Source organism: Suncus etruscus, chromosome 11 (genome assembly GCF_024139225.1).
Source record: "Suncus etruscus isolate mSunEtr1 chromosome 11, mSunEtr1.pri.cur, whole genome shotgun sequence".
In the NCBI taxonomy this organism is placed as follows: Eukaryota; Metazoa; Chordata; class Mammalia; order Eulipotyphla; family Soricidae; genus Suncus; species Suncus etruscus.
Genome location: NC_064858.1, coordinates 105,172,417 through 105,316,595, shown reverse-complemented (window position 1 = coordinate 105,316,595; position 144,179 = coordinate 105,172,417). Strand labels below are relative to the sequence as shown.

At 41.8% G+C, this 144,179-nt stretch overlaps 1 protein-coding gene and 2 non-coding genes across 3 annotated transcripts; 2 read left to right on the top strand and 1 right to left on the bottom strand.

Annotated features, from left to right (window-relative positions):
• Nucleotides 1–24,020: 24,020 nt before the first annotated feature.
• KDM5A (lysine demethylase 5A) lies at nt 24,021–132,334 on the top strand. The gene is made up of 28 exons (XM_049783032.1): nt 24,021–24,203; nt 28,217–28,294; nt 30,161–30,283; nt 33,182–33,352; nt 35,608–35,742; nt 48,582–48,687; nt 49,320–49,411; nt 50,530–50,688; nt 52,357–52,476; nt 52,682–52,840; nt 54,630–54,811; nt 58,841–59,003; nt 59,842–59,961; nt 63,214–63,408; nt 67,692–67,873; nt 68,265–68,389; nt 70,244–70,394; nt 84,882–84,996; nt 89,422–89,777; nt 92,397–92,535; nt 96,150–96,329; nt 97,435–97,596; nt 101,497–102,048; nt 109,239–109,382; nt 114,212–114,371; nt 116,561–116,781; nt 121,434–121,844; nt 130,560–132,334. Exons 1-28 carry the CDS (start codon nt 24,021–24,023, stop codon nt 130,761–130,763), a joined length of 5,088 nt encoding a protein of 1,695 aa, XP_049638989.1. The 3' UTR covers nt 130,764–132,334.
• On the bottom strand, nt 59,198–59,304 carry LOC126023423 (U6 spliceosomal RNA). Its single transcript, XR_007500547.1, has one exon. It is a non-coding gene; the product is annotated as a U6 spliceosomal RNA (small nuclear RNA).
• On the top strand, nt 82,750–82,856 carry LOC126023489 (U6 spliceosomal RNA). The gene has a single exon (XR_007500607.1). It is a non-coding gene; the product is annotated as a U6 spliceosomal RNA (small nuclear RNA).
• Nucleotides 132,335–144,179: the final 11,845 nt, after the last annotated feature.

The following is a 144,179-nucleotide window of genomic DNA, read 5'->3' as shown; positions in this document are numbered from 1 at the left end:
CCCTGAGCACAGCCTGCTATGACCTAAACCCCACCCTAAATTTTTTTGTTTTGGTTTGGTTTTGGTTTCTGGGCCACACTCGGCGGTGCTCAAGGGTTACTCCTGGCTCTGAACTCAGAAATCACTCCTGGCAGGCTCAGGGGACCATATGGGATGCTGGGGCACAAACCTAGGTTGTCCATGTGCAAGGCAAATACAATACCTGCCGTGCTATTGCTCCGACCCCGTGAATTTCTTTTTTTATTCTTTTCTCTTTTCATAAAATTGATCCAAGGACTTCCCACCCATCCCCATTTATTTTTGGTTTGGGGGCCACCCCCAGCAGTGCTCAGGGGTTACTCCTGGCTCTGCAGTCAGAACTCCTGGAAGGCTCTAGGGACCACATGGAATGCCAGGAATCTAATCCGGGTCCATCCTGGGTCAGCCACGTGCAAGGCAAACGCCCTACTGCTGTGCTATCGCTCCGGCTCCTCCCCTACCCCCCTATTAACCTGTGTTATGGCGGTCAGTGTCACAAACACACAAGAACACATGCTTTAGTTGTGGTGCTTTAACTCTGGGATGCAGTGCTTCTCAGGGGTCTGACATCTGGTTAGGTGCACAAACTTTCACTGTGGTGTTCTCACACACCCACACACCTCGATGTGCATCAAGAGATGGCATTTACTGCTGCTGTATGGAGGAGTGAGGATCTCAGATAGTCAAGCTGCAGGAACCAGGAGTAGCACATGTGAACAGCAAGGGGTGCACAAGGACCTAGCAGTTGCAAGGCAGGTGGTTTTGCTGCTGACCCATTCCCAGGTCCCATCTTCACTTAGTTCTCGTACAAGTATAAGACACAGTACAGGGTAGGCATTCGATTTGTACGCAGTCAACCTGGGTTCAATCTCTAGCATCCCCTACGGTCCCTCGAGCACTGCAAGGAGTGATCCCTGAATGTAGAGCCAGGAGTAAGCCCTGAGCATCGCTGGATGAGGCCCCCAAACTAAAGAACAAAACCAACATCATCAACAACAACAAAAACACATCATTTAAATCAGAGAGAAAAACAGGGAGCACTCCCAGTGCTGCTCAGAGCTTTCTCCTGAATCTGCTTATGGGTTCATTACAGTACCGCACATGCTTGTAATCATGGTGCTTAAATAAAAATTATATATAAAAATAAAAACAGTATCCCAAGGATCATAAAAAGTGCTGAATGTGGGCCCGGAGAGATAGCACAGCGGCGTTTGCCTTGCAAGCAGCCGATCCAGGACCAAAGGTGGTTGGTTCGAATCCTGATGTCCCATATGGTCCCCCGTGCCTGCCAGGAGCTATTTCTGAGCAGACAGCCAGGAGTAACCCCTGAGCACCGCCGGGTGTGGACCAAAAACAAAAACAAAAACAAAAAGTGCTGAATGTGGCCCAAGTCCCCTCCTCCTAACAATTAAAAATAAAATGACTAGTCTCCTCCTTCCAATTCACTTTCTTCCACAAAATGCCTCCAAATTGGGCTAAGTTTCTTCTTGGAAAAATAATAATAATTAAAAAAAAAGGAAAAAATAATGGTAATTGGGTCAGTATGGTAGGATTAAGGGGTAGTTCTTAAAAAATTTCTTTGGGGGGCTGGAGCGTTGGAACAGAGCTGTAAGGTATCTGCCTTGCTGGCTCTAGCCTAGGACGGATTGCGGTTCGATCCCCCAGTGTCCCATATGATCTCCCAGCCAGGAGTGATTTCTGAGTGCATAGCCAAGTAACCCCTGAGCGTCACCAGGTGTGGCCCCCAAATTTTTTTTTTCCGGGCCAGAGAGATAGCACAGCGGCGTTTGCCTTGCAAGCAGCCGATCTAGGACCTATGGTGGTTGATTCAAATCCCGGCGTCCCATGTAGTCCCTCATGCCTGCCGGAATAGCTATTTCTGAGCAGATAGCCAGGAGTAGCCCCTGAGCGCCACCGGGTATGGCTCAAAAAAATTTTTTTTTTCTTTTGGTATAGGGGCCAGAATAATAGCACAGTGGTAGGGTGTTTCCCTTGCACAAAGCTGACCTGGGTTTGATACCCATCATCCCATTTGGTCTCCTGGCCTGCCAGGAGTCATTTCTTTGTTTTGTTTTTTTTGTTTGTTTGTTTGTTTGTTTGCTTGGGGGTCACCTGACAGTTCTCAGGGGTTACTCCTGGCTCTGCACTCAGAAGTCGCTCCTGGCAGGCACGAAGGACCATATAGTATCTCCCTGGCACTCTTATTTAGTCTTTATAATTTTTTTTTTTTTGGTCTTCGGGTCACACTCAGTGACGCTCAGAGGTTACTCCTGCTCTGTGCTCAGAAGTTGCGCCTGGCAGGCTTGGGATGCCGGAAATCGAACTGGGGTCCATCCTGGTTGGCAAACACCCACCTCTGTGCTATCTCTCCAATCTCTGAACTTCATAATTTCTAACAAGTAAAGTGCTGACCTCAAAAATGACTTTACTAATGACTGTATTCATCCAGGATCTCCATATCATTAACCCACATGACTACAACAGGGTCCAGAGAGAAAGCACAACAGGTTAGGCAAGCCTTGCATGGGGCCAGCCAGGTTCAATTCCTGACATTCCTTATGATTCCGCAAGTAGCACCACAGGTGAACCCTGAGTACAGAGACAGAAGTAAGCCCTGAGCACAGCCAGGTGAAGTCGCAGAATAAAAACAAACAATGAAAAAGCTTAACTGCCTTATCCACCCTTCTCTTCCCCCAAACTGCCTCTCCTTTTTTTGGTGCTAGAGATTGAACCCAGGGTTTCATACCTGCAAGGCAAATGTTCTACCTCTGGCTGCACTATCTTAAAAATCCTAAAATTAGAGCCCGGAGTGATAGCACAGCAGTAGGGCATTTGCCTTGCATGTGGCTGACCCAGGACGGGCCTGGTTTGATCCCCAGTGTCCCATACGGTACCCGAGCCAGGAGCGATTTCTGAGTGTCACTGGGTGTGGCCTACAAACGAAAAACAAAACAAAACAAAAAAATATAATGATATAACTTAGTGGTAGAGAACTTCCCTTGACTGAAGAGGCATTGGGTTTGATAGAAAAATAATCATAAAATTTGGCATAGGAGTGACAGCACAGTGGGTAGGATATTTGCCTAGCTTGTGGCCAACCTGGATTCAATCTCCAGCATTCTATATGTCCCCTTCCCAGTCTGCTAGGAGTAATTTCTGAGCGCAGAGCCAGAAATAACTCCTGGGGCCGGGCGGTGGCGCTGGAGGGGCCGGGCGGTGGCGCTGGAGGTAAGGTGCCTGCCTTACCTGCGCTAGCCTAGGAGACAGACCGCGGTTCGATCCCCCGGCGTCCCATATGGTCCCCCAAGCCAGGAGCGACTTCTGAGCGCATAGCCAGGAGTAACCCCTGAGCGTCACCGGGTGTGGCCCAAAAACCAAAAAAAAAAAAAAAAAGAAATAACTCCTGAGCACTGCTGGGTGTGACCCCAAAACAAAATATTAATTATAAAATTCAACAATGGCTTTTTTTTTGTTTTTGGGCCACACCCAGCGGCGCTCAGGGGTTATTCCCAACAATGGCTTCTGACTGTCCAATGTATTAAATCAAACACAGCCTAACAGTCATAATTTTCTGTATAAGGACCAAATTATATTTCTTGTCTCATTTTGTCCCACTCTGCTCAACATATATCCAGTTTCCAGATAGCTTTCTTTTAGTTTCTGGGACACACCCAGCTGTACTCGGGGTTTTACTCTAGGCTCTGGGCTCAGGGGTTCTTTTGGGGTACCAAGGACTGAAACAGTTGTCATATGCTTACCATTATACTATTTTTCTGGTTCCCCTCCAGCTAGTTTTCTTGCCCCTAAGATTACTTATCATGAGTTTCCATGGACTGGAACATAACTCCCTCCAAAACCATGATTTAATTTGATGTAATCAGTCTTACATGAAAGCGTAAATACTGCTTTCATTCTTTTTGTGTTTGGGCTACACACTTGACCCTGCCTAGGAACCACTCCTAGGAGGGCTGGGAGACAGACAGTACATGGGGCAGAGGACTGAAGCCAGGCCTACTGCATGCAAGGCCAACACCTCCCCTCTGTACTATCTCTCCAGTCCAGCCCTCTTCTACCTCTTTTCTGAATCTCTCCACCCAAATGATATTTCAGAGTCACCCAACTGCAGAAGAAAGTGCAATTCTAAAATGGAACCCACTCGAGTACTTGGTTCCCCTCACTTGGGTGTCGCTAGGAAAGACTGTAACTGTGCCTTCTCACCATTCTACCCCTGTACCCGTGTCCTTACTTACCAGGATCACTGACTGAGGATAAATTAATGAGTGTCTGTTATCTTGCATTCCTCCATCTGTCTTGCTGCCATTCTTTCCTTGTACCTACTTGGTAATGAACACCGTTTTGAATGTATGAATTTACTGATAACTCTGATATGCTTATGATCTATAAGATAATGATTTGATATAATAATAATGTATTATTTAATTTTACAACTGAGGAAATGCTGCCTTAAACTCATCTTCAGGAGGTCCAAATTTGATGTTTTTCCATTGCATCCCTTGCTCCAGATTCCTAGTCCTCAGCATCCCCAGAACTTCCTTTTTGCAATGAACTTTCCTCTCCTAACTACCCCCATTATTTCAGGTTCGAGTCCCTCTTGGGCCCTTTAGCACTTGCTCCTTATCCCAAGGGACTTGATACCTGCCCGAGACCCCAACCCAAAGGAAAACCCAATACTCACGCCACACTAAGTCGCAGTCAGGGAGCCCAACTGAAAAGCAAACTTAAATCCGGCAGCGCTGGCGAGCCACTGAGAGTCCTGGACTCTGTCCAATCGCTCGCAGCTTTACAAGGCTCCTTGGTTGCTTCGTCCAATAGGAAGGTTTATAACATAGCGGCCCTTCCCGCCCTCCCTCGCGCGCTCTTTGCTGCGCACAGGCCGCCGGGAAATGTAGTTTTTTTTTTACTTCTGCAAGGAAATGTAGTTTAGTTCTGGACTGAGGATGCAACCGGATTGCAACCCAGTCTGTGATGCTTGGACTCCTCTGAAGCCCAGAAGTTCAGCCACTTCTTTCGTATTTTTTATATGTGTATTTTTAATTTTTTTATTTAAACAACTTTATTACATACATGATTGTGTTTGGGTTTCAGTCATGTAAAGAACACCACCCATCACCAGTGCAACATTCCCATCACCAATGTCCCAAATCTCCCTCCTCTCCACCCAACCCCTTCTTGTTCTTTAGACAGGCTTTCTTTCTTTCTTTTTTTTTACTTTATTATTGTATTTATTTTTGCTTTTTGAGACACACCAGAAGTACATTCTGAATTACACCAAAAGGTGCACCCGTGACCATATGGGATGCCAGGGCTTGAACTCTGGTTGGTAACATGCAAGACAAGTGCCCTATATACTGTACTATCACTTGAACCCTAAATGCATTTTTAAATATATTTTTATTTAAGCAACATGATCATATTTGGGTTACAGTCATAACCAGAATACCCCCCTTCACCAGTGCAACATTACCCCCTGTACCCTTCCCATACTTCTTTCATTTTTTTAAAGAAAATTCTTCTATCTCAGTGTTTCTAGCTGAGACACAAAATAAGTCATTTTCTGGCAATAGCCACATTTTCTTTTAATTTTTTTTATTTCTTTTTTGTTTTGGAGGCCACAGCCGGTGATGCTCAGGGGTCCTCCTGGCTCTGCACTCAGAAATCACTCCTGGCAGTAGCCGGAGTGATAGCCAGCGGCAGGGCATTTACCTTGCAGGCGGCCAACACAGGATCAACACAGGTTCAAATCCTGGCATCCCATATGGTCCCCGGAACCTGCCAGGGGCAATTTCTGAGCACATAGCCAGGAGTAACCCCTGAATGCTGCCAGATGAGACCCCCCCCCAAAAAAAATCCCAATTGTCATCTCTTGTATCATTAAGAGCAAAGTGATGGGATCAATGTACAAGGAAAAGTGCTTACATCTTGGAGATGCAGTAGCTGCTACAGAAAATCTGGAACATCAAATCTCATTGTGTTCAAAATCAACTTGCCATCTTCTTCCAAATCTACTTCATTCTTTCATGATTTTCTTTCTTTCTTTTTTGTTTTGGGCCACACCTGTTTTTTTTTTTTTTTTTTTTTTTTTTTTTTTTTTTTTTTTTTTTTTTTTTTTGTGGTTTTTGGGTCACACCCGGCAGTGCTCAGAGGTTATTCCTGGCTCCAGGCTCAGAAATTGCTCCTGGCAGGCACGGGGGACCATATGGGGCGCCGGGATTCAAACCGATGACCTCCTGCATGAAAGGCAAACGCCTTACCTCCATGCTATCTCTCCGGCCCCGGGCCACACCTGTTTGCACTAGGGTTATTCCTGGCTTTGTGCTCAGAAATCACTCCTGGCAGCCTCGTGGGACCATATTGGATGTCAGGGATCCAACCCAGTTAGGCAAATGCCTAATTTTAGCTTTTGTAAATTTGTAAAGTAGTTAAATTAGGTCCAGAGTGATAGTAAAGTGTATGGGGCATTTGCCTTGCACAAAGCTGACCTATGCTCAACCCTCAGCACCACATATGGTCCCCAAGCCTATCAGGATATGATACCTAAACACCCTACTGGATTCAGACCAAAAACAAAAATTTTAATACAATTCAAATCAGCATGCCATTCTCATGTGGAGCTGCTACATGAAACATGGTGTCAGATTCAAGGTTGCTCTGGAGTTTATGGCCAACTTGGGGTTCACCTTTGAATTATTTCAGAATACTAACTGCTTCATAGAACAAGTATTGTTTTTTTATTTGAGGGGCTTTGGACAGCACCAGGTGGTATTTGAGGATTACTCCCAGTTCTACAATTAGGGATTACTTCCACAGGGAACTATGCAGTGCCAGTGCTTGAACCCGGATTAGCCTCAAGCAAGGCAAATACTTTATCCCCTCTACTATCTGTCCAGTCTTATTGTAATTCATTTGTTTGTTTGCTTTGTTTGGGGGACCCCTCCAGGAAGTCCTCAGGGCTACACCTACCTTCCACTCAAAGATCACTTCCAGTGGTGCTACAGAGGTAGTGCTTGTCAGGGATCAAACCTATGATTCCTATAGACAGAGCTTGTGCTCTAGCCCTGTAACTTCCCTGTAACTTTTACCCTCAACCAAGAGATTATTTTGGTGGGGAAGGAAGCACACTGAGAAGTGCTCAGGGTTTACTCCTGGCTCTGCATTCAGGGATCACTCCATGTAGGGTTTGGGACCCTATGTGGTGCCAGGGACCAAACCTGTAAGACTTTACCCATGGTACTATCTCTCTGGACCCACCATGAGTATTTTAATAATGGTTGACCTGATGCCAGCCTTCCAGGGAGAGGTGAGTCGCGAATAAATCTGATGAAGTGGGCTGGGGCATGGACTTCTGGGTCTGAGTGCCTGGATGTAAGGATTCAAGATGGAAAATTCCTTTGTCCTCACCTGTATACAGTGGGGAACCCAATATTACCTCCTCTTGTTCATCATGGTGGCCTATACTGAGTCCTTCCTGCAGTGTCATGCTACTATCAAAGCACCTGAGTTTGTCATGTTGAAATCAAGTGAACTTCAGGCCAGATAGTACCACCATTTTAATTATCCAAAAAACACAGCAAAGGGTGGTGGCGCAGCGGTAGGGCGTTTGCCTTGCACACGGCTGACCTAGGATGGATCTTGGTTTGATCCCCAGCGGACCATATGGTCCTCCAAGCCAGGAGATATTTCTGAGTGCTAACCAGGAGTAAACCCTGAGCGTCACCAGGTGTGGCTCAAAAACAAAGACAAAAACAAAAACAGCACAGAGAGGTGAGATCTAATAGTAGTTCCTTCCTATAATAGTTACTTTTGGCTCTTCAAGTCCATGTTTTCCCTTGAATATGTATCTTTCTGTTTCTTTGCTTATTTCTACTACTCTGAAGAAATCTGTGTCCTGGCAAACACACACTTCTCACTTCTTCTCCCCTCAGTTTTTTTTTTTTTTTTTTTTGGTTTTTGGGCCACACCCAGCCGTGCTCAGGGGTTACTCCTGGCTGTCTGCTCAGAAATAGCTCCTGGCAGGCACGGGGGACCCTATGGGACACCAGGTTTCGAACCAACCACCTTTGGTCCTGGATCGGCTGCTTGCAAGGCAAACGCCGCTGTGCTATCTCTCCGGGCCCTCCCCTCAGTTCTTACTAAATAAGTCCCAATAAAAACTACCTTGAAAAATAATGATTTGTATTATGCTGGGGGATGAGTTGCTCTGTGCTTTGTGCTCAGGCATTACTTTTGATGGTGCTCGGGGTACTATATTTGGTGCCAGGAATGGATAGGCAAGGGCATCTGTAAGGCAAGGGCCTTAATCCCTATGTACTATTTCTCAGGAATTTGGCAACGATTTTTTTCTAATTTGTGTCTTGGTTTTATTTAGAATAAGGTTGATTTTTTGTTGTTGTTGTTTGTTTTGTGCCATAGCTGATGATGCTCAGGGTTTATTTCTGGCTAATCAGAGATCACTTGAGGCAGGATTGAGGGACCCATATGAGGTACAATGTTGGCTGCATGCAAAACAAGTGTCCTACCCTATGTACTATTGCTCCAGCCCCAGAATGAAGTTGATTCTAAAAGTGCACAACAAACACAAGGAACGAGCCAGCAGCTTATGGCAGAGGACAAGCTGCCTTGAAGGCAAGCAAGACAGAAACAGTTCAGCAGGCGACTGGAGCACATGGAGCACAAAGCCCATTCACAGCACACGCATGGGGCCAGCACCTCAAATTCTGCTCCTTCACCATGAAGAGCAAGCATTGTACACAGCATCTTTTATTTTGGTAAGGGAGGAAGCTGGGTTGTATACCCAGTGCTGCTCAGGCCTACTCCTGTGTGCTCGGGGACCACAAATAGTACTCTGTGCCCTACCATGAGTGATCCCTGAGTGCAGAGTCAGGAATAAGCCCTGAGCAATGCAGTGTATGGTTGAAAAAACAACTCCCCTAGAAATATCCTCACGAAATACATAGTGATTTATATGACTTAAGATTGCAGATTTTTTTGAGGGGGTCACACCCGGCAGTGCTCAGGGGTTATTCCTGGCTCTATGCTCAGAAATCGCCCCTGGCAGGAACAGGGGACCATATGGGATGCCAGGATTCAAACCACTGTCTTTCTGCATGAAAGGCAATTGCCCTACCTCCATGCTATCTCTCCGGCCTCAGGTTACAGAAGTTTTAGTTTATTATTTTATTTAGTCACCATGAAACCAAAAAGCTATTTATGATTGTGTTTTTGGCATACACTGTTTCAACAACAAGCTCTCTATCAGCTGTTCACTATCTATCAATGTCCCCATCCCTATTTACCTTTCACTTACCAGCCTGTTATAGAATTTTTTTGCTAAAATGTTGCATACAATATAACTTGTAAGTCAATGACTATTTTATATTGAGTTATGTAACATCACCAGAAAATTTACAAGCAGGTGATTACAATAGATAGTAATGACTTGTTGATTACCCCATAAATGATGACAGTTTAGCCTGGTGTTAGTGTCTGTTCTCCCGTCCTATGCCAGGAATGCAGCTTTCCTAGAATGAAAATGTAGGTAGTGCAGCCTCAATGACTAGTCAGTCTCCAGCCAGTGATTACGAGGTTCCTCCTGAGCTGAACTGACTCCAGAGTCATCAGAAGTGCTGGGAGAGGGTGTCAGGCACATTCTGATAAAAATGCTCAGCCAGTGTCCAGCAGATGAAACAGCAGTAGGGATGGGAAGAAAAGCTGCAGGAATCCTGCTGAAAAGATGCCTCTCGGGCCCGGAGAGATAGCACAGCAGCGTTTGCCTTGCAAGCAGCCGATTCAGGACCAAAAGGTGGTTGGTTCGAATCCCGGTGTCCCATATGGTCCCCTGTGCCTGCCAGGAGCTATTTCTGAGCAGACAGCCAGGAGTAACCCCTGGGCACCGCCTGGTGTGGCCCAAAAACCAAAAAAAAAAAAAAAAAAAAAAAAAAAAGATGTCTCTCATTCTTTACCACTCTTGGAGTGGGGGTGTGCTTGGGGTTCTTGACGAGAACTTCATGTCGGGGAGGGGATATTCTCTGTCTGAATGGATGATCCCATATCCAGTCCTTTGTTCTCCACTTCTTTGCTTCTCTCTATATGGTCTTTGGCCTGGAAACTTATTCTCCACAAGGAGACTATGAGAGAGAGTATCTTGTGGGCCTTTGAGTGAGGTGGCTTGTTGCATTGGAGTTCTAGGAGCTGCTCGGGCTCAACTCATACTGGTGTCCAGTGATTTTCCCTGCATTGCCCCTACTTATTATTTGTACTTTTATTGTCAGATCTTGGCTGCTACATACTAGACAACTAGGCCCATTACCTGTACTTTATGAAGTCATCTGTGGTTTAGAAAATTATCAAAGTCTTTATGTATGGAGAGAGAGGGAGATTTTGTTTTTTTGTTTTTGGGCCATACCTGGAGGTCCTCAGGATTTAATCCTGACTGCACTCAGGCCTTGTTCCTGGAGGACTCAGAAAACCAAATGGGATGCTGGATATCAAACCTGGTCAGCCACATGCAAAGCAAAGACCCTACCCACTATGTTATCTTCGTGACCCTGTTGCTAAAGTCTTTGAAATAAATTCAGGTAGTAGAAACCAATTTTGAAAGAATTCTTTGCCTAGTTTTTAAATTTAGATATTTTGGGCAGTTATAACAACTTTACAAATTACACAAATATTTTGGTAAACACAGGTTTAGAGGTTTGCTTGTTTTTAAAATTTTTTTGTTTTTTGGGTCACACCCAGCAGCGCTCAGGCTCTATGCTCAGAAATCGCTACTGGCAGGATACAAGGCAAGCACTCTAACTCCATGCTATCTCTCTGGCCCCTGTTTTTAAATAATTTTTATTGTGACTAATATGAATTACAAATCTTTCACAAAAATATTTAAGGTACATAGCGACACTGAATTAGGAGTTTTCTCACTACCAGTATTGTCCTCCCTCTCACCCTGTTCCCAGCTTTCCTCTCCTTTGCTCCCCAGACTGCTAGTATTATTTTTATTGTGTGTATGTGATTTTATAACCTTATGATGTTATCAGTTATTTTAGTTCTCATCTGTATTGACTATAGATTTTTGAAAATGGTGATGGATATACATAGGTTACCATAATTTTTTTGTTGTTGTTGTTTTTGGGCCACACCCGGTAACACTCAGGGGTTACTGCTGGCTATGCGCCAGAAGTCGCTCCTGACTTGGGGGACTATAAGGGACACCGGGGGATCGAACCACAGTCCGTCCTAGGCTAGCGCTGGCAAGGCAGACACCTTACCTCTAGCGCCACCGTGCCGACCCCAGGTTACCATAATTTAAAGTGTGATGAATATTCATCTTCATTACATTTTCTGGATAAACATACATGAGTTTGGTATGGAAAATTCCTTATTTCGTTGGCCTAGACAGTTTTGTTGAACCTGGTGTCAATGCACACAGCTAGGGTGCCCATCTTCTTCATGGAGTCCTCTGGATCTCTTTAAGCATCCAAGGTGCATGCTTCTTTTTTTTTTTTTTTGGTTTTTGGGCCACACCCGGCATTACTCAGGGCTTACTCCTGGCTGTCTGCTCAGAAATAGCTCCTGGCAGGCACGGGGGACCATATGGGACACCGGGATTCGAACCAACCACCTTTGGTCCTGGATCGGCTGCTTGCAAGGCAAACGCCGCTGTGCTATCTCTCCGGGCCCAGGTGCATGCTTCTTAAAAACCAACTCTGTGGATGCACGTGTGGATATGAATGGGATATTCTCAGGTTCCAACCTTGTTGATGGTAGAGTGGCCCTTATCACTGCCCTTCTTTGCAGGAGCCATACTGCTTGGTCCAATAGAGGAAGGAAAATTTATAGATGTATTCTTCCTAGCTAAATTACTTTTTGGGGGGCCCACATCTGGCAGTGTTTGGGGACTATGCACAGTGCTTAGAGTTGCTCCTGAAGGTGCTCTGAGGATGCAAGGGATTAAACCCAGAACTCCTTGCCCTGTGAACCACCTCTGTAGTCCCTGGTTAAATTATTTTTTTACAGTACACTTTGAAAGGTTCATCCAATTTGCCTTTTACCCTCATTTGGATAAGAGGATGTCAAATCACAATCCAGAAGGAGGGGCCAGAGAAGATAGTAGTAGTTGGTGCTGGGGTTGGAATCTGGGACTTCTGTATGCAAATCATGGGACTCAGCCTTTTGAACTGTCTCTCCAGTCCAGTTATTGCTACTTGAAAGGACAGCAAAACTGAAGTAATTGCTGAGACCTCAACTTTATGTACAAATATTTTCAGTATCTTGAAGAAGAAATAAAATCATGTTTTACATATGAAGAAAATGTCAGGGTTAAATTTATTTTTGTAAGACGGGGCCAGGAAGGTGGCACTAGAGGTAAGGTGTCTGCCTTGCAAGCGCTAGCGTAGGACGGATAGCGGGTTCGATCCCCTGGCATCCCATATGGGCCCCCTAAGCCGGGGGTGATTTCTGAGTGCATAGCCAGGAGTAACCCCTGAGTGTCAAATGGGTGTGGCCCAAAAACCCCCCAAAAATTTATTTTGTAAGTCATAAAACTTTAAGGCAATGATGAAGCCAAGTTAAGTATAATTAGTATGGGACAAAATTCTAGGTGGGGAAAACAGATCAAATGGTTTGTGTTGAGAGGCTGTTGTGTTATAATTTTTGGTTTTTGGAGTGCCATACCTAATGGCCCTCAGGGATAATCCTGCCTCTGTGCTCCTCAGGGCTGTTATTAGTGGTGTTCAGGGATCATGTTGTGCTAAGGATCAAACTTGGGTCTGTCTCCTGAGTGCAAAGTATGTCATCCAGCCCATTAAGCTACCTCTCGTCTCTGGATTAAGACAATTTATTCTAGAATTTTGAACATTGTGGCTAACAGATCTTTCTTTTAAACATAAAATATAAGGGGCCCGGAGAGATAGCACAGCGGCGTTTGCCTTGCAAGCAGCCGATCCAGGACCAAAGGTGGTTGGTTCGAATCCCGGTGTCCCATAGGGTCCCCCGTGCCTGCCAGGAGCTATTTCTGAGCAGACAGCCAGGAGTAAGCCCTGAGTAATGCCGGGTGTGGCCCAAAAACCAAAAAAAAAAAAAAAAAAAAAAGAAAAGGTCTAATATGGAAAGGACATTCATAGCACCCCTTAAGTTGCAGTAGTACAAAGCCCAATGTCACAAAAGAAAAGACAGGGGAGATTGAGCAAGCAAGAGAGAAGAGAGAAAGAGTGAGAGAGAAGGAGAGCGAGACAAAGGAAATAGTGATTAAGATACAAAGGCCACATTATTGTAATAATTCCCAGAGACAATAGAGATGGGGGCTGGAAGGACCTGCCACGATTTGAAGCTTACTACAAAGAGTGGTGAGTTCAGTTAGAGAAATAAATTATACTAACAACTATCATGACAATGGCAGTGAGAGAAATAGAATGGCTGACTCAAAAACAGGCAGGGTTGGGGGAGGGGGAAGATGGGGGGCACTGGTGGTGGAAAGGTTGCACTGGTGAAGGGGGGGTGTTCTTTTTCTTTTATCACTGAAACCCAATTACAAACATGCTTGTAATCATGGTGCTTAAATAAAGATATTAGAGAGGGCCAGAGAGATAGGAGGCAGGCCGGAGAGGTAGGGCGTTTGCCTTGCATGCAGAAGGACGGTGGTTCGAATCCCCGCAACCCATATGGTCCCCCGAGCCTGCCAGGAGCGATTTCTGAGCTTAGAGCCAGGGGGAACCCCTGAGCACTGCTGGGTGTGACCTCAAAACAAAACAAAAAATAAGATATTAGAGAAAGAGAAAAAGAGGGGGCTGGAGAGATAGCATAGAGGTAAAGCGTTTGCCTTTCATGCAAGAGGTCATCGGTTCGAATCCCAGCGTCCCATATGGTCCCCTGTGCCTGCCAGGAGCAATTTCTGAGCATGGAGCCAGGAGTAACCCCTGAGCACTGCCGGGTGTGACCCAAAAACCACAAAAAAAAAAAAAAAAAAAAAAAGAGAAAGAGAAAAAGAAAGAGAAAGCGAGTAAAATGCCTGCCCAAGTGGCAGGTGGGAGAGGATGGGTGGAAGGGAACTGTTGATGTTAGTGGCAGGAAACGCACACTGGTGACCGTTGTTATGACTGTAACTCAATCATGAACAACTTTATCTGTGGAAAAAAAAACTATTATGAACAACCTTGTAACCATGGTGTTTAAATAAAAAAAATCATCAAGCTCTCTAGTAGGTGTTGGCATGAGCAGGATAACTAGGAATGAAAACAGTACCAGAGGGAGGGTGATGTTTTGGATTTTGGTGACTGGAGCACACCTGGCAATGCTTAGGGCTGTATACTCAGGAATCACGCCTGGCTGCGCTTGTGTGATCATAGGCTCAAACCCAGAACTGCTGCTTTAACTGGTGCCTTCACTGCTTTTCTGTCTCTATAGACCCCAGGAGAGAGTGTTTATTTATTTGGGGTGGGGTGGGTTTTTTTTAGGGGTCACACCCAACGGTACTCAGGGGTTACACCTGACTCTGTGCTCAAAAATCGCTCCTGGTAGGCTGGGGGTGGGGGTGGGAGGAGATGAGTATATGGGATGCCAGGACTCGAACCACCATCCTTCCTGGATTGGCTGCTTGCAAGGCGAACACCCTACTGCTGTGCTATCTCTCCAGTACCAGGAAAGAGTGTTTAGGGCTGACTGTAAAGCAGATGACTTTTGAGCTGGACTTGGAAGTACACATGGAACTGGACATATTTTTAGAGGAGATTTGGACTTTCAAAATCAAGATGCTTTGGAACTTCAGACAAGAATGGGAATGGCCTGAAGAAAAAAAAAGATTGATTTATTTATATTTAGGAGAAGGACATCTTCAGTGACTTGGAAAACTAATGACCGGAGTTGATTTTAAAATGAAAACAGAATTAACTTGGTTGCCGGTTTTTGCGCCCCAGCACACAAAGTGAATGGTGGCTTGTTCTTATCAGTTTTGTAATCTATAAAAAAACCTAACACAGGGGCTGGAGAGATAGCATGGAGGTAAAGCGTTTGCCTTGCATGCAGAAGGATGTTGGTTCGAATTCCGCTTCCCATATGGTCCCCTGAGCCTGCTATGAGCAATTTCTGAGCGTAGAGCCAGGAGTAACCCCTGAGCGCTGCCAGGTGCAATCCAAAAACCAAAACCAAAACAAAACAAAAAAACAACAAAAACAAACAAAAAGGAAACCTAACACAATATATATCAATGGGACTAATGGCTAAATTAGATCCACGGGGGGTAACCTTGGGGATTCATGTAAATGTACAAGATGCAATTTTGAAACACAACCATAAGCAATGAAAAGTTAAACTAATTTATAAATATAAAAATAAAAGAAATAGGTCCTGAGCACTTGTCAAGAATGGTCTGAAAACAAACAAACAAAACCAAAAAGAACCAAAAAATAAAACAAGTGAACCACTGTTTGGGACATAGTTTTGATTTTTTGTTACTGAACACAAAGAGCCCAGAGTGAGGATTTAGCTAACAAAGATTTCTAAATGACTTCAGATATGGAGGAAAATACATGATAATTTAGAAACTTTGGAGCAAATTAGCATGAGATGACATTTTATGTCTTGACCTAGTCTTGGACATAAAACTGTAATTACATCTTGTGATTTCTTGAGTTCACTGGAATTATGTCATACATGATTGTGCATATCTAAACTGTGTGTTGAAGATTAGGAAAAAGACAGTTCCTAAAGTTCCTAAAGAACTCTCTCCCACCCATGTTCTGTTCTGAAGTTTCTGCAACTTGGGTCAGAGTTTTATTAAAAGTCACATTTTATAACATTGGCATACATCAATATGAGTCATTTTAAGTTTGTTTGCACAGTTCTTTTTCCTCAGTATAAATGAGTTCTTTGCTTTGGCTTTTTGAAAATAGTGTTTACTATTGTTGAGACTGGCCCTATGTTTGAAAACCAGTTTATTGATAGCCTGCCAAAAGTTATCTATTTGCAGTTAGTAAAGCCAAAATTCAAAGTGATCTTCCAGTTTGCAAGTAAATCACAAACTATTTTTTCTTTTTCTTCTTATTTTTGTTGTTTTTTTTTTTTTTTTTTTTGGTTTTGTGCCACACCCGGCGGTGCTCAGGGGTTACTCCTGGCTGTCTGCTCAGAAATAGCTCCTGGCAGGCATGGGGGACCATATGGGACACCGGGATTCGAACCAACCACCTTTGGTCCTGGATCGGCTGCTTGCAAGGCAAACGCCGCTGTGCTATCTCTCCGGGCCCTTTTTTGTTTTTTGGGTCATACCCAGCAGCACTCAGGGGTTACTTCTGGCTCTATGCTCAGAAATTGCCCCTGGCAGGCACAGGGAACCATATGGGATGCCGGGATTCGAACCACTGTCCTTCTGCATGCAAGGCAAATACTGTGCCTCCATGCTATCTCTCAGGCTCCACAAACTACTTTTTCTTTTCTTTTTTTTTTTTTTTTTTTTTTGGTTTTTGGGCCACACCCAGTAACGCTCAGGGGTTACTCCTGGCTATGTGCTCAGAAGTTGCTCCTGGCTTGGGGGACCATATGGGACGCCGGGGGATCGAACCGCGGTTCGTCCAAGGCTAGCGCAGGCAAGGCAGGCACCTTACCTTTAGCGCCACCGCCCGGCCCCAAACTACTTTTTCTTTTCTTTTTTTTTTTTTTTTTTTTTGTGTGTGTGGTTTTTGGGTCACACCCAGCAGTGCTCAGGGGATACTCCTGGCTCCATGCTCAGAAATTGCTCCTGGCAGTCACGGGGGACCATATGGGACGCCAGGATTCAAACTGATGACCTTCTGCATGAAAGGCAAATGCCTTACCTCCATGCTATCTCTCCAGCCCCCAAACTATTTTTTCTAAAGTAAATTTTATTTTTATTTTTATTTTTGGTTCACACTTAGTGGCGCTCAGGAATTACTCCTGGCTCTGCGCCCAGAAGTCGATCCTGGCAGGCACTGAGGTCTGTTTGGGATGCCAGGATTTGAACCACCATCCATTCTGGATTGACTGCATGCAAGGCAAATGCCTTACTGCTGTGCTATCTCTCCAACCCTTCTAAGGTAATTTAATATACCTCATAAACCCTAGTTGTTAGGTTTAAAATATATAAAAAGACATAAAAGCTATTATTTAAATTGATTTATTCTTGGGTTTGGGCAACACTCAGTGGCTGTGTTAAACTATCAGGGATTACTCCTGGCAGGGCTTAGGGGAACAGGCTGGCAACAAGCAAGGCAAATGCCCTTACCTCTGTATTATTGCTCTGACCCCAAGCATTTGGATATAACTTTACAGGTCTACATACATGGGTTCTTGTAAGCAGTTAAAGATATTTATTTATTCATTCATTCATTCATTTATGTTTTTGGGCCATACACCTGGTAGTGCTCAGGGGTTATTCCTGGCTCTGTGCTCAGAAATCGCCCCTTGCAGGCTTGGGGGTACCATATGGGAAGCCAGGGATGGTTCCCGGATCTGACCCAGGTCAGCAGTGTGCAAGGCAAATGACCTACCATGTGCTATCATTCCAACCCTTAAATATTATTCAAAAGTGGGGAGCCATGTTTAGCCATATGTCTTCTTTCTGGTCCCTCATATAAAGACTTACATTTTTTGACTTTGGGGCAACAGCCAGCAGTGCTTTGGGTCTATCCAGGGGTCTCAAACTCAATTTACTTGCGGGCCGCAGGAGGCAAAGTCAGTAGTAAGCCTTGAACATTGGGGGGTGTGACCCAAAGAACTACAACAAAACAAAACAAAACAAAAAGATTCCTTTAGGGCAGGGGCACAAAATGTTGTAAGGAGGGCCGTTTGTGGTCCGCAGGACGCAAGTTTGAGACCCCTGGATCATACCATGATCAGAGCTTCTCAGAGGCTGCTGTTAGTGCTCAGGCAACAAGGAATTGCCAGAGGGAAAAAAACTCAGGTTTTCTGCATGCAAAGCATGCATTCTAGTCTGTTGAGTCATTACTCTAGCCCCGAGCTAAAAATTTTAAATGCATTATTTCACACGATTGTTTCCTTATTGTTACAATCCAGGAAAAAGGAATAGTTCAAATTGCAGTTTTTAACCTTTATTGTTCATAAAAATTCTCTTCCTTTTGGCCCCATATGGCGTTACTACTGGCTCTGCACTTATGAATTACTCTTAACATGTTTGTAATTGGGGACGGGAAGGTGGCGCTAGAGGTAAGGTGTCTGTCTTGCAAGCGCTAGTGTAGGAGGGACCTCAGTTCGATCCCCTGGCATCCCATATGGTTCCCCCCCAGCCAGGAGCAATTTCTGAGTGCATAGCCAGGAGTAACCCCTGAGCGTCAAACAGGTGTGGCCCAAAAACAAACAAACAAACAAAAAAAACCAAAAGGAAAAAAAAACAAAAGAAAACATGTTTGTAATCACGGTGCTTAAATATATTATTTTTTAAAATTTTTTTGGAAAAAAAATAAAAAAATAAAAATAAAAAAAATTTTTTGGGGGGTTTTGGGTCACACCCAGCAGCGCTCAGGGGTCACTCCTGGCTCTACACTCAGAAATTGCTTCTGGCAGGCTCAGGAGACCACATGGGATGCCAGAGGTTCAAACCACCAACCTTTTGCATGCAAGGCAAATGCCTTACCTCCATGCTATCTCTCCGGCCCAAATATATTATTTTTTAATATCTTTATTTAAACACCTTGATTACAAACATGATTGTGGTTGGGTTTCAGTCATGTAAAGAACATCCCCTTCACCAGTGCAACATTCTCATCACCGATGTCCCAAATTTCCCTCCTCCCCACCCCATCCCCACCTGTACTCTATTTTTTGTTTTTAATTTTTTTGTTTTGTTTTGTTTTGTTTTGTTTTTGGGTCACACCCAGCAGTGCTCAGGGGCTACTCCTGGCTCTATGCTCAGAAACTGTCCCAGAAGGCTCAGAGGACCATATGGGATGCCAGAATTCGAACCGCCGTCCTTCAGCATGCAAGACAAACACCCTACTGCTATGCTATCTCTCCAGCCCCACCACCTGTACTTTAGACAGGCTTTCTACTTCCCTGATTCATTTTCATTGTTATGATAGTTCTAAGTGAGTTATTTCTCTAACTAAATAAATATATTATTTTTTTAAAAAATAGAATTACTCCTGGCAATGCTCAGTGGACCATATGGGATATTGGGGATTGAATCAGGTTGGTCATATGGCAAGGCAAGCATCTTTTCTTTTTTTGGTTTTTCGGGCCACACCCATTTGATGCTCAGGAGTTACTCCTGGCTAAGCGCTCAGAAATTGCCCTGGCTTGGGTGGACCATATGGGATGCTGGGGGATCGAACCGCGGTCCTTCCTTGGCTAGCGCTTGCAAGGCAGACACCTTACCTCTAGCGCCACCTCGTTGGCCCCAAGGCAAACATCTTATGAGCTGTTCAATCTCTCTGGACCTTCCTTTTTATTCTTATTTGTCCCCTATGAACTACTCAGCATCTGTTTTCTCAACCCTCTAAAATTTTATCTCATGCAGGCTGAAGAGTCCTTGCCTTGCATGTGGCCAAACTCATTTGAGCCCTGGTATCCCTGACCGCCCTCACCCCCCAACACCAAGTGCAAAGCTAGGAGAATCCTGAGCATCCTTGGATGTGGCCTCAAAATTTTAAGAGTATTTTAAATATATCTTATCTGTATTCCTATTGAACTTTTTGACTTTTACTTAAGGATTGTAGTGCAAACAATTTTTGTTTTTTAAAATACTATGTTTTTTTCCCCCACCTCCTTAATACTATGCTTTTCTAACTCTGCATGTTCTTTCCCAACCCCTAATATAATACACATTAAGATTCACTGATTTGAGGGCAGGAGAGAGAGTACAGAGGTTAAAGCATTTGCCTTGCGCACAGCTGACACTGGTTAATTTCTCTGCACTGCATTTGGTCCCCCAAGCACTGTCAAGAGTAATTCCTGATCACTGTCTGGGTGTAGTGTGCCTTCCCTGCCACCCCCCACCAAAGGAAAAGAAAATAAAAAAGCAATGATTTAAAGTGATGCTTGAGGGTCATAGAGATAGCACAATCGGTAAGGTGTTTGCCTGGCAAACAGCTGCTCAGGGTTCAATCCCAGGCATCCTGTTTGGTTCCTAGATCCCTGCCAGGAGTGACCCCTGAACAGAAAGCCAAGATTAAGCCCTGAACATTGTTAGATACGGCTCACTTTCCCCCCTATTGCTAATACACAAAATAAAGTGATGTTCTGGTAGTATTGGATAAGCACCAAATGTTTACTGAAATCTACTTAAATGTAATGTTGTATAACCACTGGAAAACCCTCATTATTTTGGCCTATATAAATTTAAGGTTTTATTAGCTACATATGGTTTCTTATTTTTATTTTATATATATATATATATATATATATATATATATATATACACATATATTTGGTTTTGGGCTATATCTGGGCCACATCTGGTGGTGCTCAAGGCTTACTCCTGGCTTTGGACTCAAGGATCACTAAGAACCCCCCTAATGGGATGGAAGAGAGAACTCACTGTGTGCTTTGCATGCAGGAGGCGAGGTTCAAAACCTGGCACTGTGTAGTTCCAAGCATCACCAGGAGTGATTCCCAAGCACAGAGCTGGGAGTTGGCCCTGAATACTTCTGGGTGTGGTGCAAAAAACAAAAAGTCAAAACAAAAAGTCAATGCCAATGATGAAACAGAAAAACAGATTAGATTGGTTTGTGTTGTAGCTGGGGATACAATGGTTAGCAAGACAAGATACTGTGTCTGCTATCCTAGAGCTTAATGTTTGAAAAAGTGAATTAAAAAAGAAATCTCAGGAGGTTCTGAAAGGTTGCTGCAGACAAATATAGTTAAAGTGAGCACGAGTGTTCCATATGAAGTGATATTTAAGTTAATAGAGGACAAGAAGGGGATATCTCAGAGTGTGGGGGGTGGATTCAGGAGAGGACAGATTTGTTTTATAGAAAGGAAAAATCAAAAGTGAGAATACTAATGCTACTACAAAAATCTGTGATTTATATGCATATGCATAAGAAATGAAGCCAGGCAGTAAGGTCACAGAGACTCTAGTGTGGGGTTGTTAAACTGAAGATGAAATGTGACAAAACAAATTGATTCTGTGTTTTGTTGTTTTTGTGCCACATTTGATAGTGCTCAGGGCTTGTTCCAGACTTTGAGCTCAGGGAACACTTTTGCCAGTGTTTGGGAGAACCATATATGGTGCTAGGAATGGAACTCAGGTCGTCTGCATGCAAGGCAAGTGCCCTGCCTACTGTACTATTGTTCTGCCCCCAAATTCTGAATTCTAAACAAAACTACCTAAAACATGAGTGAAGAGGGACAGAAAGGGGGAAGGAACTGAGTCATCATGGTTCAGATGAGAAATATTAGGAGAGCAATGAGGATGAAAATATATAGATGAGGGTGGGGAGGAGGGAGATTTGGGACATTGGTGATGGGAATGTTGCACTGGTGATGGGTGGTGTTCTTTACATGACTGAAACCCAAACACAATCATGTAATCAAGGTGTTTAAATAAAAAAAATATATAGATGAATTTGAGATTATTAGGAATAGCAAGGTAGTAGGAGTGAAAGATTATTACTAGCTTTCTGGCTCTAACAACTGGATGAAGGTATTGAAAATGGATGGGGAACTCTGAAAAAAATACAGGAAGCCATGCATTTAAGATACTGTTTTTTTTTTGTTTGTTTGTTTTGTTTTTGTGCCACACCTGTTTGATGCTCAGGGGTTATTCCTGAGGGGCGTTCAGAAATTGCCCCTGGCTTGGGGGGACCATATGGAACGCCGGTGGATCGAACGGTCCTTCCTTGGCTAGCGCTTGCAAGGCAGACACCTTACCTCTAGCACCACCTTGCCGGCCCCTCGTTTAAGATACTCTTATGAAGAGAACTTGATAATTATAGGTACTGGGTTGAAACTCAGGGGTGAGTCTAGGCTGCAAATACCAATTAGAGTCACCATCTATGGTTGGCGTTTTAGTTCCTGGGGGTAGCTTGAGATTATACTGAGAGAACAGGCCCTGAGGGAGTCAGTCATCCAAGACATATTTAATGCTAAGAACTATCATCATTTCAATTTCTTTCTCGGACCTTTCTAATTATTCTCCAGGGGGGCTAGGGATAGAGCAGAGTGTAGGGCACCTATCTTGCACGAGGTGGACTCAGGTTTGATTTCAGCACCTGTTCCTAAGTATTGCAGGCTGTGATCCTCTCCAGCTTCCACCTTCCTAAGTCTATTCTCCACATAATTTATTTCTGTTTTCGGGCCACACCCAGCAGTGCTTAGGGGTCACTCCTGAATCTGCACTCAGAAATCACTTCTGGCAGGCCAGAGCGATAGCACAGCGGTAAGGCGTTTGCCTTGCACGCGACCAACCCAGGACAGACGCCGGTTCAAATCTCGACATCCCATATGGTTCCTTGAGCCTGCGGAGAGCGACTTCTGAGCTTAGAGCCAGGAGTAAATCCTCAGCCGCCACCCAGTGTGACCCCAAAACAAAACAAAATAAATCACTTCTGGTAAGCTTGGGGAACCATATGGGATGCCAGGGATTGAACCGGGGTTGATCATGTGCCAACAAATGTCCTCCTGCCTGTGCTATCACCCTGGCCTCTATTCTTTATAATTTTAAGTGGAATCCTTAAAAGTCATTTAGAATAGAATTTTGGTGTGTGTGTGTGTGTGTGTGTGTGTGTGTGTGTGCGTGCGCGCATCATACACAAGAACAATGGCCTAGAGCCAGTCCCAGGGGATCCTATAGTCCAGCTCATGGGGATCTCTCACCTCACAGCACACCTTTTCTTCCGTCTCTTTTGACAAGTGGGATAGTCATCAAGACTTTGCTAAAAAATAATAATAATAAAAAGGGGTTAGGTGGGTACTGAGAAAACTGGGGTAGGGTTGAGGGCATGCGGTAGGTTGCTCGGAAATTGCTCCTGGCAGGCTCAGGGGTACCCTATGGGATGCCCGGGATGGAACAGGGGTCCATCCCAAACTTTCTGTCAGGGAGATAAAAAGGAGTGTCTATGAAGGAGTCTCCAAGATTTTCTTTTTTGTTTTTCCCTCAGACACAAAAGACCAAAAGAAGAAAAAAAAAAACATAAAAAAAGGGTTACTAAACTTTCTGCTAGTGCTTTCATGAGTTCATTGGTGAGTCAATAATTTTCTTTCGTTTTTTGATTCAGTAATTTTAAAAACAGACTTGCGACTGCACTTTTTCTTTCCTTTCTCTCCCATCTTTTTAATCTTTCTTCCCATTTTTTATTTCTTTTTTTGTAATCCTGTTGCTTTGGATCTTCCTGAAACAACCGGATCATGATCAGGTCATGCCAACTATGGGATGCATTTTCATCCATAAATAAAAACATAAAAAAAACCACCAACCAAAGCCAAGAAAAATCAAGATGGAGATCAAGATGAAGCGAATCCCTCAGAGCAGAAGAGAAAACGCAGAACCGCAAAACCCAAAACCCAAACCCAAACCCAAAAACCAAAACCAAAAAGGAGGCTGTCCCCATGTACAACCACACAAAAGAGCCAGCCTGAGGCCCTCACCGGAAGCACAACCTCTGACCCCGCGCCGGGGGCCTCCTCCGGAAGCGCACGGTGCCCGGAAGCACCGGGGACTATTTTCTCTCCTCTCTCGCTCCCTACACTTCCGCTCTTCCGTGAGGAGAAAGCGTGCGGGCTCGTTGCTGGGAAGAGAAGCGCGGGAAGCTTCTCGGGTGCCGCGGAGACGCGAGAAGGAAGGACGGCGAGGGAAATACCTGGGTGAGAAAGGAAAAAAAAAAAGAAGCGGAAGAAAGCGTCGCGTCAGGCGGCGGAGGGACACACTTCCGGGAATGGCGTTATACACTTCCGGAGGGGGCGGCACTTCCGGCGGGCGGGGCGGAGGGTTTCGGCGGCCTCACTTCCGGCGAGTCCGGCCCTCCCGAGGAGAGGCGCAGCGCAGCCCGAGGGAAACAATAACAAACGCGCCTCGGAGCCCGGGCATGGCGGGCCCGGGTCCGGGTCCGGGTCCGAGCCCGGGCGTGTACGCGGCCGAGTTCGTGCCGCCGCCCGAGTGCCCCGTGTTCGAGCCGAGCGGGGAGGACTTCGCCGACCCGCTGGGCTTCATCGGCCGCATCCGGCCGCTGGCGGAGAAGACGGGCATCTGCAAGATCCGCCCGCCCAAGGTAGAGAGAGAGTGTGGGGTGGGTGTGTGGTTTTGGGGTTCCCCCCGTCCCCCGCTTCTCTCCCCTCCCAGGTCCTGGCCTCCTGGCCCCGCGGGAGTCGGCGCCGGCCTCGCCTCGAAGAGCAAGAGCAAGACCCCGAAGGAGCATCGAGGATCTGCACCCCGGCCCCCGAAGCACCCCCCTGCCAGTGGGGCGACGGCTCGGACACAGTGGAGGCGTTGCACGGCGGCCCCAGGGCGCTCCGAGAGGCCTCCTGGAACATCCGGGGTGCTCGTCTCCCCCAAACGCAGGGTCCGCACACCCCTCTCGGAAGCATCCTCCCCCTGCCTGTGGGGCTGTTGGCTTTGCACACCCCGGCCCCATGGGGCTCCTCCTCTCTCTCTCTCGGGGAGGACTGCCCCCAGCTGAGGGGCGCTTGTTTTCCGAAGCAGACGGCCTCCCGGTGCCCCCTTCAAGCGGGAGTCCCTTCAGAGCCAGGATGTGGAAGAAAGGCTCTGAGGATGTCGACGGAGCCCCCGAAGGAGAGAGATGTCAGTCGCTGAAGATTTGCACCGGCTCCTCTTGGGGCGCCCACCCCCCTGGTAGTGGGGGCGACGGCTCGGACGTGGAGGCGTCGCACACCGGCCCCAGGTCCCTTGGCGGAGTGCGGGGTGCTCGCCTTCCCCAAACAGAGGGTTCGCACACCCCTCTCGGAAACATCATCCCCCTGCTTCTGGGGCTGTTGGTCTTAAAATGGAGGCTTTGCACACCCCGGCCCCATGGGGCTCCTCCTCTCTCTCTCTCGGGGAGGACTGCCCCCAGCTGAGGGGCGCTTGTTTTCCGAAGCAGACGGCCTCCCGGTGCCCCCCCTCAAGCGTCCCTTCAGAGCCAGGATGCCGAAGAGCAGAGCGGCTGTGACGGACCCCCGAAGGACATGCCAGTCGCGGGAGATTTGCACGCCGGACTCCCGGGGCTTCTCTTTCTCTTTCTTTCTTGGATCGTCCCCGCCAGTCGCGGGTTGTTTTTGTTTCTGTTTTAAATCCAGCCCCCCTCGGGGCTTCCTTCCAAGCCCTTCCTCAGCGCTGGACTCCTCAAACACGGGCCCCTAACTTGGCACGGCGAGGATTTCGGGAACACGGGCCCCATGACCTCCGGCCGTCCCCTCCGAGGTGGCATTGCCCGGCTGGAACCCCACAGTGCTGCTGCTGCTGCTGCAGTGAACCCCGTCTTCCCAGGGGAGACAGAACAAGAAGGGGTTCCTTCCCTCCCTCTAAAACAATCAGAAAAAATTCAGTATCTGGAGGGCAAGGACTGACGGATGTGTTAAGATGAAGGCTCAAGTTTTGGACTCCAAGGGGCGCAGAAGTCTCAGAGCCGGCTTTTTCCCCCCCAATAATTGGGTCTCCCTCTAGATTAATTATCAACTCGACTCTTGAAGGAAAAGCAGATCGTGTCTGCCGCGGAATTGGGGCCCTAAAGCCCATCTGGGCCGCATGGTTTTAGCCCAAGGTCAAGAGAGTGCTCTCTTCGCCAGGAGGACAGTGCTGCCCCAAAGGATGTCCCTGGCCCACCTGCCAGGCACCGGGCTCACCCAGATGCTGGCTAAAATGCATATTCCTGGCCCCACTCCCGGGCTAGACTCTGAATCTGGATGTCGAAGTTCTAGAAGTGGCTTCTCTGGCAAGTATGAGCCGATGATTCTTAACACACGTCAAGGTTTGTGAGCAATGCGTTGCTTTTTGGTGCTCGCTTGCTTTGTAGTTTCCCTTTTAGTCTTGAAACAAGTGTTTTGAAACCGATATCACCCCTGTTGCATTTTAAAAGGCGCCTGTGTATGCCGCAGAATGCCATAGAGGCCGGCACCACCTTATAAAAGGAACTCAGATGTGTGGAAGGAGGAACTAATAGAGCACCTTCCAATGGCTCCACGGAATCTTTTTTTCTTTTTGAAGCCTGAATAAAAGCTGGCTTTTGTAGATGAGGTAAATTCGCTATATGTCATTTGAGGAACGCTGACTTTTGGGAAGTGATAAATGAACCAAGATCAAGCTGCTTGATTCTAAAACCCAGATTTACCTTTCCCACTATGCTGATTGAATTTGCTAAGATTATCTGTTGCAAACCAGGGGTTAACAGAGAATTCCCACGGTGATTCATATATGCGTTGCCACCCTCCAAAAGCTTCGTTTAAAACCTTGTTTTTTCTTAGCTGTATTCTCATGTACTTCATTGGTTTTATGAATTGTAGTCAGGTTGATGCTACTTTTGTTGAAAATATCTTTCATTATATACAAAAAGCTGAGCTAACTTCTTTGTGTGTCACATGCCAAAATAAAATTTTACTTGTAAACGAGATTTATATCAACATTGGTGAAATTTTTAGATTCCTTGGTGAGATAAATTGCTTTTACTACTCAGGTTTGTAGATAGATGTACTATTTAAACCAATCCAAATTTGTTCTCTGAACTCTCATTTGAAATTTGTGAGTTTTTAAAAAAGTTATATCTAAGTTTTAGTTGGAAGATTTTCTTTGTTTCAAGAGTTTGCTTAATTTTTATTTGTGAATATTTGCGTGCCTTAGAATCTGGGCTTGGAGTAAGATATACATACATATATATATATATATATATATATATACATACATACATACATACACATAAACTGTAAGGTGCAGCAGAATCATTGTGGATGGATAGAAAAACATAATGTATGTGTATGTTAAAAATGCTTTAATAGGGGCCGGAGAGATAGCACAGCGGTGTTTGCCTTGCAAACAGCCCATCCAGGACCTAAGGTGGTTGGTTCGAATCCCGCTGTCCCATATGATCCCCCGTGCTTGCCAGGAGCTATTTCTGAGCAGACAGCCAGGAGTAAACCTTGAGTGCCGCCAGGTGTGGCCCAAAAACCAAAAAAATGCTTTAATAAGGGCTGGAGAGATACCACTGGCTTAGGCTCTTACCTTGCATGCTACCAACATAAAAGAGCCAGTTTGAGAACACCAGTAACTTTGTGTGGTCCCCTGAACACTGAGCAAGGATAAGCCGCAAGCACTGGTGAGAGTAGCTCAAAAGAACCAGCCTGTCCCCCACTTCCCAAATGTTAGATTTGGAAAGTTAGTGAAGGGATTAAAGCAATTAATTGGTCATGCTCTGGTCTCCACAATCCAGTGTGACTTCAAAATACACACACATCACAAGCAAAAAAACACACAAAGCTCTTTAAATCTTTAATTTCACACACTTTGGTGCTTAGGTAATGATACTGTATTGGGAACGGAAGGGATCTTCTAGAATGCAAAACTTGTTCTCAGCCCCTTGACCTCTCTCTCCAGCCCCTTAGTTTCTTTCAAATAGTTTTCATTTTGATTTGTTAAAATTGAATTTTTGTTTTGTTTTTGGGCCACACCCAGTAGTTAGTGTTCAGGGGTCACTCCTGGCTATATGCTCAGACATCGCTCCTGGCAGGCTTGGGGGAACCATATGGGATGCCCAGGTCCGTCCTGGGCAGCCGCATGCAAGGCAAACACCCTACCTCTGTGCTATCGCTCCGGCCATTGAATTATTTTTTGCTAATTACTGTGATAACATGAGTTCATTGTATTCTATTTGAATTATTGAGAAAGCACATACGCATATATGTGTTTTGTGCTTTGATTTTTTGGGGGGGCCACAATAGAGGTTACTTGAGGCTGTGCACTCAGGAATCACTCTTAGCAGTGCTCCAGGGACCATACATTGTTAGCAGGGATTGGACCTGGGTCAGCCTCAAATAAAAGCATATTTTGGATGTTGACAGTGGCGTTTGGTGAGACTTGAAGAAAATTTATAGATAAAATAATTTTATCGTTGCTTAGGATATTAGACAAGTAATTAGAGATCGCAATAGTAAAAAAATTTATCTAGTTCTGTTTATAGTAAAGGTATCTGTTGATCTGTTCCGTATTGTGGCAACTCACCTCTGAAATTAAGAGAGTGGATAATATATTTCTTATATACCAATATATTAAACTTCTTTTGGTTTATTTTCTACTTAGGATTGGCAGCCTCCATTTGCCTGTGAAGTAAAAAGCTTTCGTTTCACTCCGAGGGTACAGCGCCTGAATGAACTTGAGGTGAGTGTTGCCATAGCACTATTTGCCCCAGTTCATAATTCGGGGGAGGCCAACACCCAATTGGGCTTTGGTGTTTCTCCTGGCTCACTGCACAGGCATCAATCCTGGTTGTGCTTTGAAGACCATTTAGTGCTGAGAATAGAACTTGGTTTCTCACATGCACTCAGGCCAGTGAGCTGCCTCTGTGGTCATCCTGATACCATATTTTTGTGTCAAGGAAGCTTATATACCAGGACTTAGACCTAGGATTAATTGGAATTAAATGGAAGTGACTGATTAAAAGAAAAATTGAGGGGGGGGGGGAGTGCTGAAGTGACATTTGGTAGAGCATTTGCCTTGCATGTGGCTCAGTTGGTTTGGGTCTCTGGTGTACCATATGGTTCCCTGGGCCCTGCCAGGAGATATTCCTGAATGTAGTGAAGAGTAACCCCTGTGCACTGCTGGGTGTGGCCTAAAAACAAAAGCAAAAAATTGGGACTGTGTGGGGAGAAAGTACAGGAGGTAAAGTGGTTGGTCACCTGAAAACTGTCAGTGGTCCCTGAGCACAGAATCAGGAGTAAGTTCTGAGCATTGTTGGTTGGGGCCCAAAGTCTGATTTTGATTTTTTGGGGGGGTTGTGGACCACACTTGGTGATGTTCAAGGTATTCCTGGCTCTGCACACAGGAATCATTCCTGATGGGTGGGTCTTAGGGGACCATATGGGATAGTGGGAATTGAATTTGGATCAGCTGCTGGCAAGGCAAGCTCCTTACATGCAGTAATACCTCTCCAGCCCCTAGTAACTTGATTTCTATGTTGATAGAGAGCTAAACTACCAGGAATGCCTAAACTACTAGGGAATGCCTATTTTTGTTTTGTTTTGGTTTTTGGGCCACACCTGGCGGTGTTCAGTAATTGCTCTTGGCAGGCTCGGAGGACCATCTGGGATGCTGGGAATCAAACCTGGGTCTGTCCCAGGTCAGCCTCGTGCAAGGCACATGAAATGCCTAATTTTTGTGGGGTGGGAGTATACTTGATTATAGGCTTGCTTCTGTATCTGCTCAAGATTGGCTGCCTACAAGGCAAGTATCTATCTTAACCTCTGCACTATTTCTCCCGCTTCCACAGTTTTTTTTTTCTTCCAGTGAAGCAAATAATGTTTTCATTGAAAGAAATTTAGAGAAAGTGGAGAAAAATACTTGTTCTGGAGAGAACACAGGCTTCTCCAGAGAGGAAAAAGCCCAAGGGCTAAATTTTCTAAATTGAAATGCTTAATATTGTTGTTCTTTGTCCCTTGTATTTTCAGATTATTATTTTGTAGGAGGTTTCAGGGTACAAAAAAACGAAACATGGGACCAGAGAGGTAGAGGGTAGTAGTAAGTGGGTACGGAGCTTGCTTTGCATGCAGATGACTCAGGTTCAAACTCCAGCACACATTAGTCTTCCAAGACTTGTGAGGAGAGAGTGCAGAGCCAGGAGCCCTGAACACACCTGGATGTGACCCCAAACCCAGAAATAAAAAAACAAATGTTATATAGCTTGGAATAGGATACACAGCTTCTGTAGAGAGAGTACTGCAGATAAGGGACTTCCCTTGAACTCACCACATTTGGCTTCTATACCTTGTACCACATGTGATCTCCTGAACTCCAAGGGGGATCCCTCACTCATCGGGGTGTTGGCCCAACACCTGTTACCTCTCCTCAGGAAAAGAAATATAAAACTTTTTTTCTTTTTTGGTTTTTGGGCCTTACCGGATGGCACATAGGGGTTACTCCTGGCTCTGTGCTCAGAAATCGCTCCTGCAGGCTCGGGGGCCATGAGAAACAAGTATTGTTACACAAAATTTATTTTTAACTTCTGATTTTTGTATTTAATAACTTAAGGCAATGACCAGAGTGAGATTGGACTTCTTGGATCAACTAGCAAAATTTTGGGAACTTCAGGGATCGACATTGAAGATTCCTGTGGTGGAGAGAAAGATTCTGGATTTGTATTCTTTGAGCAAGGTGAGGCTTTTCTGATTTTCGTTTTAGCTATTGGGTGTATAGAGAGTGATTTTATAAAATTAAGATCCAGTTAAGTGAGTGAAAGTATTACTTCCTATGGAGAATTTAAGCCTAAATGAATGGAAATGGTTATGTTGCTTTTGTTTGGGGGCTATTCCTGACAGTATTTTTACTCCTGGCTCTGCCATCAGGGATCACTTCTGGCAGTTCTCATAGGACCATATAGGGTATTGGAGATTGAATCCTGTCAGCTGTGTGCAGGACAGACAACCCTACCTACTGAGTGAGCTGTGAGCGCTGCTGGGTTTGGTCCAAAACAAACAACTAGAGATTTATGTTAATGCACTGTTCTCATGTGTGGTATATGTTACTTTTAGTAATACTACTAGGCAATGTTAGTGAATAATGGAGCCAACATTGTTCAGTGAAATTGATTATACTAAGGATTGGGGCCAGGGACGTAGCTTACAAAATGAAGAATTAGGGTGAGGGACATAGATTAGTGGTAGAGTACTTATATATGTGAGGATTTGATTTCAGGCACTGCCGAAAAACAAATTTTAAAATAATTACTTGGTTGATGAGGCATTGTAATTTACAATACTATTATGCATGGTAGTTAGGGCAGGCACATCATCTAGTCTTTCATGTCATCATTGTTTTGTTTATGGGCCACACCCATTGGTGCTTAGTTACTCCTGAGTCTGTGCTCAAAAATTTATAGAAACTCCTGGTAGGCTCGGGGATCAAACCTGGGTTGGCCATTTACAAGGCAAGCACTTTCCTGTATATGTACTATTGCTCTGGCCCTGACATACTGTTTTGTTTTTCGACAGTGCCAGGGATTGAACCTAGGATCTTCTTCATCCAAAGCAGCCATTCTACATCTGGGCTATATCCCTGGCCCTGACATTTTATCTTAAAGGAAACTTTTTTGTTTGTTTGTATTGGAGTTATAGCCAGTCTCAACTCCTGGCTCTACATTCTGGGATCATTACTTGTGGGGTAGAGTACTGGAGATTGAATCATGGTCTTCTGTATGCAAAGCTACCAACCACTTTACCTTTTGTACTGTCTCTGAAGCCCTAAAACTTTTGTTATTTTTGGCCACACCAGTGGTATTCAGGGCTTATTCTTGTGTCTGTGGCCAGACAAACTCCAGTTTATACTCAGGAACCATATTCAGTAGCAAGGATTGAGCCAGCATGCAAGACACTATCTCTCTGGCTCTGGCACAGTATTTTGTTACTCATTTACCTAATACTGAAAATTTTACCTGTTTTTTATTTATTTTATTTTACTTTTTTGTGGGCCACACTAGGAAGTTCTCAGGGCTTACTCTACATACATCTCTCTGCTCCAGGGACTACTTATCGTGCTAGGAATTGAATTGTGCAAGACAAATGCCTTTACTCTGTACTGTTTCATTTCTAGCGTAAACATTTTACTCTTGTTTTTGGTTCTGATTTTTGGGCCACACCTGGTGGCATTCGGGTGACTCCTGGCTCTGTGTTTAGAAATCACTCCTGGCATATTTGGAGGACCGTATGGGATGTCAGGGATCAAACCTGGCTCGGCAGCACATAGGGGCTGTGTTATTGCTCTGGCCCCATGAAAATTCCACTTTTATTTAAAAAATGAACTAGGGAGATGGGTCAGACTTTTGGAACAAAGGTTTTATTGCAAGAGCTCTGGATTTCATTTTGGCACCACTGGGTGTGGTCTAAAAGGACACACGCAAAAGAATAATCATGTTTAAGTTATTTTTCTGATAGAGATAAAAAGTACCAAATCTGGTTTTTGGGTCCTGGTATATAGTCTTATATACCTGTCTGCGCTCTTTTTTGTCACTTTGTAATGATGTCCATAATTCAGTACTGTGCAGATTATCTATTGGAATCGTACAAAAAGCTTATGTGATACCCAAGGGTAAATTATAATGAATTTGAGGTGTTTGTGTGTGTTTTCTAGGGGAATTAATAGGATGAAAATCTGTTTAAGGGCTGCAGAGACAGCTCAGAGGACGGGAAAGCATGCTTTGCATGTAGGATACCCAGATTCCACATGCTTTTCATGTATGAAGCCCTGAGTTTTATTTCTGGTGTTGCAGAAAATGTGAATGATGGTTGCTGTTGTGATTAATTCACTTTATCTTCTTTGTTGATAACAAAAAGGTTTTTTTGAAAAGTTGAGAAAAATAGAATATTGTTTAAAAAGTTTGGACTAGGGATAAAATAATTTGGGTAGGGTGCTTGCCCAGCATGTGGTTACCCACATCTGATCCTCTATTCCAGATATAGTCCCCTGATTGCTGTCAGAAGTGATCCTTGAACACTGAGCCCATTGTCCTGAGCACTGCTGGTTAAGACATGCTGGAGGGAGGGAGGGAGGGAGGGAGGGAGGGAGGGAGGAAGGAAGGGCGGAAGGGAGGGAGAGAGAGAAGGAGAGAGAGAGAGAGAGATAAGAGAGAGAGAGATATCAGAGTGCTTTTCATGTAGGAGGTCCCAGTTCTATCCCTGGCATGCTGGGTCCTCCCAGAGTACTGCTGGGAGTCACTTTGAGCATGAAGCTGGAAGTACCTACTGAGTACAACTAGGTGGAGTCCAGAGCCCCTCCAAAAAATAACAAAAGCTTCCAGAATTATCTCGGGGACAAGATGTAGCTCATAAGTACATAAGCTTGCGTGCCTGAGAGTTGGATTTAGTCCCCTTAACCACAAACCTAAAAAAGTAAAGTGATTGAATCTATTTTTAAGTGTTTTTGGGTTTCAGCTTTGTCTGTTATATGTTGAGGAAGTTTGAAATTTAAGTCCAGAAATAATTTTTTGTATTTAGTGGGCAAGATTGAGTCAGTATATCAGTCCTCCCTTTCATTCAATAAATTTTTCTTTCTTTTCAGATTGTTGCCAGCAAAGGAGGTTTTGAAATGGTCACCAAGGAGAAGAAATGGTCTAAAGTGGGGAACCGCTTAGGATATCTGCCAGGAAAAGGAACTGGATCTCTTTTGAAGTCACACTATGAAAAAATTCTCTACCCATATGAACTTTTCCAATCTGGTGTCAGTCTTATGGTGAGATGAATTATTTTTCTTCAGAATGACTTAACTCTGTCGTCTATAAATTTCAGATACTGATCACTGTTCAGATTGGCATTTGGTTATGTTTAACAGGGAGCAAGCCATAGAGTTAAAAAAAATCATGCCTGTTTTTGGTGACTTTCAAGATAAATATAAATGTAAATGAAAGATTTTTTTTTAGTGATGTAATAAGTACTTAAAGATTGAGCAGTGTTTGAAGCCTGTTTTGTACATATACGGCCTTGGGTTTGATCTCTGTTACCAAAAACAAAACCCCTTCAAAATTCATATGAAATAAATCTTCATTACCTAAAACTTTTTGAAAAATTAACCCTTCCAGGTTTCATGTATTTTATTTATGTTTTTGTGCCACACCTGGCGGCACTCAGTGGTTTGTTCTGTGCTGAGAAATTACTCCTGGTAAGCTTAGGGGGAATCCTGGGATGCCAGGGATTGAACCCAGGTAGGCCTCTTACAAGGCAAACATTCTGCCTGATGAACTGTTGTCCCTGTCTGGTTTCATGTATTTTACAAGCTACTTGGGGGGATTGTAATTTGGACCACATCCAGCAGTGCGCAGGGGCTGTTCCTCTCTGTGGGGGTTGCTTTTAGTAGTCCTTGGGACTATTTGTCATGCCAGTGATTAACTCCGGGTTGCCCACGTTCCAGGTAAGCAACTTAACCCCTGTATTACCCTCTAGTCCCTTAAAATAATTTGGGGATGTAACTATAATCATACTATAGAGGCAATCCATTTTAGGTACACAGTAAGTTTAATTGCACATTTAACTTATGCACTAATTTGAGTTTTGAAACTCTCCCATCAGCTCAGAAAAGTTCCTTTTTGTTCAGTTGTGATTTAGTTCTTATTCCTATCTTTAAATTAAACCTAGATAATGATCTGTGCTTTCTGGTTCTATATTTTTGTTTTTTTTTTTTCAAGATGTTTCAGTTAGATGGAACATATAAAATGTTGTGTCACTTTCTAATTAATGTTTTCAAGGCTCTTTTTTGTTTTAGTATTTTGTATCCTTTTTATGGTCGAATTATATTCCACTGTATGGATATACCACATTTGTTTATCCTTTTGCCAGTTGGTGGACTGTTGGATTGTTTCCAGTTTTTGGCTTTTATGAATAATGCTGTGAATATTCATGTACAAGTCTGTGTGGACATATGTTTTCATTTCTCTTGGGTAGATACCTAGGAGTGGAATTGCTGGGTTATATGGTAAGTTTATGTTTAACTTCTTAAGAAACTGCCAAATTGTTTTAAAAGTGGTTGAACCATTTTACATTCCCACCAGTAACGTAGAGGCTTACAGTTTTTCCACATCTTTACCAACACTTAGTATTGTCCGTTTTTTTGCTTGCAGTCATTTTAGTGGGTGTGTAGTGGTGGTATCTCATTGTGGTTTTAAGTATATATTTTCATGTACATATTTGCCATTTGTATATCTTTCTTGATGATGTGTCTGTTCAGTTTTTTTAACTGCCTGTCATACACTTCATCTTCTTAGATGCTATATTTTCTGGATGAAAATTCCTGTGTCAGATAACACGGTTTTACAGATTATCCTAGCTTGCGATTTATCCTTTCATTTTTCTAATGTCTATTTGAGAACTCATTGAATTGATTTGCCTCTCCTCCATCCCTTATAGATTGTGGTTCTGTTGTGATATCTAAGAAATCTTTATCTAACCCACAAATCACAAAGATTTTCTACTTTGTTTTAGCTTTCCTATTTAGGACTGTGATCCATTCTGATTTATTTTTATGTGTGTAGTATCAGGTGTAAGTTCATTTTGGGAGTGAGATATGGTATAGAATTCTCCAGTTGTACTAGCACCAACTTATCTTTCCATCTTCATTGAAAATCTGTTGGCTTTAAAAAGGGGTTATATTTTCTGGTCTGTTCTTCGATCTTTATATATACCCTGATTTTAGTGCTATGCTTTCTTGACTATTGAAGCTATAGTTGTATCCATTATCCAAAGTTGTTAGTCCTCCAGTTTTTCCCTTTTGGCAAGATTTTCCAAGGATTTGTATTTTTGCTTAAATTTAGATCAGCTTCTAAATTTCTACAGGAAAAGTCTGTTAAGATTTTGATAGGAATTCTTGATTAATTTAATGGAAGAATTATTTGATTTCATATAGTTTTAGGTCCTTACTGGACATTAATTATTTTTCCTAATTCTCAGTTCTGATTCTCAGTGAATCTGCTCTCTTTCTGTGCTCTGATTCTTTAGGGTGTACAAATGCCTAATTTAGGTCTTAAGGAAAAAGTGGAGCCTGAGGTTCTTGGCACTGATGTCCAAACATCCCCAGAGCCTGGTACAAGAATGAACATTCTGCCGAAGAGAACAAGACGTGTCAAGTCTCAGGTATCAATGTCCAACTCCATTTTTAACAGGAGTTTTAAGTGCATTGATCTAGCTATAGCAGACCATTCACATACTTCTGTCTTTAGAACTAGAAAGAATATTTACCTTTCCTCTAGCCTCTGAGAGAGTGGGGATTGTGAAATTTAATCTGATATGACTTAGGAAGCTATTTTTTTGCTTCATTTTGAGTACTTTTTGACAGAAAGATAAAGGATACTTACTATACAGCCTATTTCACAAATAAATACACTGATGAAATTTTTTGTTTTGGCCACACCTGTGATGCTCAGGGGTTACTCCTGGTTATGCATGCAGAAATCACTCCTGGCTTGGGGGACCATATGGGACGCCTGGGATCGAACTGCGGTCCGTCCTAGGTTAGCATGTGCAAGGCAGATGCCCTACTGTCTGCGCCACCACTCCAGTCCCTAAACTGATGAAATTTAATTGTATTTTATTTTATGCTTACAAGTGAGAGGGGTGGGAAAGTGGGCTACACACCCAACTGCACTCTGGTTATTCCTGTATCTCTGCTCTCAGAAATTATTCTTGGCAGGCTTGGGAGGACCATATGGGATGCCAGGGACCAAACCCAGGGCTGGCTGCATGCAAGGCAAAAACTACCTGTTGTGCTATTGCTCTGGCCTCATTCTGATTTTATTTTCTACTCATTCCTTTTTCTATTTTCGACTCATTCCTTATACTGTGAAACCACAGCATAATCTGAGTCAACCTCGTGAAACTTTTTTTTTTGTGTGTGTGTGTTTTTTTTGGGTCACACCCGGCAGTGCTCAGGGGTTACTTCTGGCTCCATGCTCAGAAATTGCTCCCGGCAGGCACGGGGGACCATATGGGACACCGGGATTCAAACCGATGACCTTCTGCAATGAAAGGCAAACGCCTTACCTCCATGCTATCTCTCCGGCCCCCAATCTCGTGAAACTTAAGTAGTGTCTTGCGACCTAAAATACTTCAAACACTAATGAAGAAAAATTCCCAACATTTTCTTTCTATATCTATCTTTTTTGTTTTGTTTTTTTTGTTTTTTTTTTGGGTCACACCTGGTGGTGTTCAGAGGTTACTCCTGGCTCTGTGCTTAGAAATTGCTCCTGGCTGGCTCAGGGGACCCTATATATTTGATGCCGGGATTCGAACCACCATCTGTCCTGGGTCAGCTGCATGCAAGGCAAACACCCTACGGTTGTGCTCTCTCTCTGGCGCTTTCATAATCTATCTATCTTCCTCAGAGTTGCTTTTTTTTTTTTTTTTTTTTGGTTTTTGGGCCACACCCAGTAACGCTCAGGGGTTACTCCTGGCTTTGTGCTCAGAAGTTGCTCCTGGCTTGGGGGACCATATGGGACACCGGGGGATCGAACCGTGGTCCGTCCAAGGTTAGCGCAGGCAAGGCAGGCACCTTACCTTTAGCGCCACCGCCCGGCCCCCCAGAGTTGCATTTTCAAGTTTTTTTTTTTGGTAAGATAAAGTTTGTAGGCTGGACACTGTATATCTTAGAATTCAGAGAAAAAAGGGTGAGTATCTTCCAGTTGCAATAAAATTCTGCTTCCAGCTTCCAAAATTAAAAATCTTTATATTTCTGTGGTGCTGAATCTGGTGTTCAACATTATTTAAAGATATTTGAAATGGAGAACATGGTTCTCTGCCCAGAAATTGCCCCGGTAGGTTCTGGGGACCATATGGGATGCCGGGATTCAAGCCACCATCATTCTGCATACAAGGCAAATGCCCTACTGCTGTGCTATTTCTTCAAGCCCACAACATGAATATATATATATATATATATATATATATATATATAATTATTGGTTTTTGGGTCGCACCCAGCAGTGCTCAAGGGTTCCTCCTGGCTCTACGCTCAGAAAGGCAGGCTCAGGGGACCATATGGGATGCTAGGATTCTAACCACCATCCTTCTGCATGTAAGGCAAACACCTTAACTCCATGCTATTTCTCCGGGCCCCACAACATGAATATTTTGATCAGACTATGTACCATTATAGTGAGCCCTTTTTATTGGTTGCATAATACATACTCCTCTAGCCACTATTATCTGAAAGTGACTGAGGTTTGTGAAACTCCTGGCTCTGTGCTCAGAAATTACTCCTGGTAGGTTCGGGGGCTATATTGGATGCCAGGTATCTAACCCGGATTGGCCCGGGTTGCCCCATGCAAGGCAAAAGCCCTATTGCTGTGCTATGACTCTGGCTCCCGTTAGTCCAATTTTCTTCCTCACAAACAGTGAAGTACCTGACTCAAGTAAAATTAAGAGCCAAATTTATAGAGGTCTACATGTTTATTATATTATTATTTGTTGGCACTCATGGATTCTTTGTTTTGGGTTTTGCAAAAACTAAGTATTTTTATCATTGCTTCATATGAAATAGAGACATGCAGGAAAAAGGATCATTCACCATTCTTTTTTTTTGGTTTTTGAGCCACATCCAGTGACACTCGGGGTTACTCCTGGCTATGTGTTCAAAAATTGCTTCTGGCTTGCGGGACCATATGGGACGCCGGGGGATCGAACCACGGTCCGTCCTAGGCTAGTGCAGGCAAGGCAGACAGATGCCTTACCACTTGTGCCATCGCTCAGGCCCCTACTCACCATTCTTTTTTTTTTTTTTTTGGCCACATCCTGTGGTGCTCAGGGGTTACTCCTGGCTATCTGCTCAGAAATAACTCCTGGCAGGCACAGGGGACCATATGGGATGCCGGGATTCGAACCAACCACCTTAGGTCCTGGATCGGCTGCTTACAAGGCAAACACTGCTGTGCTATTTCTCTAGCCCTTCACCATTCTTACTGTTGTGTAGAAGTTGCTTTTAAATGAACCAATCAGATGATAAGGTAGTTGGTGGAAATAGTTTTGCTATTTATTTGTTTCTTTATATTTTTCTGAGTATGTGTAAGTCCATGAGTTAGCCAGAAATAATTTTGAGCTGGTTGGTAAAGGCTTTTGAGAGATTACACTACTAACTTGTTGAATTTAGGCTATCCTACCTTCCTTAAGACACTTTTTTTTTTTTTTTTGCCACACTAGGGATTACTCCTAGCTCTGCACTTGCAAGTCTCTCCTGGCAGACTTAAAGGGTCTTATAGATGCCAGAGATCGAGGGGTGGTCTCATGCAAGGCAAGCAGTCTACCTGTTGTATTCTCTCTCTGGTCCCAATAGCACTATTTTAAACCTGTTTTCTTTTTCTTTCTTTTTTTTTTTTTTTGTTTGCTTTTTTGGGCCACACCCAGTGACGCTAGGGGACTACTCCTGCCTATGTGCTCAGAAATCACTCCTGGCTTTGGGGGACCATATGGAACGCTGGGGGATCGAACCTCAGTCCATTCTAGGCTAGCACGGGCAAGGCAGACACTTTACCCCTTGTGTCACCGCTCCGGTTCCAAACCTCTGTTTTCTTAAATAAATTTAACATATTTGTAACTATATTTGGGTTTTTTGTTTTGCTTTGTTTGTTTTGGGCCACACCCAGTAGTGCTCAGGGCTTATTCCTGGCTTTGTGTTCAGAAATTGCTTCTGCCAGGCTTGGGAGACCATATGGGATGCCGGGAATTGAACCCAGGTCTGTCCTGGGTCGGCTGTGTGCGAGGCAATTACCCTACTGCTGTACTATAACTCTGGCCCACATTTGTAACCATAAACAAAAGTAAAGAAATCAGAGATAATATATATGTCTGCCAGAAACTATCGGTACTGAATCACGATCATTAACATGAACAGATAAGAAGATGAGACGGTGTTATAAGAATGGAAAGGTTCATATTGTAAGGAGGAGTCAGAGAAGTAAGTTCAGTTGCAATTTCACTTGAAGGAGAGAATGGATCTGGTTCTGTTATTGAAGAAGCAAGCAAATGATACTTCGTCTCAGGAGCTCGCTCTCATTTCATGTCCGCTTTCCTTGTCCTGAGATTATCCTTACTGAATAGCCTCCTGATTAGTAATGGCCTCTTTGGAACTTTAATAGCTGAGAGGTAAATATTCTGAATGGGAAATGTGAACCTATTTATTTTTGGTTTTATCGCCACACCTGACTCCTCACAAGTCACTCCTGGAGGTGCTCACAGGACCATCTGGGATGCCGGAGGTTGAGTCTGAATCAGGCTCATACAGAGCAAATGTCTTATTCACTATACTGTCTCTCTGGCACAGGGAATGTGAATTTAATGAAATTCACTGAGAAAGTGATATCTTTATTATAAATCAGTAAATTCTTAGTCTGTTTTTTCCCCCTACAGTTTATTATTATTTTAAGATCTGAAACATTTGAAGAGTTGGATTGATATTTTTTTTGTTTGTTTTTGGGCCACACCCAGCGACACTTAGGGCTTACTCCTGGCTATGTGCTCAGAAATCGCTCCTGGCTTGGAGGACCATATGGGATGCTGGGGGATCGAACCCTGGTCTGTCCTAGGTTAGTGTAGGGCAAGCATGCGACTACTTTCGCCACCGCTCTGCCCCCTTGAATTTTTATTTTTATTTTTTGTTGGTTTTTGGGTTACATCCGGTAGCGGTTACTCCTGGCTCAACGCTCAGAAATCGCTCCTGACAGGCTTGGGGAACCAGGCTCAAGATGCTGGGATTTGGACCATTGTCCTTCTGCATGCAAGGCAAATGCCCTACCTCCACAGTATCTTTCCTTGTATTGATTTTTTTTTTTTTTTTGGTTTTTGGGCCACACCCGGCGGTGCTCAGGGGTTACTCCTGGCTGTCAGCTCAAAAATAGCTCCTGGGGCCGGGCGGTGGCGCTAAAGGTAAGGTGCCTGCCTTGCCTGCGCTAGCCTTGGACGGACCGCGGTTCGATCCCCCGGTGTCCCATATGGTCCCCCAAGCCAGGAGCAACTTCTGAGCACATAGCCAGGAGTAACCCCTGAGCGTTACCGGGTGTGGCCCCCCCCCCAAAAAAAAAAAAAAAAAAAGAAAAGAAATAGCTCCTAGCAGGCACAGGGGACCATATGGGACACCAGGATTTGAACCCAACCACCTTAGGTCCTGGGTCGGCTGCTTGCAAGGCAAACACCGCTGTGCTATCTCTCTGGCCCTGGATTGATTTTTTTTTGTTTTTGTTTTTGGGCCACACCCAGTGACGCTCAGGGGTTACTCCTGGCTATGCGCTCAGAAGTCGCTCCTGGCTTGGGGGACCATATGGGACGCCGGGGGATCGAACCGCGGTCCGTCCTAGGCTAGCGCAGGCAAGGCAGGCACCTTACCTCTAGCGCCACCGCCCGACCCCATGGATTGATTTTTTTTGAATGATTTTTTTTTTTGGTCTGCTTCTGCTTATCTTGATTTCAAGCTTGTGTAAAAATTTTTTTGGTAGTTTTGAAACCATGTAAAAGCTTGCCTGGGCAGATAGCTCAAGGGATTGCAGTGCATGCCTGCCATCCAAGAGGTTCTAATTTCAATCCCTAGTGTCACAGGCTCCTTAGTATTATTATAGGACACCGAAAATACAAGGCCCATTGGGCAGATTATTGCTGGAGGTAGCCCCAAGATAAATCCATTCTCCCCCCCTACTTTTTCAATTTTTATTGAGGGGCTGGAATGATAGCATAGCAGTAGGGCGTTTGCCTTGCAGTCGGCCACTCGGGTTTGATTCCCGGCAACCCACATCGTCTCCCGTGCCTGCCAGGAGCGATTTCTGAGCACAGAGCCTGGAGTAACCTCTGAGCCCTGCTGGGTGTAGTCCAAAACACTAAATAAATAAAAGTTTAAAAAAACAAAAAAACAAGCATTTTTATTGAGGTATTTATGTTTTTGGCTACACCTGATGGTGTTCAGGGGTTTATTCCTTGCTCTGTACTCGGGATTTATTCCTGACATTGCTCGGGAGATGTATGAGATGCCGGGGATTGAAACCAGGTCAGTTGCATGCAAGGCCAACACCCTACCCCTGTACTGTTAATCTGGCTTCAGTATTTTTTTTTTTTTTAATTTTTGGGCCACACCCAGTGAGGCTCAGCTCCTGGCTGTGTGCTTAGAAATCACTCCTGGCTTGGGGGACCGACCTTATGGGATGCCGGGGGATAGAACCGTGGTCCGTCCTGGGTCAGCCGTGTGCAAGGCAAATAAATGCCTTTCCACTGCACCATCACTTCGGACCCTGGCTTCAATATTTTGATTTTGAAAGTAGTGATATCTTAGCTTATAATGTGAATGTACCTACAAGCAGAGTGCCAGTACCTTTCCACCACTGTCTCTAAATCTCTTCTCTCCACATCTCTTGGCCTCAGGTCTCTTAGTATTATCTTGTGAGTTTTCTTTTTTGGGAGTGTACAGCTGGCTGGGCTCAAGGCTTACTCCTGGCTCTACACTCAGGGGTCACTACTGGAAGTCTAGGAGGAACTGGGAATTGAAACCTGGGTTGACTTCGAGCAAGGGAAGCACCCTACCCACTCTGCTGCAGTATTATTCTGGCTCCAGTATCTTAGTTCTTATGCTCTTTTGTTGCTTATTCCTTTGTTTGTTTATATTCCATATATGCGTGAGATCATCCAGTATTTCTCTTTTTCCTTCTGACTCATCTGGATTAGCATGACACTTTCTAGTTCCATCCATGCTATAATGAAATGCCAGATTTTGTTTTTTCTTACATCAGAGTAATGTATTCCTTTCTTTTTTTTTTCCCCTTGGTTTTTGAGTCACACACTGGCTCAGGGGTTCCTTCTGGCTCTACGCTTAGAAATCGCCCCTGGCTTGGGGGGACCATATGGGATGCCGGGGGATCGAACCGCGGTCCTTCCTTGACTAGTGCTTGCAAGGCAGACACCTTACCTCTAGCGCCATCTTGCCGGCCCCACCCATTAGTATTCTTAATTGCTACAGTCATGGTGTGCGAAGTGTGCTTTTCTCACTAAAGATTATTTCCATTTTGGCTTCTTTTTTTTTTTTTTTTCTTTTTTGGTTTTTGGGCCACACCCAGTGATGCTCAGGGGTTACTCCTGGCTATGTGCTCAGAAGTCGCTCCTGGCTTGGGGGACCATATGGGACACCGGGGGATCGAACTGTGGTCCGTCCTAAGCTAGCGCAGGCAAGGCAGGCACCTTACCTCTAGCGCCACCGCCCAGCCCCGGCTTCATTTTTTTTTAACACCTGGCAGTACTCATGTTACTGCTGGGTCTGCGCTCAGAAGATATTCCTGGCAACTCAGGGATGCTGGGGAGCTAACCCGGGTCAACCATGTGTAAAGCAAACACCCCACTTGGCTGTGCTATTGCTCTGGCCACCTTTTACTTATTTTTATGGTTATATTTGAGATACATTTGACAGTGCTTGACAGGGATTACTACTGGTTCTGTTCTTAAGGGCCACCTTCCGAGGTGTTTGAAGGGACCGTATGCAATGTCAGGATTATAACCTGAGTTGGCTACATGCAAGGAAATGCCTTAACCTCTGTATTTTTCTCTTCAGCCTTCTATCCTCTCTGTGCCTTAAAAACAAAAGCTCTCTTTATAAATAATGCTTTGTTTCATGACTTTTCAGTTCTTTTTGTTTTGTTTTTGGACCAAAACAGGCAGTGCTCAGGGGTTACTCTTGGCCCTGTGTTCAGAAATTGCTCCTAGCAGGCTCGTGGGACCATATGGGATGCTGGGAATCGAACCCAGGTCCATCCTGGGTCGACTGTGTGCAAGGCAAACACCTTGTTGCTGTGCTATCTCTCCGGCCCCTGTTTTCATTTTCTTGATGTTAGTTATAGTATCTTGGTTTCATTATTTATTTATTTATTTTGGTTATTGGGCCACACCCGGTAATGCTCGGGTTACTCCTGGCTATGTGCTCAGAAATTGCTCCTGGCTTGGGGAACCATATAGGACGCTGGGGTATCAAACTGCGATCCATCTGAGGCTAGTGTGGGCAAGGCTAGCCTCTGCACCACTGTTCCGGCCCCTCATTATTTAGTTTTTAATTTTGCCCTCAAAATCAGTGCCAAAATTTTAATTGAAGCAATCCTTTAATTTCCTCATGTCTGGTTGTGTAGATGCTTAATATAATAAATTTCTCTCCTTGAAATTTGATTAACTTGATTTTCTTTTGACTATGACTCATATTTCTGCCTTTCTTCACTCATTCTTGTTGTATATGTAAATATTTTATGGGATTATTATGTTACTGACCCTACCCTGATCGGTGATTGTGCCCTACCCTAGGGCCTTCCTGGCATTCTGCCCCCACCCTAGGGTGGTACCTGATTCTGCTCCCACCATTGGGTGGTATCTGATCCCACCATTGGGTGATACCTGATTCTGGGGGATAAAAACAAGGGTCTGTGGAAGGCGAGAGGCTTTTTGCTGGAACTAAGGCTGAGACTTTGGACTTTAGTCTTGTCCACCGAATAAAGCTAATATTTCCACAAGCCTGACTGTCTGCAAGCTGTTTACCCGCTGCTTCACCTCAGAACCATCGGCTGGACGGGTGGCAGACGCGTGCTCCGAGCTGGAGGGGAAATACCTCATCCTCCATCCCTCCATCAGTCAACCTCTTCAGGGGCTGACTTTCAACAATTCTTGCTTTAGCACCTTCCTTCACTCCCCTGTACTCCCATGTAAGGGATTGAACTCAGGATCTCATTCATGACAAATATAATAAATACTGTGATGACAGCTCTGTAACTTTTTTGTAATGAGAGAGGAAAGAGAGAGGAGAGAGGAAGAAGAGAGGGAAGGGGAGGAGAGGGGGGAAAGAAAGGGGAAGGGAGGAGAGGGAGAAGGGAGATGCGCAGAGAGAAAGATGGAGGAAGCAGAATGGGAGAGAAGAAAGAAGAAAAGAGATATCGGGTTACTACTAATGGCTCTGCTCTGCAGCAGGCTTAAGGACCGGACCATAAGGGATCCTGGGGATCAAACCCAGCAAGACAAATGCTCTACCCCCTGTGCTATTGCTCCGGCCCCCACACTGATTTTAATTGCACATTCTGTTTATTTTAATTTTGGTTTGTTGTTGTTGTTGACTTTAATTTTGGGATTAAACCCAGTGATTACTGATGGGTTATTCCTCACTGCACTCAAGTGCACTCCTTCAGGGGACTTATATGGGGTGTGGGGAAATGGAACCTGAGTTGGCCACATACAAGGCAAATACATTATTGGTTGTACTACATCTCTGGCCCTTAATTTTTTTTTTTTTTTTGGTTTTTGGGTCATACCTGGCAGTGCTCAGGGGTTACTCCTGGCTCTGTGCTGAGAAATTGCTTCTGTCAAGCATAGGGGACCATAAGGGATGCTGGGATTCGAACCAGCATCGGTCCTGGGTCGGCTGCTTGCAAGACAAACGGCCTACCACAGTGCTCTCTCTCCAGCCCCTAATTAATTTCTTTACATTCAAAACTCCTCTAAGTGTCAAGAACTACTAAAACCTCAATATATTTATACACTACAGTGAAGCCTGAAATGCCAGTATATCTCATTGTTCTTGACACTTGGGACTAGATTTCCTCATCAGAGAGCACTCAATCAAATTTTTTTTTTTTTGGGTCACACTCGGCAGTGCTCAGGGGTTACTCTCTGGCTCTACGCTCAGAAATTGCTCCTGGCAGGCTCTGGGGACCATATGGGTTGCTGGGGCTCGAACCACCGTCCTTCTGCATGCAAGGCAAATGCCTTACCTCCATGCTATCTCTCCGGCCCCGCTCTCGATTTTTAATGAATAATAAATAATCAGGGAGTTTGAGAAACTATTTTCCAGTTAAGTTTTAAATGAACCATAATCCTTTCCTGAGTTTGTTAATGGATACACGCTGAGAATTTTAAACAGACTGAGATTTCATTGCTTCTATGCTGACTAGTTAGTTTTATTTGCCTTTCTTCAGAACTTTTTGAGATGATTTCATTAGAAAAACACATTTTAAGTACAGTTTAATGAATTTTTATGAATGCCTGTAGATAAATGTCTGACCTCTTTTTAGTATCATAGAGCATTTTTTGTTTTTCGTGTTTTGAATCACAGCTGGCAGCGCTCAGGGGTTACTCTTGTCTCCATGCTCAGAAATTGCCCCTGGCAGGCTTGGGGGACCACATGGGTGTTGGGATTAGAACCACTGTCCTTCTGCATGCAAGGCAAACGCCTTAACTTCATGCTATCTCTCCGGCCACTATAGAGCATTTTTTAAAAATGCCTTTTTTCATCATTTTTTCCTAGATTTGACAAGTGTAACTACCTTTAAGCTTTTATGCATTTGTTGGAAATTTTTATCCGTGTCTGTGTACTTCATAACAGAGTTGTCGTTTTGCCCTGTCTTAGACCTGTAGTTGCCTATTTCTCTGGTGATTCCTATTAGTGGACAAATACATAAATGTTGTAAAGAATGTGTACTGTTTGGTTTTATTATTGGAATATAGAGGTAATAAAACCAGGCTACTAAGGTTTAAGAATATATTTTGAATTTTTAAATGCTATTTTGGCAGACTTAGCTTTTATATGGTCTTTTATTAATCTTTGCTATATACAGAAACTGTTACAAAGTTGTATTTTCTTACTGAATATATTTTTAATTAAATGTATTAAATTAAATTTAAATTAAATTAAGATTTTAATTAAATATTGCTAATTTTGTCAACATTAGAGCTTATAGTTCATTTCAATTTAGAATAAAATTGTGCCATTTATCAGGAGCTACTATCTTCAACTAATAGGATGCTAGATGACTAGCAGTTTTCACATAAAGATACACTCAGTATTGAAGATTTTCAGAGGTTAAGAGGCTAGAACAGTTGGTCGTGAGGGCCCATTCTTTTTAACTTTCTTCAGTTTAATGTTCTTTCTCTCTCTTTTGTGGGGGGGGGCTTTTGGGTCACACCTGGTGATGCTCAGGGGTTACTTCTGGCTATGCACTCAGAAATCGCTCCTGGCTTGGGGTCCATATGGGGGTATCGAACCGCAGTCTGTCTTGTCTTAGGTCAGCGCATACAAGGCAAACACCCTACCGATTGTACCACTACCCTGGCCCCCTAATGTTCTCTTAATTGACTTGTGGATTAGGTTTTGCTGTAGGGAAAGAAATTGGGACAAAAGAATTTTCTCAAAAAATGAAATTCTGTACTTAAAACACTGGGGGTACAGAAAAAAAGAACTTTATCATTAAGAAACTTTCTCTTGGAGCTGGATTGATAGCACAATGGATAGGGCAGCTGTCTTGGACACAGCTGACCTAGATTCAATTCCTGCCATCTCATAAACCTGCCTAAGCCTGCCAGGAGTAATTTCTGAGCATTGAACCAGGAGTAACCTTGGAGTACTGTCGGGTGTGGGCCAAAAACCAAAAGAAAGAAAGAAAGAAAGGAAGAAAGGGAGGGAGGGAGGGAGGGAAGGAAGGAAGGAAGGAAGGAAGGAAGGAAGGAAGGAAGGAGGGAAGGAGGGAGGGAGGGAGAGAGGAAGGAAGGAAGGAAGGAAGGAAGGAAGGAAGGAAGGAAGGAAGGAAGGAAGGAAAAAAGAAAAGAAAGAAAAGAAACTATCTTTTAGGAGCCAAAGAGAGAACCCTTTATCTTTATCTTTTAGAAGCCAAAGAGAGACTAGGTGTAAGACAACCTGGTTCTATCCAGGCCCCACTTGGTCCTCTGAGCACTGCCAGGAATCCCCAGAGCCCTCCCTTCCAGCACCAGTGGGTGTGGCCCTGCTGGCTTCTTGAGCTCTATGGCCTGGGCAAAGTTCAGGACAGTAGGACCTGCAGCATTAACTTCTCATCTTGTGTTGCATATGTTCCTGTGTCTATTCTTCTCACTCACCCTTCAGGGAAGCTTTCTATTTTATTAGAAGATGGAATTCTCTCTGTCTTTTAGTAGTCTTCCTTATGTTGGATAGTCTAGACCAGGATAACATTCCTATCTTTAGCTATGTCATGAAATGGGATTGTCATGACTGAACCATGACAGTGATTATTCATCTTCGAAGATGTCCTCTAATCAAAGATGGGTATTCATCAGGAAGTTAGAGGAAAGCATTTTCCTTGATTTATTACCAGTGTTATACCAGTTACTATCAGTAGTGTGCTTTTGTGAAAGATACAGAGAGATGTGTCTTGTTTAAGTCCTGTCTTGTAGGCCTGAGACTTGGTCGTTTCCCTGACACTTTCTTTTTTTTTTTTTTTGGATTTTTGGGCCACACCCGGTAACGCTCAGGGGTTACTTCTGGCTATGTGCTCAGAAGTTGCTCCTGGCTTTGGGGACCATATGGGACACCGGGGGATCGAACCGCGGTCTGTCCAAGGCTAGCGCAGGCAAGGCAGGCACCTTACCTTCAGCGCCACCGCCCGGCCCCACCCTGACACTTTCATGGTCTTAGTTAGGCCTTGGCAGAACTGTCATGATCTCTCAACACTAAAACAAAGGTGTGATTTCTGGTGCATTGTAGTTGTGTATATGTGAGCACAACAGCTGAAGTAAGCAATGACCAGGCATACAGCATCAATAACAAAGTAAAGGAAAGGGGTGAATCAAAATCAGATAGTTTTTTTTTTTTTGGAAAAGGAGTCAGGGTGACTCCTTGGGTGATGCAATGTGTGGATTTAGAGTAAAAAAAAAAATTTTTTTTTATTGGTTTTTGGGGCCACACCCGTTTGATGCTTAGGGGTTACTCTTGGCTAAGTGCTCAGAAATTGCCCCTGCCTTGGGGGGACCATATGGGATGCCCAGGGATTGAACCGCTGTCCTTCCTTGGCTAGTGCTTGCAAGGCAGACACCTCTAGTGCCACCTCGCCGGCCCCCCCCCCCCCCCAATTTGTTTTCTTCATTGCAAAGGGGATCTTGGAATTTTTTTGTGTCAAAAATATAAACATTATCAGAATAATTAGGCTAATGTGAATTGCATTTCTTTTGTTTTTTAGTCAGATACTGGAGAAATGACTCGAAATACAGAACTGAAGAAACTTCGAATTTTTGGGGCTGGCCCTAAAGTTGTGGGCCTGACAGTGGGAACAAAAGATAAAGAAGGTAAAATCCTTTAATTGGTCTTAAAAAAGAAAATAAGGTACAATGGTTTGGTTATAATTAGAGTTAACTGATCATTTTACTTTGCCTGGGATTTTCAAAATAGCTGTGTTTCCAAAATACATTTTTATAGTTGATCGGAAGTTTAAGATTAATTCTGTTTACTTTTTGGAATTTTAGAATAGCCTAATTTTTCTGATAATTTCTTTCCCTGAAATTGATTGAATAGAATACAGATCTGCCACTTACTTTGATTTTGAGCAAGTAATCTTAACTTTTACCTGGACTTCAGATTCTTTACTTAATGGAGTTAATTGTGTATTTTCTTCATAATGTTTGAGGCTTTTTTTTTTTTTTTTTGGTTTTTGGTTTTTGGTTTTTGGGCCACACCCGGCACTGCTCAGGGGTTACTCCTGGCTGTCTGCTCAGAAATAGCTCCTGGCAGGCACGGGGGATCATATGGGACACCGGGATTCGAACCAACCACCTTTGGTCCTGGATCGGCTTCTTGCAAGGCAAATGCCGCTGTGCTATCTCTCCGGGCCCAATGTTTGAGGCTTTTAATTAAACATGTAATATTTAGTCCAGTAGTAAGCGCTTAACATATTTTTTTTATTATAACTTTTTATTTCAAGATGAGGTCTCTCGGAGACGAAAAGTTACCAACAGGTCAGACGCATTTAACATGCAAATGAGACAACGGAAAGGAACGCTCTCTGTTAACTTTGTAAGTGTCCTAAGGTGTGTTAGGTGGGAAAGAACTTACTTCAGAATTATGCTTTTTAATCTTTCTATATCTTGGAATTATATACAATATATTTAGTTGAGAGACATGGTACAAGTGTCCTCTGTCTTGGAGGTGTGTACTCAAAGCTCTCTCCCCTTTGGAAACGCCCAAGTTCTTTGTTGAAAATGAGTGTCTTATTTTTCTTTCTCTTCTCTCTCTCCATGTTTCTCTTCCTATTTCTTCCTCTCCATATTTTTCTAGAGATGGTCTGTCTGTCTGTCTGTCTATATCTCTCCATCTATCATCCATACATCTATCTATCTTTAACCTATTTATCAATCATCTATCATCCATCCATCCATTTGTTTTTGGACCACACCTGGTAGCACTCAGGGGTACTTATGGCTCTGTGCTCAGAAATCAATCCTGGCAGGCTCGGGAGACCATCTGAGATGTTGGGAATCGAAACCAGGTCTGTCTTGGGTTGGCCCCGTGCAAGGCATATGCCCTACCGCTGTGCTATTGCTTCAGCCCAAGATTATTTTACTTAAAAAGCTGCAGTGATATTACAGCAGTTAGGGCATTTGCCTTGCACATGGTCGACCCAGGTTCAATCCCTGGCATTTCATATGGTCCCCCAAACCTGCTAAAAGTATTTTCTAGTGTTGTTTTGTGTGCCCCTGTCCCCAAATAAAAGACGAGCTGATGATGACTAAAAAGTTATGTTAGCTTTGTGCTGTCTATAAGTAGACTATTCTCCTAAGTCATGGACAACATAATAGAATATATAAGTTAACTTTTAAATACCTCCCCCCCCCCTTTTTAAAAAGCGTTCTCGACCTCTATTCTAGGGGATTAAAATGTTTCATTATCAGCTTGTGAGAAATTTAAGGAATATTTCGAAAACCTGTTTAAGTAGTTATTTCAAATAAATACTCAGGAACTGGGGGTGTAGTCAGCAGCGGAGCCCTTGCCTTGCATGTGAGAGACCCTGAGTGTTATTTCTGGCGCTGCATCCCTACACTTTCTTTAAGATTTAAAATGTTAATGTGCTTTATTTTTTCATTTCAATTCAGGAGTTTCTGGTAAAATTTTTACATTCTTTTGTTTTTCAACAGGTCGATCTCTATGTGTGTATGTTTTGTGGTCGGGGAAATAATGAAGATAAGTTGCTTTTGTGTGACGGATGTGATGACAGTTATCATACGTTTTGTTTAATTCCCCCTCTACCCGATGTTCCCAAAGGAGACTGGAGGTGTCCAAAATGTGTTGCTGAGGTATAGACCTAACCTTTGTGCATCCTTTTTAAGCCTAAATGCATTAATACATGTGTATAGCATACACACAGGCAGTTTTCTTACTGTCTTTTGTCAGGTTTTTTCAAGAACGATATAGATGGGAAAATGTAACGATTTTATTATGACAAATTCCTTGGTCAGTGGTCTTATTTATTTATTTTTTTTAATTTTTTTATTTTGAATTATGAGAACAAAAGATGCAAAGAAAGAGGACAAGGTAAAGTTACAGTGGAAGGACAATCACCCATAACATAATTCTCAGAAGAAGTCCCCTTGCTGATATCTTAACTTTGAACTTTCAGCCAAAGAACGTTAAGATAAAATAAAACAGAATCCATGTGCAATTATTTTGTCCCTCGAGTCCCCGGATTGTAGCACATTATAATATTTCTTAACAGCACACAAGGCAATGGTCTTATTTTGACTTGTTAGATAATTTTATTTATTGCTGTAACTAATTATGTATATTACTTGAAACAATTATACTAATCTATACAATATATACTAATTATTATGTATTGTAATAATTATTAGATTCTTCTAATTTTTTTTTTTTTTGTCACACCTGGCAGCGCTGAGGGGATACTCCTGGCTCCATGCTCAGAAATTGCCCCTGGCAGGCACAGGGGACCATATGGGATGCCAGGATTCAAACCACTGTCCTTCTCCATGAAAGGCAAACGCCTTATTTCCATGCTCTTTCTCTGGACCCATACTAATTATTCTTTTTTTTTTTTTTTTTTTTTGGTTTTTGGTTTTTGGGCTACACCCGGCGTTGCTCAGGGGTTACTCCTGGCTGTCTGCTCAGAAATAGCTCCTGGCAGGCACGGGGGACCATATGGGACACCGGGATTCGAACCAACCACCTTTGGTCCTGGATTGGCTGCTTGCAAGGCAAACACCGCTGTGCTATCTCTCCGGGCCCACTAATTATTCTTGACACAAAAGAAACTCTAGAAATCAGGGTATATTTCTAGTATTTATGCAAATTAATGGTATTAATGGTAATTGATGGTATTTTGTAGAAATTTTGATTATACTGAATTATTTTTGTTGAAAGACTTAAAGATGTTACTATTTTTAAATTCTGTGTTTATTTTTTAAACTGTAGTGATAGATATTGAAAGGAAGGAGTTAAGTAGGGTTATTTAAGTGTCTTTTATGGTCTTTAAATTAATATTGTTTATCTCCTACTTAGCTAATTTAGTAGCAGTTTTACTCTGTATTTAAGATTTTGGTCGTTTGATAGAATGGGGGAAAACGGTAATTTCTAGCTATAAATCTTAGCAACCCAGTGGTTCATCCATTGCCTATCTTTCCTCCATGAATATCTTATTTTTCTTTAGCTAAATTCACTGATGTAAGAATGACATGTATCTCTGGACTTGACTCCAAGTCAGTAGTCTTCCAAGTGTTCACGTTGGTGCCAGACCTTAATGCCAACGTCAGAGTCTAAAGCTCTCACTGCCACGCAGTTATTTTAAAGTTGTGAAAATGCATTTGAGGTTCTAGGCTGCAACACCATAAATCAAGTCGTTAATACTTGCTGTGCTGTCAAGGTTTGATAGAATTTACTTCGTTTTAAGGAAATGATTTAAGAAGGAAATGTTTGAGTACTAGTTAATTATCAATAATTTTTCTTTCCAGGAATGTAATAAGCCTCGAGAAGCCTTTGGATTTGAACAAGCTGTGCGGGAGTATACACTTCAGAGTTTTGGAGAGATGGCAGATAATTTTAAGTCTGATTATTTCAATATGCCAGTCCATGTGAGAGTCTACTTTTTCTTTTTTTGGCTTCCTTTGGATTTTGGGTCACACCTGGCTGTACTTAGGGATCACTCCTGGCAGGGCTGGGTATCATTTGAGTTCCGGGGATCAAAAATTGTATTGTTAATTAAAACATTGACTTTATTATAAACGGGTTATGCTTTTATGAGTTAGCAATTTATAATTTTTGTCACCCCTATTGTAGATGGTTCCCACCGAGTTAGTAGAAAAGGAATTCTGGCGGCTGGTGAGCAGCATTGAAGAAGACGTTATTGTGGAATATGGAGCTGATATCTCTTCAAAAGACTTTGGGAGTGGATTTCCTGTGAAGGATGGCCAGAGAAAGATGCTTCCAGAAGAAGAGGTACAGAACTGATAGAAGTGACCGGACTCAACTTATCCCATGCCTGTTAAAGTTTATACTGTAGATAACTACCTTTACTTTCACTTCAGTAATGACAGTGACTTGATTATCTTAAATGAGTATAGTTCATTCTTGACAATAAATTTGGCAGAATTGGAATATATAAATAATACAGCTAATCCAGCCTTTTTTTTTTTTTTTTGGTTTTGTTTTTGGGCCACACTTGACAGTGCCCAGGGGTTACTCCTGGCTCTGCGCTCTGGAATCACTTCTGGCAGTTGCTCAGGTGACCATACATATATGGATGCCAGGGATTGAACTTGGGTTGCGTGCATGCAAGGCAAGTGCCTTACCCACTGTGCTATTTCTCTGGCCCTATAATCTTTACCCTTAAAGACAATAAATTCAAGGTACCTTTAAAGGTTATTTAACTCCATAGTTAAAATTATCCAAATACGTCTACCTATCTCTTTCTTTATGAAAATGCTGTTTTTTTGATGGTGCAGTGTGGGAACCATTAAATGGAATCTGGTCACATGCCATACTTGGGATCAAACCCAGGCCTCTTCCATGCCTTGCACATAGCCCTCTAGTCCTTTACACCTCCTTTCTAGCCCTAAATTTCCCTTCCTCCTGCTTGTGAAGCTCACGGCTTACTCTAGGCTCTGCACTTAGTGATCACTCCGGTAGGGGCCAGAGGCATCAGGATTGAACCAAATGCAAGCAAATGCCCTACCCACTCTACTATTGCTCTGAGTCCCAATTTTTTTTTAAGTCTATCTTTATTTTTTGTTTGTTTTTGGGCCACACCTGGTGCTGCTCAGGGGTTACTCCTGGCTTTGTGCTCAGAAATTACTGCCTGCAAGCTTGGGGAACCATATGGGATGCTGGAGATCAAACTTAGGTTGGCTGTGTGCAAGGTAAAGCACTGTGCTAGTGCTCTGGCACTTTAAAATTCATCTTACTGGCCTCAAAATGCAGCTAAAGTAGTAGAAATGCTTTGGGTTTCATACCTAAATGCTTCTGGGTATAACATGTTGACCCCTTCCCCAGTACCATGATAGTACTCCCATCCATCCTGTTTGACTAATTGCATTACCCAGTATTATTTATCAAACATCTGGGCACATAGGCTTATTTTTCTTTTTTCTTTTTAAATTAATTGAGGTTCTGTGATTTTTTTTTTTTGTTTGTTTCGTTTTGTTTTGGGGCCACATTCAGCGACACTTGGGCTACTCCTGTCTCTGCTCTCAGACTCCTTTTTTTTGGATTTTGGGCCACACCTGGTGACACTCGGCTTACTCCTAGTTATGTGTTCAGAAATCGCTCCTGGCTTGGGGGACTGACCATCTGGGACGCCGGAGGATTGAACTGCTGTCTGTCCTAGGTCAGCCACGGGCAAGGCAAATGCCCTACCGCTGCATCAATGCTCCAGCCCCTCTCAGATACTCTTGGCTGCTTGGCGGGTCGTGGGATGCCGGGGATTGAACTTGGGTGCACACACACCCTCTCTCTCTCTCGAGTGTGCATACACACATCCACACTCCCCAACACGCACACCCCTCTCTCGCTATACTCAGGACATCTAACTCTGTGCTCAGAGATTACTCATGGTAATGCTTTTTGGGGGGGACCATTTGTGGTTCTGGTAATTAAAAACAGGTAAGCCAAGTGCAAGGTAATTGCCTTATCTGTTCTCTCTCTCTGGCCCTTTATTTTTCATAAAGTGTCCCTTGGTTTTTCTTTCTATTGCTATTTCTGGTTTCATTTACACTTTGTCCTTTTATAGGAATATGCACTTTCTGGTTGGAACTTGAATAACATGCCTGTCCTGGAACAGTCTGTTCTTGCACATATTAATGTGGATATCTCTGGTATGAAGGTTCCATGGCTCTATGTTGGGATGTGTTTCTCTTCCTTTTGCTGGCATATTGAAGATCACTGGAGTTATTCAATCAACTATTTGCACTGGTGTGTACAATCTTTCTTATAGTATATACACTTACTGTTTTCTTTCTTGAAGAGATTGATCCCTGAGTCTTTAGATAAGATAAGCAAGTGTTCTTTTTTTTTTTTTTTTTGGGTCACACCCGGCAGCGCTCAGGGATTACTCCTGGCTCTACCCTCAGAAATCACTCCTGGCAGGCTCAGGGGACCATATGGGATGCTGGGATTTGAACCACCATTCTTCTGCCTGCAAGGCAAACACACTACCTCCACGCTATCTCTCCGGCGTCAAGCATGTGTTCTTATAACCTAGCTGCACCCCCAGTGGTGACTTTTGTTTTTTGGTTTTTTTTTGGGCCACGCCCATTTAATGCTCAGAGGTTACTCCTGGCTAAGTGCTCAGAAATTGCCCCTGGCTTGGAGGGACCATATGGGACGCCAGGGGATCGAACCACAGTCCTTCCTTGGCTAGTGCTTGCAAGGCAGACACCTTACCTCTAGCGCCATCTCGCCGGCCCCAAGTGGTGACATTTTTAATGGTTTAATAACAGTGGGTATTGCATTAAGAAGGACAGACTAAAAGTATTTGCTGGACCAGAGCTGTTGTACAGAGATTAGGATACTTGCCTTGTGCAGCCAACTTATATTCAAGTTTTACTACCTTATATGGCTCCCCAAGACCAACAGCTATCGTTATTTGCTTTTTGGGCTACATCTGGTGTCACTCGGGTTGCTCCTGGCTTGAGGGACCATATGGGATATCCGGGAATCAAACTGCAGTCCATCCTAGGTTAGCATGTGAAAGGCAAAGGCCCTACCGCTGGCTCCACTGTTCTGGCCCCAGCTATTGTTTGTTTTTGCTTTTGTTTTTGAGCCATAACTGGGATTGAACGTAGGTCAGTTGTGCTAGGCAGATACTTCTGTTGCTCTGATCCCAAACTCCACAATTTTTTATTTTTTAAATTTTTTAGTTTTTAGGCCACACCCAATGGTTTTTAGGGGTTATTGTTGGCTCTATACTCAGGAATTACTCCTAATGGTACTTGGGGACCTTATACGGATGCTGAGGATCGATTGCTGCGTGCAGGGCGAGACAAATGCTGTGCTATTGCTTCCCCTTTGAAAGCTAAAATATGGGTCATAATTTAGGAAGAAGTATTAGAAGCTTTAAAGTACAATATTTTATATACCTTCCCTTTCAAAGTATTTCAAACAACAGAACTAGAGTTTAGATAAAATGCTACTTAGTGAAAATTACTTTGTCTCTTTTTAGATTTTTGAGCCACACATGCCAGTACTCTACTTCTAGCTCTGTGCTGAGGAGTGACTATTTTTCTACCTCCCAGTGATGCTCACCCAGATATGTGGTACCTGGAATTAGATTGGGGGTTGGTTATGCGCACCCCACATCATGTACTCTTTAGCTCCATTTTGTATGTCTTATTTGGGGGGGGGGGGTCATACGAAGCAGTACGTAGGTCTTCTTCCTGATTCTGATACCTTTATGTATCTTTTTAAAAGTTTTTGAAATTTGGGCCCGGAGAGATAGCACAGCGGTGTTTGCCTTGCAAGCAGCCAATCCAGGACCAAATGTGGTTGGTTCGAATCTCGGTATCCCATAAAGTCCCCTGTGCCTGCCAGGAACTATTTCTGAGCAGACAACCAGGAGTGACCCCTGAGCACTGCCGGGTTTGGCCCAAAAACCAAAAAAAGTTTTTGAAATTTTTGAGTTTTACTTGGTAATGTTAGCAACAACTCTTTTTTTTTTTTTTTTTTTGGTTTTTGGGCCACACCCGTTTGATGCTCAGGGGTTACTCCTGGCTATGCGCTCAGAAGTCGCTCCTGGCTTGGGGGGGCCATATGGGACGCCGGGGGATCGAACCGCGGTCCGTCCTACGCTAGCGCTTGCAAGGCAGACACCTTACCTCTAGCGCCACCTTCCCGGCCCCAGCAACAACTCTTGACTTAGTACTCTAGGATCACTTTTTGCAGTGACTTGTAAATTGAACTCAGGCCTCCTGCATGTAGAGCATATCTTGAAGCCCAATGAGCTATTTCTCTGACCCTGCATATCTTTTGTTTGTTTTGTTTTTGGGCTACACCTGGCAGGCCTCTGGGATTGTAACTTCCTGGCTCTGCACTCAGGAATCACTCTTGGCAGTCCTTGGGGGACCATATGAGATGCCTTTGATTGAACCTGAGTTGGCTAAGTGCAAGGCAAATCCTCTTACCACTGTGCTGTTTCTCCTGTGACCCTCTATATCTTTTGATTCACAAAATAGAATATTTAAGATGTATATAATTTAAAATCTTACCCTTCACTATTCAGAAGCTTCATACTATTTTTCTTTCAAATAACATTTCCCCTAAAGTTTCCCAATGCACGTATGATTTTTTTTGTTTGTTTGTTTTTGTTTTTGGGCCACACCCGGCAGTGCTCAGGGGTCACTCCTGGCTGTCTGCTCAGAAATAGCTCCTGGCAGGCACAGGGGACCATATGGGACACCAGGATTCGAAGCAACCACCTTAGGTCCTGGATCGGCTGCTTGCAAGGCAAACACCGCTGTGCTCTCTCTCCGGGCCCGCATGTATGATTATTAAAATTTTAATTTTGGGGGGGCCAGGGAGATAGCACAGCCAGTAGGGTGTTTGCCTTGCATGCAGTTGACCCAGGACATGTGGTAGTTCAAATCCTGGCATCCTATATGGTCCCCTGAGCCTGCCAGGAGTGATTTCTCAGCAGCACAGAGCCAGGAGTAACCCCTAAGCACCGCCAGGTGTGACTCAAAAACCAGAAGAAAAAAACTAATTTTGGGCTATACTTGATGTTCAGTAGCTACTCCTGTTGCTGTACTTATGGGTTGCTTTTGGCAGTGCTCAGGAGACCATCGAACCTGGACCTCTACCCTACCGAGTGCATAGTCTTTAGAATCTCCTACCTCACCTTTTTCTTTTCCTTTCAGTTTTTGTAGTCAAACTCAGGGTCTCAGATTATGAAAGGTAGATGCTCTACCACTACTTATTCATATCACAAACCCAGGTTTTTCTGTTTTTGCTGACTTTTACATTTCTTTGATTGCATTCTTTACTGCCCAGTTCTCTGTCCAATATTATGATCCTAACTGAATGATATTTTTCTGTTCTTTTGATGAAAGTTACTATACTGTGTGGTAGGAAAGCCTACTGATAATCCGTGCCTATTTTCCATGCTGTGTAATACAATAGATGGCATATAATAGATACAAGTGGCTTAATAAATTAGTTATAATTTAAATTTAAAATGTCCTAAATTTATTAACAAGTTAAAAAAAATTTATATATTCTCATATGTCTCATTGTGTCCTATAGGTGTCCCTATATTGACCAGAAAAATAAAGAACAAATTCAGTAACTTGCATTAGAAAAAGTGCTGTACATTTTATTTGGATTAAGAAATTTAATCATCTTCATAAATAGCATGATTAATTATAAACAACTGTATTAGGTTTTTTATTTGTTTTTTTGGGCTATACTGGAGGTACTCAGGCATTAATGCTGGCTGGCGCTCTGAAATCAGTCCTGGCAGGCCTCGGGGACCATATGGTATGCTGGAGATTGGACGTGAGTCAGCTGTGTGCAAGGCAAACACCCTACCTGCTGTCCTATTGCTCCAGCTCCAAGAATTATATTAGGTTTTGACAGTTTCTGGTGTTGTCTTTGAATAGTAAAGTTAAACTCTGAAGTTAGGCAAACAAATCTAGAGAGCATTGGCTTTTGATTATTGTAATGTTCACTGTACAGTACTTTTCAGATAGTGTTTATTGTTTACCTATCCTAGAGAGTTCATGTGCTTTTCAGTAGTGATAGCCACATTTGCCTATCTGTATACTCTTGCTTTACTTCCTCTTAGAAACAATGACCCAGATTTAGAGATGGTGTCCAGGATTCAGAGTCTAGTCTGTGACCATTGGTCAAGACTTCTAGCAGTTACAGACTTACTGGCTTTGAGTTAGAGGCCTTGTTCTCACTGGTGTCACCTTCTACCTGACTAATTTGTTTTTTTTTTTTCGTTAGGGGAGAACCAAAGACGTGGTATGGAGTGCCATCTCATGCTGCAGAACAGCTGGAGGAGGTGATGAGGGAGCTGGCACCTGAATTATTTGAATCCCAGCCTGATCTTCTACATCAGTTAGTCACCATTATGAACCCCAATGTGCTAATGGAACATGGTGTACCTGTGAGTCTTATCTCATGTGTGTCCCTTCAGTACTTGTAATTTAATGTAATTTTAGCCTTTAATTATATACTTAGCACGCATGCTTTATTTTGCAACCGAAATTTATCTTCAAGCTAAATGAACTTTTGAATACTAATAAAAATTAAATATTGGTATTTGTAGTCAATATATACTATATTCTTTTTTTTTTTTTTTTAAATATGGAACGCTTCACGAATTTGCGTGTCATCCTTGCGCAGGGGCCATGCTAATCTTCTCTGTATCGTTCCAATTTTAGTATATGTGCTGCCGAAGCGAGCACATATACTATATTCTTGATGAAAAAGTAGATTGTCACTTTGTCTTTTAAGCATTAATTTATGCTAAAATTAGACCTTTTCAAACTTTATACTTTATTACATAAAGCCAAGTAAGATTCAGGAAAACAGATTTTAGGCTTATCTCCTTATAGGATATAAACTAATCAGTTTCAAAAAACTATAGATTGGAGAAAAGTCTACCCTTTGTCATTATTTACATCTCAAAGGATTAAGAAAAATTCTCTTGTTGGTTAAGTTTTATTAGGAAGCTCAGTGATAGTAAGTAGCTCAGTGATAATAAAGTTTCTCTTTGATAATTTTATTCTTGTTATGAATTAATATATTTTATATTTATATATAATATTTATTATCTATGGCTATAGAATGGTAAAATTATGGCTACTTCTTAAGACCTGTTACTCTTTTCTGGTATGTATAAGTTAATGTTTCATTAGTTTCACTTTTAGGAAATGCTTCAGATAATTTCTTTTTTCCCTTTTTTTTATTTATTTTTATTCCTGCTTCCAATTTGCATTTAGGTGTACAGGACCAATCAATGTGCTGGCGAGTTTGTTGTGACATTTCCTCGTGCCTATCACTCTGGATTCAATCAGGGCTACAACTTCGCTGAAGCTGTGAACTTCTGTACTGCTGACTGGGTCTGTTCTATAGCAAGTAGCTGTTGTACGTCTACTAACACCCTTGGAAAATGCATCCTAGTGGCATTGTCATATTTATGTATGGGAAGGATAAGGTTCATGAATATTTCATTGGGAACTGGAGTGACTTATAATTTATAAATTATATCTAATCATTATTTTCATTATTTTATTGAATTTTAAGTGAGACATTAGTATTTTCTGAATCATTTTTCAGAAATATGATTCTTTGTAGTTTTTGTTTCCTGTACTTTCTGATTTTATGAAGATGACCTGATCTTTTAAAAATTTATTCAGTCATCTTTCAAGCTATTTAGCTCTTTTAGTTTATTTTAATTAATTATTTTAGATGCTAGGGATTAAATTTAGGAGCTCATATACACACATACAAATTACTGAGCCAAATGCTCAGCCCCTGTGATTTCTCTTTCATTTTTATTATGATTTTGTTTTGTTTTGGGCCACACCCGGTGATGCTCAGGGGTTACTCCTGGCTATGAACTCAGAAATCGCTCCTGGCTTGGGGGACCATATGGGATATTGGGGGATCAAACCCTGGTCCATCCTAGGTCAGCCTCGTGCAAGACAAACACCCTACCACTGAACCACCGCTCTGGCCCTCTTTTTTTTTTTTTTTTTTAATTTTTTGGGGTGTGTGCCTGTTGGTAACTACATCGGGCTGTGGTTGCAGAATTGCTCCTGGTTCTTAGGAGAATGGGTGATTGATTGAACCCAGGCCTCCTGCATACAAATGATGTCTTTAGCCTTATGAGCAACTCTGTCCTGCTCCTATGATTGTTGGTTTATTTTGTTTTAGGGTTATACCAAATGTGTTCAGGTGCGATTCCTGGTTCTTGGCTTTGGGATTGTGTCTGTCAGTGCCCCTGGGTCTCTTTCAAGCCTACATGCAAGCAGTGCATATACTTTAGTTCAGCTCATTTATTGCTCCAGCTTCCTGTAATTTTTATTTTATTTAATGTATTTATTTTTGGTTTTTGGGCCATACCTGCTAATGCTCGGGTTACTCCTGGCTATGTGCTCAGAAATTGTTTCTGGCTTGGGGGACCATATGGGACGTTGGGGATCAAACCCAGGTCTGTCCTGGATCAGCCACGTGCAAAGGCAAATGCCCTACTGCTGTGCTATCACTTTGGCCCCTGTAATTTTTATTTTAAATATTTCTTTATTTCCTTGTCATGGACAATTAAGTGATTTTTTTTTTTTTTGTCTTCTTGCCGTTTTGTTTTGTTTTGTTTCGTTTCGTTTTGTTTTGGGGCCACACCTATGCTCAGGGCTTACTCCTGTGCTCACAGGTCACTCATAGCTGTACTTGGGGCACCATATGCAGCGCCAAGATTGGACCTTGGTTGGCAACATGCACGATTCCATAAACAAATAAAGTACTTATTTTGAAGAGTAACTGTCATGTTTTTGCTTTGTTTTGGGCCACACCTAGTAGTGTTAGCTACTCTTCCTAGTGGGTGCTCAGGGGACCATGTCTTGTGGTACTGGAATTCAAATGTGGGGCTTCATGTGTTCCAGCATTTTAAATTATTTCACTGGCCCAAGAGTAACTTTTTTCATTTGTTTTGGCGTCATATCTGGCTTGTGTTACTCCTGGCTTTATGCTCGGGGATCAATTCTGGCAGGGCCTGGGGGACCACATGGGGTGCTGGGAATCAAACCTGGGTTGGCTGCGTGCAAGGCAAGTACTTTACCCTCTGCACTATGATCCTTCAAGAGTAACTATTTAATATTGTTTCTTACAGAAACATCAATGTGAATTGCTTAAGTTAGTGCCTTTCTTGATACCCTTTTCACTCTCTGCTTCTCTCCCCCTCTTGTTTTGTGGAAACTTGACCCTCTTGTTTTGTGGAAACTTGAGTACTGTGTATATCCACTTACTCCTTTGTAAACAAACTTCCCCTTTTTTTGATGGGTTGGATGTGCCAGTGGAACCTGGCTCCTGGTTCTGTGTTTGATCATCAGTCAAATGGCATATACTGGGGATTGCACCTAGATCTCCCAAATGCAGAGCAGGCATTGGGCCTCTTTGAGTTCTCTCTCTGGCCCTGCAAGTTTTTTCTTTTTCCTTAAAGGGCAGTTTTATGTATGATTACTCTTAAAAGGACAATAGCACAGTGGTAGGGCCTTTGTCTTGCACACGGTCATCCCAAGACAGACCCCAGTTTGAATCCTGCCCAGCATCCCATATGGTCCCCTGAGCCTGCCATGAGTGATTGCTGAGCACAGAGCCAGGAATAACCTCAACCCCTGAGCATCACTGAGTGTGACCCCAAAACCAAAAAGGCAATAAAAAGATTACTCTAAAGAGTTTGTTACTTCATTTATATGCCAAAGAGTTTGTATTTCTTTCTTTTCTTTCTTTCTTTCTTTCTTTCTTTCTTTCTTTCTTTCTTTCTTTCTTTCTTTCTTTCTTTCTTTCTTTCTTTCTTTCTTTCTTTCTTTCTTTCTTTCTTTCTTTCTTTCTTTCTTCCTTCCTTCCTTCCTTCCTTCCTTCCTTCCTTCCTTCCTTCCTTCCTTCCTTCCTTCCTTCCTTCCTTCCTTCCTTCCTTCCTTCCTTCCTTCCTTCCTTCCTTCCTTCCTTCCTTCCTTCCTTCCTTCCTTCCTTCCTTCCTTCCTTCTTTTTTTTTTTTTCTTCTGGTTTTTGGGCCACACCTGGCGGTGCTCAGGGGTTACTCCTGGCTGTCTGCTCAGAATATGGGACACTGGGATTCGAACCAACCACCTTTGGTCCTAGATCGGCTGCTTGCAAGGCAAACACCGTGGGCCCAGAGTTTGTATTTCTTTCTTTTCTTTCTTTCTTTTTGTTTTTGTTTTTGTTTTTGAGCCACACCCGGTGATGCTCGGATTACTTCAGGCTCTGCTCTTAGAAATCACTCCTGGCTTGGGAGACCATATGGGATGCTGGGGGATCAAACTGAGGTCCATTCTAGGTTAGCAAGTACAAGGCAAATGCCATACAACCTGCACCTCTGCTGTGGCCCCGAGTTTGTACTTCTTGAATAGCAAATGAGCAGTGTCCAGCAAGCAAGAAATTTTCGGTGGGAAGACTTTTGACATCTCTTCTGATATGGAAAGGTTTATGTTGACCATACCTTCTTCTAGCCAAAGGGAGTAGAACTTTGTCTTTCTTGATTTTCTGTAGTAAAAGTTAACATCAGAGGAGAAATAACAGCACTGGTGTATATTATAAGTATTTCAATTTGAGAACCTTACCTTATTTTTCAGTTACCCATTGGACGTCAGTGTGTTACTCATTATCGAAGGTTGAGGCGCCATTGTGTCTTTTCACATGAGGAACTCATTTTCAAAATGGCAGCAGATCCAGACTGCTTAGATGTTGGACTGGCTGCTATGGTGTGCAAAGAATTGACTCTCATGACTGAAGAAGAGACAAGATTGAGAGAGACTGTTGTACAAATGGTATGTTGGCGACATGCTCTATATTTGATACTTAGGAATAGACAAAAAACTCCATGGGCCCAAATATATTGTTTTAAAAAGAGACTTATTAAAATTAATTAGAAAATTTTAATTATTCTATTTAATTCATTTACTTTGGAATACATAATTTTCATTTATCCATGTTGTCGCGTCTATTAGTAGTTTATTCCTCTTTATTGCAAAATAATGTTTTATTGTATGTATGCACTACAATAGTTTATCCACCATTTGGGTTTGTTTGTTTTCTTTTTTGATTTTGGGGTCACACCCAGCGGCGCTCAGGTTACTCCTGGCTCTGTGCTCAGAAATTGCTTCTGGCAGACTCGGGACCATATGAGATGTGAGAATCGAACCCGGGTCTGTCCTGGGTCGGCCACATTCTAGGCAAACGCCCTACTGCTGTGTTATCATCCTGGCCCCTTTATCCACTCATTTGTGAATGGATATTTGTTTTCAGTTTTTGTTACATAGTAAATTGAAGTGAACATTTCTGTACAGAGCTTTAAAAGCAGCGCTGCTTACATGTACATGCTTCCTAGAGGCCAAACTAGTCTTTGCCTTAGTGCTAGCATAGTTTTCTTCCTGCAGTGTCCCCTTTCTATACTTTAATAATACTTAGGGTCTGTAGTAGTGATGTTCTTTTTTTTTATTTTTATTTATTTATTTTTGGTTTTTTGGGCCATACCCGGCGGTGCTCAGGGGTTACTCCTGGCTGTCTGCTCAGAAATAGCTCCTGGCAGGCATGGGGGACCATATGGGACGCCGGGATTTGAGCCAACCACCTTAGGTCCTGGATCGGCTGCTTGCAAGGCAAACGCCGCTGTGCTAGCTCTCCGGGGCCAGTGATGTTCTTTTAATGTATTTGTACTATGACTCACTAACAGGACTTGGGCCCACAGCCATTCTCAGAAGAGCTCAGATCTGAGGCTGGTGGTGGTTCCTGTGTTTCGGCAGCGCCCCATTACTTTACCACTACTTTTTCTTTCTTTTGTGGGGCCCAGTATTGAACCCAGGGTTTTTTTTTTTTTTTTTGAAATTTTTAGGATGTTTCTTTCTTTTACCTTGAGTGGGGAGGGTGTGAGTCACACCAAATAGCCTTTGATTCTCAAAAGTTTTTCTTGTCTCTGGTAGTTTTTGGGGAACTATATATCATTCCGGGGTTGGTTTCATGCAAGGTGAGGTCCTAACTCCTGCATTAGTAATCTCTCTGGCTCCAACTTTATATATCTCTTCTCTTTCTGTTCTTTCCTGATACCTTAATGATCTCCTAGCGTAGTATCAGGAACATGAACTATTTAACTCAGAAGGCATTACAAGAAAAAATTATGTATATAATAGAAAAGTTTGGGAATAGTGGTATTATTTATTGTACAACTTCTCTGATGGGGCCAGAGCAATGTAGATTGACTAGGGCGGTGGTCGGCAACCTGCGGCTTGCGAGCCATATGTTGCTCTTTACACTTTTCTTTCTTTCTTTCTTTCTTTCTTTCTTTCTTTCTTTCTTTCTTTCTTTCTTTCTTTCTTTCTTTCTTTCTTTCTTTCTTTCTTTCTTTCTTTCTTTCTTTCTTCCTTCCTTCCTTCCTTCCTTCCTTCCTTCCTTCCTTCCTTCCTTCCTTCCTTCCTTCCTTCCTTCCTTCCTTCCTTCCTTCCTTCCTTCCTTCCTTCCTTCCTTCCTTCCTTCCTTCCTTCCTTCTTTATTTATTGTGGTTTTTGGGTCACATCCGGCAGTGCTCAGGGGTTTTTCCTGGCTCCATGCTCAGAAATCTCTCCTGGCAGGCACGGGGGACCATATGGGACTCCGGGATTTGAACCAATGCCTTCTGCATGGAAGGTAAATGCCTTACCTCCATGCTATCTCTCTGGCCCTAGTGGCTCTTGACACTTTTAATTTGGCTTTTCTGTGTGCTGCGCAGCTGCTCCAGGAGCCAGGACTCTGCTCCTAGCCTCTGTCAGTGCACGCCCTGTGTGGCTCTCAAAATAAATTTTAATCGTGGTTTTGGTGAGATATGGCTCAGTTGAAAAAAAAAGGTTGCCGGGGACCCGGCGAGGTGGCGCTAGAGGTAAGGTGCCTGCCTTGCAAGCTCTAGCCAAGGAAGGACCATGGTTCGATCCCCCGGCATCTCATATGGTCCCCCCAAGCCAGGGGCAATTTCTGAGCGCTTAGCCAGGAGTAACCCATGAGCGTCAAACGGGTGTGGCTCGAAAACCAAAAAAAAGGTTGCCGATCACTGGACTAGGGTATTTGCATACAGGATTGCATCTCTGGTATTCCATTTGGTTCCCCAAGCCTGGCAGGAGTGGTCCTGTAGTGCAGAGCCAGTAGTAACCCAGAGCACCGCCTGGTATGGCTGGCCCCAAACAAAGCAAAAATCCCGAAACTACTCTGATCGTTTAATATGCCTATGTTCATTGCTAATCTATGATTTGAGAGGGTTATATAGCATTTTCCTCTAGAGAATATGTGATTTTATTGTTATTCTAAAGTATTTCCTAGGAACGGTAGTCCATAGGTTCCATTTCGGGAAATGGTCTAATATCTCATTTGGGCCAGAGAGGAGGTTCAGTGTGCTGACTATTGCATGGACTTTTCATGCCTGAGCCTGGGTACAATTCTTAGCAGTGACATTGGGAGCGGCCCATTGGCTCTGTGCTAGAAGTAGTCCCTAAGCATTGATAGGAATGGTCTAAATTCCCTCCTAGTCTTTTTTCCCCCCAAAGCATCTAAAACTTGGTTAGTAGGTTGGTGCTAGGGGTTAAACACATAGTCTCAGGCCTGCAGTAATAGTGCTTGGTCACTGAGTTGCCTACAATGTGTTTTGGAACCAGTTTAGTTTTGTTTGTTTTTTGGTTTTGTTTTCTGTTTTTGCTGCTCAGTGGTTACTCTTGGCTCTATGTTCAGAAATTACTCCTTGCAGGCTGGAGGGACCTTAATGGACACTGGGGATTGGACCTGGATTTGCCACATGCAAGGCAAACGCCCTTCCCGCTGTGCTATTGCCCCTTCCCCTGGAAACAAGTTTGAAGAAAAGTTTTTAAAGAAACATTTTATGCTAATATAAGAAAAGAGATACCTAAGTGTTGTCAAGAGACTTTGTTTTTTATTTTATTGGGCCACACCTGATTGTTCAAGGGCTTATTCCTGACTCAGGAATTACTCAGGCAGTTCTTGGGATTGAACTCAGGTCAGCTTCATGCACGGTGAACACCCTACCTGTTGTACTTATCACCTGGGCCTCAGTTAAAACAGAGCATTTTGATTAAACCTTTATCAAAACCAAAATGTATGTTGAAAAAACAATTATGTTTGCTATTTATTAGGTTCCCACTCTCAAATTTATATATCTAAATACATACCTTGATCAAGTAAGTAGAAACTGTACAGGGAGATTTCGTGCATTCAAATATTATATTTTCTGGCCAGAGAGAGTGCTCATTTTGTCATTTTTTTGCATGCATGGACCCCTGAGAACCATTGGGAATGAACCCCTGAGCATAGAGCTGAGAGTAGACCTTGAGCACCATGTGCTGCCAAAAGCCAAAGAAAGTACTTTTTAAAAAAACTTATTTTTTCCTGAGAATCATATTCTGCGCTGATTATTTGATGCTTGCTCAAGTAGATTTTATCTTGACCTTCTAATTGCAACATATCTTCAACTGTCAAAAATGGCTATTTTGGGCCAGCGAGATAGCACAGCGGTAGGGTGTTTACCTTGTACGCTGTCACCACAGAACAGACAGTGGTTTGAATCCCAGCATCCCATATGGTCCCCTGTGCCTGCCAGGAGTGATTTCTGAGCACAAAGCCAGGAGTAACTCCTGAGTGCCGCCGGGTGTGACCTAAAAACCAAAAAAAGAGAGGCTATTTGAACTTTGTAATAATCATATTGTATTTAGAAAGTAGTTTTATTAGTCAAGTATACATTCTTGGTTTGGTCTACTCCCATTCAAAACAATTTGCTAGTATTATTTTCAGAAATGGTACTCTGGGGCCAGAGCTGTAGCTCAGCGGTAGGGCATTTGACATGAATATGATTGACCCAGGATGGATTGCGGTTCGATCCCTGGCATTCCATATGTTCCTCCAAGCCAGTAACCCCTGAACGTCACCGGTTGTGGCTTAAAAACAAAAACAAAACAAAACAAAAGTTACTCTGATTGTATACAATTTTTACTCTCATATTTATGTCTTAAATCAGAGAAAAAAAGCTAATGACAAGTTCTTTGATGCTTGAAAAATTAGAAAGATGTCACTTTTGTTTCAGGGTGTCCTGATGTCAGAAGAAGAAGTGTTTGAACTTGTTCCTGATGATGAACGACAGTGCTCAGCATGCAGAACCACATGTTTTCTCTCTGCTCTCACGTGCTCCTGTAATCCAGAACGACTTGTTTGTCTCTATCACCCAACAGATCTGTGCCCCTGCCCTATGCAGAAGAAATGTCTTAGGTATCTAGAAGTTTCTTATAAAACTACTTCCACTATTTTAAAACCAAGTGTTTTGGGGTGGTAGGAACCCAAGTGTTTGAATTCTTTCTCGTTTCTTCCCTGAATCTGATAGCTGAATTTATAGTTTATGTACCTTTTAGGTTTCTTTGATTCTTCTTTATTTGATTCAGTGACCCATTGTCCTAGCTATTGTACTTTTCTTATGATAATAGTGCTACATATTTTTGGGTGGGACATTTGAGGTTTGAATGATCTTAAAGATATAAAGCATCTGTTCTACTGAACCAGACACCCCAGTTTCCTTAAAGTTTTGAGTTATTTTCAAGTTGTTAATTTTTGAAGTTTTTATAGCTATGTCTTTGTGAGTTTTTATTTATTTTTGTTTTTAAAGGTATCGTTACCCGTTAGAAGACCTTCCTTCTTTGCTATATGGTGTGAAAGTCAGGGCACAGTCCTATGACACTTGGGTCAGTCGTGTAACAGAAGCATTGTCTGCCAACTTCAGCCACAAGAAAGGTTAAGTTTCCTCTTTTTATAAGCATATCCTGAAATTGTTACTACTTTGAAAGAGGTCTTGTTTTATGCTTTTCTTTTAAGAAGAAAATATCTAGAATTTATGAGATTTGAAGCTAATGTGTTCACTATGAGCTTTTTTTTGTTTTCGTTTTGGGGTCACACCTGGCTCCTTGCTCAGAAGTTGCTCCTGACAAACTGGGGGACCGGGTTGGGGGTGGGGGGAAGGACCATAAGGGATGCTGGGATTTGAACTGGGGTCCGACCTATGTTGACCGCGTGCAAGACAAATGCCTCACCGACATGCTATCTCTTCGGTCCCCTACTATGAGCTTTTTAATTTTAAACCAAGATTTGGGAATCATGGTTTTATTTATTTATTAATTATTATTTATTCATTTTTGTTTTTTGGGCCATACCTGGCACTGCTTGGGTTATTCCTGGCTCTGAGCTCAGAAATCACTCCTAGCAAGCTGGGTGGGGGGAAACGAATTGGACATGGGTCATTCCCGGGTCGGCCAAATGCTTTACTGATGTCCTCTCTCTCCAACCCTGAATCACAGTTTAAAATGAAAAAGTTGATCTGGGGCCGGAGAGATAGCATGGAGGTAAGGCGTTTGCCTTTCATGCAGGAGGTCATCGGTTCGAATCCCGGCGCCCCATATGGTCCTCTGTGCCTGCCAGGAGCAATTTTTGAGCCTGGAGCCAGAAATAACCCCTGAGCACTGCCGGGTGTGACCCAAAAACCACAAAAAAAAAAAAAAAAAAAAAAAAAAGTTGATCTAAGGTCCAGAGAATGAGTACAATATGTGTTTCCCTTGCACTTGGCTGACCTGTATGATCCCTGGCACCTCATATGGTTCTATACCCCAAGTTGATTCTATGAGTGATTGTTAAGCATAGCACGAGCAAGCTCTGAGCACAGCAGAGCTTGTCCCCCTCTAAAATTTGACTAAAACTTGTTAATATGGGGCCAGAGCAATAGCACAAGGTTATGACATTTGCCATGCACGGGCCAACCTGGGTTTGAACCCGGACATCCCAGTCTGCTAGGGATTTTTTTTTGGCATTGTCATAATTTTTATTTCTTCATTTTAAAGTTCTTCAATGTAATCTAAATAGTGCTTAAAGTTTATGTAATGTTAGCAAAATTTGCAGTTCTAATAAAAAGTGAAAAATAAGTTTATTACTATTAATTTTAATACTAGCTTGTCTCTAGTATTTGTCTTAAATTATTACAAGGTTGTCTTAAATTATTACTTGAAAAGAAGCAAATAAGATAGTACAGAAACCATAATCAACTCAAAACCAACCTTACAATTTTTCTTTTTTAATCAAATAAAAGGGATGATTTCTTATTGCAGAGCCAGGAGCGCTGCCAGGTGTGGCCCAAAGACAAAAACAAAACAAGACAAAAACCTTCTTAATATAAAATGTAACAAGTATCTAACTTGTCTAGATACTAGGTATTCTAGTCTAGGTATTCATTATCAGTGCACTGACATTAAGTTTTTTTTTGGGTCACATCAGTTGCTCAAGATTTAACTTGGTTTTGCATCAGGGATCATGTAAGTGATAATGAAGGGGCTCTGGGAACCATAAAGTCGGCTCAAGGTTGGTGGTCTTCGGGGAGTGTGGGATGCTGGGGTCAAAGCAAGGTCAGCTACGTGCAAGGCAAGTGCCCTACCTGCTCTCCAACCTCTAATATTACTGTATTTAATGACAAATTTTTTTACATGAGAAATTATAAGGGTTAGTTGTGGACAACTGGGCAATCTTTACTGGTATCATGTTTATGTTAGTAGGTTGATGGTTCACTTGAGAAAGAATGATAAGTGGCTTTAAATATTTTCACAGACTTGATTGAATTACGGGTAATGCTGGAAGATGCTGAAGATAGGAAGTACCCAGAAAATGACCTCTTTCGAAAACTTAGGGATGCTGTTAAAGAAGCTGAAACCTGTGCTTCTGTGGCTCAACTGCTTCTGAGCAAAAAGCAGAAACACAGGTAAGACTTAGGAGATTCAAAGTCTCCAAGCGGTTTTGTTGTTTTCCAGAAAAAAAAACTAGAAACTTCAACTGACTCTTGCCTGTTTCTCCTTCAATAATGATCTAATTTTACTTAAAATCAGTCTGTCAGTTTTGCTTTACTCTGCAATGCTCTTTCGCTTGCTTTTCTTCATACACACTAGGTTCATTCCTTGATTTTTTTTTTTTTTTTTTTTGGGATCATATCCAGTAGTCTCAGCTAACTCCTGGCTCTGAACTCATAGAGTTCAGAGATGATTCTCAGCAGACTTGGGGAACCATCTAAGGTGCCAGGGATTTAATCCAGGCCAGCTACATGTAAGGCAAATAATTGTCCTACCTGCTTTCTACTACTGGTCTGTCATACAAGGTACAATCTTGATTGTTTAGAACTTTTATGCTTGCTATTCCACTTGCCTGGAATTCTCTTCCCCTGATAACCAGATTGTGGTGGTGTTGTTATTTATTTATTTATTTATTTATTTATTTATTTATTTATTTATTTATGTTTTTTTGGTTTTTCGGCCACACCCATTTTGATGCTCAGGGGTTACTCCTGGCTAAGCGCTCAGAAATTGCCCCTGGCTTGGGGGAACCATATGGGACGCTGGGGGATCGAACCTCGGTCCTGATCCTTGGCTAGCGCTTGCAAGGCAGACACCTTACTTCTAGCGCCACCTCGCCGGCCCCGACTTGTGTTGTTGTTTTTGTTTTTGGCCACACCCTGCAGCACTCAGGGGTTTACTCCTGGCAATCTCAGAAATCACTCCTGGCAGGCTCAGGGACCAAATGGCATGCTGAGAATTGAACCCTATTCTGTCCCATGTCAACTGTGTGCGTGGCAAATCCCCTATGTACTGTGCCCATCCTGATACCTTGCAAATATGTTTCAGATGTCTCACTTGGAGATGGCAATCCTTTATAAAACATACGTGTGTGTGTGTGTGTGTGTGTGTGTGTGTGTGTGTGTGTGTGAGAGAGAGAGAGAGAGAGACTGTTGTTTTTCTCTAATACCTGATACACTTGGAGATGGCAATCCTTTATAAAACGTGTGTGTGTGTTACTGTTTTTTTCTGATACCTGATACACTAAAATTACTATCCATATATTCTTTTCTTCCCTGATTTTTTGGTTTTGGGTCATACCTTGCAACACTTGGGTTACTCTTGGCTCTGTGCTCAAAAATCACTTCTGGCAGGCTCAGGGGATCATATGGCATGCTGGGAATTGAACTACCGTCTGTCTTGGGTTGGCTGTGTGCAAGGCAAATGCCCTACCACAGTGCTATCTCTCTGCCCCCCCCCATCATTATTGTACACTAATTGATATCATAATTGTATACTAAGATACAGTGTTGGGGAGATTTTATTTATTAATTTAGGGATTGGGGCTGTATCAAGTAGTGCTAGACTTAGTGCTGGCCCTGCACTCAAGAATCAGTCATGGGGTTGGAGAAGATAGCACAGCAGTAGGGCATTTGCCTTGCAAGCGGCTGACCCAGGACTGATGTTGATTTGAATCCCGGTGTCCCTTATGGTTCCCTGAGTCTGCCAGGAGGAACCCCTGAGCACTGCTGGGTGTGACCCAAAAACCAAATAAATTTAAAAAAAAAAATCAGTCCTGGTTGGATGGAGAGATAGCACAGTGGTAGGGCGTTTTCCTTGCATGTAGCCGATCCAGGACACACAGTGGTTTGAATCCCGGCATCCCATATGGTCCCCTATGCCTGCCAGGAGCGATTTCTGAGCACAGAGCCAGGAGTAACCCCTGAGAGCCACCGGGGTGTTTGACAGAAAACCAAAAAAAAATGTGGGCTGGTAGTGGGGCATGTGGATGCTGGAGATCGAACCAAGGTCAGTTGTGTGCAAGGCAAGCGCCCTACTAGCTGTGCTATCACACCAGAGCCTGAAGTTTTAATTTTTTTTTTTCGGGCCACACTCATTTGATGCTCAGGGGTTACTCCTGTCTAAGCGCTCAGAAATTGCCCCTGGCTTGGGGGGACCATATGGGACGCTGGGGGATCGAACCTCGGTCCCTCCTTGGCTAGCGCTTGCAAGGCAGCCACCTTACCTCTAGCGCCACCTTGCCGGCCCCTGAGTTTTAATTTTTTGTTGCTGCATTTTTTTGTTTAGAACAATGCTTCACTTATATAGGTTTGTGTACACTAGGTATTTATAAATATACACTAAACTACATAATAGTGCCGAAGCAGTAGCGCAGGCAGTAGGGTATTTGCCTTACACACGCTAACCTAGGACGAACTGCTGTTCAATCCCCTGGTGTTTCATATGGTCCCCCAAACCAGGAGCAATTTTTGAGTACATAGCCAGGAGTAACCCCTGAGTGTCACTGGGTGTAGCCCAAAAATCAAAATCAAAACAAACAAAAAAACTACATAATAAAGATAGTGCCAGCTATGAGTAACCTTGATGCAGAGGAAGCTTTTTTGTGGTGCCAGAGATGCAGTGCTTGGTCTCCTGTGGCCTCAGAGATAAGATGCATTTGTTGTACTGCTGAGCCCTCATTAGTCTAGAACTCTTCCCTTAGAAAGGGGAACACACAAAAATAATTGTTTCTAAGGGATTATTGACACCTATACCAGATGAAAGATACTTTTTTTTTTACATCTTTATTTGTATTCTTTAAGTTTATTGTGGATTTTTAATTTTTTTTTATTTTATTGAGACCATTGTGATTTAAAAAGTTCTTCATAGTTGGGTTTCAGACATACAATGAATCAGGGCCAAACCCACCATCAGTGTCAACCTTCCTCCATGTACCCAGAGTGCGTTCCAACCACCATCCTTTGCCCTCCAACCTGCTAGTATAATAGGCCCATTTAAATTTCTAGCTAGAGATTGGGTCTCTTGATTCCATTGTTGTTGACTTTGGTTTGGATATTTAGTTCTATCCTTTTTTTTTTCTTTTCTCCACCAATGCACCTGAGACCATTTGGCCTCTGGCCCCCATTCTTTCATATTTGTGTTTCTCCTCTCAGTTTTGTTTCTTCTCCTTACCATACTCTGGAATCGAGGGTGTTCGAGAATACTCTCATTTAGACCATTGTGCTTTTGCATGCAGTTATTTTAAATAACATATATAAGTGATATCACTTTGTATTTATCCTTCTCTGGCTTCATGTAACATTAATATCTTCCAGTTCCTTCCATGTTGTTGTAAACTGTATGCTTGCATCATTCCTTATAGCTATGTAGTATTCCATTGTATATATGTGCCACATCTTCATGATTCACTCGTCTATTGTTGGACATCTAGATTGATTCCAAATCTTTTTTTTTTTTTTTTTGGTTTTTTTTTTGGGCCACACCCGGCGGTGCTCAGGGGTTACTCCTGGCTGTCTGCTCAGAAATAGCTCCTGGCAGGCACGGGGGACCCTATGGGACACCGGGATTCGAACCAACCACCTTAGGTCCTGGATCGGCTGCTTGCAAGGCAAACGCCACTGTGCTATCTCTCCGGGCCCTTTTTTTTTTTTTTTAATGGGGACTCACATTCTGGAAAGTATGTGACCACTTTAATCTCCAAGCTAGAAGTATTTGTACATTGTTTGATCTTTAAAACAATACAGATGGCTCTAGGTGGTTTGTAATCTTTCTTTTTTTTTTTTGGATTATTTTATATTTTTACTTTTCTTTTTTTTTAGTTTTTTTTTTTTTTTTTTTTTAGTTTTTTTGGGTCACACCCGGCAGTGCTCAGGGGTTACTCCTGGCTGTCTGCTCAGAAATAGCTCCTGGCAGGCACGGGGGACCATATGGGACACCGGGATTCGAACCAACCACCTTTGGTCCTGTATCGGCTGCTTGCAAGGCAAACACTGCTGTGCTATCTCTCCGGGCCCATTATTTTATATTTTTAATTATCTTTGTTTAACCACCGTGATTACAAATATAATTGTAGTTGTATGATTACAGTCATGTAAAGAACACCCCCCTTCACCAGTGCAGGATTCCCACCACCTGATTCCAAATCTTAACTATTGTACTAAGTGCTGTGATGAATAGAAGTGTGCATCATCCTTTTGGATATTTTTTTGTCCTGGGGATAGATACCCAAAAGAGGGATTGCTGGGTCGTACAGCAGCTCAATCTTGAGTTGACTAAGAATTTCCATGCTGTTTTTCACATTTCCACAAGTAGTGGATGAGAATTCCTTTCTCACCACATCCCTACAACAGTGATTGTTCCATTATTTTTGATATGTATCTTTTCTATTGGTGTGAGTTGATATCTCATAGTTAGTTGTCTTGATTTGAATTTCCCTAATGATAAGTGATGACAGCATTTTTTCATGTGTCTGTTGGCCATCTGTAGGTCTTCCTCAGATCAGAATCTGTTTCCTCTCCCCATTTTTGATGGAGTTTTTTGATTTTGTGGAGTTAATTAACCTTTGAGGATTTTGTATTTCCTAGATTCAAACTTTTTTTTTTTGCGACCCCCCCCCCAGATTCAAACTTTTATCTGAAGTTTTGCATGCAAAATTTTTCTCCCATTCAGTTAGCTGTCTTCTAATTTTAGCCCATGTTTCTTTTTGCTATACAGAAACTTTTTAGTTTGATGTAGTACGTTTTATTCAGATTTGTTGCTATAGCACTTGTCATTGGCATCATTATCATTGAAGTCTACTTTGAGGTCTAAGTCTTAGAGTGTTCTGCCTCTGTTGTTCTCAGTGAATTTTATGGATTCAGGTCTAATCTCAAGGTCTTTAATCAATACTTCTTGACTTTTGTGTAAGGTATGACAAAAGGGTCGATCTTTAATTTCTTACACGTGCTATCTAATTGTTCCAACACCATTTGTTGAAGAGACTGTCTTTTCCATTTCAAGCTCTTGACTATTGTCAAAGATTGACCATCATATACTTGGGGGTTTATTTCTTTTTTTTGTTTTGTTTTTTGTTTTTTTGGGCCACACCCGGTAATGCTCAGGGGTTACTCCTGGCTATGCGCTCAGAAGTCGCTCCTGGCTTGGGGGGGGGGGGACCATATGGGACGCCGGGGGATCAGACCACCATGGTCCGTCCTAGGCTATCTCTGGCAAGGCAGACACCTTACCTCTAGTGCCACCGCGCTGGCCCCCCACTTGGGGGTTTTTCACTGGATAATCTATTCTGTCTTTGTTCCACTCCCATCCTATTTTAATCACGATGGCTTAAAATTAATGAGATGCCTCCCGGTTTCTTGTTTTTTTTTTTTTTTATTAAATATATATATATATTTTTTTTTGTTTTGTTTTTGTTTTTGTTTTTGTTTTGTTTTTGGGCCACACCTGGCGGCGCTCAGGGGTTACTCCTGGCTGTCTGCTCAGAAATAGCTCCTAGCAGGCACGGGGGACCATATGGGACACCAGGATTCGAACCAATCACCTTTGGTCCTGGATCGGCTGCTTGCAAGGCAAACGCCGCTGTGCTATCTCTCTGGGCCCTATTAAATATATTTTTTATTTAAGTAACATGATCATATTTGGGTTACAGTCATAACCAGAGCACCCCCCTTCACCAGTGCAACATTACCCCCTCCCCCCTTCCCATCCCCTGCCTGTAATCGAGACAGGCATTCTACTACAGTAATTTGTTTTTAAGTTCAGTAAGTTGTATTTTTTTCCTTAAAGGATAAGAGTAAAAAAATATAGTAAAGGTGTGATAGTGGCAATCGCCAATGTTTGCAAAGGTCCAGAAAAATGGAGAAAATGGAAAAAAAAATTCTTGACCTGATTACAAAAAGGCCTCACCCCAGAAGTTTATTGGCATAAGACAGACTCTGGGTTCCAGGCATACCAGTCTATCCAACGCCAGTCATTCTCAAGGTCCCGGTGAAACTTTTTCACACTTTAGCTATAGTTGGTATCAGACTTTTATATTTAAAGACTCTGGATTCTGTGCATTTCTTTCGTTGATGTCAGGCTGATGTGGAGCATCCTCTAGTTTCAGCATATCATTAAATGCAGAGCTATCTGCCCTGCATGCAGACTGTTGCTGAGTCGCCTGGGTGTTGGGAGTACTCTTTGGAGTAAGTCAATGCCAAAGCAGTGGTAGGTCTTCTCTGGTAGAGACTTGGATCCAGAGAAAAAGAGGGACAGCTTTCCTGGCATGTGCACTCTTCTGGGTCCAACTGCGAGCTCCCTCTCCAGTTTGAAAATTGAAAGGGAGGAGTTTCCCTCCTCCGCCCGCCCCCCAGGGCCCGAGATGCCCGGCCGGCCATTAAGACCCGCCTGACGTGGGGGGTCTCAGTCTCCTGGACCAAGTTTTTTATGGTTCCACACAAATTTTATAACTGACTGTTCTAAATCCATGAAGAATGTTGTCTGAAGTTTTGAATAGAGATTGCATTAGGTAAGATGGTCATTTTGATAAACTTGATTCTTCCAATCCATGAATATGAAATGTTCTTTTATTTCCTTAGGTCAGGGGTCTCAAACTCGGGCCTGCGAGCCATTTGCGGCCCTCTGTACAACATTTTGTGGCCCTGCCCTAGAAGAATCTTTTTTGTTTTGTTTTAGTTGTTTGGGTCAAAATCCCCCTCCCCCCAATGTTCAAGCCTTACTACTGACTTTGCACTCAAGGATCACCCCAACTTTGCCTCCTGAGGCCCCCGGGTAAATTGAGTTTGAGACCCCCAGCCTTAGGTCTTAGTCAATTTCTTTACTCAGTTTCTTTCTTAAGTGTTTTGAAGTTTTCATGATATAGGTTTCTTACCTCTCTTGTTAGGTTGATTCCTAGGTACTTGATATTTTTTGAACACTATTTATTTATTTATTTACTTATTTATTTATTTATTTATTTATTTTTTAGTTTTTAGTTTTTTTGGGTCACACCAGCAGCGCTCCCTCCTAGCAGGCTCGGGGGACCATATAGGATGCCGAGATTCGAACCAATGACCTTCTGCATGAAAGGCAAATGCCTTACCTCCATGCTATCTCTCTGGCCCCTGGACACTATTTTAAGTGGGTTAGACTCTTTGGTCTCATTCTCTTCTGAGTCGTTCTTTGTATAAAGGAATGTAACTATCTTTTGTGTATTGACTTTGTAGCTGGCTGAAGCCTCATCCCCCACCCTTTCTCCCTAGGTAACTTGACCTTACCTGCAAGACCCCACCCATTCCTGGGAGGGGTCTTGGAAAAGGTAGATAAGTTATGGACCAGAGGGGATTAGGGCTTTTGCCTGGCTCTCTGGCTCTCGGGTCTTTGCCCTTTTGGTCTTTGGCCAGCATGGAGTCAAAGGGAAGATGGCTGAAAGGAGTTAAGATGCAGGGCTAGTGAAGAATGGCTGTGCTTGAAAGGTTATGATATAAGCCACACATGTGGTGAATAGGGCATGAATAAAGTTGATGCTTCCTGATGCCTGTCTCTGGATGAGTCTGATTCTGCAGTTCACCTAAACCTGGGACCCGCCAGCTGGATGGGGGTTGCGGAGCCACGTGGCCTGGGATGGCAGAGAAAGATTCATCCATCCACCACCATCACTAATTATTTAATGCAACAGCTGGCCACTTTGCTGTATTGGTTTATTGTTTCTAGGAGCTTTTGTTAGACTATAGGGTCTTCAATATATATCATCATGTCATCCACAAATACAGATAGTTTTTCTTTTTCTATTTGGATTCCTTTTGTTTCCTTCTCTTAACTGATTGCTCTTGCTAGGACTTCTAATACTATATTGAGTAAGAGTGGAGACAGCGGACATCCTTGCCTAGTGCCTGACATTAGTGGAAATGTTTTCAGTTTTTAACCATTAAGAAAAATGTTGGCTGTGGGCTTTTTATAGGTAGCTTCTTGAGGAAGATTAAGATTCCTTCCACACCTGTTTTATGAGGGTTTTAATCATGAAAGTGTGCTGGATTTTGTCATATGTTTTTCTGCATCAATTGATACTGCGTTTTTATCCTCCTTTTTACTGATGTGTATGAAGTTGATTTGCATTACATCCCTGTGATGACACTCAGTTGGTCATGATGTATGATCTTTTTGATGCATTGTTGGATTTGGTTTGCTAAGATTTTGTTGAAAGATTTTTGTATCGGGGCCAAAGAGAGCATGGAGGTAAGGCTACAGGCAGAAGCTCGATGGTTCGAATCCCGGCATCCCATATAGTTCCCAGAGCCTGTCAGGAGCGATATCTGAGCATAGAGCCAGGAATAACCCCCTTAGCACTGCCGGGTGTGACCCAAAAACAAAACAAACAAAATACAAGATTTTTGTATCAATGCTCATCAGTGAGATTGGTCTGTAGTATTCTTTCTTTGTAGTGTCTGTCAGCTTTGGGAATAAACATGATGTTAGCTTCATAGAAGGTATTAGGGAGGATTCCCGTCTCTTGAATATTTTGGAAGAGTCTCAGAATCAGTAGTAGTAACTCTTCTCAGAATGTTTGATAAAACTCACTGGTAAAACTGTCAGGTCCTGGACTTTTATTCGTAGGGAGTTTTTTAATTACTGTTTCAATTTTCTTATTTGTGATTGGCCTGTTTAGGCTTTCTATTTCCTCCTCATTCAGTTTTGGAAGATTATATTTTTCCAGAAATCTGTTCTCTAGCTTCTTTAGAAGGTAGGTTTTCTAGCTTAAGAGAGTATAGTTGTTTATAATAAGCTCTCAGGGGGTAATCTTTCCCCTTTCATTTCTGATCTGATTTATTTGAGTATTTCCTTTTTTTTCCTTGTGAGTTTTGACAACAGTTGCTGTCTTGTTTCTTATTTAAAAAAAAAAAAAAACCAGCTCCTTGTTAAATCCAGTCTTTGTTTTGTTTTCTTTATTTCTATATTTTTGATTTCTGCTATGGTTTTTATAATTTCTTTTCTTCTGCTGTGTTTCTGTTCCTTTGCTGTTGGTTTTCCAGATATCTATATATATATCTATATATATAGATTTTTTTTTTCGGGCCACACCCATTTGATGCTCAGGGGTTACTCCTGGCTAAGCGCTCAGAAATTGCCCCTGGCTTGGGGGGACCATATGGGACACTGGGGGATCGAACTGTGGTCCTTCATTGGCTAGCGCTTGCAGGGCAGACACTTTACCTCTAGCGCCACCTCGCCGGCCCCAGTTTTCTAGATATTTTAAGATGTGCCTTTAGGTTGTTGATTTTATCTTCTCTCATTATGTAGGCCTGCATTGCTGAGTTTCCCCCTAAATGCTAATTTTGTTGTGTCCCATATATTTTGGTAATTTGTTTCTTTATTATCATAAGTCTCAAGGAATCTATTTCTTTCTTGATTTCTTCTTTGATTCAGCTCTTGTTGAGCTGTTGTTTAGTCTCCAGGTGTTAGAAATTTTTCTACAACTTTTCTTTTTTGTTTTCTTTTTTGTTTTTTGGGCCACACCCGGCGATGCTCAGGGGTTACTCCTGGCTGTCTGCTCAGAAATAGCTCCTGGCAGGCACGGGGGACCATATGGGACACCGGGATTCGAACCAACCACCTTTTTTTGGTCCTGGATCGGCTGCTTGCAAGGCAAACACCGCTGTGCTATCTCTCCGGGCCCTCTACAACTTCTTTTTACAATCAATCTTAACCTCTGTGATTATACAACTTCTTTTTACAGTTAGTCTTGATTTTTCTTATTTAGGACGGTGCTTCACATATCATAGGTGTGTGATCAGTATTTGTAAATAAACATACTATATGCTAAAGGTAGGTGGCAGCAGTGAGTAATCTTGATGCAGGGGAAGCTTTTTTGTGGTGCCAGAGATTCAATGCTTGGCCTCCTGTGGCCTCAGAAGTATGAGGCACTTGTAATGCTGAGCCCTCTTAGAACTCTTTTTTTTAGAAAGGGGACACACAAAAATAATTGTTTCTAAATAATTGTTTCACATCTTATTTTTAACTATTATTTATTGATGAATTGTTTTTTATTTATATATCTATTTATATATATTTATTATATATTATTATATATATATCTTTATTTAAGCACCATGATTACAAGCATGTTTGTAGTTGGGTTTCAGTCATAAACAGAATAACCCCCTTCACCAGTGCAACATTACCACCACCAATGCCTCCCCTCCTCTTGCACCCCTGCCTGTATTTGCACCAGGCATTCTACTGCTCTCATTCTTTAATATTGTCATGCTAGTTGTTTGTATAGTTATTCCTACCACTGTTTACCACTCTTTATGGTGAGCTTTAAATTGTGAGCCCTTCCAGCCCTTAACTCTATTGTTTCTGGGCCTTATTAAAGTACGTCTTTAATTAATATAGGCTCTGTTCAAGCTCCTTAATGTGGGCCTTCTCCAGTTTAGTCTTTAGCATAGGTACCCTTAAGGCTGAGATCCAAAGCTTGAGGATCTTGGTGGGGGCCTTGAGCCCTTGGGTGGGGAGAGGGAGAGGGAGGAGGGGGTGCAGAGAGAGTGGGGGGAGGAGAGAGAAGAGAGATCAGGAGGAGCTTCGAGTTGTAATAAATTTTCTTCCCCCACCTTCCCCCTCATCTTTAATTTTTCTTAAAACCCATAGAAGAGTTTCTGTGAGTTTCTGCATCTATCTCTCTCGAGACCTCTGGCTTATTTCACTCAGCATAATAGATTCCATGTATATCTATGTATAGGAAAATTTCATGACTTCATCTCTCCTGGTGGCTGCATAATATTCCATTGTGTATATGTACCACCGTTTCTTTAGCCATTCATCTGTTGAAAGGCATCTTAGTTGTTTCCAGAGTCTGGCTATTGTAAATAGCGCTGCAATGAATATAGGTGTGAGGAAGGCATTTCTGTATTGTAGTTTTGTGTTCCTAGGGTATATCTCTAGGAGTGGAATGGCTGGATCATATGGGACAAGAGTCAAAAAATCCAAAAATGGAGCAAGGAAAGCCTCTTCAACAAGTGGCTTTGGCACAACTGACTAGCCACTTGCAAAAAAGCAAACTCAGACCCCCATCTAACACCATGCACAAAGATCAAATCCAAATGGATTAAAGACCTGGATATCAGACCTGAAACCATTAGGTATATTAAAAAATACATAGGTAAAACACTATATGACATTGAGATTAAAGGCATCTTCAAGGAGGAAACAGCACTCTCCAAACAAATTAAAGCAGAGATAAACAGATGGGACTATATTAAGATGAGAAGCTTCTGCACCTCAAAGGAAATAGTGCCTAAGACTCAAAAGCCACCCACAAAATTGGAGAAACTGTTTAGCCAATACCCATCAGACAAGGGACTAATATAAAAAATATACAAGGTGCTGACAGAACTTAATAAGAAAAAAACATCTAACCCCATCAGAAATGGGGAGAAGAAATGAACAGACATTTCCTTAAAGAAGAAATACAAATGGCCAAAAGATACATGAAAAAATGCTCCACATCACTAATCATCAGGGAGATGCAAATCAAAACTATAATGAGGTACCACCTTATACCACAGAGACTGGCACACATCACAAAGAACAAGAACAAGCAGTGCTGGCAGGGATGTGGAGAGAAAGGAACTTTTATTCACTGCTAGTGGGAATGCTGCCTAATCTAACCTTTATGGAAAACAATATGGAGATTCCTCAATAAACTGGAAATTGAACTCCCATATGACTGATTGGTTTTTGGGCCACACCCAGCAGTGTTCAGGGGCTGCTCCTGGCTCTGCACTCAGAAATGTCCTCTGGCAGGCTGGGGCCCCATATGGGATGCCGGAAATCAAACCGGGTTTCTCCTGGGTCCTCAGAATGCAAGGCCCTATAGCCATGCTGTGCTATCTCTCCAGCCCCCTTTTTCTCCACATTTTTATTTGTATTCTTTTCCCCTTTACTTCATTGTGGATTTTTTTATTTGTTTTTGTTGTTTTGGGCTACACCCTGTAGTCTCAGTGGTTACTCCTGGCTCTGCACTCAGGAATTACTTCTGGTAGGCTTGAGGGACCATATGGGATGCTGGGGATTGACCCTGGTCAGCTGCAAGCAAGGCAAATACTCTGCCCACTGTGCTATCACTCTGTTTCTTATTGTTTTTGTTTTTATTATTATTATTTTGGTTTTTGGGTCACACCCGGCAGCGCTCAGGGGTTACTCCTGGCTCTATGCTCAGAAATTGCTCCTGGCAGGCTTGGGTTACCATATGGGATATCGGGATTCGAATCACCGCCTTCTGCATGCAAAGCAAACACCCTACCTCCATGCTCTCTCTCCGGCCCCCCTATTTATTTATTTATTTATTTATTTATTTATTTATTTATTTATTTATTTGGTTTTTGGGCCAGTGACGCTCAGGGGTTCCTCCTACCTATGTGCTCAGAAGTTGCTCCTGGCTTGGGGACCATATGGTACGCCGGGGGATTGAACCGCGGTCCGTTCTAGGCTAGCGCTGGCAAGGCAGACAAAGTAAAATGGGTGCTTGCTTCGGCAGCACATATACTAAAATTGGAACGATACAGAGAAGATTAGCATGGCCCCTGCGCAAGGATGACACGCAAATTCGTGAAGCGTTCCATATGAAAAAAAAAAAAAAAGTAAAATGGAGGGCCCGGAGAGATAGCACAGTGGCGTTTGCCTTGCAAGCAGCCGATCCAGGACCAAAGGTGGTTGGTTCGAATCCCGGTGTCCCATATGGTCCCCTGTGCCTGCCAGGAGCTATTTCTGAGCAGACAGCCAGGAGTAACCCCTGAGCATTGCCGAGTGTGGCCCAAAAACCAAAAACCAAAAAAAAAAAAAAAAAAGTAAAATGGAGGGGCCGGAGAGATAGCATGGAGGTAAGGCGTTTGCCTATCATGCAGAAGGACGGTGGTTCGAATCCCAGCATCCCATGTGGTCCCCCCATGCCTGCCAGTGGCGATTTCTGAGCATAGAGCCAGAAGTAACCCCTGAGTTCTGCCGAATGTGACCCAAAGACCAATAAATTAATAAATAAATAAATAAATAAATAAATAAAATGGAAAGAGAAGAAAAAAGAACAGTAGCAAACTCATTTGTGAAAATAACTGCATCATCAATGAAGTCATGAATACAATGGCAGAAGCTTTACTAAGCTCTTGTTATATATCCAGCTTGTTAAATTGGAGTGTTTAACTGCACTGAACAAAATTCAAAGCGATGATACTTGAATTTTAGGGGCATATACTCAGCTGTAGGGTCTCTTGGAAGAAGGCCCATTTCGAACATGATGACTGTTTGTGTTAGAGTTGCCAAGCTTTCCAGAAGAAGCAAGATATGGGGAAGGTTGCCTGTACTTATTCCAAAAAGAGACCCTGGTGATACTGGCTCAACAACCAGTGTACCTGCAGTATGGCCACATCTGTGTCCCCACAGGGAATCGTAGAGTCGGTGATGTGGCAGGCCATTGGGTAAATGGTGATTCTGAATGATGGAAGCGGCAAGAATGGCTTCAGCAAGTGGGGGCTTGTTCAATCATCTCTTCCTGAGATGGCCAGCTTTGTGCTTAGTAGGTCGGGGTAGCCATAAACTTTCAGTTTACATCTCATTCAAGATAAGGGTATGTCTATAGAGCTGGCCTGGTTCAAACATCTCATTGTCCTTTTTGTTGTATTGATAAGAGGCTCTACATATGCCTGGCTTTGGTCTCCACTGGAGGTTGCTTCTCAGCTTGTAATGCTTGTACTGTGTGGTGTTCACTAAGGTTTGCACTCCTTCAGTGGGTGCTTGTCTGGGATGACTGCTCATGGCACACATTTCTTTGCAGTGCCCTCTTTGTTGCCTTCATATACACGTTTGTTGCCATTGGAGCTTGATTGCAATATCAACAGATGAAGACAACACAGTTGACAGGATCGTGCTCAGTGCTTGTGGGACATTTGGTATTGACACTGGGCAATCTGCTGCAAGGCAGGGAAAAATAATAAGTCATGACACTGTTCTTCAAGACTTTGTTCAACATTTTAATGTTCTGAGACAAAGGGTTTAATTTTATCAGTGATACTAACATTTTACTGGAGGAATGTACTGAATGCTTCAAATTATCAATACTTGTAAAGTAGGAAGAACGGTGACTTGGAGAATTGAATCTTCAAATTGTTAAGAGTTAAACATCTCATGGGGCCGGGCGGTGGAGCTAGAGGTAAGGTGCCTGCCTTGCCTGCGCTAGCCTTGGATGGACCGCGGTTTGATCCCCCGGTGTCCCATATGGTCCCCCAAGCCAGGAGTGACTTCTGAGCGCATAGCCAGGAGTAACCCCTGAGCGTCACCGGGTGTGGCCCCCCCCCAAAAAAAAAGAGTTAAACATCTTTATAAATGGTCACCATTGCATTAGAGCTCTTCAACCCTGACATTCTGAAATTGCTTCAAGTTAGTATGCCATACAGACTAGAACAGAGGTTTTCAGCTGCCAGGCTATAGATCAGTGTCAGTCTGGTTCAAAACAGTAGTATAAGCACCGTGCCCACATTTGCTGGTCCATGGACTGGTTCTGATCTGCAGTATCAAAGGTTCAAAACTGGACCAGAGTACGCCTCTTTAATATCAGAGTGACTCTAAATGTTACTTAATGCATCACTATTATTTCACATCAGGCAGAACCCAGATAGTGGGAGGACTCGGACCAAACTAACAGTGGAAGAATTGAAGGCTTTTGTTCAACAGCTTTTTAGTCTTCCGTGTGTCATCAGCCAAGCTCGACAAGTAAAGGTGGAGTATTACTTTCTTTTCTTGGATAACATTCTATTGCATATTGGTTATTGTGAAGAGACGAGTATACTTAAACTATTTTATTTTTGTAGTTGTTTGATATCTAGTATTTTTTTTTCAAGCATGTGCTATTATTTTGGGGTTGGGGAGTTGGACCACACCTATTGTTGCTCAGGGCCTACTCCTGGCTCTGCACTCAGGGTTGACTTCTGACAGTGGTTGGGGGACCATGTGGGATGCCAGGGATCAAATCCTGGTTGTCAATATGACAGGCATGCACCCTATCCTCTTTGCTATATCTCTCCTCCAACCCTTTACATATTTACCCACACTTGGGATTGAACTTAGGTTGGCAGACTTCCTACCCACTGTATTGTCAATCTGTATCTAGGCAGTCAAAATGTAAAATCTTTTGGTTCCATTCTCAGTCTGTTTTCTTTTTGAAATTCCTCAAATAAGACTAGTTGAGAATTTTTTTAAAATACGGAAATAGTGGGGCCAGAGTGATGGTGCAGCGGTAGGGCATTTGCCTTGCACGCAGCTGACCCAGGACGGATTGCTGGTCGATCCTCCCGAGTCCCATATGGTCCCCCAAGGTAGGAGTGATTTCAGAGCGCATAGCCAGGAGTAACCCCTGAGCATCACCGGGTGTGGCCCAAAAGTCAAAAAACAAAACAAAACAAAAACCAAAAAAATGGAAATAGTAGACCTGGTCTCTATTCCCTGTTTAACATAGATCTAAATATGAAGCAATGAACGAGTTAAAAGAATTGGTTTATGAGCTTATAAAAATGGAAATTATCAGGTCTTTATATTTTCTAATGAATGTGTAAAATCTCAGAAGTGTCTGTTTTAATTTGCTCAGTAATCTTTTGGAAATTCATGATATATTTGATAGTGGGTAAAATAGAAAGCTGTGGTTATTCTCAAAGTTATAGACATGTAAACTTTATTATCAGTTGTCTTAATGTATTTAAGCACAGAATTTTTATACCATTCGTTTACTATTGGAAAACTTTCTTTGAATATTTGTGACTCACACTTGTTTTCTTAACTCAGTTACAAATTCTTTTCTTATGGTGTTGTTTGCTGCTAAGCTTAATTTTCTAAATGTTGGTCTATTTTATGAGTCTTGGCCTTTACTTGGGAACCTACTGTCTTGTTATTTCTACAGTGACACTTAGTATTACCTATATCTTAAAACGTCCAACTTTTCTTCATTTCTTCATTTAAGCAGCATGTCTATCCAAGGTGCATACTTTATATTTTCCTTTCACAGACTCAAAGACATCCCAGGGGCTGGAGCAGTGTAAAGCTTGGGTTGGGTGTTTGTTTTGCATGGCTGCCCAGGTTCTATCCACAGCCTCCCATTTTCCCTGAGACCACAAGAAGTAATTCCTGAACATCGTCAGGTGTGCCCCCCCACCCCCAAATCCAACAACAACCAAAATACAAAGAAACCAGACAAAAATAATAAAGGGCATCCTAAATTTCACACACATCTTCCTTCTATTCCCTGAGGTTCCAGGGGTCAAACTTAAGAGCCTTGGGCCCGGAGAGATAGCACAGTGGTGTTTGCCCTGCAAGCAGCCAATCCAGGACCAAAAGTGGTTGGTTCGAATCCTGGTGTCCCAAATGGTCCCCCGTACATGCCAGGAGCAATTTCTGAGCAGACAATCAGGAGTAACCCCTGAGCACCGCGGGGTGTGGCCCAAAAACCAAAAAAAAAAAAAAAAAAAAAAAACCCTTAAGAGCCTTAAGCAAGGTATTGGATATCATGGAACCATATCATTTTAAGATTTTTTTTTTTTTTTGGTTTTTGGGCCACACCCGTTTGACGCTCAGGGGTTACTTCTGGCTATGCGCTCAGAAATTGCCCCTGGCTTGGGGGGACCATATGGGACACGGGGGATCTAACCGCGGTCCGGTCCGTCCTATGCTAGCGCTTGCAAGGCAGACACCTTACCTCTAGCGCCACCTTCCCGGCCCCTCATTTTAAGATTTTTATTGTTTTGGATTTTGGTTTGGGTGGGGGGGGGGCAAAAAAAAAAAGTCATACCCAACTGTACTCAGGGCTTACTCCTAGCTCTGCTCAGGGGTTATTACCAGGAAACTTAAGGGACCATATGGGGTTCTGGGGATTGAACCCCAGTTCAGTTGCATATAAGAGCTCTCTAACCACTGTACTCCAGCCCCTAATTAAAGCCTTATTAATTAATGTATTTATATGGTCAAACCTGAGTTGGTCCTAGGTCTGCTGCATAAAAGACAAGTGCCCTACCCATTGTGCTATCGCTCCAGCCCCAATTAAAGCATTTAATTTAGGTCAGAGAGATAACTCAGTGACTGAGCACGAGCTTTGCATGTAAGAGGGCCAGATTTAGTTCTTGGCAGTTTGTGGTACCTTGCATATTGCCTAGAGCATCCCAGGATCACCAAACTGGGTCATCCCTGGAGCCCCACCAGTGTGTCCACTACCCAAACAAAAACAACAAAGCTTTTTCAAGAATCAATTGTGGGACCGGAGAGATAGTACAGTGGTAAGGCTTTTGCCTTGCATGCAGCCGACCCAGAGGGACCCCGGTTCGATTCTGGCATCCCATATGGTCCCCTGAGCCTTCCAGGAGCAATTTCTGAGTGCAGAGCCAGGAGTAACCCCTGAGCACATCAGGTGTGGCCCAAAAACCAAATCAATATGTCAATCAATAAAGTTAAAAAAAAGAATCAGAATTCTTTTCTTTTTTTGGTTTTGTTCTTTGGACCACACCTAGCAGTGTTCAGGGGTTAACTCCTGGCGCAGCATTTAGGAATCACTTTAGACAGGCTTGGGGGACCATATGTGGTGTGAGGACTGAGCCCACTTTGGCCTCATGCAAGACAAGTTGTAATAATCGCTCTGGTCCCTGGAACAGAATTATTGGTTTCTTTATTTCCATTAATATACCCTCTTTACAAGTGCTTTTATATCCCAGAAAAACCCCAAAGTGAACTGTCATGATTGCCATTGTTCAGAATGCTATTGTTCAGAAACAGCTTTTCTCAGTTGAGCAATCATATGGTTCTGTGTGGGTCCCTGGGCTATTCAAGGGGACCAAGGCGAAAATCATGGAAGATCATGGCATGACACTAGGAGGAACACAGAAAGGAAACAAGGTTGGAAGCATTGAGAAACGTTGCTCTTACACCACTATAATCTGTTCCTCAGATGATCTGAGTAACCTCTTGTTAATTTGTTTTATTTTGGGGGGCCCAGCTGTCTGCAGGCTTTTTCCTGGCATGTTTTCAGGGATATTTCTCCACACTTCTCAGGGGTCTAAATAAGGTAGTAGGTATTGAACCCAAGTCGGCCATGTGTGAGGCCTACTACTAATTCTCTGACCTTAATAGCCTCTTCACTGGTCTCCCTTCTTTTGTCCCAACAGTTGTTTTTTTTTTAGTGTAATCAGAGTGCAGATTTGTTTTATAAAACGTAAATCAAATGTCAATTCCCTCTCATTAAGCCCTCCTTCTCCTCTGGATCATTACGGTGAAATCCATCTGCATTTTAAACAACAGATACTGTGTTTTCCGACTTGTTCTAGTCTAAATATATTTTTCCTTTTCCAACAGTTCCTTATCCACTTAGAAACTGAACACCAAGATAATAATAATTCTTCAAATGTGTTTGCAGTTGTTAGTTGCTTTTTCTGAATTGTTTTTCTATGATCTTCATATGGTTTGGTTCCTGTCTCTATCTCCTCATTTTACTTGGTTCATGTCACTTAGAACTATTTCAATAAACATTTATATAGTTAGTGTCTGGCTGTGTGTATTAGATAAGAACTTTGCTTATTTTATTTAATGCCTGGAATCATGCTGTGCCTAAGACATTCATTAGCTGTTTATTTTGGTTTTTGGTTGTTGTGTCACATCTGGCTGCCACATTCAAGGCTTACTCCTTACTCTGTTCTTAGGAGTTAGTTCCTGGCAGTGTTCAGAGGACTTTGTGATTCTGGCATAGCCCAAGTACCTTATCCACTCTATTATTTCTCTTAACCTGGTCATAGTTGATTTTGTTTAATCACAATTTTAAGGGGCCGGAGAGATAGCATGGAGGTAAGGCATTTGCCTTACATACATAAGGGCGGTGATTCTAATCTCGGCATCCCATATGGTCCCCCAAGCCTACCAGGAGCGATTTCTGAGCAGAGCCAGGAGTAACTCCTGATTGCTGCTGGATGTGCGGCACCCCCCCCCCCCCAAAGAATGTAAATGACTACAAAGAAGCATCTTTATGTGTTTAGCTATTATACCTGTTAGGTAATTTATGGTGAGATTATTAGATCTAGAATTTGATAGTTGCCTCTATTGTGACTAGTCTATATACATTTTATATCTTTTAAATTTGTTTTGTTTCAAAAATATTTTTTGTTTTGACCTTTTTAGAATCTGCTTGATGATGTGGAAGAATTTCATGAACGAGCTCAAGAGGCCATGATGGACGAAACCCCAGACTCTTCCAAACTCCAGCTGTTGATAGATATGGGTTCTAGTCTCTATGTGGAGTTACCTGAATTAGCACGACTAAAGCAAGAGCTGCAACAGGCTCGATGGTTGGATGAAGTTAGACTGACCTTGTCAGATCCACAACAAGTCACTTTGGACGTCATGAAGAAACTGATAGACTCCGGGGTGGGATTAGCTCCCCACCATGCTGTGGAGAAAGCAATGGCTGAACTACAGGAACTCCTTACAGTCTCTGAGCGATGGGAAGAGAAGGCTAAGGTCTGCCTACAGGCAAGGTGAACACATATTGGTGACTTGTTACCTCTTTTTTTTTTAAGGATTTAAAAAATATTTGGAGTTTTTGGTCACACCCAGCACTTGTCAGGGATTACTCCATTTCTGACCATGTTTGGGGGACCATATGGAATGCCAGAGATCAAGCCCAGGTTGGCTTTGTGCAAGCACCCCCACCCGCTGAGTAGCAGTCTGGCTATTAACCTCTTTATTAAATTAAAAACACTAGAGGCCAGACAGCGGAGTAATTACCCCTCCCTCCCTCCCTCCCTCCCTCCCTCCCTCCCTCCCCCCTCCCTTTCCCTTTCCCCTTTCCTTTCCTGTCCTGTCCTGTTCTGGGGCCACACCCGGTGGTGCTCAGGGTTACTCCTGGCTATGCACTGAGAAATCACTCCTGGCTTCGGGAACTGTATGCAACACTAGGGGATCGAACCGTGGTCCATCTTAGGTCAATGCAAGGCAAACGCCTTACCGCTTGAGCCACTGCTCCGACCCCAGTGTTTCTCATTATTATTCTTTGTTGGGGTGGAGAGACCTGCTGTCTAGCTGGCCTATATCATGGCAAAATGGGTCTGCTTCTTCATGATGCAGTGAGCATTTTTGTAAAGTACTGCTGTTTGATGCCCTTGCATAAAGCCTTTTCACTGTTTGCCATTCCCTTTAGGACGAAGTCCTATGTCCTTAACTTGATCTGAAAGGTCCTGCCTGGTCTCTCCAGTGTTTCTCTAAGTTGGTAGTACTGCCATGGCTTGGAATGATTTTGAGAGGATTGTAGTAACTTGGGTGTAATAGTAGTGCCTTCGTTTGCTTTAAAGTAGATTTATGGGGCTAGCATGAAGGAAAAGGTCCTTACCTTGCATATAGCTGACCCCTGATATGGCATATATTCTTGCACAACCAGGAGTGATCCCTTAGCACAGCCATAAGTAAGGCCTGGCAGGTGTGGCCCCAAACCAAGACTAAAAAGGAAACTAGGTTTCACTGGATACGATGAAAATTAAAAAATAAAAGTGGGGAGCAGGGTATGGTCAAGTGGGTCTTCTATAGCTAGCAGTACTTACAGGCTCTTCCTGGCTTCATACTCAGGAGTGAGCCCTGGCAGTGGTTGAGGGATCATATATATGTCTGTGTGCCAGGGATTTGAACTGGGTTCAACTATTGTGTGCTTTACCTCTATACTATCTATCCAGCCCATGTTGGATGGTTTTATTTTCTGCAAAGGGGCCAAAAAATTTGGACCTCTGATTTTAGATTTTGCTTAAATACTTAGCTTCATTCCTTACCTTTGACTTATATTTTCCCACTCATCTTCCTGATTATTTTATACATACTTTGTTTCTTGGGCTGTGTATCTTTGCCATGCTTGTTTAGTTTTCCAATGGAATATGTCTTCTCTGCCCATTTGTATATTTTCAGCTATCTCATTCCTGCCCTAGACCCAGTTTTCCTTATTAATTTATATTCCAAAAGAATAAGTAAGCTAAGAGGTTACATCTAGGACCCCTTCATCCGCCAAGTCAATAGGTCTTCCTGCTATATATTTGGGTTGTCTTTCCATTATCTTTCTACATACCGTGGTATAATATAACTCTATATTATTCCTACCTCCACAAGTTTTACAAAATCAAGACTTCATTCCTTTTAAATTTTTACTTACTTAGGTTTTTGTTTTTGTTTTGGGAAGGGGGGCACACCCAGCAGTGCTCAGGACTTATTCCTGACTCTCCACCAATCGGATTCAATCTAATATGGTCCCCAAGCCTGAAAGCCAGGAGTAACTCCTGAGCTCTTCTGGGCGTGACCCTCAAACCTGAAAAATAAATAATAAAAATAAAAAGTATAGTTTTGTTTTGCTTTTAGATACTGGTATTCAGACCTAACGCCTCATACATAGGAAGCATGTTTTTCTGCTGCTGAGAAAAATAACCACAGTTCCAATTCTTACAGTTGATTAGTTGAGGATAAGATTTGTATTTTATTTTCTCAAATATATGTTACTAGTAAGTGTAGTTTTAATATTAGTTATTTAATATTAATTGTTGGTAAACATTTTTAACTTTTAAATACTGTGGAGGATTAAAAAGTAGAGGTAGTTTAGTGTCATGAAAAGCATGGGATTTGACACTAATTCATTATTTCAGCTATAACATTTATTACCTTAAATTACTTCTTTTTGTTGGGTATAGGGGGATGGTTTTGGATCAAGCCTGGCTGTTTTTAGGGTTACTTCTGGCTCTGTGCTCAGGGATCACCCTTGGTGATGCTTAGGGGACTGTTGGTGCTACCAAGTAGGTCACGTACAAGACAAGTGCCTTACTCCTTGTACTATTTTCCTGGCCCATTGAGTTAATTTTTGGGGGAATTAATTTAGCTTATTTCAGTTAGTTTACTTGTAAAATAAGGCAGTAGGTGCTTTACTATAGAATTGTGCCAAGAATGGAGTTTTTTTACTGCCTACCTAAGAAACATTTGTTGCCAATTGACTACCAGTGTTTTTTTTAGACTGGCGCTAACCTGCAAGTGTAAAGAGACTTAAAAATCACTTGATTAAAGTGATATTGGTTTTTTGACTTTTCTTCATTTATCTACCTTGTTTTTTTTTCTTTTTTTTTTTCTTTTAGACCACGACACAGCATGGCAAGTTTAGAAAGCATTGTAAATGAAGCTAAGAATATTCCAGCCTTTCTTCCCAATGTGTTATCTCTTAAAGAAGCTTTACAAAAGGCTAGAGAATGGACAAGCAAAGTGGAAGCTATTCAGGTAAAGAGACTTTCAAATTATTTGGTCACTGAGATAATGCTGTCTCTGGATAGAGTGCATGTTAAAATAATGTGTAGGGGACTGAATGATAGTACAACAGGTAGGTCATTTGTCTAGCTCACAGCCAACCCAAATCCAATCCCTGGGACTCCACATGTTCACCAAACTTCACCAGAAGTGCTTCCTGAGTACAAAGCCAGGAATAAGCCCTGAACATCAATGGGTATGGCCCCCAACCATAATAATAATTTATAAAGATTGCTTTATTTTAGTCCCATATTTTAAAATAAATACCACCTATTAAGCATGTGTCCTTTTTATGTGGGGGGTGGCAAGGAGGAATAGCACAGCAGGTATAGGGCTTTTGCCTTGCATATGGCCGACCTGAGTTCAATTCCCCAACATCTCATGTGGTCCCTGAACATCACCAGGAATGACCCCTGAGCATAGAGTATTGCCATATGTGGCACAAAAGCGAAAAAAAAACAAACATGGCCTTTTTTCTTTTGATCCTGCATTGAAAGATGTATGCAAGAAATTGATGTTTATTTAACTCAAATAACAAGTCACTTCTATTGGATTTTTCACCATATTTATCAATTACTTTTTGTGGGAAGATCACACCTAGCATTTATTTCTCAGTGCTTAATCCTGGCTCTGTGCTCAGGGATCCCTCCTGAAAGGACTTGGGTATTCTAGATATCAACTTTCGTTGGCTGCATAAAAGACCTTACTCACCGTACTTTAACTGGTCTTGTCTTTTTTTGGTTTTTGGGCCACACATGGTGATGCTTAGGGGTTACTTCCTGGCTATGCGCTCTGAAATCACTCCTGGCTTGGGATACCATATGGGATGCCAGGGGATCAAACAATGGTCCATCCTAGGTTAGTGTGTGCAAGGCAGATATCCTACTGCTTGCACCACCGCTCCAGCCCCTGGTCTTGTCAATTTTTGACCACACAGGTGTTGTTTAGGGCTTCTTCCTGGAGGGGCCAGGGCACCTTATATGTTGCTGAAAATTGCTTGAATGTATTTCCTGTGAGTTATAAAAATCATTAATTAGCACCTAGTAGTATTTTGCAAAATTATGGTAATAGAAAAAAGAAAGTTGAGTCAGTAGGATCTGCAGGGGGTTCTTCTCATTCAGACTGTGACTCTCCACCATGAGAAAGGAAGTTCCTGTATCTTCTTCAGTCCTGCAACTGTCACATCACGTTCACGAACATGGTGTAGGAGGCAGTTTTTCTCAAATATTTGAAAAATCTTCAGTTGATTCAGTTTATAATTGTCACAGGTACATTCATAGAACCTGTGTCACAGTCACAGATAGCTGTCATTATTTGTTTCCTGAGTAATTTCGAGAAACTTGTCTTCGACCACACCCTTTTCTTCAATGGAAACATTGAATTTGTAGGCTCTAGATAAAGTTGACAAGTTCAGTTTACAACCTTTTCTTCAGGATACAAGACTTGGGAACAGGCTTCGTTGTGTTTCTGCTTATTATAGGGTATTTTGTAAGTAAATGACCAATTGGTAATGAAAAGGAGTAGTATTAAATAACTTCTATTGATTGTTTTTTAAGAATTTAAACACTATGGTTACAAGGCAGTTATACATATTAGTTGAGGTTTTTTTTTTTTTTTTAACAGATAATGTTGAATATCTAGTTTCTTGACTCCCCCTTTTTGTTTTTGTTTTACCCCAGTCAGTGTGCAGGAGTTTCTCTTGGCTCTGTGGGGATCATGTGGAATGCCAGGGATCGAACCTGGGTCTGCTGTGTGCAAATCAAATGTCCTTCCTGCTATGCTGTCACTCTGGCCCCATTGACCCTTGTTTTTCTATCTGAGCTTTCTTTTCAAATTAGCAGTCTTTTTAATCTTCAAAGCATAATGATATTTGTTTGTTTTGGGGCCACACCGGTGGCGCTCAGGGGTTACTCCTGGCTTTGCCCTCCTGGCATGCTCTGAGAACCATATGGGGTGTTCAGGATCAAACCCATGCCTGTCCTGGGTCAGCCTCGAGCTAGGCAAATGCCCTACTGCTGTGCTATCACTCCAGCCTCCAAAGCATGGTGATTTATTACATCATTATAATAATCTCTTAGCTAGAACCATCTCATTATTTAAACATTTTCCCTATGTTGCTTTTTGGTTTATTTTTCATCATATTTTCTTATAACTTTCAAGATAAATTTCTACACAAATGAGTCAGTTAGTACATGGGAAATAACCTCTTACTGGAATGTCACTATTTAGCGATGATGCCTTCCCTTAATAGCCTATGAATAATAATGAATGTTATGAGGGAATATAGTTTTTTACAGGAATTGTTTTATTGCCTGCTAGGAAATGCTAGTCTAAGGATACCACTTTAAGTTGTTCCTAAGGCTGTCAAACCACTTCAGATGCTTGTGCCAACTCTCTTGTATGAGTTACTTGTTAATAACCTCCTTTTCTTTTATAGTGATTATATTACTTAGTAATTTAAATTTAAAGTAAATCCTAAAACCAATAATGACTTCATTCTGTGGGAATACTGAAATTGTTAGTAAGGAAGTAGGGGCTGGCCACTTGCCTTACATAGTTCGTTCCCAGCACCATATTTGGTCCCTTGAGCCCCACCAGCAGTAAGGTTTAAGCACTACCAGGCATAGTTATAAACAACAAAGGGGTTTCTTTGTTTTTTTGTTTGTTTGTTTGTTTGTTTTTTGGTTTTTGGTTTTTATTATAAAATGGAAGAAGCTGGCTGAACTAAAACTGCTTTGTAGTTAGAAAAATGAGGAAAACAGATTTTGGATGAGATGTTTGTCTTTCAGTGGAATACTGATAGAACATTTAGGGCACTGAGGTCCATCTCTACCTGCCAATCTGGAACTCGTGGTCCTCTGCAAGTACAGAGAGGTTGAAAAGAGGTTATCTGCCACTTTATCAGATATTAGAGGTTGTCAGTAGTTCTGATTATCTGCAAGTATAAAGAGGTTTAAGAGAACCCTGTAGGATTATCTAATTCTAGAAATATTTTCTTGGGGCTGGAATGATAGCGCAGTGGGTAGGGCATTTGCCTTGTGTTCAGATGACCTGAGTTTGATTCCCAGCATCTGATCCTCCAAGCCTGCCAAGAAGTGATTTCTGAGTGTAGAGCCAGATGTCCCATATGCCCCCCCCCCAAGTCAGGAGTGATTTCTGAGTGCAGAGCCAGGAGTAACCCCAGAGCGTCACCAGGTGTGCCCCCCCCAAAATAACAAACAAAAAATTGTTTTGAGGGGCTTAAGAGATTGGCCCCTCAATCATTGGGTGGCATGATTGCCTTGCACATAGTTGGTTTGGGTTTGTCTAGAGGTCCTATCTCATAAATATTTTAAAAGATGGGGCCAGAGTGGTGGTGCAAGCGGTAGGGTGTTTGCCTTGCATGAGCTGACCTAGGATGAACTGCTAGTCGATCCCCCAGCATCCCATATGGTTCAAGCCAGGAGCGATTTCTGAGCGCATAGCCAGGAGTAACCCCTGAGCATCACTGGGTGTAGCCCCAAAACTAATCTTTATTAGGCTTTTAAACAATATTATTGTTGTTAACCAAATTCTATGAAGTTGTGTGAGTAAATTTTGTTTTTCAGAGTGGCAGCAACTATGCTTATTTGGAGCAGCTGGAGAGCTTATCTGCTAAAGGGCGTCCTATCCCTGTGCGGCTGGATGCATTGCCTCAAGTCGAATCCCAGGTAGCTGCAGCTCGGGCTTGGAGAGAACGAACTGGGCGGACCTTTCTGAAGAAGAATTCTAGTCATACATTGCTACAGGTGAAGACTAGTTTTCATATACCTATGTCTATGCCTTCATAAAAAGCACCTAAGCTGAAGGTTATCTGTAGTGTTTATGGTCTTACATGGAATGCTGACCCAAAACTAGGATACTTGAGGTCATATAGTACAGTGGGTAGGACATTTATTTGCCTTGCATGCGCCTGACCTGGATTTGATCCCTGGTGTTCCATTTTTGAGAACTAACAGGAATAATTCCTGAGTGCGGAGTTAGGAGCATCTGTAGGTATGGGATGTGCATAATCACACACACACAGAGACACACACAGACACGCAATGAAAAGGAGTCTTAGGCTCATTTATTTCTGGTTCATTATGTGCTGTATCTCAGAAAGCTAGTTACTTTGCTTCTTTTTGTTTGCTTTTGATTTTTGGCCATACACAGCTGTTCTACATAGTGAACTCAGGTAGGTCTCTGGCATAGGCTTCAGCCCATCAGCCCAGTCAGCCAGTCTTATGTTGGACCCTGTCACTGAAGGAAGACCTTACTTTGTAGAGCATAGATTTGAATATTCCTTGCTCTTTATTTAGAGCAATTGAACATTTAGGAGCATAGTTTTGGAATGAAATAGTTTTGTACTTGAGGACTGACTCCTTAATTGGCAGCCTTATGTCCTTATGCACGTTGTTTCTCTACTGAGCCTGTTTTTCTTATCTGTAAAGTGCAGATAATAACTCACTTCAGAAAGTTGTAAGGACCAACTAGATAAAGTCCTTGTTAAAATGCCTAAGACACAATAAATTTATCTTTTGTTTTCTTCATAATGGTCGGTAATTTATTATTATTATTATTATTATTATTATTATTATTATTTTGGTTTTTAGGCCACACCCCGTGGTGCTCAGGGGTTACTCCTGGCTGTCTGCTCAGAAATAGCTCCTGGTAGGCACGGGGGACCATATGGGACACCGGGATTCGAACCAACCACCTTAGGTCCTGGATCGGCTGCTTGCAAGGCAAACACCGCTGTGCTATCTCTCTGGGCTCGATTTTTTTATTATTGTTATTTGCTGCTCTTAATACTTTTTTAAAGCCAGAACTTAAGTGTTTTGTTTTGTTTTTGTTTTTTGTTTTTTTTTGTAGGTGCTAAGTCCTCGAACTGACATTGGTATATATGGGAGTGGTAAAAACAGAAGGAAAAAAGTAAAGGAACTAATAGAAAAAGAGAAGGAAAAGGATTTGGACCTTGAACCGCTGAGTGATCTGGATGAAGGATTGGAGGAAACCAGGGATACAGCCATGGTGGTAAGAAATGATATTGTGTGTCTGAAGTTGTTAACACAAAGTTCCGTGACAATACCAGCACGTTGACTATTTTCAGAGTCATTCAAATACAGACTGCTAGGCTGGGTCCTGGCAGTGCCTGGAGTAAAATGATAAGAAGCATGTGTTCCAGCTTTAAACATTTTTTTATTTATTAAAATAATACCTTTATTTAAGCACCATGATTACAAACATGTTTGTAGCTGGCTTCCAGTTATAAAAAAGAACACCCCCCTTCCCCAGTACAACCTTCCCCTGTTCTAGCTCTTTAAGCTTTCACTCTGCTCCTACTTTTGGGGGCCACTCTTGGTGGTGCTCACCTGTCTTGTGCTCTGTGATTGCTCCTGTCAGTGCCAGTGTTGGTTTTGAACCCAGGCCTCTGGCATTGCAAAGCCTACACTCTTATTTGTAGCTTTTTGAGATGTTGTCTTTGTCTTCTGACTTGATGGTTTACATATCTCACATAACTTTTTAGGACTTGTAACCAAAGTATATAAAAACTTTATTATTCTGCTTCTCTTTATAAAATAGTTTCTCTTTTTCATAATTCTATTTTTTATTGTAGTTTGGGCCATACACGGTGGTGCTCAAGGTTTACTCCTGGCTTTGTACCCAGTGGAGGAGATTATGGGATGCAGAGGACTGACTCCAGGTTGACAATATACAAGACAAATATGCTATCTGTTGTACTGTCACTCTGGCCCTACTTATTTATAATTTCTGAGTACCATTCTAATATTAAGCCATTTGATTCTTACTAAGAGTTCATTTTGAATGGTAATATAGTGAACTTTTGGGGTCAGAGAGATAGATGGCAAGTACGTTGCTTACTTTGTGTGCAGCCAACCCACGTTTGATCCCCTTAGGTGTTTTTTGTTTTGTTTTGTTTTGTTTTGTTTTGGGGGCCACACTCAGCGGTGCTCAGGTTACTCCTGACTCTGCGCTCAAAAATTGCTCCTGACAGGCTCGGGAGACCATATGGATGCTGGGATTGAACCCGGGTCTGCCTGGGTCGGTTGCATGCAAGGAAAACACCCTACCTCTGTGCTCCGGCCCCAACCCATAGGTTTTTTTGAGCACACCTGTAGTGATCTCTGAGCAGAGAGTAAGACCTGAGCACTGCCAGGTATGCCTCCAAAATAAAAAATAGAAATAACTTGACCTTTCTTTTTGATTAATTTACTAGGGCTCAGAGTGATAATCTTATAGCTGGTAGGGTATTTATTTGCCTTGCATACAGCTGACTAGTCCCCTGAACCTCCCGGAATTGAATCCTAAATACAGCCAGGAGTAAGCCCCTAGCATGGCTATGCTTAAAAATCAAAGAAACAAACATAAAAAAAGAGCTAGCTAAATTAAGTTTTCTACACTTGACTTTTTTTTAAACAAAGATCACTAGAAGTGAAGCTGAGCCTTCCTTCCTTCCTTCCTTCCTTCCTTCCTTCCTTCCTTCCTTCCTTCCTTCCTTCCTTCCTTCCTTCCTTCCTTCCTTCCTTCCTTCCTTCCTTCCTTCCTCTTTTTTTTTTCTTTCCTTTCCTTTTTTTTTTTTTTTTGATTCTTGGGTCGCATCCAGCAGCGCTCAGGGGTTACTCCTGGCTCTGTGCTCTGAAGTTACTTCTGGCAGGCTTGGGGGACCATATGGGATGGGATTCTAGGATTTGAACAAGGGTCTGTCCTGTGTTGGCCTCATGTGAAGCAAATGCCTTACTGCTGTGCTACCACTACGGCCTTCTACACTTGAATTTTAGGAGTGGGATTACTGATAACATTGTGTGGTGCTTAAGCCATAAAATCCAATATTATTCTCAAAGGAGTCATATCATTTGAACAGAAAACTGCTCTTTGCTATATGTGCCTTAGAGCTTTCAACAAATAGCATAGTGAATACTCAATAAAATATAGTTAATTATAAACATTTTTGGTTTTGGTGGTGATGGGCCCATAAGTGACAGTGCTAAGAACTCACTGTGGTTCTAAGGTATTAAGGATCAAATCTGATCATTAGTTTGCAAGACATGAGCACTAGCACTTTGAGGTAACTACCCCCACTTCTTTTGTTGTTGTTTGGTTTGAGAGCAGGGGAATTTGTTAAGGGGCCTGAGAAAGTAAAGAAAGAAAAAATAAGTTTGAAAATACCTAATAGTAGAGAGTTGCATATATTAAGTAACTTGATATATCTGGTTCTGCCCACAGATATTCTTGTTTTGAGACCAATGGAATGGATTTCCCTTAGAGAGTTATAGCAAGACAATCTTACCAGGCCAGTCAGACTGGAAGTTCAAAATTGTTTTAAACACTATATTAGAGTTTAAAAGGAAAATGTATGGAAAAGTTTTGATTCTTAAATTTTGTTGATTTTTTTTTTTTTTTGGTGGTTTTTGGGTTACACCCAGCAGTGCTCAGGAGTTACTCCTGGCTCCATGCTCAGAAATTACTCCTGGCAGGCACGGGGGACCATATGGGATCCCGGGATTTGAACCAATGACCTTCTGCATGAAAGGCAAACACCTTACCTCCATGCTATCTCTCTGGCCCTGATTTTCTTTTTGAGGTGAATTACATATGAAACATTGTTATCAAGTCATCAGACTTTGTTCTCTTGTATGTGCATGGAGAGGCCTTCTTGAAGTAAACAAAATTGGTTCATATAGAAATTGATCCCAGGGAATTAATTGCAAGAAAAAGGGGGACTGTATCATATCATTTATCTTGTAGAAGGCACCAAATCAGGCACTTTCATGCCACACCTGTGGTCATCAGGGATCACTTCTTCCTGCAATGTCAGGGATCACACCTTTGCTCTGTTTTCAAACATTGCTCTGGCCCTCATGTGTTACCTTAATCTTTATTTTATCTTAGTTTTTTTGGATTTTTGGGCCACACCCAGAGGTGCTCAGGGGTTATTCCTGGCTCTGCACTTAGAAATTGCTCCTAGCAGGCTTGGGGACCGTATGGGATGCCGGGAATAGAACCCGGGTCCATCACAGTTTGGCCGCGTGCAAGGCAAATGCCCTACTGCTGTGCTATCTCTCTGCCCCCCTTATTTAATCTTTAAATAAAGCATATAAGGTGGTGGTACCTCATTCTTTAGAAAACCGATTCAGGAACTTTTGTGCTCCAAATCCATAGTCTTCACTGTGAAATCATTGGTTATATGTTCCACAATCTCCAGAGAGGGAGAGGGATTCATTTCTATGCCCCCAATCCAGGTAGGGCAAGACACAAGTCCAGCAGCAATTCTGATGCAGGAATAATCTACATACAATTGGGAAGGAATAGCAGGCCAGAAACTCAACACTGCAAGCTGTTCACCAACAAGCCAGTCGCTCCACCTTGTGGAACCACGAGCCAAGATGGCTGAGTAGCCTGTATTGGGAAAAACGAAGTCCACCCACAAGGGAGGGGAAAGAGCCAGATGAGGTGACAAGAGGAAACATCTTTTTAACAGTTAAACTAAAGGAACCAATAGAGAAGCATCTAATTAGAAGGCAATATAAGAACCAATCCAAAGGCCTCTTCTTACGGAGAGAGAAAAACTAGCGAGTATCACCACGCCAGGTTTCATACTTGGTTACAACTATCAGGGTGTTCCAAATTTTAGGAAATGATAATTTAATTCTTTATTTTTGAGCCACATACTTCTTTTCTCAGGACATATTTCCTACTCTGCTTGGGGGCACCATGCCATGCTGGGAATCAAATCTGAGACTCTTGTGGATATGTACCCTGGTCCTTTGAGCTGTCTCCTCACTCTTGACAACTTTTTTAAAAGACAGTGCTTTTTTACTGTTTAGCCACACTTTGGAGATGAATCCTCAACACATAAAATTGGTATTTTGTAGTAATTTTCAGTGATGTCTTTTAATTAAATGTTGTATACAGGTGGCAGTTTTCAAAGAACGTGAACAAAAAGAGATTGAAGCCATGCATTCCCTCAGAGCAGCCAACCTAGCCAAGATGACAATGGTGGACCGTATAGAAGAAGTAAAATTTTGCATTTGTCGCAAGACTGCCAGTGGATTTATGCTACAGTGTGAGCTCTGCAAAGACTGGTTCCATAATAGCTGTGTTCCCCTTCCTAAATCAAGTTCCCAGAAAAAAGGATCTAGCTGGCAGGCTAAAGAAGTTAAATTCCTTTGCCCTCTTTGTATGAGGTCTCGAAGACCAAGACTAGAGACTATTTTGTCACTCCTGGTATCCCTTCAGAAATTGCCAGTACGATTGCCTGAAGGAGAGGCTTTGCAGTGTTTGACTGAACGTGCTATGAGTTGGCAAGACAGAGCACGGCAGGCCCTAGCCACAGATGAACTGTCCTCTGCCCTGGCCAAACTCTCTGTGTTAAGTCAGCGTATGGTAGAACAGGCAGCTCGAGAAAAAACAGAGAAGATTATCAGTGCAGAACTCCAAAAGGCAGCTGCCAATCCAGACTTACAGGCAAGTTCAAGTTTTCATTTATTATTTTTTGTTGTTTGAGATGGGTGTTATAGCCAGGGGTCCTCAGGAGTCACTTCTGGTAATGTTTTGGTGGAAAGTATGTGGTATGGGGAATAGGATTAATTCAAGGCTCTTACATGCCGAGCATATGCTTCTGCCCTTTGCACTATCTCAACGTTCAAAGATTTTAAATTTTATTTACTAGTTATGTGTTAATTAGTGTATAGTTTGTTGTTTCTGGGCCACACCGGATGTGCTTGGGTTACTCCTGGCTCAGTGCTCAGAAATCATTCCTGGTGAACTTGGGAACTATTGGGATGCCAGGGATCAAACCCAGGTCGGTCACATATAAAACAAATGCCTTACCCTCTGTGCTGTCACTCTGGCCCCTGGATAAGGGTATACATTTTAAATCAAATCTTGCCTGTTGCTTATAAAATTAATAATTTCTTGCCCAAACTATATTTGTATAGCTTTTCCCCTACATTTATTTTTAAAAATGTGGTGTACCCCAAGACCCACCCATATCTGGGAGGAGTTTTGGGAACTGGATAATAGGTGTAACTACCTGCAAGACCTCCCATTTCTGGGAGGGTTCTGGAAAAGGATAGATAAACCTCTGAGCCAGGGGATTCAGCCCCTTTTTTTTGCCGTTTCTCTTTTGGCCCGGCTTGGTTTCCTGGCTTTTGGATCTTTGGGCCGCATGGAGCCCAAAGGGAAGATGGCTAACAGGAGATAAGATGCAGGGCTAGCAAAATAATGCTGTGCTTGAAAGGTTGACATAGGCCACACACCTGTGGTGGCTAGGGCATGAATAAAGATGATTCTTCCTGAAGCCTGCGTGTGAGTGAGTCTTAATTACGCGGATTACCTGGGCCTGAAATTCGCCAGCTGGATGGGGGATGAAGCCACGTGGCTGGGGCCTAAGCACAAAGGCCTCCATCCATCGCCATCCAGCCCCATCGTTAACTATTTAATGCTACAAAAATCTTGATTATTTTATTTTAATATCTTTATTTAAACACCTTCATTACAAATATGATTGTAGTTGGGTTTCAGTCATGTAAAGAACACCCCCTTTCACCAGTGCTATATTCCCATCACCAATGTCCCGAATACCCTCCTCCCCACCCCAACCTGTACTAGTAGTAGGCTTTCTATTTCCCTCATTCATTCACTTTATGATAGTTCTCAATGTAGTTATTTCTAAATGCACTCATCACTTGTGGTGAGCTTCATGTCGTGAGCTGGACCTTCCAGCCCTCATCTCTTTTGTCTCTGAGAATTATTGCAAAAATGTCTTTTTCTTAAAACCCGTAGATGAGTGAGACTATTCTGTGTCTGTCTCTCTCCCTCTGACTTATTTTACTCAGCATAATAGACTCCATGTACATCCATGTATAGGAAAATTTCATGACTTTATCTCTCCTGATGGTTGCATAATAAATATTCCATTGTTTATATGTAACACAGATTCTTTAAGACAATCATCTGTTGAAGAACATCTTGGTTGTTTCCAGAGTCTGGCTATTGTAAATAGCGCTGCAATGAATATAGGTGTGAGGAAGGCATTTTTATATTGTAGTTTTGTGTTCCTAGGGTATATCCCTAGGACTGGTATAGCTGGATTTTATGAGAACTCAATTTCTAGTTTTTAGAGGAATCTCCGTATCGCTTTCTATAAAGGTTAGACTAGACTGCATTCCTACAAGCAGTGAATAAGAGTTCCTTTCTCTTTTCATCCCCACCAGCACTGCTTTTTTTCATTCTTTGTGATGTGCGCCAATATCTGGTGTGAGAGGGTACCTCATGGTTGTTTTGATTTGCAACTCCCTGATGATTAGTGATGTGGAACATTTTTTCTTGTGTCTTTTGGCCATTTGTATTTCTTCTTTGTCAAAGTGTCTGTCCATTTCTTCTTCCCATTTTTTGATGGGATTAGATGGTTTTTTCTTGTACAGTTCTGTCAGTGCCTTGTATATTTTGGAGATTAGCCTTTTATCTGATGGGTATTGGGTGAATAGTTTCTTCCACTCAGTAGGTGGCTAATGTATCCTGGGTACTGTTTCCTTTGAGGTGTAGAATTGTCTCAGTTTAATATATTTCCATCTGTTAATCTCTGCTTTCACTTGTTTGGAGAGTGCAGTTTCCTCCTTGAAGATACCTTTAGTCTCAGTGTCATGGAGTGTTTTACCTACGTGTTGTTCTATATACCTTAAGGTTTCAGGTCTGATATCAAGGTCTTTAATCCATTTGGATTTTACCTTTGTACATGATGTTAGCTGGAGGTTTAAGTTCTCGTTTTTGCAAGTGGCTAACCAGTTGTGCCAGAACCACTTGTTGAAGAGGCTTTCCTTGCTCCATTTAGGATTTCTTGCTCCTTTATAAAAAATTAGGGGATTATATCTCTGGGGAACATTCTCTGAGTACTCAAGCCTATTCCACTGATCTGAGGGTCTGTCTTTATTCCAATACCATGCTGTTTTGATAACTATTGCTTTGTAATACAGCTTAAAGTTGGAGAAAGTAATGCCTCCCATATTCCCATATTGTCATGGGTATCTTTAGAGGGATCACATTAAATCTGTACAGTGCATTTGGGAGTTATTGCCATTAATGACGTTAATCCTGCCAATCCATGAGCAGGGTATGTGTTTCCATTTCCGTGTGTCCTCTCTTATTCCTTAAAGAATGGTTTTATAGTTTTTTTTGTATAGGTCCTTCACTTCTTTTGTCAAGTTGACTCTAAGGTACTTGAGTTTGTGTGACACTAATGTGAATGGGGTTGTTTTCTTAATGTCCATTTCTTACCTGTCATTGATTTTTGTATATTAATGTTGTTGCCTGCCACATTGCTATATCAATCTCTTGTTTCTAGAAGCTTTTTGGTAGAATCTTTAGGGTTTTCTGTTTGTTTTTTTTTTTTTTTTTTTTTGGTTTTTGGTTTTTGGGTCACACCCGGCAGTGCTCAGGGTTACTCCTGGCTGCCTGCTCAGAAATAGCTCCTGGCAGGCACGGGGGACAATATGGGACACCAGGATTCGAACCACCCACCTCAGGTCCTGGATCGGCTGCTTGCAAGGCAAACGCCGCTGTGCTATCTCTCCGGGCCCCTCTTTAGGGTTTTCTAAGTAGAGTATCATGTCATCTGCAAACAGTGAGAGCTTGACTTCTTCCTTTCCTATCTGGATTCCCTTGATACCTTTTTCTTGCCTAATCACTATAGCATGTACTTCCAGTACTATGTTAAATAGGAGTGGTGAGAGAGGACAGCCTTGTTTTATAACAGAATTTAGAGGGAAGGCTTTTAGTTTTTCTCCATCGAGGATATTTGCCATTGGCTTGTGGTAGATGACCTTGACTAGATTGAGAAAGGTTCCTTTCATTCCAATCTTGCTGAGAGTTTTGATCAAGAATGGGTGTTGAACCTTATCAAATGCTTTCTCTACATCTATTGATATGATCATGTGATTTTTATTTTTCTTCTTGTTGATGTTGTGTATTATGTTTATAGATTTCTGGTTGTTAAATCATCCTTGCATTCCTGGGATGAAACCTACTTGCTTGTAGTGAATGATCTTCTTGATGAGGCATTGGATCCTATTTGCCAGGGTTTTGTTGAGGATCTTTGCATCTGTGTTCATCAGGGATATTGGTCTGTAATTTTCTTTTTTGGCAGCATCTCTGTCTGGTTTTGGTATGAAGGTGATGTTGGCTTTATAAAAGCTGTTTGGAAGTGTTCTGTTTTTTCAGTTTCATGAAAGAGCCTGATCAGGATTGGTAGTAGTTCCTCTTGAAAGGTTTCAAAGAATTCATTAGTGAATCCATCTGGGCCTGGGCTTTTGTTTTTGGGCAGACTTTTGATTACTCTTTTAATTTCCTCAATAGTGATGGGGTGTTCAGATATACTATATCCTCCTTATTCAACTGTGGAAGGTTATAAGAGTCCAAGAATTTATCCATTTCTTCCAGGTTCTCATCTTTAGTGTCATAGAGTTTCTCAAAGTAGTCTCTGATTACCCTTTGAATCTCTGCAGTATCTATATTGATCTCCCCCTTTTTATTTCTAATATGGGTTATCACGTTTCTCTTTGTGAGTTTTGCCAATGGTCTATCAATCTTGTTTATTTTTTCAAAGAACCAACTTCTACTTTCGTTGATCTTTCGGATTGTTTTTTGGGTTTCCACTTCGTTGATTTCTAAGCTTTGTTATTTCCTTCTGTCTCCATATTTTTGGTTCCTTTTGTTGATCATTTTCTAATTTTACAAGCTGCGTCATTAAGCTGTTCAGGTATGCCCCTTCTTCCTTCCTGATGTTTGCTTGCAAAGCTATAAATTTTCCTCTCAGTACCGCTTTTGCTGTGTCCCATGGATTCTGATAGTTTGTGTCTTCATTGTCATTTGTTTCCAGGAAAGTTTTGATTTTCTCTTTGATTTCATTTCGGACCCCCTGGTTGTTCAGTAGCAGGCTGTTCAGTTTCCAGTTGTTAAAGTTTTTCTTCTGTGTGGCTTTGTAGTTCACATCTAATTTCAGAGCCTTGTGGTCAGCGAAGGTAGCCTGCAAAATTTCTGTCTTCTTGATTTTATGGAGATATGTTTTATGTGCCAGCATGTGGTCTATCCTGGAGAATGACCCACGTACATTGGAGAAGAATGTCTATCCAGGTTTCTGGGGATGGAGTGTTCCCCCCCCCCCCATATATATATATATACACACACACACGCGCGCATACCCACACACATACTCAGCCTCTTCCATTTCTCTTTTCAGGGCTAGTACATTTTTGTTGGGTTTCATTCTGGTTGACCTATCAAGTGTTGACAGGGCTGTGTTGAGGTCTCCCACAATTGTTGTGTTATTATTGATGTCCTCCTTTAAATTTGTCAATAATTGTATTAGATATTTTGCTGGTCTCTCATTGGGTGCGTATATGTTTAGTAGTGTGATTTCTTCCTGTTGCACATATCTCTTGATTGGTATGAAGTGTCCATCTTCGTCCTTTACAACTTTTCTGAGTCTAAAGTTTGTATTGTCTGATAGTATTAATATGGCCACCCCAGCTTTTTTAAGTGTGTTGTTTGCTTGGATAATTTTCCTCCAGCCTTTGATTTTGAGTCTATGTTTGTTCTGACATAGGTGTGTTTCTTGTAGGCAGCAGAAGGTTGGATTCATCTTTTTGATCCATTTCACCACTCTGTGTCTCTTAATTGGTACATTGAGTTCATAGATATTGAGGGAGATGATTGTCATGGGATTTAATGTCATCTTTGTGTATAATTTTGGTGTGTCTGTTGATTTGGTATTTAAAAGTAGACCTTTCAGTTTTTCTTAAGGCTGGTATTGCATCTGAAGTTTCTGAGCTGTTGCTTATCCATGAAGCTATGTATCCTTCCTTCAAATCTGAACGTGAGTCAGGCTGGGTGCAGTACTCTAGGTGAAGCCTCCATTTCATTCAGTCTTGTCACAATATCCCACTACTGTCTTCTGGCCTTGAGAGTTTCTTGTGACATGTCTGCTGTAAATTTTAAGGATGCTCCTTTGAAAGTAATTTCCCTTTTTGATCTTGCTGTTTTCAGTATTCTATCTCTATCTGTTGGATTCATCATTGTAACTAGGATGTGTCTTGGGTGGTTTGTTCGGGTCTCTTTTAATGGATACTCTTCGGGCATGCAGGATTTGATTGCATAATAGTCTTTAGCTCTGGGAGTTTCTCTGTGATGATGTCTTTGACTGTTGATTCTTCCTGGGGATCTCCTTCCTGGGCCTCTGGTACTCCAATGATTCTTATGTTGTTTCTGTTGAGTTTGTCAAAGTCTTCTATTTTCATCTGTTCACATTTCTTGAGTACTTTTTTCCATTGTCTTATCATTTGCCTTAAGGTTCTTTTCCAATTTCTTCTGCTGTATGGAGTTGTTCTGCATGTCATCTTCCAGATCATTGATTCTGTCCTTGGCTGCTGTTACCCTGTTGGACAGGCTTTCCATTGAGGTTTTCAGTTCAGCTACCTTGTTTTTAAGATCTGTTATTTCAGTTTGGAGTTTTCTGATTTCTGTCTTCGTGTTCTGTTCAGCTAGAGCTATGCTTTCTTTGATTTCCATGAAGATCCTCCATATTTCTATTCGAAACTCCTTATTTGAGAGATTAATCAGATGATTGGTATTTTTTTGTGTCATCAGAGCTATCATCTTCATTCTCTCTGCATGGTGTTTACCTGCGAGGTTTCCTCATTGTCACTCTTGTAGTGTGATTTTTTTTTTTCCTGCATGTTATGGTGGGGTTCATGTGTTAGAGCGTGCGGAGCGGCAGTGCTCTTCTGAGGCTTCTAGAAGACAGATTTTTTTTTTTTTTTTTTGGCCCTTCCTGGCCCTCTCAGGAGAGCTTCAGGAGAAAAGAATAGAGAAGAGAAACATGCAAAGCCAACAGGTCCCCTCAGTTTCTCCCAGTTGCCAATCCCACAGAAGGGCCGACCCCTTCCACCTGCCTTCACAAAGGAAACACCTCTCTACCTGGCGTCCCTTGTTGCTGGTTTTCACTCACTCACTCACTCACTCACTCACTCACTCACTCACTCACTCACTCACTCACTCACTCACCCACTCACTCACTCACTCACTCACTCACTCACTCACTCACTCACTCACTCACTCACTCACTCACTCACTCACTCACTCACAGCTTTTCGGCCCGAGCAGCTCCAGGAGACAGTTTTTTGGGCCTCTTCCTGGCCCTCTCAGGAGAGCTTCAGGAAATCAGGAAATAAGAGAAATATGCAAAGGTGACAGGTCCCCTCAGTTTCTCCCAGTCACCAATCTCACAGCAGGGCCGACCACTTCTGCTGATAATTTTAGTGATACTCATAAATACCTTCATGACATAATCAGATGAGTCAAGAAACTGTTGAGTTATTATTACCTAGCAATTTCCTAGATTTGGTGGTCTAAACTGGGTACCGGAGAGATAGCATGCAGGGTACATTTACCTTGCATACAGAAGGTCGGTGGTTCGAATCCCGGCATCCCGTATGGTCCCCTGAGCCTGCCAGGAGCAATTTCTGAGCATAGAGCCAGGAGTAACCCCTGAGCGCTGCTGGGTGTGATCCAACCCCCCCCCCCCCCGCCCCAGAAAAAAAAATCACTTATTATTCATGTTTATTTTGTGCTCTGTTCATTTTGATTTGCTTGTTGTTTAGGGACACTTACCTAGTTTCCAGCAGTCTGCTTTCAACCGTGTGGTGAGCAGTGTATCTTCTTCCCCTCGACAAACAGTGGAATATGATGATGAAGAAACAGATTCCGATGAAGACATTCGAGAGACATACGGCTATGACGTGAAGGTAATTACATTGACGTCCAATGTGGGTACATTTATCATCGCTGTGTATATTTTTCTATTTTTGTTCACAGTGTTTACCTGCAGCTGAATTATTATACTAGTTAGGGTATATAGTCTGACCACAACTTCCGTTTTGTTTTTTTGGCCACATCCAGTGATGCTGAGGGGTTCCTCCTGGCTATGAGCTCAGAACTCATTGCTCCTGGCTTGGGGGACCATATGGGACGCGGGGGATCGAACTGCGGTTCATCCTAGACTAGCCTACGCAAGGCCTGCCTTACACCCTGCGCCACTGCTCCGACCCCTGACCACAACTTCTTTAACTTTGTCCACTCATGACCAAGTCTTGGTAGGCATAACCAGAATCATCTCAGATTTATTTCGTGGTGGATTTTTAATTCAGAAAAAATCAGAACTAAAAAAACCTAGTGAACACTGATGCCTGAGGCTTGAAAGAAGAGAAATCCATGAGCCAGAGAGATATTACAGTGGGTAATAGGGTACTTGCCTTTATGCAATCAATCTACGTCCAGACCTTGGCATCCCAAATGCTTCTAAACTTGCTAGGAGTGATTTCTGAGAGCAGAGCAAGGAGTAACACCAAGCACTACTGAGTGTGGCCCCAAAGCCAAAAACAAAAACAACAGAAACTAACCCAAAAATTTACAAAGAAGAGAAATCCTTTATTATGATCTTATGGTGTCAGTGTGACTTGGAGTGTAGGGTGGGGGGGGGGTGTTGGTTTTTTTTTGTTGATTTTGTTTTGTTTTGTTTTGTTCTTTTGAAGAACACCTCAAGAGTTACTCTTGACTCTGCACTCAGGAATTACTCTTGATGATGCTCAGAGACCATAAGGATTCTGGGGGTCAAAACTAGATAGGCTATATGCAAGACAAATGCTCTGCCCGCTATGCTATTGCTTCTGCCTTGATAACATATTTGGTTGGCTTGGGTCCTGGGGCCTCTCAGGTGGTGCTCAGGGTCCTGGGGGGACATTCCAGTGAAACTCAGTAAACTGGATTATGTGCTAGTTCCTGAGGGTTTGGTATTGCTCAACGCTCTGCTTCAGGGATACATGATACCTTGGACATTGGTTTGATTTTGCAGAGTTACTATTAAGGCAAATTATTTTGATAATGGCACCATACAATAATCGAGAGAAAGTTTGGCAAGTTTGTTTTGTGTTGGATGCTTAGTCTTACTGAGTGGTTTTGTTTGTTGTTATTTTCTGTCAGGCTCAGGATACCATATGGAATGTTGGGGATTGAACCTGGGTCGGCTGCATGCAAAGCAAATGCCCTACTTGCTGTGCTATTGCTTCCTCTTCTACTAATGACACTGAGATCTAGGCTGAGAACTTGCTAGGTTACAGCTAGTTAATTCATTGATCTATTTATATTCTTTGTTCATCTATTTACAACCTATACCTGTAACTAGGAAATTTATACAGTGACATAAGAAAACCCTTGCTGTGTTCTTTACCCCTTAACTATTTTTTTCTTTTTTTCTTTATTGATCTGATCAGGTACTCTTTATTTTTAGAGCATGAGTCTCAACAGCACGGAAACTCTAGATTATAAAATTAAAACCATTCTTAATAGATGCTTGTGATGCTGAAAATATTTTTCTCTAGATAAAAATGGATATGAACCCAAGAGAGTATTATGAGAGGTTTTTGTTTGTTTTGTTTCTAGCCACATCTAGCAGTGCTTAGGGTTTATTCCTGACTCTGCACTCATCAGTTACTCCTGGCAGGTTCTGGGGACCATATGGGATGCCAGGGATTGAACCTGGGTTGGTCTAATGCAAGGCAAATGCTCTACTTGCTGTCCTATTGCTCCAGCCCCTATTATGAGAAACTTTCTAGTTACATGAATTAAGTTCTTGAGGAAAGCCATTCCTTAAAATTAGCCTCTTAAAATAAGCCGCTTATGCTTTGCAACAATGGAGTTCTCGACCATCTTCGTTTATAAAGTTTAGAATGACCTGGATCAACTGAAAGAGAATGCAACCCATACCAGCTAGCTTTTTAAGAGTTCTCTGTTTCTTATTCTGGATCGGTTTTTTTTTTTCCTCTAGCACATTAAGAAAGGGCTGGAGAGGTGCCTCAATGGACAGAGGGACCCAGGATATGGCTTGAGTAATGATTTCAGCCAATTATAACCTGAGAATCTGTGGTTGTAAACCATTGTCGCAGAGTGTGCATACCTGGCATGTGTGGGATCTTAAGTTCCACACTGGCAACAAACCTCAGCCTCTTCTATTATACTGCTGTTTGTGTTCCCTACATGGGATAAGATGAAATGAGTAGACTCAAGGTCATACAAGATAATTCCAGAAACAGCTCTAGGAACTAATGTACAACTATACCAAAGCTCTTTAATGTTAATCAATTACTTTTTAGGACGGAAGTTCTTGAATAAGGAAGACTGAATTGTTTTTCCTAAATGCATAATGAGGGACATTGTCCTCAGAATCTTCTTATTTATTTTGGTTTGTTTTCTAGTCCTCCCACTGTGGCACTAGCAGGCTATTCCAGACTCATTAGTCCCTGAGGTACTTGGAGGTCCATATAGTGTGGGCTTCGTGTTGCAATATATGTGCTCTAGCTTGTTGAGCTGTCTCCCTGGTTCCCCAGAAACCTTTTATCAAACTGCTTATGTCTAACTAGGTATAGTGTGTGGTGACAATGACTTCCTGTCATGCACACTACAGGTATTAATTTTATCATTAGAAGAGAGCTCTCCCTTAACTTTTCTTTCATACTCTGTGACCCTGGCGCTGGACTCAGCTCCAGAACTAGGTAAATTCTTTCTAAGAGTGAGTGAGTAAGTGAATGATTTGGTAGGTGGTATTGGATATATATATATATATATATATATATATATATATATATATATATATATATATATATAATATGTAATTAAATACTATGTCAGAATGTTAATAAAATTATGTATATATAAGGTTTTACAAGCCACATTTGATCTCTAGTATGTCTTTCAACATTATTACAAAACTATTTAAAAACCTAAAAAATTCTTAGTTAATTTTTCATCCCCCCCCCCCCCAAAAAAAAAAAAAACCTTTCTTTTGGGTTTGGTGTACAGGCTGTAGTTTATTAACCCTTGCCCAAAGTACACAATTTTTGTTTAGTCCCTTCTGTGAGGGGGAGAGAAGATAGCTGTTAGGGCACTTGCCATGCACACAGCCTGCCTAGATTTAATTCCTAGTGTTGCATATTCTCACCAGTAGTGATTCCTGAGTACAGAATTAGGAATAAGCCCTGAAAGCTGCTGAGTGTGGCCCTCAAAAAAATTTTTTTTTCTTTAAATAAAAGGCTTGAGCAGGGAGAAAGAGACTTGACAATATCTCCCAACCACCATCCCCACCATCCATTTAGTTTCTATTTCTGTTAGCTAAACTGCTAACATAAATTTTCCTCTACCCACGCAGTGACAACTGGTTCTGGTTTCCAATTTCTTTTCCATACTCCTGCAATTATGACATTGTATTCTACTAGAGCAGGGGTGGCGAAAAGTTCGACACAAAGAGCCAAAATTTTCAACTGTGAGAGTCAGAGAGCCACACCACGCAGTGACCTGCCAAAACACAAACACTCCCACAAAAGCATCTAATTTTAACAATAATCTATTAAACACATATTGCATTTTGCCATTTTGAGTGAGGGTAAAAACCCTGCAGTGATGGTGAGGGTGTGCTGAGTCCTCCACACTAAGAATTAACGGCAAGAGGTGCCCCAACATGTGACACACAGGTGCCCCCCCCCCCCCTCACTGGCCCGTGCAGTTGTTTCCGAGAGATGGGAGACGGGACTCCGCGCTCTGAGATCTCTCCTCAGAGGTCCCTCCCTCCTCAGAAGCAGCAGAACAAAATCCAAACTTGGCAAAGGGCCACAGTATACAAAATAATGATAAGAGGCGCAAAGTGCCACATTCATTTTGGCCGGAGCCGCTACTCCTGTACTAGAGATAGAAGTTACTTCCTCTTCATCTCCTAATTCTGCACAAACTGTATTTGTGTATGAATTTAAATAACTTGGTCTCTACTTTGTTGCCTCAAGCCTTAGGAATAATACTTATTTTTCCCCAGTTATCTTTGTATACTTTAATACTTACCCTTGCCTTTTCAAGTCTTTAAATATATATATTTAGCTAGTTTATTTGATTGAAAACTCTTTTGAATTATCTGGTTTCTCTGCTCCTCATTGTATTCTTGACAATTAAAGCTCTGGAAATTAACTGTTGGGAGTCAGCTGAGACATAATTAGAGCTGTATAACTTTTAAAAGTTAAGGTAACTTGGAGAAGATATATGAGTTTTTATTAACTGTAGAATGTAGAAGCTAGATAATATAGTAGTGATTTTCTCACATTTCTGTGGTTTTTTTTTTTAAATATTTTCCCTGTTGGCTTGAAATTGATCATTTCTTTTCTCTCTATGGATATCTATCTTTATATATACTTAATCTTAAAGTCATTTTTAAATTTAAAAAAATTTAAGGTCGGGCCCGGAGAGATAGCACAGCGGCATTTGCCTTGCAAGCAGCCGATCCAGGACCAAAGGTGGTTGGTTCGAATTTTGGTGTCCCATAAGGTCCCCATGCCTGCCAGGAGCCATTTCTGAGCAGACAGCCAGGAGGAACCCCTGAGTACCGCCGGGTGTGGCCCAGAAACCAAAAACCAAAAAGAAAAAAAATTAATGTCATTGTAGATTTGTTGTATTAAATGTTCTAAACTTAAAGTTAAGTTTAGGAGCCTTATTAGAGTTAAGTGGTTTTAATTATCAGTTAATTTTGCTACCTCTTCAGGACACAGCCAGTGTGAAGTCTTCCAGTAGTTTGGAACCCAATCTGTTTTGTGATGAAGAGATTCCCATCAAATCTGAGGAGGTGGTGACTCACATGTGGACAGCACCTTCATTCTGTGCAGAACATGCTTATTCTTCTGCTTCTAAGAGTTGCTCTCAAGGTATAAAACATTTTCCGGGCTGGAGTCTGAAGGGTAAGGTGCTTGCCTTGCAAATGACCTGGGTTCAATCTCTAGCAGTGCAGGAGATCCCCTGAAGCTCTTCTACGAGTGATCCCTGGCCACAACCAGGATGTCTTTTCTCTCCTCACCCTAAATCTAATTATGAAGTGTAAAGAAAATTAAGCTAGAAACCAGTGAGGAAAAATGTGTACTACTAAGACGATAAGTCTCTTTTTAAGTACAGGTTCTGTATCTAAAAATATAAGAGGAAAATAATTGTACCCATTTGTATTATTCACATTTTTTCTTCCCTTTTTTTTTTTTTTTTTTTTTTTTTTTTTTGTGGTTTTTGGGTCACACCTGGCAGTGCTCAGGGGTTACTCCTGGCTCCATGCTCAGAAATTGCTCCTGGCAGGCACGGGGGACCATATGGGACGCTGGGATTCGAACCGATGACCTCTTGCATGAAAGGCAAACGCCTTACCTCCATGCTATCTCTCCAGCCCCTTTCTTCCCTTTTATCCTTTTTTTTTTTTGGTAGATTTCCTAAGCAGTGTTCAGATTTCAGGGACCCCTGGCCATACCTGTTGGCACTTAAGAACCTCCAGGGTTATACCCAATGCTGCTTTAGGGGTGCCATATGGGCTGGGTACATGCAAGACATGTACCTTAACCATTGTATTATTTCCAGCCCTCCATTTGTTTTTGTTCTTTTTTACATTTTTTTATTTAATTTTTTTTGTTCCCGCTCCAGAGACCGCACACACTCACACACTCACTCCTCTCCCCTCCCCCACCCCCATGGGCCCCTCAGCCGGCGCCATGGGGGAGGGGCACGCACGGCCTGCCCTCCATTTGTATTTTCTACCATTAAGTGATAATCTGAAAATGTATGTAGTGAATCCTAATTAAAAGGATTTTAAAGATTTTCTAGTCTTACATGTCATTTATATAAATTCTCATAGAAGTTATTAAGCTGCGTATTTGTTCATTATCAGGTTTTAAGCACCTTGCATCTAAAGATTATTCATTCTGGTTTTTGAGCTTTTTTAGGAAGTTAATTTTTTCTTGGATAGGTTACTTTCTCTGTTGTATTCATTTTCTTTTTCCATTAGAAATAAGTCTCATTAACTTAATTCATAACCCAGAAGAGTGTTCTCTGTTCAAAGTAAAATTTTAAGGTTTTGTGGAATAGTCTGTTCATTAGGAAGGTAACTACTATATAATATTTGTGTATAATATACCACACACATGACCCATAAAAGTTACATGTTTAGTCTTTTTTACGCAGACCAGAACAATAGTAAAGGGGTAGGGTGCTTTCCTTGCATGTAGTCAGATCCAGGTTTGATCCCAAGCATCCCACATGGTCTCCCAAGCACGCCAGACGTGAGTCTTGAATGCATAGCCAGGTGTAGCCCCTGAGCATTGCCAGTTGTGACCCCAAAACAAAACAAAGCGAAACAAACTTACACTCTACCATAACCTGTGGATTAAGAGATTCTTTTCCAGGGCCAGAGTGATAATGCAAATGGTAGGGATTTTGGCTTGCATACGGCTGACTCAGGATGGACCTGGGTTCTATCCCCAGCAACCCATATGATTCCCTCGTGCCAGGAGCGATTTCTGAGTGCATAGCCAGGAGTAATCCCTGAGTGTCACCAAGTGTGGCCCAAAAAACCAAAAAAAGATCCTTTCCCATAAAGGCACAACGCCAAAAAAAAATCAATAAGGAATCAGGGTTTTAATTTTTAAAATGTTTATTTGAGACATTTTATACTAGATGGTATACTTCTAGACATCTTGCTTTCTTTTTTATTTCCCCTTTAATACTGTGAATCCATTAATAACTAGTCATAATTAATGAATTCAGATAACTAGTCATAATTGATAGATTGTTCGCCTAAATATACACCTTGAAATATATTTTCCCCATAGCGTTCATTGCTTTGCTTTTTTTTTTTTTTTTTTGCTTCTTTTTGGTTTTTGGGCCACACCCGGTGATGCTCAGGGGTTACTCCTGGCTATGCACTCAGAAATTGCTCCTGGTTTGGGGGACCATATGGGATGCTGGGGATCGAACTGCGGTCTGTCCTAGGCTAGCACCAGAAAGGCAGATACCTTACTGCTCTGTGCCACCGCCCCTCATTGTTTTGTTTGGTTTTGTTTTTAATATATATTTTTTAAAGTTTCTAGCACTCCAAGGAAACAACCTCGGAAGAGCCCTTTGGTACCTCGAAGCTTGGAACCTCCAGTTTTGGAGTTGTCACCTGGAGCTAAAGCCCAATTAGAAGAACTTATGATGGTTGGAGATCTCCTAGAAGTGTCTCTGGATGAGACTCAACATATCTGGCGGATTTTGCAGGCCACACATCCACCTTCTGAAGACAGATTTCTGCATATTATGGAGGTATGGATATAGAGCTTAAATACCGGTTTAAAAGATATTTGATATAGAATGCCCAAGTTTCTTGGAAGTACCACAAATTCAGGCCAAGGAATAACTGAATTGGCAGTGTTATAGTTGTTCTCTTCTTTCACTAAGGCAAAATAGTCTCTCTCTCTCTCTCTCTCTCTCTCTCTCTCTCTCTCTCTCTCTCTCTCTCTCTCTCTCTCTCTCCCTCCCTCTCCCTCCTCCCCCCTCTCCCCCCTGTCCCCCCTCTTCCCCCTCTCTCCCTCTCCCTCTCCTCTTTCTTTTTTAAAAGATTTGGAGGGGGGAAATCACCCCCAGCAGGTTTATTCCTGGTTCTGTGCTCAGAAATCGCTCCTGGCAGGCTCGGGGACCATACCGGGATCGAACCACAGTCTGTCCTGGATCAGCTGTATGCAAGGCAAATGCTGTACCACTGTGCTATCTCTTCGGCTCCATATTAAGATTTTTTTCGCTTTTGTTTTTGAGGCCATACCTGATGGTGCAGAGAATTTGTTTTTGGTTTTTACTCATGCGTTATTTCTAGCACTGTGAGGGATTAAACAAAGAGTTAGCCACGGTTTAATTTATATTACCTGTCTGACCTCTATTTATTAAGATTTTATGTATCTTATTTTTGGTGAAAAAGAAGACCACTTTTGCTTAAAATAAAATTTTAAGGAGAAATATCATCATCTGACTGTAGAATCTGTCATTCAGACTCTCATTGTGACAAATTTCAAAAATTATGTAGGGAAAAATACCATAGTTAGAAGCAGCAAGGGGATAGCTTAACAATGGAGTGGAATGGGAAAGACTGCATGTTCATATATATACTTGCGTAGCACTTTGTAATTTACAGTATTTGTATACCCATAATCTCATTTTAGAAATTCATCGTGCTTTAGAAGGATTGGGGGTGGTGGTGGAAGGAGAATCAGGGCAAGTGCTTAGCTGTATGAAAAAAATTAAGAAATAATCAAAGAAGTGGAAAATTGACTAAAGCCAAGATCATCTCTGACACTTGGCTGTGTATGTGTGTGTGCCTTTTCTATTACTTAGATGAGTGTGTGTGTGTGTGTGTGCGCGTGCGTGCGTGTGCGTGCCTTTTCTATTACTTAGATCCATATAATGGAATATATGGTACTATCAACAGGTGATGCAAGTCAACTTAGTTTACTATAATTTTTGTTTTCTTTGCTGCTGAAGATTGAAACCAAAGCTTTATACAGGGAAGGCATATGTATATCTATCACATCACCAAATCCCTAGTCGTTGTAGTTGTTTTAGTTTGGAGGTCAGTTTAAAGTGTAATTTAGGTAGTATTTTCCAGTCTACAGTGCATTTTTTTATGCCTCTTCCTGGGATTATCTTTATTTTACACATAAATAAGAAGTAGTTAAATATCTTGTTGAAAATGTGGTAAACCATTCTCTGGGGTGTGAGGTGGTATCTCATCGTTGTTTTGATTTGCATCTCCCTGATGATTAGTGATGTGGAACATTTTTCATGTGTCTTTTGGCCATGTGTATTTCTTCTTTGTCAAAGTGTCTGTTCATTTCTTCTCCCCATTTTTTGATGGGGTTAGATGTTTTTTTCTTGTAAAGTTCTGTCAGTGCCTTGTATATTTTGGAGATTAGCCCCTTATCTGATGGGTATTGGGTGAATAGTTTCTCCCACTCAGTGGGTGGCTCTTGTATCCTGGGCACTATTTCCTTTGAGGTGCAGAAGCTTCTCAGCTTAATATATTCCCATAAGTCAGAGAGAGAGAGAGAAAAACGCAGAATGGTCTCACTCATCTATGGTTTTTAAGAAAAATGAAAGACACCCTTGTAATAATAATTTTCGGACACAAAAGAGAAACGAGCTGGAAGTTCCTGCTCACCTCAGGAAGCTCACCACAAAGAGTGATGAGTTTAGTTAGGGAAATCACTACATTTTGAACTGTCCTAATAACGAGAATGTATGAGGAAAATGGAGAGCCTGTCTAGAGTACAGGCGGGGGTCGGGTGGGGAGGAGGGAGACTTGGGACATTGGTGATGGGAATGTTGCACTGGTGATGGGTGGTGTTCTTTACATGACTGAAACCCAAACACAATCATGTATGTAATTAAGGTGTTTAAATAAATTAAAAAAAAATACAAAAGTAAAAAAAAAAAAGAAAATGTGGTAAACTTGAGACACTTATACTGTAATGTTCTTTGTATTCCTTAGTCTCACCGTGGAGGATGTTCTAAGTGGTTAAAGCACATGGCCTTGAATGTGTTGCTGAATTTTGTTATTGATAGCAAAACAAAAACATTCTGGTTTTTTTTTTTTTTGTTTGTTTGCTTTGTTGTTGCTTTTTGTTTTGGGGGTCACACCCGGCAGCACTCAGGGTTTACTCCTGGTTCTGTGCTCATAAACACTCCTGGCAGGCTCAGGGACCATATGGGATACTGTTGATCAAACCTGGGCAGGCCACATGCAAGACAAACACCCTACTCGCTGTGCTATTGCTGTGGCCTCAAAAAGTTTTGTTTTAACCCTGGTTTTAAAAAAATGAGTTTTCTCAACAGTTATTTCTTTTGTTTATTTTGGGACACTCCTGGTAATGCTCAGGGGTTACTCCTGACTCTGCACTCTGGAATTAATTTTGACAGTGCTGAGGACTATATAGAATGCTGGGGATAGAGCCTGGGTCAAATGTGTACAAGGCAAATGCCCTATGCATTGTTCTATCCATCCGTCCCCTCAACTGCTATTTCTTAGTGACTAGGTAGCTCAGTCACCTATCAAGCTCATGGTTTTTAAAAAGTATTATAGCTTAAGAAATATGGTTACAGTAGGATAACATTTATTATATTGATATACAAAGCCACTGCACCTAGCAAGCTCATGTCTGTCATAATATTTACTTGATTTTTTCTGTTACTGACATACTTTGACTATTAAAATTGTAAAGGCTTATGTCTTGCGCACAGAACCATGAATAAGCCCTAAACACCTGTGGTTATGTATCAGAACAAATGGGGAGAGATGATAAACAGTTTTTGTGTAGAAGATATACATATATATAAGAAAGTATTTATCACCACTTACCAGGGAAATGCAAATCAAAATAACAGTTTTATACATCATCTATGAGATATTTGATGTATTATTTATGAGATGATGGCAATGAGAAAGGCACATATCAAAAAGGTGGAAAACAACCTATAGTAGGAAAGCAGTTCAAAAAGAACCAAGCTTGCACTATTAGTGGGAATGTCTTCTCTTCAGCCTTTGTGGAAAGAAGCTTGAAGATTTTCCCCTAAAGTTAAAAACAGAAAGAACTCCCTGGGCCACAGAAATAGTGTGAGAGGTAGAGTGTTTACCTTGTACATGACCAGTCCATGTTAGATGGCATCCCATATGAACCACCAAGTCCCACCAGGAGTGATTCCTGAGTGCAGAGCTAGGAATAACACTTGAGCACTGCCCAGGTGTGCCTTTACCTCTTGTTATCCCCTCACCCCCCGAAAAGGAATAGAGCTTCCAGGTACCAGCATCTGCCAACAACTATGAATGCATCTCTGCATGTAGATGCCAACTTAGGTTTGATTCCAGATACCACATGATTCTCAAGCATTGCCAGGTGCAGCACTGCTAGAATAGCCCATAGAATCTCTGGCACATGACATTAGCAGATTACATCTCTGGCTCTTGCACTGATAAAAGTTTTCTGTTTGGTCAAGAACATAGGTGAGACTGAACAATGCTTGGTAGTGTTTTCCCTCCCCTCCCCTCCCCTCCCTCCCCTCCCCTCCCCTTGAGCTTCCATATGATCTCATACTGCCACTTCTTGACATCACCCTCCAATTACAAAAACATTCCTTTGAAAAGATAGGCACAACTGTGTTCATTGCCATGCTTAGTACAATAGTTAAAATATGGAAGCAGACCAAATGTTAAATTATAGAATGACTCTGTGCACAGGAGTGACTACTGTTGTTGATGGTGGGTACACTGTTTAGTTCAGTGCTCGATGGGACCTTGTCGACTTCATGCAAAGCAAGTGTCTTAGCTGCTGTATTGTTTGTTAGCTTTTGTTTGTTTGGTTGGTTGGTTGATCATAACTGGCAGTGCTCAATGCTTACTCTTGGTTCTATTCTCAGAGATTTCTCCTGGCAGTGCTCCAGGGACCATATGCAATGCCAGGGATCAAACCAGTTTATCGGTTGCCAGGCAAGCATCTTAACCCTGTGTTGTATGTCCAGTCCCATTCAGACACTTAGTTTAACCCAACCAGAAACCATGCACTCATTAAGTGTCCTGTCTTTCCATTTCCCTATAGGTAATCTATTATAGTTTCTGGCTCTCTAAACTTGCTTATTCAGAATCTCCCCTACCCCCTGTTTTTTTGTTTTGTTTTGTTTTGTTTTCATTTTTTGGTGGTGGTTGTTTGGGGCCACACCTGGCAGTGCTTGGAATCACTCCTGGTTCTGTATTAGGGATCACTGCTACTGGGTTCAGGGTGTTGGGACCAAACCTGGATTGATCACGTGCAAAACAAACAGCCTGCTTGTACTGTCACTCTAGACCCGCAGGATTCTCTTATTAAACGTCTTATTAATACATGTTTTATTTTTATTTTTGTAAAGTTTTAAATCTCTAATTCCTTATTTTTAAGGATGACAGCATGGAGGAAAAACCATTGAAAATAAAAGGAAAAGATTCTTCAGAGAAGAAACGGAAACGGAAGCTAGAGAAGGCAGAACAGTTTTTTGGAGAAGGAAAACAGAAGTCCAAGGAATTGAAGAAAATGGATAAACCTAAAAAGAAGAAATTAAAATTAAATGCAGAAAAAACAAAAGAACTAAACAAACTTGCCAAGAAACTAGCTAAAGAAGAAGAGAGGAAGAAAAAAAAGGAAAAGGCTGCTGCAGCCAAGGTTGAACTGGTGAAAGAGAATACTGAGAAGAAGAGGGAGAAAAAGGTGCTGGACATCCCCTCAAAGTATGACTGGTCAGGAGCTGAGGAATCTGATGACGAGAATGCTGTGTGTGCAGCACAAAACTGTCAGAGGCCCTGCAAGGACAAGGTGAGCTCTAACTAGGAGAGGTCAAGGAGTCCTTGGAGATAGAGATGAGGTGCAGTGATAGCTTCTGGTTTCAGGATTGTGGGCTTCTAGTAATATTTTGGATACTTTTTATAAATGAATTTGAATAGTGCAGCTTTTTGTCAGTGTCCTTAATGGAAAAGTGTTGGGTTCTACAAATTATAAACTTACCTGATTATAATGAATGAAGAGCAGAGAATTTATGTGGTGACTCTGAGCAGCAGTGCATTTTACTCGTGGTTGGCACATTTTCAAGTCATCTTACATTTTCCCTCTAGAATGAGTCAGAGAGACAAATACCTGGATTCATTCTCTTCAGTGACCTGGGGGTGGAAAAACTTGCATTAAGATTTGTTAAAGACTAAAACTAAGTGGTTAATTTAGTCTGTGTCCTATGTACATTTAGGCCTCTGTGTACTCTGAAATAAAATATAATTTTTCAAATACATTACAGAAATAAGACTTATTTAAAAACATTTTTAATTTTTAATTATGCAATAGACTTAGAAACTTCTAAATAAGATCTATGTGTTTTATGAATAATCTCTGTTAATAGATGAATGGAAGCATTTGTTACGGTTCTCATGAAGATTACCATAAAAATCATAGTTTAACTTAAGTTTTAAAAATTTTAATAGCTTAGTTTGACTATATGGCCAAAATAAATACAACTGTATATTCCCTAACTTCCTTTCACAGATCTTAGAAAGGTCATTTTAAGCAGGTTCTACATTTTACAACTAATATAACCAGGATACAATGAAGATAAATGCCGTGACCAAAATCGCATATAATTAGGGCAAAACTGAAAATAGAACCCTGATTTTTCTCATTCCCAGACCAGGTTGCCTCTGTGAATATCTCTACTCCACTAGTAATTTATGTAATTAAAAAGCATAATCTAAGACTATACATGAAACTTGAAAATTATAACATTAGAGTTTTTAGAAAATGCATATATAGTAAATATATATCCTATAGTCTCGTTCTAAGAACAACAAAGGGCTCTTAAATAATTTTCAATTCTTTATATAGTTTGTTTTATATCATTGTCATACTGTGTTCACTTTTGTGTCTTGCTATCTTTCTATATTATAAGCACTTAATATTAGTGAATATGTGTTTGTTATTCTTAATTTTCACGTTAAATTTGTTCACATCTGGGACCAGAGAGATAATTCAGCAAGTAGGGCATATGTCATGCATACGACCTACTTGGGTTAGATCCCTTGCACTCCAAATGGTTCCCTGAGCCCTGCCAGGAGTAAGTCAGCCCTGAGCACCACTGGATGTGGCCCCCAAAGCAAAAACAAAATAAAGTTATTCTCAGCTGAGTCTATTGATTAAAGTGACTGCTGTGGTTTAACTGTATTGGAGTCCTGAAATGTTAGCAACTCAGTGTCGGCAGAGCCACCTCGCTTCCTTTGTTTTTTAACTAATACAGGATACAGTATTTCTTAAGCTTTTTTCCTATCATAATCACTTTCATATTTATATCCTTCATGAACCTTTACCTTTTTCCTTTTCTTCCTTTTTACTTGATAGTCTTTTCCTTCTCTACCACCTTTAAAATAGATTCAGTCCATCTGTTATTCCCATTACTTTCCTGTAGCATAAACATAAGCTTTTTTTTTTCATCTGCTATCAAATTGCTAACATATGCCCTAGTTAATCTCAAGGTTCTGAGGATTAGGTGAGATAATCTTATGAAAGCACTTTGTTTTGGGGGGCTATCCCCAGCAGTGCTCAAAGAGCTGTTTACAGCTCTGTGCTCAAGGGTTGCTCCCAATTGAACTGGGGTGGACTGCATGCAAGGAGAGCACTTTAACCCTTGGAACCTTGTGGTCACTCATTTAAAATGAGTTCTGAGTTTTGCTTCTAATTTCGTAGTTACTTTTTTTAATCTAGAAAGTTTTCTACATTTTGATGGAGTAAAATGAGGTTTCAACGAATAATCAGAGAAAACACCCATTTAAAACTGTTAAAAATACATAGGTGAGCAAAGTATACAGTAACCTGTCAATATGTGTCACTAGCACACATAAAAGAAACTTAGCAAAAGTAATGTCTTGAATTTTAAACAATTTTGTATTGGAAGTGTTTAGTTTTTCATTACTCCTTTGAAGTTTCCTTAGGAAGTTCAAAGTTTGTGTCAAGTTTTATCTTGTACAAGTTTTACTAAATACATGGTATATTCCATCAAAATCTCTTACAAGAGTTTGGAGAGAGAGAATATAGCAGGTAAGAGCAGGTGTGAACCTGAGCAGAGTCAGATGTGGCCCCAAAACAAAATAAATCTTTATCAAGAATTTCATAATCTCAGTTTTTGAAGTATAGTGTTTCTTTTCTTTTTTTCTTTCTTTCTTTTTTTGGTTTTTGGTTCACACCTGGTGGTGCTCAGGTTACTCCTGGCCCTACGCTTCTGGCAGGCTCGCTCGGGGGACCATATGGGATGCCGGGATTCGAACCACCGTCCTTCTGAATGCAAGGCAAACACCTTGCCTCCATGCTATCTCTCCAGTCCCGAAGTATAGTATTTCTCTAGGAAAACCAAAATAGTTCTTCACACATTTGCAGAACAAAAACCACTTTGTAAAGGGAAGTTTATCTTCTGCAAAATATGCAGCTTTTAGTTCAAGTGTAGGATAACAATGAACAAAGTTTTATCCCTAGCATTGTTTAGTTCCTAAGTACCACCAGATATGGCCACTATTTTAGAAAATAATCATGTAGTAAAACATTACTTCTAAGTTTATGTTTAATAAATGTACATTGAATTTACCATTTTTCTAACCAGTAATTTTTCTATTACTTTTCTCTATAAATATACAAATTTAGAAAACTTTAAAGGAATACTTAAATGTCCTCAGATTTAATTTCAAGATAATTTAGAAAGAAACATAAATTACAAGAACAAAAGTTTGCTAGAAAATGTCCATCAGTGGAACGGAGAGGTGGTTCGATGAGCATGCAACCATGGCACCATGGTTCTCCATGCCCACCCTGAGTGATCCCCTGAATGCAGAACCAGAAGTATGTCCTTGAGCATCACTGTTGTGGACCTCTCCCCCAAGGTTGGAGACATGGGAAACAACAGAAAACATCCATCATTTTGAAATTACCTTCACACTGAATTTGTTTTATATTTATTAAATTTATTTTTTGTACATTTCAGATGGGTGGGGAATGTTTGGGCCTCCCCCAGCAGTACTCAGCCTTACTCTTGGTTTTCTGTTCAGGGGTAATTCCTGGCAGAGTTCAAGGAACCACTGCAGTACCAGACATTGAACCAGGGTTGGATGTGCATGCAAGGCCAGTGCCTTACCTTTTGTTTATCTATCCAACCCTGAATGAAACTAGAGTTTTAAGAGATTGAGTACAGGGAGCAAGGGGCACTTTCATGTTCCCAACCCATATGTCATAGCCCATATGGTCCCGAGTACCAGCAGGAGTAATTCCCTGGGTGTACTGTAGAGCAAGGAGTAGTAAGCCCGAAGTATCTCTCACTCAAAATATAAAGTTTCAAGTTTTTAGAATCCTACACCCTGAACTCCATCCTTTTCAGTTCAGTCTTAATTAAAAACAAGGGTAAAACAAATTAATGGGCCCGGAGTGATAGCACAGCGGCGTTTGCCTTGCAAGCAGCCGATCCAGGACCAAAGGTGGTTGGTTGGTTCGAATCCCGGTGTCGCATATGGTCCCCCGTGCCTGCCAGGAGCTATTTCTGAGCAGACAGCCAGGAGTAACCCCTGAGCACTGCCGGGTGTGACACAAAAACAAACAAAAACAAATTAACTTAAGAAATAATTTAGTAATTTCTTATTTTATTTTATTTTATTAATTTTTTTTGTGTGTGGGGGGGTCACATCCAGCAGTGCTCAAGGGTTACTCCTGACTCTATGCTCAGAAATTGCTCCTGGCAGGCTTGGGGGACCATAGGGGATGCCGGGATTTGAACCACCGACCTTTTGCACGTAAGGCAAATGCCTTACCTCCATGCTATCTCTCCGGTCCCTAATTTCTTATTTTAATTCAAGAATATTTTGACAATGGTGTTAAATTCTATCCCAGATATCCTTAGTCCTATTTTCCTCTGCCCCTTTGGAAATATTGGTACTGTTGTCAGAGTCCAAGGATTTATTTTCATTCACTATTATCCATTTCCTTACTTTTGTTTCTTGAAGGAAAAATATTTCAAGCAGTGTTTAAGTAACATTTATTACATATGTTAGAAGTTTTTAGTTTAGTTTTTTTGTTGTTGTTGTTGTTGTTCTTTTTGGGTCACACCTGGCAGCGCTCAGGCGTTACTCCTGGCAGGTGCAGGGGACCATATGGGATGCCTGGATTCAAACCACCGTCCTTCTGCATGGAAGGCCAATGCCTTACCTCCATTGCTATCTCTCCACCTTACCTCCATGCTATCTCTCCGGCCCCAAGTTTTTAGTTTTTAGAATGGCTGTTCTCCCTTTTCCTTCCAAGATTAAGTAGAACTTTTCCTTGCCCTGAGCTAATTCCATAGCACATATGACATGAGAAATAGATTGTCATGATTAAGACTTTAATAGAGATTAAATTGACATGAGAAATAGAGATTTAAGTTCCTTCAATTAGTAACACAGAGTTGAAGAACTTTGTAGGTTTGTTGGCTTGAGAATTTGTGTTATCAGCAATTTTATCAGTTTTTGTCTTTCGAGACAAATCAAAGATTGTTTGGATTACTTTAATGTATGTTCCACATACACAAACTTGCTATCTGGACATCGGCATGTTCATACAGGGCAGTGCTTCTCAATTATTTTCTGTCATGCCTCCCCAGGAAAAAGAAAACATTTTTCACACACACCCGCATGACTGTAAATAGTATCTTTATTTGTTTAAAAAAAAAAAAACCTTTAACCTGCAAAACAAAAATATATAAAATAATTTGGGCTAATTTTTTTAATCAGAGGTGATGTCTGGATTAATGGCTACAGTGAGCACATTTTGCAATGCATAGCTTTTTGAAGCGGGGTTTGAAGCAGGACACAGCAACTCTCAGCTTCAGAGACATACAAAGACATAAACACGGGGCTTAGCTTGTTATGACAGTGTTTGCCGAGGTCAAACGCGCCCCTGGGGAGCGCACCCTACTATTTGAGAACCACTGATATAGGGTAACTATACTTTGATGATACAGGGTAACTGTAGCATTGATACCTATCAGCATTTTAGAAACACATTGATCTGGGCAAATTGGGAGAGTTGGTCACTTAGTGTAGTGTCCCCCCCCTCGATATATTACCCCTCCCCCACAACAACAACAACAAATACAAGTTTTCTTTTAGGCACAAATATCCAAAATTCAAATACAGTCTCCAGCTTGTATAATGTTTAATGTTAAATTTCTAATTAGTAGCTGGAGAGATAGCATGGAGGTAGGGCATTTGCCTTGCATGCAGAAAGATGGTGGTTCAAATCCCAGCATCCCATATGGTCCCCTGTGCCTGCCAGGAGCAATTTCTGAGCATAGAGCCAGGAGTAACCCCTGAATGCAGCTGGGTGTGACCCAAAACAAACAAACAAAAAATATTAGTAAAGCAGGGGCCAGAGAGATAGCATGGAGGTAAGGCGTTTGCCTTGCATGCAGAAGGTCGGTGGTTTGAATCCCAGTATCCCATATGGTCCCCTGAGCCTGCCAGGAACGATTTCTGAGCGTAGAGCCAGGAGGAACCCCTGAGTGCTGCCAGGTGTGACCAAAAAAACAAAACAAAACAAAACAAATTCTTATTAGTATATATTTAAATAGTTCACTGCTGTAAAGTTTTAAAAATATTTTTGTGTATTTAATAAGTACAGATTCAAAAAATAAAAGAGAAATAACTTGAAACCTGTTATGCAGTTAGCCAGATTTTGTTCATTGAGTTTTCAGGCTACTATTAACATATCTGTGTGTCTATCAAAAATCCTCAGTAGAGTTATAATTCATATTACAGAAAATAGAATAGAAATTACATTTTATTATTAATAGATAAACATGATAAAGCATATTAGGGAAGAACTATTTTTTTTTTCCTCTGCTTTAAATTGTTACAAACATGGCAAATTGTCCTATAGCCTGTAGGCTGAGATAGGATCTATATCTATAACCTGATATCATTACAAACAAAGTTTGTTGTCCACACTTGGTGATGCTTATGGCTTATTGCTGGGCTCTATGCTTATATCACTCTTGATATCTGGGAATTCTCTGGGAATGAGGGAAAGGGGAGTAGCAATCATAGCTCTGTACTATCTCTCCAGTCCCTGATAAGTACCTTTTTGTTGTTCATTTTGGGGCCATACCCATCAGGGCTTTTACTTTTGACTCTGTGCTTAGTGATTACCCTGACAGACTTGAGGGACTTTGTGTGGTTTTGGAAATGGAACCCAGGTAGCTTTATGCAAGGCAAGTTCTTTATTCACTGTGCTCCAATAAGTAGCTTATGGAAATTTTATTTTTTTTAATTTTTAAAATTTATTTATTAGCTTTTGAGCCATACTAATGTGCTCAGGATTTACTCCTGGCTCTGCTCAGAGGTCATTCCTGGCATTGCTCAGGGGACCATGTGGGGTGCCAGGGATAAAACCTAAATTGGCTGTGTGCTAGACAAGTGCCCTACCCGCTGTACTATCATGGATGGGTACTGGCCTATAGAAAGTTACATGTTCTTTTGAAATGGTGCTAGGTCTGGAAATGGACTGATAGCTAAAATCATTAAAGGGGGGAAGATTTTGTCTTTCTTATTTCAAAGAGAACGACAGATTTAATTTTGGGGAAGCTGGAAGCCAGTGGTTATAGAGCAGAAGTAGATTTTAAATGTCATGGGATACTTTCCTTGGCAGCAAATACTGCCAGCAAAAACTGATAATATTAGTAATGTCTGTATCTCTGGACCAGTAAGAGTAAATAATGGACTGTATTAAGGGGATTAGAAGTAGGAATTATATGGGGGTTCTAGGCTGAACAGTTGCATTTATAGACCCCAAAAGTGGTTTATTTTTGGTGGAAGTGAAGTTCCTCTGACTTCAGAAAATCAGTACAGAAATCAGTAGCACCCAATCCCAGTGATGATCAAATTTAGACTAGACAAGATTTATCTGAGCTGATAAAAACATGTAGTAGCTTTCTTTTCTACACACCCAAGATTCCAGTTCTTTAGTTTTGGAATCGGTCTTAGCCATGCTTCTCAAACATAGCACATAATTCGGATGCCATGGGCCACACATTTTTTAAAGCATTGCTGTGAGGTACAAGATGTTTTGTGTGAAACAGGGTCAGGAATAGAGCCATGAGAATCATCTTTAAAATATCCCACACAGTGAAGCAAGTATTTGCCACACATAGATTATCCAGGTCTTGAAATGATCCCTTAACTAGATTTTATCATTGTACAGATTAGGAAATTGAAGCCTTAATGAAATTAAATGACTTGCCTCAGAGAATTTGACAGAAGTCAGTGTTTTTTTCCTAGACAACATGTCTTAATATTTGGAACGTTAGGAATGATAAAAACAATATTATTTTGACAAATGGTTTCTTTCACATTTTATTGCAGCTTTTTAAGTACTAATTTGACTGTTATCTTCTGTTAATTTCATAGAAGATGGAAACTAATTTTGAAAACTCATTTTCACTAAAGCTGTTACCTAGCCAAAACCTCCTATCTCTTCTTTCTTAAAAGCTATTCTGAGATACTTACTCGTTCCTTTCAGAATTCTTTCTTTGCTCTGGTAGCTGGCAAAGCTCATTGTGTCAAGTGGCTTTAGTGGATAATTGCCCATGAAATGATCAACTTTTGTATCCAAGAGAGGAAGAGTAGAGCTGGTTCTTTTTAAGATTTTCATCTGCCATAATACCAGGTGACACAGCCAACCTCCAAATAAAAGCAGAAGTCACCTAATTATTCTTACTAGTCTCTTTAGGCCCAGACTCCAGTCCCTTTATAGTATCCTACAATCCACAGTATTCACTGAAGGGTCAAAGTTTACCTGGCAGTTGCCACCGACTGATCCGTTTTTTGAGACTTTAATTTTAAACCCTAGAATGATCTGTTGACCTGTGTCTTTGACTGTTTTAATTGGTTAACTTGTAAGATTTGACCTCTGATATTTGCTAACTTTTTATAGGGAGTTGTATTTGTAACGGAAGAAGAGAAGAATAAAAAAAATTAGTTTTAAAAGTGGCCTATGTGACTGCTTTTCTAAAAAAGGTATTTAATGCTCTCAGTACTTTGGCTTATCTCTCTGAAATAAAGCTACTACACAGGAATGCCTTCACATTGTTGTGCTCTTCCTTTCTTGATTTATAATTGCATTGTCTTAGAGTCTAGAAATTCTTACTATTAGCTAAAACTACTTGGCTGCTCTATTAGAAGTTCCTTTTTTTGGTCAAGTGTTTCTGAACCATGTTTCTGCCTCACAGGAGCCCCAGGTATTTATGAGGTAATGGAGTACCTAAGAGGCCTAATTTTGTGGACACATTTTGGCAAATATAACTTGGGGTGTTAACGTCCTAGCTTCTTTCTTTAAAGTAGACCCCATAAGAAGTCATTGTCATTGTCTGTCTCTGGACATTTCAGTTATTTGCAATTCTTTAAGCAAAGAAAGGCCTGTGGTTTGCTTTTATTCTAAATTCAATGTTCATATAATCTAAACACGCCCCATTCTTGTCTCCTACAGGTAGACTGGGTACAGTGTGATGGTGGCTGTGATGAGTGGTTTCATCAAGTTTGTGTGGGTGTATCTCCAGAAATGGCTGAGAATGAAGATTACATCTGTATAAACTGTGCAAAGAAGCAAGGGCCAGATAGCCCAGATCAAGCACCTCCTTCCTTCATAATGAGCTACAAACTACCAATGGAAGATCTTAAGGAGACTAGCTAGCAGATGCTGGGTTAGTCTGGGACATGAGAGAAGTGGACCACATTAAGACCATAGTCACCAAGTACAGTGCTTTAGATCTACTTGGAGTATTGCTTCCAAAGACAAATGGCGTTCAGAGAAAGTCCTCTTAGCTGACTTCCTCTTTGCATGGACTGTGTGATCTACAGTCTCTATCAACACATCTACGCATAAGGTGTCTTCTTTGGTACAGTAGCTGATAATGCAATTCGTGTCTCCTCAGAGCGTGTTTTGCTGCATAAGGCCTGATATTTGATTCAATTCAAGAATGATTGGTTAGCGTTAATATGTTGGTATGCTAGCAGGGCACACAGGATGTGGCTTATGACCAGTTTATAGGAAAAGTTGACAACCAAGGGGCAGTACTATCTGGAAGTGCTGATTGCTTGGATTTCTGTTAGGGAGTTGGAGAGGAGTACCACTTGCATTCCGTGTTGTTACTTGGCATTTAGATGCCCTTCTGATACAACTAGGAGAGGAATAAGTGTAAAAACTACTACTTCTAGAATTTTTGAGACTGTAGCAGTTTATACACCTCACTTTCTTGTGCTGACTTGCACCAAGAAGAAAATCCCAAATGAGAGGCAGAGTACTTATCTTCCTGAGGAGGATGCCATTTAGTTGAGAACTCTCACTAGATTGCATTCTGGAAAGAATCTTTGAGAAACCTTTCCATCTTGGGTCTGTTTAGAGAAGAACAGGTACATCGATCCAGACTTTGCAGAAGAGAAGAAGACAAGTTCAGATACTGTACTGAGCCACGGTGATGCATGCTTTTGGGGGAACCTTCATTCACAAGTATACCAGATACCACCAGGCTTCAGGCATGGCCGTGAGCAACAAGCCCAGCCAATTACAGCTTTCGCCTTGCAGCCCCGACCCCAGTGTCTACAGTTTCCAGTACTGGCGATTTCTGATTGTGGCCCAGAGCAGATGCAGTTGAGTAGCACCATGGCTTCATCAGGATGTGAGGTGGTACCACGTGCCTCTGGATGATGAAGTTGTTTTAGTAAATCCATTTTCTAAAAAAGGACCCGTTTTTACTTTTTCTAAATGTCTCTGACTACTGACTTGTATAAATAGATTATTTTTCCTTTTTTAATATACATATATGAATATATGAATATATATTTACTGTTACCAGCAGCATATGACAGTTTCAGCATTGAAAATTCATTTGGGGCTTCCTTTTTCTTGCATTTTAATAATAATATTAAAAAATCCCATTCCTTCCTTGTAGTACAAGGAGTTAGCGCTTCCTTCTCCATGCTAGTCCGACCAGATTTTCCACCTTATTTTTGTCCAGATAGTCAGTCAAGATTTCCTTCATGTGTTGGGACTTGTCCCTGTCTGTTGGGAAACAGTTTTACTGTATCTTTGATGACTGTTTTGTATGTGAATGTTTGAAACTATGGTGCTGTGTCTTCCTCCTGTTCTCTGTTCTTGTTAAGATGTTAGGTAAGCTGTCTGAACACTTACTTACTAGAGGGGGACTCTTTGTTTTTTTAAAGGGCGAACAATCCTAACTCACTAAAAGTGTTTTGTCTTCACTATCCTGTGTCCTTTTATTTTGGTTTAACATTCTGTGGTTTGACTTAGAAATCCATTGGTTTTTTCTTTCAAAAGGGGAGAGAGCAGGGCCTAGAGGGCAGTCTCGGACCTCTTTCCTGTTTGCCCCAATCTCTTGTAAAGAAATGTCTTCTAGTAACTAGAAGTGAAATGTACTGTCCAGTTACAGTTTGAGTGGGTATGAGATTTAACTCAAAAGGCATCTACTACAAGAAAAAAAAAAGGCAAATGTTTCCTGTAAAATTCAGTTTTTTGTAAATGCTTTTTCTTTGTGCTGCATAGAAATACCTTTTAGTCACTCTTCTATAGCATTTGAGTGTCTGGACCTGTTACAGATTTCATAAGCACTACTAGACATGTCTTGAGATCTCATCTCAAGAATATGTGTGACTTAAGACATCAGTATACTGCAAGGATAATAAGTTTCAGAAGTTTTTGTTTTATCAAACTAGATGAAGGTATTACTTAAGAATTTCATTTGTTGGGTGTGATAGAAGAAAGCACTTTTTTTGCCTTTTGATCTCTAAACATAGACTAATGCTATGGGTCAAAAACTGAAGTGATGACTGTCCGTACTACATACAAAATATTATTTTTCCTTCTCAGTCACCGTCGACTACTCAATTATCGGAAAGGCATGAGGCTGCTGAGAAAGGTGGTAGTTAATTCAAGTTTCTCTTGAAGTATGATGGATAGATAATGGTGACTATTTAGGTAGTAATGAAAGGCCTATGTATGGCTGTTGTTTTCTGAAAACAAGTATTCATAGTATTCTCCTACCATGAATAATTTCCTGTTTATTTTGTAACATTTTGTGACTTAAGTATATAATTTAGTTAGTTATAACTAAGTTAAATATGTATAAATTATATAGTTTACTTGTGGGATTTTCTGTATTTATTTGGAAGTCATAGAGAATGTCTTCTGGCTAAACCTCAGATTTTAAGGCTGAGAAGAACAGATGAGAAAATAAACTAATCTACAAACATTTTTTTTTTTTTTTTTTTTTGTGGTTTTTGGGTCACACCCGGCAGTGCTCAGGGGTTATTCCTGGCTCCATGCTCAGAAATTGCTCCTGGCAGGCACGGGGGACCATATGGGACGCCGGGATTCGAACCGATGACCTTCTGCATGAAAGGCAAACGCCTTACCTCCATGCTATCTCTCCGGCCCGTAATCTACAAACATCTTATTTTGGAACTGATCAACAGGTTAATCTGTTTTAAAAATAAGCTAATGTTCTCATATAAAAGATTGTTTTCATTAAGTATATTTACCATTTACTCCACTTTTTAGTATTTTTAATATTTTGTATTCAAACTTGATTCTGAATGGTTCTTTACATTCCTATCTCTCAGAGTTGCAATTCTTCGCTATTGGTGTTTTGACCTCTGTATTAATTCTTTGAAAGACATTTCTTACTTTCATCTTAAGCTATTTTGGTAAAACCTATAGCAAGAAAATAAAAACTGGTAAATATTTGATATCTCAAAGAATAGCTCATTGGAACTATGCAAACCCCACCTTTGCAAGTACAACTTGAACATAAGTAGCTAGCTTTCTTGTTGGGGTAAAAGTGACATTTTCCTTCCACATGTTTTATTTCACTTTCTGATAATTACTACAGCAAAGCCATATTGAGATGTTGAGCCTAGATTTCCTTACTAAATTGCTGCAGACCAGCTTTGAACTGTGTGATTCAAATTTGTGCTTCAAGAAAATTGGAAATTATTTTATGTCATCCTTGGAAATAATTGAAAAAAAAATGAACATTAAGTATGTGCCTGCCCACAATATAATTTGTTAAAAAAACAAGCAAGATCTAATGGATTTGCAAGTTGAATTTTTTTTTTTTAACCTGTGCTTCATTTCTGTTCTTCTCTACTTTTGTCTCTAACAAGTATCCAAGAAATGTCACTTGTTTTTCTCAATTTTTAGATTCTGGATATGATTCATTGCATATACAATAAATTTTCTGCTTTCTATATTTTAATTCTGTAATATAACTGTGAACTTCAGCCTGTAGTTAAGTTGCGAGTACAAGGGAAAATTGAGAGAGCCCTTCTTTTGTAATTAGGGATTATGCACTTTTTTTTATTTTTTAAGGAAAAAGGGACATTTTAGAGTAGGATTTGAAAACTAAGTTGTCGAAAAGTTTATCGGTTAAAAGTCCCACATATTCAATAAAAGTCTACATTTAACTAGCTATAACTTAGTTATAACTAGTCTGTAGAATGTTGTATTTGCAGAGGGTCTTTATAAATTTTATAAAGCTGAACAATTTATTTGCCTTTTTAAAAAAAAAAACTACTTTTTTTGTTGTTGTTGAAAGCATATCATTCCTTTAGCTATGAATTGCCATGATGTGGATAATTTACAGCACGAGAAGGAAAGAATGGATGTTAATTTATTTTGAAATTGCAGTCTTCTCAGCTTGGATCATATCCAGTCATCACTATGCAACGAAGAATGTGCACCGGGGAAAGGCTTTGCTGAGTTTCTAAAGCTGTATCCTGCTTATTTTCACGTCTGCAGTCTTCTCCAAGATGTCTAAACAGGAATGCCTTGCTAAGCCCTCTGGAACCCCTATTGACGATTCCCCTTCATATTTATTTACCTACTAGTGACACTTAAATATAATAGGGGCCCTAATTTCCCAGGGTTTTTTGGTGGTGCCTTACGAAGAAGTATAACTTGATTTCTTGTTTTTTTGAGCATGTTTTGTGTTTATTTTGTTTTCTGAAAGATTATTAGATTTGGTAGCTTACATGAAAAAAAAAATAAAGTTTTGTGTGTTCAGGTTCATCCCTACTCTGTCATTTACATTGGTGGCAACTCTAAGGTTAATTTGAGGCATAAATATTCCTCAATGAGGAAACTAACAAACACATGAGAGCCTCTTTTAACCTGTCCCAAAGCAGTTTCTAATATTGCACAGTTGTTTTTTTTTTTGGGGGGGGGGTCACACCCGGCAGTGCTCAGGGATTACTCCTGGCTCCATGCTCAGAAATCACCCCTGGTCGGTTCGGGGGACCATATGGGATGCCGGGATTTGAACCACCAACCTTCTACATGCAAGGCAAGCACCCTGCCTCAGTGCTCTCTCTCTGGCCCCACACTTCTTTCTCCAACTGTAAAATACTGGTTTTCGAGTGCTTTAAAAACCAATATGTTTAACCTTTTCCAGGAATAGAATTCCCCCCTCCCCCCATTGTTAGAAGCCTGCTGTGAAATAAGTAATTTCTGAAGATTTCACCCTTCTCTATTTTCAGCAGCAGCTCACTGGTGACCAGTAGACCCCCCCCCCTTTTTTTTTTTTTGGTTTTTGGGTCACACCTGGAACAAGGTGACTATGTTGTACATAGTGTTTGTACATGTACAGTTGGTGGGAACAAGAGTGAGGGAAATCTGGTTATCTCAACCTGGAAAACAATCTTGCCAACACAATGATGCCCTAAATTTCAGAACGTAAGTTACTTTTTAAAAAAAAAAAAAGTGTGGAATTCCTTTACTTGGATCACATGGAGTCTGTCGTGGCAGTGGATAACAAAATTGAAGATCCAAAGGTGTCTTCATGGGAAGTATAGCCTTTGAGGGTACACATAATACATGCTACAAATAGAGAACATAGGACAAATCACAAACTGCATACACAAATATTTTAGTATTTCTTCATGTTTGGGGGGGGGGGGCAGCACTTCTAGGAATGCTCAGGTTTTAGTCCTGCCTCTGCTTGGAGGACCTTCTGGGAGTTGAACCCAGTTCAAGTGCAAGCCATATGCCTACCCACTATATTGTGTCTTTGGCCCCATATTTGCTCTTTAAAATACATATCTAGGCCGGAGCAATAGTAGGGCACTTGCCTTTAATATGGTTGACCTGGGTTTGATTTCTAGCACTCTATATGGTCCCCCAATACCACCAAAAGGAATTTCTGAGTGCAGAGCCAGGGAGTAAGTCCTGAGCACTGCTGGGTGTGCCCAAAAGCCAAAATAAATGTATGTGCTTATATACATAGATCTATCATTCTACCACTTTAGAGGGAAAAAGCTTTTAATATTATTATTATTATTATTATTATTATTATTATTATTTGGTTTTTGGGCCACACCCGGTAACGCTCAGGAATTACTCCTGGCTATGTGCTCAGAAGTTGCTCCTGGCTTGGGGGACCATATGGGACACCGGAGGATTGAACCGCGGTCTGACCAAGGCTAGCGCAGGCAAGGCAGGCACCTTACCTTTAGCGCCACCGCCCGGCCCCTTAATATTTTTAATATTAATATTTTTCCTTACACAAAATTACCTGAAAGTTTGTGGTTTGAAATCACACCCAGCAGACATTCAGGAGCCACTCCTGTCTTAGTGCTCTTGGTAGTGCTTAGGATAGTGCACGATTTGGGATCAATCCAGGGCCCTCACATCAAAGAATTCACTTCAGTCCTTTAGGTGATCTTCCTGGTTCTTTCTGGAATTCCTTTGCAAGGGTTTTCTCCAGCTTACCGTTGAAGGTAAAACAAGGTGTTGGACAAGGTAGAACAAGGATGTGGGAAGACCAGGTAGCAAAAAGGGAAAACACCAGAAGCCTCCAAAATGGTGGTTCTTTCTTGAATCTTGTTTGAAGGCATCCTGGATTGCCAGCCGCGGGAATGAAGTTAGAATTTCATTTACAAACAGTAAAAATTTCAAAAGCCCATCAAAGACTTGAAGATGACGCAAAGTGACACTGAACGTAGGCAATTGATCTGTTTTAGCTCTTAGTGTCATGCCAATTACTTGAACTTTTGAGTTGGTGTGTGTATAGATAGATAAGACAGTAAGTTGCAGCGGAGAGACAGCAGGTGGCTTTAAGGTGGTGACGAGTTTGCATCTTAAGATGTGTAGATTCCAAAGAGGAAAATAAAAGCTCAGACATGGGCCCGGAGAGATAGCACAGTGGCGTTTGCCTTGCAAGCAGCCAATATAGGACCAAAGGTGGTTGGTTCGAATCCCGGTGTCCCACATGGTCCCCCGTGCCTGCCAGGAGCTGTTTCTGAGCAGACAGCCAGGAGTAACCCCTGAGCACCGCCGGGTGTGGCCCAAAAAACCACAAAAAAAAAAAAAAAAGCTCAGACATGTAATCCAAATTCCTGCTAAACGATTGTTTTGTACAGACAGCCTATCTTGAATGCTTATTTGGTGGAAAAGGAACTTTTGTGCCAGAGTTTTCCTCTAGTCTTCATGAACACGTGGATTTGAATTTTGCAGAGTTCAAGCCCGATGGGGGGAGCTGCGCCACACCCAATGGTGCTCGGGTTACTCCTGGCTCTGTGCTCAGAAATCGCTTCTGATGGGCTCGGGGACCATATGGGATGCCGGGATTCGAATCACCTTTCGTCCTGGATCGCTGCTTGCAAGGCTAACGCCCCACTGCTATGTTATCTCTCCTGCCTCATTAAACCCTTTTACAAAGTGTTTTGCAATTCTACTCTGCCTACCTCTGACACACCCAACCAGTCCCTTTTTCTGCCTCACTTGCTGTCTAGCCTTAGTAATTGATCTCCCATGCCCCAAAGCTCAGGCCCTTTACTCTATCTGTTGAAACCAGAGGCTCTTTGGCCTGGGCAGCTCGAGTCTTTCTGGCCGAATCCTGCTGTCCTCTGGAACTTGTAAGCTTTCTTGAGTCACAAAACAAGATGCCAGTGGTCATCTCTGAACCCCCAAACAGGAATTCAAGCACGTTGAGTCTGATTATTCAGAGTCCAGTGGGGCTGTTTGAGTTATCAGAGAAAGCACGCCAGTGTTCAATGGGAACCCGGAAGCTAGTTTAATTCACTTTGTGTTCCTTGAATTCAGTGCTGCCATCTTAAATATAACCTGTCATACTTTCCTACTTCAACCTGCTCTCATTTCCTGGCTGCTTTCTTATTGCATTATAGGAATTAATTTCCCTATTTGTTTGTAAATTTACTTTTTCCATAAACTGGAACTTACCTCATCATACTCTACCCATTGAAAATGGATCATTTACTCAGTATACTAATACTTGGGTGGCTGAGGGAATTTTAGTGGCGATCACCTCTGTGTTCCTGATTTTCTTTGAAGCCTCTCTAATTCAGCTGTCATTTCTGATTACTCATACATTTTAGAACTTCAATCGTGGGCCTCTCTTCCCTGGCTCTGCTGTCATTTTGGGCAATGGTCATGGTTGACCTGCACCATTAATAATCATTTTCACACCATTAGCAAACATTCTACATGGTCCTTTAGACTATGTTAGAGAAGGTTGAGTTCTACTGTATTCATACGTCTGTTATTTCTAACGACCTTTAATTGCTCAGGATCTGTGCTTTGACCTTCACTTTCTCTTTTATTTGGTCCAATCTTTCAGATCTTTTTGTTTGATTCCTCTTCTCTTTCCACTTAAAATACACAGCACATGGGACTGAAGAGATAGCACAGTGAGGAGGGCATTTGCCTTGATTGCAGCTCACCTGGGTTTGGTCCCCAACATCCTTTATGATCCCTGGAGCTCTGCCAGGTGTGACCAAAAAAAAGGGGGGGGGGGCAGAGCAATGGTGCAACGGTAGGGTGTTTGCCTTGCACACACGGCCGACCAAGGACAGACCACAGTTTGATCCCCTCTGATCCCTGGTGTTCCATAGAGTCCCCCTGTCAGGAGCGATTTCTGAGTGCATAACCAGGAGTGACCTCTGAGCGTCATTGGGTATGGCCCATAAAAGCTGAAAAGTAAAACAAAAACACCAGAACTCTTAACACTCCTGATCTGTTTTTTCTCAATTACTTTGGCCCTGCAATACATTCTACTCAGGTCTTATCTGATTTTGTTGTCACATGCTACTGCTTTTATACTGTTGCCTTGTAATGCGATAGGTTGACTCAAGCTTATATAGACTCAAAGCAGTTCAGCAGTTCCAGTGGTCCAACGAACTCTCCTCAAAGATTGTTTCATACTTCTCTCATCAAATTCTCATCCTTGATCTGCAAAGAAAGGGCCCTCCTTACTAGGAAATTGAAGCCAGTAGGTGAGGTGTAAAATTCCCTAGTCACCTTTGTCCTCTGTATTCTCATTTCACAAGAGGTTAGGTGTCATGATTATGACAACAAATTAGAACCCACTAAGCCTTAAAAGCCTTAAAAGCCTTGTGCACTTGGGGACCGAAGTGATAACACAGTGGGTAGAGTTTGCCTTGCAGCCATCCTGGGTTTGGTCCCCAACATCCCAGATGGTTTCCTGAGCCTGCCAGAAGTGATTCCTGAGCACAGAGCTGGGAATAATTCGAGTGCCATGGTGTAGCCCAATAACAAAACAAAACCTGTGCCCTGGAATGCATATTCTGCAGCTGTTCACTATAGTAAGAGAGGATTGAGTTGGTCGATAGTGTTCAAAACTTTTAATCTTCTGATTTTCTTTTCGTTGAAAAGTGAAAAACTCTAAATAGGATTAAAAAAATTCTACTTTATTTTTTAATAAAATACAAGCATTGCCATCCGTCCTCTCGTTTTCTGCTGTCTCCTCTTTGATTTAGCATGAAACATCTTCCAACCACCCATTCTTGTCTTAGTAGCCAAGCCCCATTTGGTGTCTCAGCATCACTTTCAAATTACACCTCCGCCTTTTGTAATCTGAATTTTACCCTGAGCATTCCACTAAAACTTTTTCAGTTCTATGTTTTCCTTTTTGGCAGGACTTGAAACTGTTGCATTAAGCCCTTAGGATGGACTTGGATGTGGATGGAGGCCTTTGTCCTTAGGCTCAGAACCACGTGGCTCCATCCTCCATTAACCATCAGGTCATCATCTTCAGGTGGTAGCGGCAGGAATTAGACTCAGACAGGCATCAGGAAGTATCAGCTTTCTTCATACCCTATCCACCACATGTGTGGCCTATATCATAACCAATTAAACATTCAGCCATTCTTAACTAGCCCTGCGTCTTAACTCCTTTCAGCCATCTTCCCTTTGACCTCCATGCTGGCAAAAAGACCAAAAGGGTCTAATCCCCTGGGTCAAAGGCCTTATATAACCTTCCAAGGCCACTCCCCAGAATGGGAGGGGTCTTGCAGGTAAGGTTACCGGTATCCCAAGACCCCTCTCAGAAATGGGCGGGTCTCAGGTAGATACACCTAAATCCAGGGTGGAGTTACAGAAGCTGTAAAGAAAGAGTTTTAATCTCTGTATTTACTATCCTCTAAATTTAACTTCTCTTGGCTGCATATTGCTATATCTATTGGAGTCTTCAGTTTTTCCTAGTCTAAGGCATTTGAACTGCTTGTCTGCTTGGAAAAGACTTAATTGTTTCTTGGTTCATTGATTTTCCTAATTTTGAGGGAGGAAGAGACACATTTACTCCTGGTGCTAAGGGCTTAGTGTTATTCCTAGCTCTCTGCTCAGGGGTCACTCCTGGCTGTGTTGCCTCATCGAAGTCCATTACCTTATCCCTGTACTACAGTTCCTACATTGTAATTTATCTTCTCTTGAGCTTTAATTGGTCTCCCTTTCTGTGCCCCCACAAAAAAAAACAAGGTGTCAGTCATCAAAGACTCTTCTACATATCGTTTGAACTCCTTGTCTATTTTCTACTATGTGAAACTGTTTTGTGCATCTGTATAACTCACCCGTTCTTACTTTCTTACTTCTAGGCGAACGTTTCCATTTATTTTTAACCATCTTCAGACTCATTGTGAAAAAACAAACTTCCTAGACTCAAACCAATTCCCTTTTTCTTGTTTTCTACCCAAAACAGCTGGTTGCTCAAGCCAAAATTCTGTTACCCATCCTGAATTCTTCCTGAACACTGGCTCCCCATAAGCAATCAGGTGTCATGAGGTCTTTTAGATTTCTCTTCTCTTTCCCTCTTTTTTTTTTTTTTTTGGTTTTTGGGCCACACCCGGCGGTGCTCAGGGGTTACTCCTGGCTGTCTGCTCAGAAATAGCTCCTGGCAGGCACAGGGGACCATATGGGACACCGGGATTCGAACCAACCACCTTTGGTCCTGAATCGGCTGCTTGCACGGCAAACACCGCTGTGCTATCTCTCCGGGCCCCTCTTTCCCTCTCTTGATGTGTTAGCTCACTCCCTCGTTTCACTCAACCACACACTGCAGCAGACGAAGAGTCGTCCTACATGGATTACAATTCTGTCTGATGTACTTCTAGCTTGCTCACCGTCGTCTGCCACTTTCATGCTTCTAATGGTTCTTTTTTTTTTTTTTTTCCTTCTTTCTTTCGCCTTGGTTCCACTCCCTTCAGGTCTTCACAATTTGTGCCATATTTGCTGAGAAAGTCCATGAAGACCGGGGCTTTGAGTCTACACTAGAACAAGACCCTTCCTAGGGCCAAGATCCCTGAGAGGTCTCAGGTGTTTCCTCCTGATCTGACGAAGCGTTCCTGAACTCCAGTGTCATTCTGTTTCTACAGGGGCTCTTGGAGTGTGGTCTGGAATCAGCAGCTGCTGCACCTGGGAATTTATTAGACACATGTAGTCTTGGACTCAGCCCTAGACATTTGAATCAAAAACTCTGGGGCGCGGGTCAGCAGCATGTATGGGGCCAGCAGCAACAAAGCCTTTGAGGCAGCTTTGAAGCCCACAGAAGGTGGAGGACCACTAGGTTGTGGGATAGGCACCACATTTATATTTCCAGGGCACAGTGCTTAAAATGATCTTTACCAAGGTTTTCTTCCCAAAGAACTGGAATCCGTCTTCCTGGAGTCTTGCACATCAAGGCTGATCCTTTTGAGGATGTGAAAGAAGTTGAATTGCCTTCAGCAGGAGCCTTTCAGTATTTGAGATGAACCATTATTTCTACCTCTGCAACTTCATTCTCAGTCTTCTGGCGGAATAGTTCATTCTCACGGACTGTGATTTAGAGTTTCTTCGAATTAAAAATCACTGGATTTCTGTGAGCAAACCCCAAGATTCCATCTTGAAAATAGATTCAGGGTTCAGAGAGAGCATTTGCCTTTCACAGTCTCAAGCATCGTATGTGATCCCTCTTGCACTGTCAGGAGTGATTCTGAGTGCAGAGCCAGGAGTAAGTCCTCAGCACTTGGTGTGACCTCGCCCACCAAAAATGACCCAAATTGAGCATTATTTCCAGAAGGAACCTTTTATATTAAGGAAATTTATATCTATGGTTGTTTTATTTATTTATTTATTTTTGAGAGAGGTTTCAAGTAGAGCTCAGGAGAATCCAGTGGCCACTTCTGACAACCAGGCTGGCAGTTCAATGCAAGGACTAGAAGATGTGATAATGATAAAGTGGGAGTGGAAGGATAGAGCATCGGGTAAACTAGCATTCCAACTGATCATTTAAAGTCTCACCCAAAGAAAGTACATGATGGGGTAACGGGAGGGAGATAGCAGACAAAAGGACGTCCTGTTCAGGAACTCTCAGGGGAGACTCAGAAAAGCCAGAAGAAAAGGGAGTCACTGGAGGCACAATCTTAGAGAGTCCCAGCAAGGGGACACTGGGGACAGACCTCCAGCTGCAGACTTCAGAGTAGGAACACGTATAAGAAATGGAGCACAGCATAGGGGCAGATCAGGTCATTGTGTATTGGAGGCAGACAGCGAAGAGCGACAGGATGCTCTTGTGCACAGAATTGCACATCAAAGGACAGGACGAATGACATCATACACAGGTGACAGAAGAGGCCTGGACATTGAGAGGGGAACTCATCTATTTAAATGATTAACTATTAGGGCTGGAGAGATAGCACAGCGGTAGTGCATTTGCCTTGCAAGCGGCTGACCCAGGACCAGCATTGGTTCGATTCCCGGCAACCCAGGCATCCCTGCCTGCCAGGAGTGATTTCTGAGCGCAGAGCTAGGAGTAATCCCTGAGTGTTGCTGAGTGTGGCCCCAAAACAAAATAATTTATTAGCTATTAACTAGCTCATATATTTAAATTTTACAATAAACTCAGCTTCTTAAGCTTTTGAGTACAAATCTCAAGAAATTGAGCTCCCGTATGATCCAGCTATACCACTCCTAGGGATATACCCTAGGAACACAAAAACACATACAAAAATCCCTTCCTCACACCTATATTCATTGCAGCGCTATTTATAATAGCCAGACTCTGAAAACAACCAAGATGCCCTTCAACAGATGAGTGGCTAAAGAAACTATGGTACATATACACAATGGGATAGATACTATGCAGCTGTCAGGAGAAATGAAGTCATGAAATTTTCCTATACATGGATGTACAAGTGAAATAGGTCAGAGGGAGAGAGATAGATGCAGAACATTCTCCCTCATCTATGGGTTTTAAGAAAAATAAAAGACATTTTTGCAATAATCCTCAGAGACAAAGAGGAGGACTGGAAATTCCAGCTCACAACATGAAGCTCACCACAAAGAGTGGTGAGTGCACTTAGAGAAATAACTACACTGACAACTATCATAGCAATATGAATGAATGAGGGAAGTAGAAAACCTGTCTAGAGTACAGGTGGGGGTGGGATGGGGAGGAGGAAGATTTGGGACATTGGGGGTGGGAACCCAACTACAATCATGTTTGTAATCAAGGTGTTTAAAGATATCAATAAAAAACCATAACAAATTCTCAAGAACCCACGGGTTCAGAAATAAATCCTCTTTTGCTTTTTGGGCCATACCCGGTGACGCTCAAGGGTTACTCCTGGCTGTGTGCTCAGAAATCGTTCCTGGATTGGGGGATCATATGGAACGCAGTGGGGATCCAATCTCGGTCAGTCCTAGGTTAGCTAGCACATGCAAGGCAAACGCCCTACCTACTGCTTGCACCACCACTCCGGTCATAAATACTCTTTTGTACTAACAGCACTCACTATTCAGACCCTG

Coding starts and splice junctions, on each gene's coding strand:
- KDM5A (XM_049783032.1), top strand. CDS start 24,021: ATGGCGGGCCCGGGTCCGGGTCCGGGTCCGAGCCCGGGCGTGTACGCG. Junction 92,536..96,149: donor GCAAAGTGGAAGCTATTCAG/GTAAAGAGACTT, acceptor TTTGTTTTTCAG/AGTGGCAGCAACTATGCTTA. Junction 102,049..109,238: donor CTGCCAATCCAGACTTACAG/GCAAGTTCAAGT, acceptor CTTGTTGTTTAG/GGACACTTACCTAGTTTCCA.